The 110280-nt window shown below is 45.1% G+C and overlaps 1 protein-coding gene across 6 annotated transcripts; it reads right to left on the minus strand.

Annotated features, from left to right (window-relative positions):
• Nucleotides 1-28068: 28068 nt before the first annotated feature.
• DEUP1 (deuterosome assembly protein 1) lies at nucleotides 28069-99271 on the minus strand. 6 transcript variants are annotated; one of them, XM_075592519.1, is made up of 14 exons: nucleotides 99110-99271; nucleotides 97197-97261; nucleotides 92315-92486; nucleotides 90808-90903; nucleotides 86819-86953; nucleotides 78131-78244; nucleotides 65258-65512; nucleotides 63346-63494; nucleotides 54957-55050; nucleotides 50829-51011; nucleotides 49833-49919; nucleotides 47388-47587; nucleotides 36015-36282; nucleotides 28070-28409 (listed from the first exon to the last, which is right to left on the minus strand). In XM_075592519.1, the coding sequence occupies exons 2-14, from the start codon at nucleotides 97256-97258 to the stop codon at nucleotides 28212-28214; spliced, it is 2013 nt and encodes a 670-aa protein (XP_075448634.1). In that variant the 5' UTR covers nucleotides 97259-97261; nucleotides 99110-99271; the 3' UTR covers nucleotides 28070-28211. The 6 variants fall into 6 exon arrangements, with proteins under 6 accessions (XP_075448637.1, XP_075448636.1, XP_075448639.1 ...); XM_075592520.1 differs by lacking the exon at nucleotides 99110-99271 and adding an exon at nucleotides 98219-98329; XM_075592522.1 differs by lacking the exon at nucleotides 78131-78244 and having other exon boundaries at nucleotides 28069-28409.
• Between the last annotated feature and the right edge of the window lie 11009 nt (nucleotides 99272-110280).

The following is a 110280-nucleotide window of genomic DNA, read 5'->3' on the forward strand; positions in this document are numbered from 1 at the left end:
TTCATTTTATTACAGAATTGAACAGGGGTCTTCGGAGCTGCTGTGTTAATTTCGGCTCCAGGGACCCCCTGTTTTCCCTGCTATTTACCCCCATAGGGGGTGCCGGTATATCTCTACAGTCAGAGAAACTGTGCTTCACATAATGGCGGCGTTTACATGTTACGCGGGCCAAAAGGAAGCAGTAACATCATCTGGTGTGACTTCCCATTGGCCAGCGTTACCGGGATATTTAAACAGAAAAGAGATCCCGGTACGCCCTATAGAGGTAAGTATCTCTGGAAGCTGACGGTCCCCCGAGCTGAAATTAACAGTTCGGCTCCGGAGACCCCCTGCTTAAATCATGTAATAAAAACAAAACTTGTATTGCTGCTTTAAATAATGATTTCAATGCTATACTATACGTGTGATTCTCAACCAGTGTACGCCGATCCTTTGTCTCCACCCGGAAGCCGCAGCACCCGTGACATTCTGCCTGCTTTGTCGGCAGAGGAGGGAGGTAAGTGGTTTGTGTGGGGTGGCGGAGGAGGTGAATTTTGTGTGTGGGGTTTGAGTAAGAAAAGAGGGGTGACTGGCATGTGTATGAGGGGCTGGCGTGAGTGGTATGCCAGAGGGTGCGACTGTGAAGTGTTACACTAAATGTGGGGGGGATGAGTGAGTGGAGTATATGAGAAGGTGGGATGAATGTGTAGTGTGCGATTTAGAAAGGGGTGAGTGCTATGAAAAATGGGAGGGGTGAATATAAAGTGTGCTGAGGAAAAGGGTGAATATGAAGTGGGTGAATGTGGAGTAGGAGAGTGAGGTCTGAAGAGCAGGGGTGTCCAAGATTTAAAAAAATCCTCTAGGGGGTGCCCCTGCACAAAAAAGGTTGAGAACCACTGTTCTACGGGGGCATTTCCATCTCCTTCCAATCTAGTATCATTGCTGCCACGGTGATTATGGTCTGCAGTACCCACTTTTGTCTACAACTATATCCGAATTATTTGCTGAATTTTTTATTTGGTATGTGTATTTGCCTGTGCTGGGTTACCTTCCCTCATTGTCTAATTTTTTTTTAACTGGTCACCAGCTACTAGTGTAACAAGATAGTTTAGTCCATGCAGAGTTAGCCACTTATAATCATGAAACTGAGATTTGCAATGGAAATGTGCCCGACAACTAAGAACAGTTGTAGCAATAATTAAACAGGAGTTCAAAGTATTTAATGACAACTATGTGTAGCACCCTTAGGGGTATGCTAAAAGTGTTCCTAGTGAGTTCTGGTACCTACAGGGAGTGAAGTCCTTTAAAGGCCCTAGTTGTAACTTATTTGAAGTGACAAATTCTGTGTTTCAAATCCTTCCCCTCAGTGATTGGTCCGTTATTTCCTTCTGGAACATACTGGAAAGATCAAGATTTAGGGAAGGATTTTGTTAAAGTAGCTTTCTCCTTTCTGCCCAGCAACAGGGGGTCGGATCCAAGTTTATAAATGTTTGGGGACTTGGATATTTTCCTCAGATTCCAGGAGGAACCAAAGGTGGGGTTCTCCAGGCTATCCTAGCCTGTAAGGGGAACAACTTTATTTGTTTTCAGAGTTAGAGCAAGTTTCCCAGTTTAGGGGCCCACAGAGACACAGGACTTCAAAGGAATTGACTACCACAGCAGGGAGTGGGTTCCCTACCGCGGAGCTTAGGAAAGAGACCTGGGTTGGACTGCTGAGAATTACTGGTCTCAGACAGAGGAAAAGGCTTCAAGAGGAAGATGAGCTACTACAAACCGTTATGGTGAAGGAAACTGGAGTGCAGGAGTCTGAAACATGCTGAAAAACCAGTCATGTTGTTCATCCTCAAGTTATATGTTAGTAAAGTTCATAAAAAGTTCCTGGCGCCCTGTACCTTTTATTCACTCAACAGCCTGCATGGATTTCCAGCATCCTGAGAACAAGGTAACGCTAAGCACCCACACACCCATAAGTAATATTGCTTAAAGAGACAGTGAGACACTTTGGTGTGATTTTTTTCATTTGCCGGGGCGATATAGGTGTTACATATGTAAACATATCTCTACTTAAACACCCAATTTGCACACACTTTGTGTCAAATGTGGTTTATTTGGTACAATGCGGCCTCTTCATTAAACTTCAATATTGCCAATGCAAAGTTGCCAGAAAACATGCAATTTGACGCAATAAAAATGTGACGTTTTTGCAAGCATTCGTTAATGAATATGACGTATATGTATAAAAATCCCAAGGCTTGACATTTCCTTTGCATGTACTTTTCACCTGAATTGCGAGAGCGAAAAACTAACTTAGGACAGGGCCCATTGACTTGTAAACCTCCCTTTGGCAGCAAATGTGTTAATATACAGTAGTTTAGCAAACACATCTTTAAAATACATTTTGCTTTGAAGACATTTACAGTAGGAACCAAAATGTACAGTAATGAGCTCTGGGAAGCTGGAAACAAGTAAAGAGTTTATTTTAAGCCCTGTCAGCAGAACGGATTGTCGAGATCTTGCAGCCCTAGTTCCAAGTTCTTAAGGTGTGCTCATTATCAGATGAGCTCATTATAAAGACAGCCACTGCACGCTACGGACAGGAGGTAGTTTATTAGTATTCTCATCCAACATTCTATTACATCTTTATCTGGCTTCTTTCTTGCCTAACAAGTGGCTACAAATAAGGTTTTCTGTAATGCCCGTAGCTGTTATTTTACAGAATCACCATTAGCAAAATTGGGATTTGAGAGAAAAAGAAAGCTCTGTATGCACTGGTGTATGTACCAAAAACGTTGTGGCTGACAGTTGAAAAGTATCCCAGGTGAACTACACTTCTCCACAAGCAATATGACTACTTGCACGTCTACAGATGAAAGAAATTCCCCAATATGTAAGTGCAAAGTGTCTCTCAACCGCATTTCTCCATGTTACCTTCTTACCAAACATGCTTTAGCTATTTTACTTTTATTCTACAAATGACAAGTTGACTATTGAATTTGGAAGTCCACGTATTCTAATCCAGACTATCAGATCATGTTACACCCTTTGTTTTACAGGTAACTTGGCAAATGAGATATAATTCTGATGACGAGATACACCGCGCACCAAATAGTGTCTACAATATATAATTTGTGCATATAGTTACATACATAGTTACATAGTAGATGAGGTTGAAAAAAGACGTACGTCCATCAAGTTCAACCTATGCTAAATTTAGATAACAGATACTTTATTCTATATCTATACTTACTTATTGATCCAGAGGAAGAGCAAACAAAAAACCCCATTAAGGGGAAAAATTAATTCCTTCCTGACTCCAAGAAATGGCAATCGGATTAATCCCTGGATCAACGTCCTTCCCATGTATACTTATTTGGTATATCCCTGTATACCTGTCTCATCTAAAAAGAACGCTGTGACGTTCGAAACGCGTTGGATGGGTCTGTTGTCACATTAAAGTGCCCTTTTAATAATTTTTTTAGTTTTGCGCTTTTTGGTCTCCCTTTTCCTGTTATTGCATATCTGTAGCTGCACAGCTTGCCTACCTACTACCAGGATGTGAGTATTGCTGATTTTCAGGGGAACCTGCCGATGAGACTGAGGGTGAGTGGGCTTGTACCATCTACCACCTGTCTTCAGGAGGATAGTACCCATACATTAAACACATTAAGTACTATATTATTCTCATTAGTACCCTGGTTTAGTGGTTTGGCTTATTTTATTCATTGCACCTGCATTTGAGCGCTTTAGCCTACTTTCCATATCATCTAAAAAGATGTCCAACCTTTTTTTTGAACAAATCTATTGTATCTGCCATCACAGTCTCCATGGGTAATGAATTCCACATTTTAACTGCCCTCACGGTAAAGAACCCTTTCCTTTGTTGCTGGTGAAATTTCCTTTCCTCCAACCTTAAGGGATGGCCCGAGTCCTTTGTACTGCCCGTGGGATGAATAGTTCTTTTGAAAGCTCCTTTTATTGTCCCTGAATATATTTGTATATAGTTATCATATCCCCTCTTAGACGCCTCTTTTCTGATGTAAATAAATCTAATTTAGCTAGCCTCTCCTCATGAGTTAGAATGTCCATCCCCTTTATTAATTTGGTGGCTCTTCTCTGCACTCTCTCTAGTTCCATAACTCTCTGACATTCAACACATACTTCAGTCTGACTTTTTGAGACTCGAAAACTGGATTTCCCAAAACAAACTGTTTTTAAACACTGACAAGACTGTAACAATGGTATTTGGGACCAAGACTAAATTTGTAAAGCTTCCAGTGACTGAGCTCCTGATTAGAACCAACGCTACCACCACCCTAACACCTGTCACTAGTTTTAAATACCTGGGCTTATGGTTTGACTCCCACTTAACATTCGGGATGCACATTGATACCCTGACAACCAAGACCTATGCCAAACTAGGGGTACTTTACAGGAACAAATCCTCCCTAAGTCTCCTGGTCAGAAAGCGTATTGCACAGCAGATGCTAATGCCAATTATTGACTATGGAGACATAGTATATGGCTCGGCTCCTCAAACCCACCTTAGCAAACTTGACACCCTCTACAATTCAATTTGTCATTTTGTTCTCCAATGCAACTACAACACACATCACTGCGAAATGCTCAAAGAACTAGATTGGTCATCACTAGAGTCTAGGCGCAAAGTTCACCTTTCCTGTCTCACCCTCAAATACTTTCTGGGCAAGCTACCCAGCTACCTGAACAAGCTCCTCACCCCTACCACATGCAGTACCTATCACCTGAGATGAGACTCCAAAAGACTATTCATGGTCCCAAGACTCAACAAAGTATCCGGACGTTCCTCCTTCTCCTTCCGTGCACCCCAAAACTGGAACAACCTACCAGAGACTCTCATATCCACCACCAGCTTAAGTTCTTTCAAATCTAAGGCTGTCTCACACTTTAATCTGGTCTGTAACTGTTTCATACGCTCATAATATATATTTTCTTTAACTGTGCATGCAATGTCTTGTATATAATGTATACCTTGTTCATTTATGTAACTGTATTTGTAACCATGTATTATTTTGTTTTACTCTGTGCCCAGGACATACTTGAAAACGAGGTAACTCTCAATGTATTACTTCCTGGTAAAATATTTTATAAATAAATAAATAATGTCTTTTCTTAGGATTGGTGCCCAAAATTGTACTCCATATTCAAGGTGTGGTCTTACTAATGATTTGTAAAGGGGCATAATTATGTTTACTTCCCTTCCATACATTGCCCGTTTGATGCAAGATAAGATCTTGTTTGCCTTTGCAGCTACTGCATGACATAGGGCACTATTGCTAAGCCTGCTGTCTACAAGCACTCCTAAATCCTCCTCCATCAAGGATTCCCCCAATATATCTCCATTGTAAGTCGCCTTTTTATTCTTGCATCCCAAATGCATAACCTTACATTTATCTGTATTAAACCTTATTTGCCATTTACCTGCCCACGTTTCCAGTCTCTCCAAGTCCTTCTGAAGAGAAATTACATTATGCTCTGATTTAATTACCTTACACAATTTAGTATCATCAGCAAAGATGGAGACTTTGCTCTCGATCCCAACCTCAAGGTCATTAATAAACAAGTTAAAAAGCAGGGGTCCCAGTACCGATCCTTGAGGTACTCCACTCACGACTTTAGCCCAACCTGAAAAAGTTCCATTTATGACAACCCTCTGTTGTCTGTCCTTTAACCAGTTTTCAATCCAGGTGCATATATTATTACTGAGTCCAGTTTTCTTTATTTTGTACACCAACCTCTTGTGTGAAAACGTATCAAAAGCCTTTGAAAAATCTAAGTAGACCACCTCAACTGCATTACCCTGGTCTAAATTCCTACTTCCCTCCTCAAAGAAACAAATAAGGTTAGTTTGGCAAGATCTATCCTTCATAAATCCATGCTTACTATTACTAATAATTTTGTTTTCCATTAGGTACTGCTGCGGCCGAGTTTATTCGAGCATTTGCCCGTACTCGGCCGCAGCAGTAACCTGGCGCGCGCCGGAGGGTGCCGGGCGCGCGCCGAAGCAGCGGAGGAGCGCCCTCCGATCGGGGCTTTCTTCCTCCCGCTGCCGGGTCCGCCGGAACCCCCTGCCGCCGTCACCCACATCGCGGGACACCAGGGCTCCCTCGGGGAGCCCTGGACGCGCGTGCAGGGGGCGCAGGCACCCGATGACGCGTGACCGCGCATCGGTGATGCGCGGCACGCTGAGGTAGTGCGGCTAGCACGCCGGGGCATCCCCCGGCTTGCGGTGCTAGCCGTGCTCGGATAAAACGTGTCGCCTGTGTATTCCTGAATATTATCCCGTATTAAACCTTCAAGTAGTTTCCCTACTATTGAAGTCAGGCTTACAGATCTGTAATTCCCCGGGTGTGATCTAGCTCCCTTTTTAAATATAGGCACCACATCTGCTTTACGCCAATCTTGTGGTACTGAGCCTGTGGAAATGGAGTCCTTGATATTAAATATAATGGTTTTGCTATTACTGAGCTTAACTCCTTGAGAACTCTTGGATGTATGCCATCGGGGCCAGGTGCCTTATTTACTTTAATTTTTTCAAGTCGCTTATGAACTTCTTCCTCAGTTAACCAATTGGTCATGAATATGGAGGTTGAGGCTTCCTCCTGTGGCACTACTATTGAACTTGATTCTTCCCTGGTAAACACAGAGGCAAAGAATTTGTTTAATACCTCTGCTTTTTCCTTATCTCCAATAATCTGCCTACCCATCTCACACTGAAAGGGTCCTATATTTTCTTTTCACATTTTTTTGTTATTAAGGTACTTAAAGAACTTTTTAGGGTTGACCTTACCTTCTATTGTAATCCTTTTTTCATTATCCATTTTTGCTAATTTGATTGCCCTTTTGCAAATGTTGTTACATTCCTTATAATTCTGATACGATGTCTCTGTCCCTTCTGACTTAAAGAATCTAAACGCATTCCTCTTCTTGTCCATTTCCTCCCCTACCTGTTTATTTAGCCACATTGGTTTTGACTTATTTCTTTTATACTTATTAAGTGTGCTTTTCTAACAATGTATTAAAGACTGCCCATTTATCATCTACATTTTTCCCTGCAACAACATCATCCCATTGTATTACTACTAGATTAGACCTCAGTTTATTAAAATCTGCCTTTCTAAAGTTTAAAGTCTTTGTTGAACCCAAGTAATCTGTTTTTTGATAATTTATTTCAAATGAGACCATGTTATGATCACTGTTACCCAAATGTTCCAGGACTTGAATATTTGTTTGTCACGGCTGTGCTCGCCACAAACCTGGGTCGGACCTCGTGGCTGAGGTGGGGTTGTAAAAGCACCGACCTTAGACCGCGCAGGCGGATCCGGATTGCGCAGTTCGTAGTCGTACGTAGCAGGATCAGGATAGGAGAAGACAGCATCGTCGGTGGACACGCCAGGGTCAGGACTGGAGACATCAGGGTAAACGTTGTTCAAGCAGGGGTTCGGCAACAGGTAGTCAGGAGAGCCCCGCTTCAGCTTAGGAGCGCGGGAGTGGCTTCTGCGTGTGCGGCGACCATGGCCCATGGTACTGGTCTCAGGAGGTGGTAGACAGACCAGAGTAGCACACCGCCTAGCTGCACTGGTAAACCAGTGCTTCAGCGCAAGAGTCCTGAGCGGGCTGGGGAATCCTCCGTTTCAACGCAGGAACCAGGACACGGCCTCTCTAGATTAGGGAAAGAGTAGGCCCCAGGAACCAGGAAGCTGAAGATACACAGGGAAACCTCCGCTTCAGTGCAGGAAACCAGGAGGCTGAAGACGCAGGGGAAATCTCCGCTTTAGTGCAGGAAACCAGGAGGCTGAAGACGCAGGGGAAACCTCCGCTTCAGCACAGGCGACAGGAACAGACCGCTGCGTGAATATAGCAGCCGGTCACAGGAAACAAGGAGCTGAAGTAACAAGGAGAGTACTCAGCTTCAGCACAGGAAACAGGAACTGACCGCTGCATGAGACTAGCAGCTGGTCACAGGAACCAGGGAGCTGAAGACAACAAGGAGAGTACTCCGCTTCAGCACAGGAACAGACCGCTGCGTGACACTAGCAGCCGGTCTCAGGAACCAAGGCGACAGACAAGACAAGGCTTATGGCAGAACACAGAGACATCCAGGAAGGACTATGCTCGGCAGGGAGCATTGTGGGAAAGCAGTACTTAAAGGTCAGAGAACCAACGGCAGAAGGGGCGTGTGGCAGTATTGCTTTGGTGAGTGAATCCAGGCTGCAGTAAATATCCGGGAAAGTGTTCCAGGACTGCACAGGTCTGCAAGTTAAGGCAAACAGTAAACCGAGGAGCGGATTCCTTACAGTACCCCCCTCTTCACGTGAGACCTCCGGGCGAACAAGACCACTCATAGAGTTGGGGGACCAGGAGTTGTTCCTGAACCGTCTAGGATTGGTGTTAGAGTCATGGTCCAGAGACTCGTGGTCACTCCTTTGTGTACCCCCACCCCCCTGAGAGAACTGCGGCCAGACATGGCCATCCATGGGTCTCGGGGACATCGAGTTGTTCCTAAAGTTTTTTAGGCGGAAAGGGGATCCGTAAACGAGTAATTCTTTGGTGAGTACTGTTCTAGGATATGAGAGTGGTGGTAGAGATATCATTGGTACATGGCTCGCCCCGCGAAATGGCTTGGGAATCCATGGCTGTGAAGAACCAGAGGGTTCCGGAGCAGAAACGGCAGAAGAACCCCCACTGGGAACCCAGTTTATAGTAATGGGACCAGAATTTAGGATAAGCGGCCTTGATAGTTGATCGAATATACCAGGACGACCTTCGGGACAGACAAAGTCTTGGCTGACCTCTGCATGTAGGAATTTGAGAGGGACTTCTCCTCCAGAGGTCTCCCAGGTAGTGGTCAGCGAGGGTATAGGGAGGGTGAGAGCATTTCTCGGTATTGGTATGGAAGGTGACAGGGCAAGCAGTAAACCAGACATAGAGACCGAAATCTTGGGATACGAACAGAGTATTTCCAACTCAAAGGAAATAACGGGCAACAGAAGGTTCCGAGGGGAAAAACCATGGTTTCACAGAGGCAGAGAAGCACTCAGCAGTGGAGCTCCCAAATACTGGGGAACCCTCAGTGGGAGATAGTATTGTCTGGGGAGTAGGAATAGGCTTTGGGGCCTTAATATCAGAAACTTGAGAATCAGGCAGAGCAAGGGCAGCGGAGGGAGGGGAGCTAACCTCAGAAGTTGAAGTCTGTACTTCAGTGACAGGGACCTGAGAGACTACAAAGACAGCAGCGAGTAAAGGAATTGACTCCGGAGCTGGAGGCTCGGAATTCATAACAGAAACATCTCGCAAAGCAGGGGTACCGATAGGAGAACTAGCATCAGGAGCTGGTGCCTGGGAATCAGTGACTGGTAATGGGAGATAAATGATGGGAGTTAAAGAGACAATAAGCGGTAAGTTGGAACCGTGGAAACTCACAATAGCAGAAACCTTTGAAGTAAAAGGAGTCTTATCCAAAACTGCAAGGGCCCTAACAACAGGGGTGCTTGTCATGACAAAAACAGACTTAAGCGTGTTTACTAGTGCAAAAATTCTGATAACGGGACTCCTAGCCAGTGGTGAGGGTGTCAGGGTTTGACTAGTGAGAAAATCAGATATAGTGATAAGTGACTTAGAATCAATCACTGAGGTTCTATGTTTGCTGGACATATGTGAGAAAGTACCCTTTAAGACAGGAATTTTAATTTTTACCCCGAGTAACCCAACGGTTGCTGGAGCACGTTTAGCTGCAGTGCTGAGGGACTGAGGTTTAGCAAGGACAGTAAAACTAAATAGCTGAGATTTAAACACCAGGACTTGTAATATATGCAGGGTGGTCTCAGACTGTACTAAGGGGGTAACAACAGATATGCTGATCCCTGGAGGGTTTGCATGGGCAGAGAAATCAGGGGAACTAACAGCAAGGACGACCTCTATAGAAAGAGATTCTGAATCTGAAGGGAGGTTTTTACTTCTCCGAGTATCAGGGCCGGCAAGGCAAATTTCAGAGAGAGGGGAAACTGTGTGCAGGCTTCTAGCTAGCACATATGAAAAAACGTCGCTTTTGAGTAAAAACAGTGTCAGCAAACCTTCCTGGGAACACCACATGAACCCCAGGAGGGGCATACTGACCACTGTACGGTTTTAACCCTAAGCTTTGAGAAGGGGAGAACACAGACAGTACACGGGGGGTAATCATAACTGTACTGGTCTCTGAAGTGGGTATTTGGTAAGGAGTGTCTGGGAAACCAGAAATGACTGCAGCTTCCACGATGTGGGGACTATGTGCTGAAGCAGGGATCATCGCTCTCTGGGTGACAGACTGGTTCAGCGAAGTACCCGGGAATGGGAACTCTGCGACCAAGCTTAGGGAAAAACTTGGTAACTGAATACATTTAACTGGAATCAGAACTTTAGCCGAAGTTTCAGGGGGCACAGCAGCTGAGACTTGAGCTGAAGCAGGGGTTTTATAGCAAAAACTAACTAAGGATTCAGCAACCTTGGGGAAGTCATTTAATGCAACCTCTGCTGTGGGACTTGGGGACACATTCTCTGAGGCCAGAACGAAGGCATTAGCTTGGAGGCAGCAAGAATTTACAGGAGTTAATGCAGACAGTACCAGAGAGTAGAACATAGAGAGTTTTTCCTCTGTAATAGGTGAGACAAGGGATTTTTCCTCTGGAGCTAGGGACGTGACCATGGCTGGCGGAGAACAGGGGGTTACCAAGGGGGACTCAGAGAGCTGCCCCACAGGGGTTAATACAGGAATGACCCTGGGAACAGAACTTAGAAATTCAAACTGAGTACGTGGAGGTAGGAGGGATTCGTTCTCTGACAGGGAAGGCATACAGAACTGCCTAACAGGGGTTAAAGCAGGAAAAACTTCAAGGGTTGAAAAGGGAGATTCAGAGTTAGGAATAGAGGGACAAAGGGACTTGTTCTCGGATACTAGAGCCTTAGTGTTGGCTAGAGAAATATACGTATATTCCAGGGTAACCTCACAGGACTGATCAGCAGGGGTTAACGTAGACGTATCATTGGTGTCAGAGTACCCGGGTGTACAATCAGGGCTAGGGACCGTGGCAGCATTTATGTTAGGGGGCAGTGATAGTGGGTCAGTTTGGTCATTTCCTGGAGAGGGAGATACGTCCCCAGGTTTAGCGACAGGACTGGCAGCACAGGTGGACTGCCAAGCGGCAGCGTAGCTGGCGAGGAGAGGGTCCTGTTCCTTTATGCAAATGTCCAAAGTCTGGGAAAGTACACGGAGTGTGTCTTGAGCATGAACCAACATGAAGAGAGGGTCCTGTTGTACTACGGGAATGTCCAATGATAAGGCCAAGGTAAAGAGTATATCTTGGGCGTTGGCAAGTTTGATAGGATTCACATTATCCCAGGTTAAAGGGGAACCAGGGGAGCAAACACAAGCGGCCAGAGACTGTTTTAAGTCCTTGAGGCAGTAAGCCTTAATAATGAGATAGTTACGGCATTGTCTTTGCAACGGGGTTAAACCTTCATACATAATCTGTTCTTCAATCAGGGGTAGTATTTCGCACAGATACTGGTTTTCAAACTGGGACTGGTCTACAGGCCGGGACAGGATTTCAGACAGAAACTTACCAACCCTCACCACAGGGCGGTCCGAGTTTGTGGGGCCGAGCATACTGTCACGGCTGTGCTCGCCACAAACCTGGGTCGGACCGCGTGGCTGAGGTGGGGTTGTAAAAGCACCGACCTTAGACCGCGCAGGCGGATCCGGATTGCGCAGTTCGTAATCGTACGTAGCAGGATCAGGATAGGAGAAGACAGCATCGTCGGTGGACACGCCAGGGTCAGGACTGGAGACATCAGGGTAAACGTTGTTCAAGCAGGAGTTTGGCAACAGGTCCTCAGGAGAGCCCCGCTTCAGCTTAGGAGCGCGGGAGTGGCTTCTGCGTGTGCGGCGACCATGGCTCATGGTACTGGTCTCAGGAGGTGGTAGACAGACCAGAGTAGCACACCGCCTAGCTGCACTGGTAAACCAGTGCTTCAGCGCAAGAGTCCTGGGCGGGCTGGGGAATCCTCCGTTTCAACGCAGGAACCAGGACACGGCCTCTCTAGATTAGGGAAAGAGTAGGCCCCAGGAACCAGGAAGCTGAAGATACACAGGGAAACCTCCGCTTCAGTGCAGGAAACCAGGAGGCTGAAGACGCAGGGGAAACCTCCGCTTCAGTGCAGGAAACCAGGAGGCTGAAGACGCAGGGGAAACCTCCGCTTCAGCACAGGCGACAGGAACAGACCGCTGCGTGAATATAGCAGCCGGTCACAGGAAACAAGGAGCTGAAGTAACAAGGAGAGTACTCAGCTTCAGCACAGGAAACAGGAACTGACCGCTGCATGAGACTAGCAGCCGGTCACAGGAACCAGGGAGCTGAAGACAACAAGGAGAGTACTCCGCTTCAGCACAGGAACAGACCGCTGCGTGACACTAGCAGCCGGTCTCAAGAACCAAGGCGACAGACAAGACAAGGCTTATGGCAGAACACAGAGACATCCAGGAAGGACTATGCTCGGCAGGGAGCATTGTGGGAAAGCAGTACTTAAAGGTCAGAGAACCAATGGCAGAAGGGGCGTGTGGCAGTATTGCTTTGGTGAGTGAATCCAGGCTGCAGTAAATATCCGGGAAAGTGTTCCAGGACTGCACAAGTCTGCAAGTTAAGGCAAACAGTAAACCGAGGAGCGGATTCCTTACATTGTTATTACTTCTACATTGTTTGATATGACCAAATCCAGAACTGCCCCTCTCCTGGTTGGTTCCTCAATAATTTGGGTCATATAACTAATAATATCTTTAAACACCCCTGAAAAACCTGTTTCCTTTTGTTGTAACACTAATCTCATTGCCCCAGTCTATGTCTGGATAATTAAAATCCCCCATTATGCAAACATGACCCAGTTTTGATGCCTTCTCCATTTGCAAATGTATTTTAGCTTCCTCAATTTCACAGATATTTGGTGGTTTATAGCATATTCCCACAAACATTTTCTTTATACTTTTACCTCCACTGCTAATTTCTATCCACAAGGTCTCTACATTTTCATCATTCCCTTCATAGACATAATCCCTTATAATAGGTTTTAGATCTGGTTTAACATATAGACATACTCCACCTCCCCTTCTATTTGTTCGATCCTTCCGAAAAAGAGAATACCCCTTAAAATTTACTGTCCAGTCATGAGTTTCATCCCACCATGTTTCAGTAATGCCTATGATATCATACTGCTCCCTTGTAGCTATTAATTCAACCTCCCCCATTTTATCTGTCAGGCTTCTTGCATTAGCAAGCATGCATTTAAGTTTTTTTTCAGCCTGTACTATTATCTTATCTGCTCCTTCCTTTCTGCTCCCACTTGGTTTAGTCTTTAGAAGTTTTCTAGTATTATCTCTATTTACTATGGGTATATCACTGCTTGTCAAACTTGCACTTGCCCCCATTCTACCTCCATACCACCTTGTATCCTCATCTATTCCATTTAGTTCATTATCTGTTTTATTCCCCTCCCCCCTCCATCCTAGTTTAAAATCTCCTCCAACCTTTTTAGCATTCTCCCCCCTAGCACAGAAGATCCCTCTTCATTGAGGTGCAATCTGTCTCTAGAATATAGATGGCACCTCTCAGAAAAGGAGTCCCAGTGCTCTAAAAACCCAAACCCCTCCTTCTGACACCACTTTCTTAGCCATGTATTAACCTCCTGATCTCTGACTGTCTCCCTGCGGTAGCGCATGGCACTGGTAGTATTTCAGAAAATACTACCTTGGAGGTCCTTGCCTTAAGCTTTTTGGCCTAGATCCCTGTAATCATTTTTAGGACCCTCCATCTTTCTCTAACTTTGTCATTGGTGCCAACATGTACCAAGACCGCCGGGTCAATCCCAGCCCCCCCAACAATCTGTCTACCCGATCCGTAATGTGCCGAACCCGAGCACCCGGGAGACAACAAACTGTTCGGTTCATGCGGTCCCGGCAACAGATTGCCCTATCTACCTTCCTAATAATGGAGTCCCCCACCACCACAATCTTTCTTTGCATCTGAGCATCCTGAATCCCCACTGTGCTGGAGGAACTATTCCCCTGGCTGCTAGAGGAATTAGTCTCCCTCAGCCTTGCCATTTCGGCCCCAACATTCCCAATATCTTCACTCAACATGGCAAATCTATTGGGATGTGTCAGCTCAGAAACGATCTGCCTCTCCCTATTGCCCCTGCTTCCCCTTCTAACTGTCACCCAGCTACCTACCTGCTCCTCACTAACAGCAACTAAGCTACCTACCTGCTCCTCACTAAAAGCGCCACCATCTGCACCACTAGTCGAAGCAAGGGCCTGCTCAGTGAGCTCTAATTCCCTTTCAAGATTGCCAATGTCCCTCAATATTGCGAGTTGCCTTTTCAGATCAGCAATCTCTGATTCTAAAGAGACCACCTGCTCACACTTCTCACAGCGGTATGCTCCTTGGAACAGCTGCTCCAAGTGCACATACATGTGGCGAGATGTGCATTGAGTGGCATTTTCAATCCTGCTCCTTCTAGCAACTATGAAGTTTAGAAGTACTAACAGTAAACTGTACTTCAATAAACTATACCTTGTTTAACTGCTTCCTTGTTCAAACTGCTTCTGGTTCTAACTGCACACACTTTAACCAACCAGCACTTCAATCAACCACACAGATCAATCAGTACACGCAAGCTCAGGATTCGTTAGATATGTGATTCCGTGATTAGATACTCCAGCTATAATAAAATACCAGTATATTAGAATAACTTGTAAATCTGTATAAGTGATATGTATATTAAATCATAATTGTGAAACAGAACAAAAGAAAAATTAAACCTGTGTTAATCTGATTGAGACGCTGCTGCTGCTGCTTGTATAGATTGGCTCTGCAAACTAAAACATTAGCAAACAGGGAAAAAGAAAAAACAGCGCACAGTCTCATAGTGTAGTAAGTTATGCATTATATTGAATACAATCAGCAGGAAAGTAACGTACGTACATCAAGGTAGTTATATAAGAACAACACATGTTAGGGACATGTTACCACACACTGCAACTTCACACTTGTCATCTGGTAGTTCTTCTACAGCCAGCTGGAACGTCCAAGGTACCCAGTTCTTTAAGGAAAGGACATCAGCTTCTAAGGATAAACTCGATCAGCGACGAATAATTAATATTCCCTGAAGAATTAGATTTTAATGTAAGGCTTCTTTCTGTTTCCTTAACTTTCTTTTTAGCCTCCGCTACTTCTAGAGGTGGATATGGTCTTTCAATGAACCTTTGCTCAAGCACAGAAGATTGAGATTAAAATATCTCTAAATCTGAACAATGTTTACGGACTCTTCTAAATTGCCCAAGCGGGATATTAGATGTCCATTGTGGATGTTGGCAACTGCTTTTTAAAATGTAGTTATTGCAGTCAACTGCTTTAAAAAATGTTTTAGTTTGAATTGTGTTGAGATCAACATACAAAACTAAATCTAAAAAGTCTGCTTGAATCATGGTAGTTATGGGTAAAATGCAAATTGAGATGATTGTTACTAAGGTACACAATAAATTCCTCCAATTTTTCAACTGTAAATAAAAAGAATATCATCTATGTAGCGTTTCCATGACACCAGGTTCGTGCCAAATGGATTGGAATGGTGGATAAAATCCTCCTCCCAAGCGCTCATAAAAATATTGGCGTAACTTGGCGCAAACCTGATACCCATAGCTGTCCCTCTAGTTTGAAGGTAGAATAAACCTTCAAAGGAAAAAAGTTATGTTCTAAAATGTAAATTCTTAAAAGATTTTTTTTACCAGAACGAGCACAAGTAGTATACACCAAAGCGCGAAACCTGAAAGATGAACTAGCCCCCAGCCATTTGAAGTCAGCACCGATTGAAAATGCATGGCTGAGAGAGAAATCTAAAGGGGTTTTCAAATGCACAAAATGCAAAGCCTGCAAGTATGGTAAAGCTAAAACTGATTGTTTCTCATCTAATGTAACAAAAGAAAATATTAAGATACAATTTTTTATTAATTGTAAAAGTTGTTCAGTGATCTACTTGCTCCAATGTCCCTGCAGATTACAATATGTAGGTCGTACGATTAGACCATTACACGTGAGGATTTTGGAGCATGTTCATAATATCACTATTGGATTAGAGAGCCACAATGTTTCTTTACATTTTAAGAGAGTTCAATCAAATCCTTCTGGCCTTTTATATCAAGGCATTGATATTGTCAAGCCACATCGGAGGGGTGGTAATCATATACAGGACGTTTCCCAACAAGAAACTTTCTGGATACACAAGTTAAAAACCCTTAAACCACTTGGTTTCAATATAGATGTAATTTCCTTTTTGAATTAATATTGCACAGTTCATCCTATTTTTGGTCCTTTTATACCTTTTTCTATGCCTGTTTAAATATGCTTTTAATATATATTTTTAAGATATATATATATATTTTATATGTTTATCTATTTTATATATTTTTAAACACTATGTGTTTTTGATTCATGGGAGATATATATCTATATATATCTATATATGAGAGAAAAAGAGAAAAAAAACAGGCGCACACCTAGTGCATTAAAGTAAAACAAACATTTTATGGAACATTAAAAAGACAAATGCCCACTCACAAATCAGAAGATAATAAAGAGCATTTATGAGATTGGCCCTCATAAGCCACTGGCAGCGTCTCAATCAGCAATGGAGTCTTCTCCTACACACGTGTTGCGCAGTCTCCTTCGCCGGAAATGACGTCCTCCCGGCGTGTGTCCCGCAACAGGAAATCCCTCCAGGAAACAAGGACTGTGTCTGCTTCGTTCTTGCTGTTGTACCACCAGAGATAGTGGAAATCTGCCAGCTCCTTCTTGTATGGCTTGCCGCTCTCAATGCTGCATCCACAATATACTGTGTTCAGTGGGAAAGTGCCTCCTCCGTCTCAGCCACGCCCTACGCGTTTCGTCATCAAGGATGACTTCATCAGGGGATCTGATTGAGACGCTGCCAGTGGCTTATGAGGGCCAATCTCATAAATGCTCTTTATTATCTTCTGATTTGTGAGTGGGCATTTGTCTTTTTAATGTTCCATAAAATGTTTGTTTTACTTTAATGCACTAGGTGTGCGCCTGTTTTTTTTCTCTTTTTCTCTCATAGGTATTTTCAAGGGAGTTGTGATCCCTTTCAAACGGGCTGCCATTACCTGGATGCACTTTATTGGAACGGGACTCTATGTTTTTTAAGGTTCTTTTTTTTTGGTATTCACCTAAGTTGTTAATATCATTCAATATCTTTTATTTTTATTTTTATATTTTTAGTATTTTTCAATTTTTTATATAGCATTTTTATTAAAGTTTTTTATTATATGCATCATCTTTATAACATAGGATCCTTTTTTATATTACCACCCCTGGCCACCCCATTGGTTGTATCAACACAGTAGCATACATACTCACAGTTAGGCAGGTTGTTTATAGTAGGCGCTCCTTTGTATTTTTGTTTTGTTCTGTTATATATCTATATATATATATATATAGATATATATCTATATATATATATATATATATATATATATATATAAACCATAATACTGAGTTAAGTTATGGTGAGTAAAAAAAGTGACAAAAACCCTCCACAGGAAAGCAAATATGCATATATATATATATATATATATATATATATATATATATATATATATATATTAGTGCACAATAAATTAGTTCTTCAGTAATAGGTGATACCTTTTTTTTGGAATAACAATTTATGTCATAGGACAAGCTTTCAAGAGTTCCCCTCTCTTCTTCAGGTCAAGTAATACTGATATACACAGGAATCTATGGCTAAAACAGTGTAGAGAGAGAAACCCCCAGATATGTACTGTAGATAAGGGAGGGTTTTACAAGTGTTTGAAGCCAGGGGAGGGTGACAAGGAAAGGTGTGGATGGGGAGGGATGCTCTGGGGGGGGGGGGGAGGGTTGCTGGGGGGGGGGGAAGAGAGAAAGCGTGGATAAGAATAGAGTCAAGCAGGATAATTACAAAAAATTTCATAGGGTGTGAGAAAACCTATGTCTGCATTAAGTCCTTTGGTTTTGGTGTCAAAGACTCTTATCATTCTTTGTTCAAATGTTTTCCGTTCTTGGGTGCTTTTAAACATTCCATTGAGGATTTTGATTTTTAATTCATTTATGGAATGATCTGGCTGTGAGAAATGATGTCCCACAGGTGAGCAGTATCTTCCTTCTTCGTGATGGAGTATGGAGTTTATGTGCATATTCATTCTGCCTTGTAGTTTTTGGCTGGTTTCCCCAATGTAGCAACCTTAGTCACATTTGTTGCACTGAATCATATACACTATATTCCTGGATGTGCAGCTGTATGATCCTTTAACATTGAGTGTTCCATGGTTGTGACTGGCTGTGGGATCTTGGCATATATGTTTGCAGAGTTTGCAGCGTTTGTTGTTGCACGGGTTTGTGCCATTTATCAGTGTCTTTAAGTTCTTTGTGAAGTTTTCTGCTGACTAATTTCTGTTTGAGGTTTGGTGGTTTCCGGAATGCAAGAATGGGAGGTTTGGGAAAGATTTATTTTAATGTCGTATCCTCTGCCAGCATGGGTTGCAGATCTTTGATTATTTTTCCTATACCCTCTAGGGTAGGGTTGTATGTGGCCACAAGTGGTATGCATGTGGTAGGTTCTTTCTGTCTGTATTGTAGCAGGTGTTCTCGTGGGGCTTTTAGTGCAGATGTAATAGTTTTGGCAATGGTCTTTGGTTTTTATCCCTTCTGTCTGAACGATTCGGTAAGGGTTGTGAGATGCCTGTTTCTGTCTTGTGTCAGAGCAAATGCGGTGGTATCTTATAGCCTGGCTGTGTATGATACCTTGTTTGGTATGAGTGGGATGGAAGCTGGAGTTGTGGAGGTAACTACATCTGTCTGTTGGTTTCTTGTATACAGATGTGTGTAGTTTGCCATCTTTCAGTGTTACTGTTGTATCTAAAAGTTTACTAGACACCTTGAGAAAGACCAATGGTCGAAACGCGTTGGAGAGGGGCCCTTGGACCCCCTCCATGTAGCTGTTTTATATTTGGAACCAATAAATAACTTTTTATGGGCATGCTCTCGATTTAACCCTTTATTTGCTATGCAGCAGTGAAGTAGTGCTTTGTTTTCTATTCTGTTCATCTGTAAGCTGCTAAAAACGAAGGCACACGGATATCCTGGGTTGATGCACATACCTGAAGAATTATACCCCACAAAACATGAGTTATTACACTCTGGTTTATGTATTCTCTGGATATCCACTCCGATGTTATTTTGACTGGACACCAGGGGTGTGAATTCTCACCGCAGTGCAAGTGGAATCCTGGCCAGCTATTCGGAAGAATTGTGGAGTTATTTATATATTATTCCAGTGGAGAAGTGTGGGTATATTATTTTATTCATGGAGGATATCACACGTATGCATTTTATTTCATAATGCTGAAAGACTGCAGATTGATTTGTCCTGGAGTTTGGAGCATCACACAGCTATCTGTACCATAAATGATACTAGTGCTGCTAAATCGCCAGAGCAAATAGTAGTGGTGACATAGGGCATGGCTGACTGTTTCCGTTTTTGATCAGAAATGACTGTGACACGCACCCTGTGAGGTTTTTACCATGGCTGTCGGAGATGAATAGAGCACTATTATGCCTGCTGTAAACCGGGGGCCTATTCCATATTAATGGAGGATTTGAAACATAATGCCCAATTCACTCTATCAAAGACCTTCTCGGCATCCAGCCTTAGGATTATTGTGGGTGTCTGGGTTCTATTGCAGTTATCTTAATATATAAAATCGAATGGTTAGTGAGGTTAGTGCTATCTGCGGTGAATCTCATTGGTCCGTGACTGTCATTGCCCAAGAGGTACGCCCGGTGAATCTCATTGGTCCAAGAGGTACGCCCCACTGTGACATCACCTCCTTCACTCTCACACACTTGCAGTCACACCACACGGCCAGAACCTCTGACGACTCCTTGGTAAGTTGACATGTCACACTCTCACCCCCCACACTCACACACAACCCCCCACACTCTCACCCCCCACACTCACACACAACCCACCACTCACACACAACCCCCCACACTCTCACCCCCACACTCACACACAACCCCCACACTCTCACCCCCCACACTCACACACAACCCTGTACACACAGTCACCCCCTCACACTCACACTCACTCAGTGTCACTCACCCCCCACACTCACACACAACCCCCCACACTCACACACAACCTGTACACACAGTCACCCCCTCACACTCAGTGTCACTGAACACTGTACACACACCCACTGTCACACACACACTGTCACCCCACACACACTCAGTGTCACTCACCCCCCACACTCACACTCACACACACTCAGTGTCACTCACACCCCCACACTCACACACAACCCCCACACTCTGGATGCGCTCCGCACACACCACTTTCACCAACAACTCATTTCAAAATAGATTTTTTTTTTTTTCTGACAACATTTTTAACTTTATTAACAAACATTTGTACAAACATTTGACATCTAACAATGCCCTCCGAACGCCAATCTCTGGATGCTCTACGCTCGCAAACTTTTATTTTAAAATATTATGTTTGATTTGTGACAGACAGTGTTTTTTCTTATTAATGCTCTTTTTAACTACTTTTAATAATAATACATCATATTTACTCTTCTTTACTGCTATTTCACAACACCCGACCCTCACTTCCTCTTCCCACACCCCCACACCCCACCCTTCCTCTTTCCACCCCCCCCACCCTTCCTCTTCCACCCCCCCCACCCTTCCTCTTTCCACCCCGCCCCACCCTTCCTCTTCCCACCCCCCCCCACCCTTCTCTTCCCACCCCCCCCCCACCCTTCCTCTTCCTCACACCCCACCCTTCCTCTTCCCACACACCCCCACCCACCCACCCTTCCTCTTCCCACACACCCCCACCCACCCACCCTTCCTCTTCCACACAGCCCCCACCCATCCCACCCTTCCTCTTTCCCACACAGCCCCCACCCACCCACCCTCTCTTCCCACACACCCCCACCCACCCACCCTTCCTCTTCCCACACACCCCCACCTCCACCCACCCTTCCTCTTCCCACACACCCCCACCCACCCACCCTTCCTCTTCCCACACAGCCGCCCACCCACCCACCCTTTCTCTTCCCACACACCCCCACCCACCCACCCTTCTCTTCCCACACACCCCCACCCACCCACGCCTTCCTCTTCCCACACACCCCCACCCACCCACCCTTCCTCTTCCCACACACCCCCACCCACCCTTCCTCTTCCCACACACCCCCACCCACCCTTCCTCTTCCCACACACCCCCACCCACTCCTTCCTCTTCCCACACACCCCCGACCCACCCTTCCGCTTCCCACACACCCCCACCCACCCTCTCTTCCACACCCCCCCCACCACCCACCTTCCTCTCCCACACCCCCACCCACCCACCCTTCCTCTTCCACACACCCCCACCCACCCACCCTTCCTCTTCCACACACCCCACCCACCCACCCTTCCTCTTCCCACACACCCCCACCCACCCACCCTTCCTCTTCCCACACACCCCACCCACCCACCCTTCCTCTTCCCACACACCCCCACCCACCCACCCTTCCTCTTCCCACACACCCCACCCACCCACCCTTCCTCTTCCCACACACCCCCACCCACCCACCCTTCCTCTTCCACACACCCCCACCCACCCACCCTTCCTCTTCCACACACCCCCACCCACCCACCCTTCCTCTTCCCACACACCCCACCACCCACCCTTCCTCTTCCCACACACCCCCACCCACCCACCCTTCCTCTTCCCACACACCCCCACCCACCACCCTTCCTCTTCCCACACACCCCACCCACCCACCTTCCTCTTCCCACACACCCCCACCCACCACCCTTCCTCTTCCCACACACCCCCACCCTCCCACCCTTCCTCTTCCCACACACCCCCACCCACCCACCCTTCCTCTTCCCACACACCCCACCCACCCACCCTTCCTCTTCCCACACACCCCCACCCACCCACCCTTCCTCGTCCCACACACCCCCACCCACCCACCCTTCCTCTTCCCACACACCCCCACCTCACCCACCCTTCCTCTTCCACACACCCTCCACCCACCCACCCTTCCTCTTCCCTACACTCCCCACCCACCACCCTCTCTTCCCACACCCCCACCCACCCAGCCTTCCTCTTCCCACACACCCCCACCCACCCACCCTTCCTCCACACACCCCACCACCACCCTTGCTCTTCCCACACACCCCACCCACCCACCCTTCCTCTTCCCACACACCCCCACCCACCCACCCTTCCTCTCCCTCACACCCCCACCCACCCACCCTTCCTCTTCCCACTCACCCCCACCCACCCACCTTCCTCTTCCCACACACCCCCACCCACCCACCCTTCCTCTTCCACACACCCCACCACCCACCCTTCCTCTTCCCACACACCCCCACCCACCCACGCCTTCCTCTTCCCACACACTCCCACCCACCCACCCTTCTCTTCCCAGCACACCCCACCCACCCACCCTTCCTCTTCCCACACACTCCCCACCCACCCACCCTTCCTCTTCCCACACACCCCACCCACCCACCCTTCCTCTTCCACACACCCCACCCAGCCCTCCTCTTCCCACACACCCACCCACCCTTCCTCTTCCCACACACCCCACCCACCCTTCCTCTTCCCACACACCCCACCCACCTTCCTCTTCCCACAACCCCACCCACCCTTCCTCTTCCCACAACCCCACCCACCCTTCCTCTTCCACAACCCCACCCACCCACCCTTCCTCTTCCACAACCCCACCCACCCACCCTTACTCTTCCCACAACCCACCCACCCACCCTTCCTCTTCCACACACCCACCCTTCCTCTTCCCACACACCCACCCTACCCTTCCTCCTTCCAACACACCACCCACCCACCCTTCCTCTTCCCACACACCCACCCACCCTTCCTCTTCCCACACACCACCCACCCACCCTTCCTCTTCCCACACACCCAACCTTCCTCTTCCCCACACCCACCCACCCACCCAGCCCTTCCTCTTCCCACACACCCTTCCTCTTCCCACACACCCACCCTTCTCTTCCCACACACCCTTCCTCTTCCCACACACCCACCCACCCTTCCTCTTCCCACACACCCTTCCTCTTCCCACACACCCACCCACCCTTCCTCTTCCCACACACCCTTCCTCTTCCACACACCCACCCACCCTTCCTCTTCCACACACCCACCCACCCTTCCTCTTCCACACATCCACGCCACCCTTTCCTCTTCCCACAGCCTTCCTCTTCCCACACACGCCCCACCACCCTTCCTCTTCCCACCCACCCTTCCTCTTCCCACACACCCACCCACCCTTTCCTCTTCCCACCCACCCTTCCTCTTCCCACACACCCACCCACCCTTCCTCTTCCCACACACCCACCCACCCTTCCTCTTCCCACACACCCACCCTTCATTTATGTTCCCCACACCCCACCCCAACCACCCTTCCTCTTCACACACCCCCACCCTTACTCTTCCCACATCCCCCACACACCCACCTTTACTCTTCACACACCCCCACCCACCCACCCTTGCTCTTCTCACACCCCCCCACCCACCCACCCTTGCTCTTCACACACCCCACCCACCCACCCTTGCTCTTCACACCCCCCACCCACCCAGCCTTACTCTTCACACCCACCCACCTTTACTCTTCACACACCCCCACCCCACCCACCCTTGCTCTTCACACCCCCCCACCCACCCACCCACCCTTGCTCTTCACACACCGCCCCACCCACCCACCCTTGCTCTTCACACCCCCCCACCCACCCAGCCTTACTCTTCACACCCACCCTTACTCTTCCCACACCATCACCCCCCCACCCTTCCTCTTCCCACACCACCACCCACCCACCCTTCCTCTTCCCACCCACCCACCCTTCATTTATGTTCCCACACCCCCACCCACCCACCCTTCCTCTTCCCACACCCCCACCCACCCACCCTTCCTCTTCCCACACCCCCACCCACCCACCCTTCCTCTTCCCACACCCCCACCCACCCACCCTTCCTCTTCCACACCCCCACCCACCCACCCTTCCTCTTCCACACCCCCACCCAACCACCCTTCCTCTTCCCACACCCCCACCCACCCACCCTTCCTCTTCCCACACCCCACCCACCCACCCTTCCTCTTCCCACACACCCACCCACCCTTCCTCTTCCACACACCCACCCACCCTTCCTCTTCCCACACACCCACCCTTCATTTATGTTCCACACCCCCACCCAACCACCCTTCCTCTTCACACACCCCCACCCACCCACCCTTACTCTTCCCGACATCCCCACACACACCACCTTTACTCTTCACACACCCCACCCACCCACCCTTGCTCTTTCACACACCCCCCACCCACCCACCCTTGCTCTTCACACAACCCCCACCCACCCACCCTTGCTCTTCACACCCCCCCACCCACCCAGCCTTACTCTTCACACCCACCCACCTTTACTCGTTCACACACCCCCACCCACCTCAACCCTTGCTCTTCACACAACCCCACCAACCTACCGGTGCTCTTCACTACACCCCCACCCACCTACCCTTGCTCTTCACAAGCCTTACTCTTCACACACCCCTGACTCTTCCCACACCACCACCCACCCTTCCCTTCCACACCACCACCCACCACCTTCTCGGCACACTCACCTTCATATGGTCCGGAAACCCCACCCACCACCCTCCTTCTTCCACACCCCTCACCCACCCACCCTTCCTCTTCCACACCCACCACCACCACAGGCCTTTCCTCTTCCACACCCCCACCCACCAACCCTTCCTCTTCCCACACCCCCACCCACCCACCCTTCCTCTCCCACACCCCCACCCACCCACCCTTCCTCTTCCCACACCCCCACCCACCACCCTTCTCTTCCACACCCCCACCCACCCACCCTTCCTCTTCCCACACCCCCACCCACCCTTTCTCTTAGCACACCCCCACCCACACCCTTGCATTTCATAACAACAATCATTTATTACTATACCAATTATTATCACATGGACTCTTACATATGTTTATTACAAATGTATATACCAGTTTTTATTCTTCATCAACGACAATAAAATATTTTTACAAATTTTATATATTAATCTTTCTTTTCATTCTATTTCATTCATATACTTTTTATTACAAACAACATTATTTTTTATTTTATCCATTCACATTCCGGGCAACGCCGGGTCTATCAGCTAGTGTATAATATTTGTTATCCTCCAAATGTTTTCTGCTGCTTGTCTTTCCGATACAAAACCTGATCGGATGCATAAGTGAGAATGCATTTAACCTAGTGTCAAGTATTTTCGCAAAGAACTTGAACGTCATCATTTTATGAATTAAATATGTTTATAGCTTGGTCTTAGGTTAGGATCTTTCACTTCTTTCGGCATCAACGTTATTGAAGCCTTTAACATTTCCTGTGGTGGGAGTTTACCTTTAAGTAGTTTGTTAAACAGTTTCAGTAAATATGGGCTTAATGTGGGAGCACACTTTATAATAAATGTTAGTATACCCATATGGCCTAGTGATTTCGAGGACTGGAGTGATTTAATAGTTTGAAAAAACCTATAATCTACGAAGAAAGTACCCAAAGTTTTGGCTGATTCTGCGTTAAAGGTCAGTATTAATGCCTTATCTAAATATTTATCTGGTCTAAACCATTTGGGTCGTCTCCTGTTAGGTCTTTCAAATTAAATGATAAAGTTCTTGGTAGTATTCCCTAAACTCGCTACTTATTTCTAAGGGGTTATGAGTTAAAGATCCTGAGGTTCTTTTGATTGCATAAATATTGTGGCTGTTAATCTTGTTTCTAAACTTGGTTGCTAAGAGGCGATCGGCCATGTTGCCCTTGCCATAGTACAGTTGACGCATCCAGCACATTGCTTTTTCAGTTCTCTCAATTAGCCAGTTTCTTAATTCTATTCTGATCCTATCTAGCTGCTTTTTGTGTGTCTGAGTTAGCCGAGTGGGATTTTTCTTTATCTCTTAATTTAGAATTGAGCCACTGTATAGATTACGCTTTCTTTTTCTTCCCTTATAACGCTACACTTATCAGGACTCCCCTAACCACCATCTTCTATGCTGATCAGAGGACACATGGTGATATTTGTTCTGTTGAATTTAGTGCAAAGTAGTCTGCTACTGCTTTGTGTAGCTGTTCCCATTTCAGGTATACCTAAAAATTGGTCATTCTCATTCTCCATAAATAGCCTGAAGGTCTGTGTTTTAGACCAGAAAGTGTTAAGGATACTAATACGTGGTCTGACCAGGATCTATTTTCAATTTCGGCACCTTCAATCAAGGCAATCTGTCCCATGCTAATTACTAATCATGTCTATCCTCGAATGTAGGTTGTGAAGTGCAGTGAAATGTATGTTGCTTCTCAACACGGGGTTTATGTTAGCAATATCCTACATGTGTTTTTTTATTTTTATTTTTTAAATGAGTCAGTTCTGTACTATGAGAAAATACTTGTAGCATTAAAAAAAAAATGTTTTAAAGACATTTTTAATGTTTCTAATGTAGGAAGCATTTCCAAAGTGACAGCCCCTTCCCCTTCCCCTTCCGATAGGCTCTGGCTCTTGAGCCCCGCCCACTCTCTAGCAGTGCACCAATTGAATCTAGTAACTGCCCAGGACTGCATTGCCCACAATGCTGTGCAAGAACTGAATTAAATAACCCTGAGCAAGCGATCAATTACAGGAGAACGGATCGATCTGCAGCTTAGCTAATCACCTGTCAGTGTGCATATTGTATTGATGCACATATTGAATGGGAAAAAAAATATATATTTACAAAAAAAAACTGCAGAGTTATATATTTCTAAATAATATTTATAATAGTTCATGATGGTTATTATAAACTAACATTGAGGTGTACATTCATGTGGCAACATAGTACCCCATGATACACATTGTTACACTTTATGAAATGGTCATGGGTTTGCCTTTGGAAATAATGGAGATTTTTTTAAATGTTTGTCATTGTGTTTTCCAACATTTATTGATACCATTCAGGACTTGTTTTACATTTAATAACTTACCTGATTTTATTCAGCTGTCTTAATTGTATGTTGTTCAATCATGTGGGGAGGGTTTAAGAGGTAGACCATTCCCAACTTTCGTTACTCATTGAGAAAGTGCCTATCAATGCGAAAAGCGTGGGAGAATGCTTTCCCCTTTTTTTTGATTGTCTTGCTTTTAATATATGATCCAATAAAGTACGTTTTTAATTTTTTCAAACACCTGGCGAGTTCCTTTTTCCTTATAGTCAGGGGATGTTCGCCTACCACCGATCCTCTCCCTGTTTTTTGATACTTCAATGCGATTGGAAGGGACGCACACGGGACCTACTGGCTATCATACAGCTGAAGAAAAGGGGAAGTGGTGCATGATATGAGCGGGCAGACGCTCTCTACAACTACTTTTCAAACCTGGGACCTTGGCCAGCATGGGAGGGTAACGCAGCATCCACGCTCACAGGCACTTGCCGAGACGCTGAGGGGTCACATGACCTCCTCAGCCAATCAGCGCCAGTCACTGTTTGGCCACGCCCCAGCGCTCACCGAAAAAGTTGACGGACAGCTGTACGCTCATGCTTGGAGAGTTGGTGACATCACCACTCAAGTATGAGCGTGGTTAGTGGCGCGTGGGACGCAGCCCAAGTCACATGCTTGCTGGGCAGGTCGGTAATTTCAATATTTAAAAATTCGTTTAATTTCTCCGTAGCTGTTGATATACAGGTTATCACTATTTTCATCCCTATTATACATACCCCGTTATCCATGACTATTATATTGAGGAGTTTGTTCTCCCTAGTGCATATTCTTGACCTGATAATACAGCTTTTTTCCAGGTAGAATTTTTTAGGTATGCAATAGTTGATAATCTTACAAATTATGCGTAGAATAGACCTCACAACTATATACTTAACACAGCCAATTTGTCCTTTGGTGATATAAATTTATTCCAGCCAAATACATATTTAGCTGCTTACAAAAGAAAGGAAGTTATAAATTAAATGAGCATTTTCGTGGTTTTCAGTAATAACACATTGTAACCGATTTGTTCAATTAAGATTTTGCTGAAGTAATGAGATTGAGGATTCATATACAGTATGGCTATTGTGATCGCGATTGTTATATTTGGCCAGGGTTTTTTCTGAATGTTTTTGCATTTCATCAATATGGGAATTCAAGATCTTCACAAAATCTGTTGTCCGCTTGTTTTCTTCGTGAAGAAATTTCTCTGCTGCCGACATGAAAGACTGAAAAAAAAAGCAAGACACAGGTATAAGAAGTGCCACAATAAAAATGTGTGGTAAATACTACCATCAAGGGTTTAACCCTGTCATAACTCATTGAAGTCCAGTGTCATGGAAAGTCACAGAAAGTGGTAAAACAACCATTACTGGTATATTTTAAACACACTGTGTAGATGATTATTTTCACCTCTTCACGGATCCCTTGTGTCTCTCTAAAGCAGTGGTCTTCAACCTTGTTTTGGTTAAGGAACTCAGTAATTATATTGTGACATTCTGCGGAACCCCAGCCCTCTCTAATAGTGAGTCTGAGATCAGATACATTCTGCGGAACCCCAGCCCTCTCTAATAGCGCGTCTGAGATTAGATGCATTGTAATTTCTTCTGTATTTTGTACATTTGCAAATGACCTGAAAATGGCAGGGAATCCTTTAAAGTATGCCTGGTTAACCCAGGGATCCTAGGAACCCTGGTAGAAAAATAGATCTAAAGCATGGGTGCGCGCCACCCAGGGGGGGCAGGAGATTTTCCACGGAGGATACAGAGGTCCCACACTCTCCCCAAGGCATTTAAATTAAATGGCAGGGGACCGCACAAGGTCTCTGCAGCTTCTCTCATCTGGTCTTCAGCGACACGTCACCATGGTAATCCAGCGTCAAATGACGCCGCGGGGGTCACGTGACCCCTGCAGCGTCATTTGATGCTCGATCTGAGCAGGGGCGCGAGCCTGGAGGTAAGCAGGCAGGGGGGCGCAGGGTCAAAACTTTGCGCACCCCTGATCTAAAGCATCTGTGAATTTGCTTAAGGTATTCACCTCTCTAACTTCCGTGTGTAACTTTGCCCCATGCATATAGTATAGTACACATCCCCTTTACATAGAGATCCTTACTAACATGTCTCCTCAGCCTTATTTGTATAAACCAGTGTTGTAACATCTCTATTTCCCTAAAACATACTTTCTCTCGTCTCCTTTTTATTTATTATATTTGAAGATCTCTCGCAAATCTCCCTTTTTCAGTGAACGTTGAGTTGATTACAAAAGGTCATTTTTGCCATGGTTACTTTATTACCATTATTATATATTAATATAATAAGAGCCTTGAGAAATAGATTCATTACATTGTCTTCATAGACTGGCAATTCATTTAAAAACAATCTAAAAATCAACCCATACCTACACAAGTGTGTATGTATGTATCTATATAATATATATGTAAAAATAGGACGACCGCAGCACTCTCAATAGAAAGAAGATGATTTATTTTCAATTTAGTGAGGGCTGTTTCAGTGGAGTGAGCAGTGCGGAAGCCAGATTGTAGAGGGCCTTGGAGAGAATATGGAGAAAATGGAGCAAGCGAGAGAATACAAGACGTTCAAGGAGTTTAGAGGCAAAAGGCAGGAGGGAGACAGGCCTATAATTAGAAAGACAGATAGGGTCAAGCTCTCTGTTTTTGAGTAATGGTATGACTGTTGCATGTTTGAAGGAGGAGGGAAGGGTACCAGAGTAGAGGGAGGAGTTACAAATGTGTGTGAGCATAGGGATTATAGTATGAGCAAGAGGTTTTAGGAGATGGGAGGGAATGGGATCAAGAGGGCAAGTGGTAGAGGGAGAAGAGGCGATCAACAGTGACACATCCTGCTCTGTGACAGCGGAAAAAGAGTCAAGGAATGCAGGAGGAGAGTTAGGAAGAGGTGTAGGATGGGAGCAGGAAAACGAGGGGATGTCCTGACGTATGGATTCCACCTTTTCCTTGAAATAGTCAGCAAAGTCCTGAGGTGAGATGTAGGAGTAAGAAGAGGCGGCTGAGGGTGGTCTGAGTAGGGAGTCAGATAGAGAAGAGTTTCCGTGGTTAGACTTGTGTATGCCGATTAGAAAGAAAAGTAGGTTTGTTTAGCCTGGGAGAGGGCAGAGTTGAAACAGGATAGCATAAATTTGTAGTGAACGAAGTCTGCAAGAGTGTGAGGTTTCCTCCAGAGGTGTTCAGAGGAACGAGTGCAAGAACGCAGCATGCGCATGTGGGAATTTAGCCAAGGTCTGGGGTTAGAAGGGCAAGACCAACAGAGAGAAAGTGGGGCATGTAGATTAAGAGAGGAGGATAGGGCAAAGTTGTAGTTCTTGACCAGGTTGTCAGTGTCTGGAGCAGGGCTGAGAGAGGAGAGGGAGGAGCGTAAAGTGGAAACAAAAGCTGGTAGGTTCATAGAGCGCAGGTCTCTGCAGAAATGAGGGGTAGATGGAGGTGGAGAAGGAGAGAAGCGAGAGAGAAAATTAGATGAGATGATGGTCAGAGAGAGGACGGGGGAAATGGAGAAATCAGAGAGAAAAGTTAAGTGAAAACCAGGTCTAGGTAGTGGCCATTCTTGTGGGTGCTGGCTGCAGTCCACTGTTGGAGGCCAAAAGAAGAGGTTAGAGAGAGAAAGCGGGAGGCCAAAGGGAGAGGGGTCATCAATATGGCAGTTGAAGTCCCCAAGGAGCAGAACAGGGGAGTCTGAGGAGAGAAAGAAAGAGAGCCAGGATTAAAATTGAGAGAGAAAGGCAGAAGGGGGATGAGTAGAGGTAGGTGGGCGATAGATGACCACCACATGGACAGGGAGAGGAGGGAAAATCTGGACTGTGAGAGCCTCAAGGGAGGGAACAGCAAGGGAGGGAGGAATAGGAAGGGTACGGTAGCAGAAGCGATAGGAGAGCAGGAGCCCAACACCTCCACCCCTGCCATCAGGGCGCGGTGTGTGAAGAAAGAAAGGCCACCATAAGAGAGGGCAGCTTCCAGAGCCGAGTCAGACTGAGTGAGTCAATCTCAGTTATAGCAAAGAGGAGCAGAGAGTGAGAGGAAAAAAAAAAAGTAATGCAGGAGAGGAACTTGTTAGAAAGGAAGCGAGCATTCCAAAGGGCACAGGAGAAAGGGAGAGAGGAGGGAGGGTGACAGGGGATGGGTATAAGGTTGGAGCGGTTGATACCAGAGGGAGTAGAAATTGCATGTGGGAGGCAAGGACGAGAGCATGTAGAAATAAGACAGGGACCAGGATTGGGAAATATCCCTAGAAGCCAGGAGGAGAAGCATGGAAAGAAAGAGAATGTGTGAGGATGATGTTGCAGCCTCTGTTGGCCTACAAGATCCACACAATTTGGTGGCCATTTTGTTTCCCCTATAGGGAGATTTAAAAACCAGTAACTTCATTGGTAAGTATTTTTGGGGTGCAGAAGTGCTAAAAAATAACAGTTGAGCTCAGCGGTTCCCCTGATTTTCATTCCTTAAAAAAAAAAGGGGGGGGGGCAGCAATCGGGGATTTGATGTGCTTAAGATAGCGGAGTTTTAAAACTGGCTGCATTTTACTAGCGATCTGTTTGTGTATGATTCCATGATGGTACAAAGTGATGCAGAACCTTTATTTTAGATGCTGAATGCTTTGAAATAAAATGGTTCCAGAAATGGTAAAAAGGCAACAATTAAGGAGTACCCCAGCTTCAAATGTTTGGTGTAAATTGCAATTGTACATCACTTACACGTTTTTAACTTTCCATGACCACTGTGGCTCCTGTTGAGCAGACCTGAACTACATGCTGGATGGATTTTATCTCAAACTTGTGTATTTCTACCAGCAGCAATGATTGGGATCACAATTAGTAGGATCGTTGGAAGGAAATGAATCTCCCTGCTGCATACTATTGTTGTTTTAGATCAAACACTCAATCACTAAACCCTTATGTAGCATGGCTGGCCTAGACTGCCTCTCTACCCGTCATGTAAGCCCTTAGTAGCTACAGGCTGTGACAGGCTATCCTGTGGGCACTGACCCCACTCATGCTGACTCTCTGAGTGACAGAAGTGGTGGTGACTCAGGGTCTGTGTACAGCCAATCACGGTACAGACCTTGTGCCCTCCCCTTCTGGAGACTCAGAGAGGAAGTGCTAAATTATTGTGTGTTCTGCTCCTTTCGGCTGGGAGTGAGCCAGGCCAGTCAGTCCCTCCTGGGCTGACTGAGCCAAGAGATCAGGGGCCTCAAGACACATGCCCCTGACGAAGCCGACGGCGAAACTAGTAGGGTGGAGAGCAAGGTGAAGCTGTGACAGACTGAGTTGTCACTGCTGGAGCTTTCCTGTAGCCTTCCTGCTACCTTCTGAGGAGATCTCGCGAGACGCGTGGATGACAATCACGTAACCGGATGTACCAGTGTATGCGTGGACACCGGCGGAGAGAGACGCAGGTCGCCTCCTCTAACAGCGGAGTGCCTGCCAGCGGTATACAGACTATCTGTGGACTGTGACATCACGAGGAAAGGACGCAGGACGTCAGTTCAGGAGGTGGTGAGAGTATCTCTTGCAGGAGAGAACCAGAGTGGGCTGCCTCGTCGCAGATATATCCTTGCTGTTTTTAGTATAATAAATTGTTTTGTACTTGAGAGCTCCCTCTCTCCGTCCGTCCGTCTCCCTCTCCGTCCGTCCGTCTCCCTCTCTCTCTCCGTCCGTCTCCCTCTCTCCGTCCGTATCCCTCTCTCTCTCTCTCCGTCCGTCTCTCTCTCTCTCTCTCCGTCCGTCTCCCTCTCTCTCTGTCCGCCTCTCTCTCTCCGTCCGTCCGTCTCCCTCTCTCCGTCCGTATCCCTCTCTCTCTCCGTCCGTCCGTCTCCCTCTCTCCGTCCGTCCGTCCCCCCCCTCTCTCTCTCCGTCCGTCTCCCTCTCTCTCCGTCCGTCTCTCTCCCTCTCCGTCCGTCTCTCTCCCTCTCCGTCCGTCTCTCTCCCTCTCCGTCCGTCTCTCTCCCTCTCCGTCCGTCTCTCTCCCTCTCCGTCCGTCTCTCTCCCTCTCCCCCTCTCCGTCCGTCTCCCCCTCTCCGTCCGTCTCCCCCTCTCCGTCCGTCTCCCCCTCTCCGTTCGTCTCCCCCTCTCCCTCTCCGTCCGTCTCCCCCTCTCCGTTCGTCTCCCCCTCTCCGTCCGTCTCCCTCTCCCTCTCCGTCCGTCTCCCTCTCTCTCTCCGTCCGTCTCCCTCTCTCTCTCCGTCCGTCTCCCTCTCTCTCTCCGTCCGTCTCCCTCTCTCTCTCCGTCCGTCTCCCTCTCTCTCTCCGTCCGTCTCCCTCTCTCTCTCCGTCCGTCTCCCTCTCTCTCTCCGTCCGTCTCCCTCTCTCTCTCCGTCCGTCTCCCTCTCTCTCTCCGTCCGTCTCCCTCTCTCTCTCCGTCCGTCTCCCTCTCTCTCTCCGTCCGTCTCCCTCTCTCCGTCCGTCTCCCTCTCTCCGTCCGTCTCCCTCTCTCCGTCCGTCTCCCTCTCTCCGTCCGTCTCCCTCTCTCCGTCCGCCCCCCCTCCCTCTCTCCGTCCGCCCCCCCTCCCTCTCTCCGTCCGCCCCCCCTCCCTCTCTCCGTCCGCCCCCCCTCCCTCTCTCCGTCCCCCCCTCCCTCTCTCCGTCCCCCCCCTCCCTCTCTCCGTCCCCCCCCTCCCTCTCTCCGTCCCCCCCCTCCCTCTCTCCGTCCCCCCCCTCCCTCTCTCCGTCCCCCCCCTCCCTCTCTCCGTCCCCCCCTCCCTCTCTCCGTCCCCCCCTCCCTCTCTCCGTCCCCCCCTCCCTCTCTCCGTCCCCCCCTCCCTCTCTCTGTCCCCCCCTCCCTCTCTCCGTCCCCCCCTCTCCCTCTCTCTGTCCCCCTCTCCCCCTCTCCGTCCCCCCTCTCCCTCTCTCCGTCCCCCCCTCTCTCCGTCCCCCCCTCTCCGTCCGTCCGTCCCCCCCTCTCCGTCCGTCAGTCTCCCCCTCTCCGTCCGTCCGTCTCCCCCTCTCCGTCCGCCCGTCTCCCCCTCTCCGTCCGCCCGTCTCCCCCTCTCCGTCCGCCCGTCTCCCCCTCTCCGTCCGTCCGTCTCCCCCTCTCCGTCCGTCCGTCTCCCCCTCTCCGTCCGTCCGTCTCCCCCTCTCCGTCCGTCCGTCTCCCCCTCTCCGTCCGTCCGTCTCCCTCTCCGTCCGTCCGTCTCCCTCTACGTCCGTCCGTCTCCCCCTCTACGTCCGTCCGTCTCCCCCTCTACGTCCGTCCGTCTCCCCCTCTACGTCCGTCCATCTCCCCCTCTACGTCCGTCCGTCTCCCCCTCTACGTCCGTCCGTCTCCCCCTCTACGTCCGTCCGTCTCCCCCTCTACGTCCGTCCGTCTCCCCCTCTACGTCCGTCCGTCTCCCCCTCTACGTCCGTCCGTCTCCCCCTCTACGTCCGTCCGTCTCCCCCCTCTACGTTTTCTTCTCTCCTGTGCGCTATAGGTCATTTTTTGCTATTCAATTGTGACTTTTCTCTCTGGTTGACAGTCTGGGCCAGCTGCAGGGAGAGTTTAGACAAATTCTTTACCAACGGTGGTATATGTGTATCCCTAAACAATTGGTTAATACTGTATAGCGCAATTCTTCTTTTTTCTATAACAGAGAGCCCAGCACCATCCAGAGGTCTGGGACCCTCTGTCATCAATCTGCATCCGCTGTATACTATCTGCAGTGACTGCCAAATAAAGCATCCCTTTTCATATACCCCTGCCTGAATCTACAGTCTATTGGGCAGGGTTGTGAAATAAGTCTGCTTTGGTTGGACTGTCTCTGGGAATACTGGAGCCCACTGAAGCTGGAGGCGCTGACACCCTGAGTTGAACATCAAGATCATCAAAAGCCTGCCCTATTCCCCACACCATCACGGACCACTCAGCTCTCCTGGACCCTCACAGGAATGACGCACACAACAGCAGTAACCAGTAGTCATCTTCCAGAGAGGGGGTGGGGGGGGGGGGGAAACAGTGTTACACTTATAGCAAAACACATTATAGTACAAGTATATATATATATATACAGTGGTCGACAAATCACCAAAAAATCTACTGGCCCAACAAAAAAAATCTACTCGCCACCTAGTACCAAACGTGTGATGTCTGGGCCAAAAGGAGCTCGCCACGATGTTAAATCCACTCGCCCGGGGTGTGCAAATGTATAGGTTTGTCGACCACTGTGTGTATATATATATATATATATTTTAATGTTCTTAAACATTCTCAGAGTAGAAATCTTATGTGGTATTGTGAATTCAAACACATTTAAATGTCTGAAACTGTTAAACAGAATTCCCTACGCGATTGTTAATGTAATGCTTTGTTTTAACTTTGTATTCGATCTATCATTTTTTTTTTTACTTTATAATAGAGAGAATTGTATCTTCTTCATGCATCTATGGTACTTATTAATATTAACCGAACAAGCCCATTTTATTTTTGGCCAAGGAACAATCCAGGTATTTCCCCTTTTATGTAATACCATCCTACAGCTGCAATGCAGAATGGGGGTGCAGTGAAATTAATCCAGTAAAAAAGGCAAGTTACTGGGAACCAACACATCTGTATGGAATGCTAAGGAACTGTGTGCATAGTATCTTACAGCATCTTCTCCGTTTCAAATACAAAACTGACATTTGCAATAAGAATTCTTTATTTTCGTCTCCATCTATGCTGTATTATTCTTCATAAGAGTCATTAAGCCATCTATGCTGTACTTTTGCAGCCAATATATACAGTGTATATCTATACATATATACACACACACACACACACACACACACACACACACATCATTAAATCATACATCAAGCAACAACAAAAATCTGTAACATTACATTACTCACTGGTGTGTTGGGGCCATCTTGTTGGTCGTGAGTAAAGATGAGAGTAATGTCAGGGTAGTCTATCTCTGGAGGTGTATTACCATTTTGGCGATAACTGTAGTCACTTTGCATTAGTGGTGAGCCAGCTTCTAAACAATCAAGGCTCTCAGAAGGGGTGTCCCGACCACTGTCATAAGCATCAAATTCCCACTCATTGTACAGTGTTTGATTATTACTTGTATCATTTGTTTGATTCTGCATTTTCTGGTTACTTTCCTGAGAAAATGATCTGCAATAAAAACATGTTTTTGTTTTTTTTTAAACTTTTTTTTTTTGTAGTTATAGCTGTATTTCAGAAATCTTATTACAAGCAGAACTTTGTCCTCAAAATGGTGTAATGTAGTGTAGAATTATATAGTACACCAGAGCTACTATGGTTTTTGGTGTACTGTATATCACGAAGCAGAATGTAAATACTTTGATAAAAAAAAAATATTTACTCTTCACCACAGGAAGAAGATCAAAAACAAATTAAATGTGGATTGCTATGGCATGAACAATCTCAATAATGTATGTATGTATGTCTTTATTTATATAGCTCCATTAATCTAGATAGCGCTTCACAGTTGTAATACACATGACAATCATATAAATAACAAATGATACAGATAACAGATCATGGGAACAAGTGCTTCAGACATAAAAGTAACATTTAGGAAAAAGAGTCGCATGCTCCGAAGTGCTTACAATCTAATTGGTAGGAGGAACATACAAATACAGTAGGAGGGTATTCTTGTAATTGCGCCTGCAAGGGGCCAAGCTTTATGTATCGGGTGTATAGTATTAGCCACGGAGCTTATCATATGCTTCGTTAAGCAGGTGTGTTTTAAGGTGGGTCTTAAAGGTGGATAGAGAGGGTGCTTGTCGGGTATTGAGGGGAAGGGCATTCCAGAGATGTGTGGCAGTCAGTGAGAAAGGTTTAAGGCGGGAGAGGGCTTTAGATACAAAGGGGGTAGAGAGAAGACATCCTTGAGTGGAACGCAAGAGCCAGGATGGTGCATAGCGAGAAATTAGGGCTGAGCTGTAAGGAGGGGCAGAAGAGCGTAAAGCTTTAAAAGTGAGGAGAAGAATTGACTGTGTGATACGGGATTTGATAGGAAGCCAGGAAAGGGATTTCAGCATGGGAGGCGCTGAGACAGATATAGGAAAGAATAGAGTGATTCTGGCAGCAGTGTTTAGGATAAATTGTAGGGGAGACAGGTGAGAGGCAGGAAGACCGGACAGCAGGAGGTTACAGTAATCAAGACGGGAGAGAATGAGGGCCTGTGTAAAGAGTTTTAGCAGTCGAGCAATAGAGGAAAGGGCGTATCTGTGATATTGCGGAGGAAAAGGCAACAGGTTTTAGATTCGTTTGGAATGTGAGAGGAGAAAGTGAGAGAGGAGTCGAGTGGGACCCCTAGGCATCGTGCTTGTGCTACTAGGTATATGACAGAACTTGCAACAGTAATTTGAAAGGAGGTAGTGGGGCCAGGTTTGGGAGGAACTATGAGGAGCTCTGATTTTGCCATGTTATGTTTAAGTCGGTGTAGGGCCATCGAGGATGGTATAGCAGAGAGATATTCAGAAACCTTGGTCTGTACAGCAGATGTAAGGTCAGGGGTCGAAAAGTTAATTTGTGTGTCGTCAGCATAGAGGTGATATTTGAACCCAAGAGATGTTTTTAGGTCACCTAGAGAGTATGTACAGAGAAAAGGGAGGTTCCAGGACAGAGTCCTGGGGTACCTCCAGAGAGAGATCGATAGAGGAGGGGGTGTTAGCAGAAGAGACACTGAAAGTACGATGGGAGAGGTAAGAGGAGATCCGGGATAGAGCTTTGTTAAGAATACCAAGAGTATGGAGAATGAAGAAGAAGAAGGGGGTGGTTTATCAAATGCTGCAGAGAGGTCAAGTAATATGAGCAGAGTGTAATGACCATGCTGTCTTTGGCAGCATGGAGGTCATTAGTTATTTTAGTGAGGGCTGTTTCAGTGGAGTGAGCAGTGTGGAAGCCAGATTGTAGAGGGTCTAGGAGCGAATAGCGGTTGAGAAAATGGAGCAAGCGAGAGAATACAAGACGTTCAAGGAGTTTAGAGGCAAGAAGCAGGAGTGAGACAGGCCTATAGTTAGAAAGACAGGGAGGGTCAAGCTTGCTGTTTTTTGAGTAATGGTATGACTGTTATATGTTTGAAGGAGGAGGGAAAGGTACCAGAGTAGAGGGAGGAGTTAAAAATGTGTGAGCATAGGAATTATAGTAGGAGCAAGAGGTTTTAGGAGATGGGAGAGAATGGGGTCAAGAGGGCAAGTCGTAGAGGGAGAAGAGGAGATCAGCAGTGACACATCCACCTCTATGACAGCGAAAAAAGAGTCAAGGAAGGCAGGAGGAGAGTTAGGAAGAGGTGTAGGATGGGAGGAGGAAACAGAGGGGATGTCCCGACGTATGGATTTCACCGTTTCCTTGAAATAGTCAGCAAAGTACTGAGGTGAGATGGAGAAGGAGGCAGCCGAGGGTGGTCTGAGTAGGGAATCAAAGACAGAGAAGTGTCTGCATGGGTTAGACTTGTACGTGTTGATTAGTTGAGAAAAGTAGGTTTGTTTAGCCTGAGAGCACAGAGTTGAAACAGGATAGCATACATTTGTAGTGAAGGAAGTCTGCGAGAGTGTGAGATTTCCTCTATAGGCGTTCAGAGGAACGAGTGCATGAACGTAGCATGCGTGTGGGAATTTAGCCAGCGTTTGGGGTTAGAAGGGCGAGAACGGCAGAGAGAAAGTGGGGCATGTAGATCAAGAGAGGAGGACAGGGCAGAGTTATAGTTCCTGACCAGGTTGTCAGGGTCTGGGACAGGGTTGAGAAGAGAGAGAGGAGTGTAAAGTGGAAACAAAAGCTGGAAAAATAATAGAGCACAGGTCTCTGCAGAAGCGAGGGGTAGATGGAGGTGGAGAAGGGGAGAAGCGAGAAAGAAAATGAGATGAGATGATGGTCAGAGAGAGGAAGGGGGGAAATGGAGAAATCAGAGAGAGAAAGGTTTTGAGTGAAAACCAGGTCTAGGTAGTGGCCATCCTTGTGGGTGCTGGCTGCAGTCCACTGTTGAAGGCCAAAAGAAGAGGTTAGAGAGAGAAAGTGGGCGGCCCAAGGGAGAGAGGGGTCATCAATATGGCAGTTGAAGTCCCCAAAGAGAAGAACAGTGGAGTCAGAGGAGAGAAAGAAGGAGAGCCAGGATTCAGAGTGAGAGAGAAAGACAGAAGGGGAATGAGTAGAGGTAGGCGGGCGCTAGATGACCGCCACGTGGACAGAGAGAGGGGAGAAAATCTGGACAGTGTGAGGCTCAAAAGAGGTAAAAAGTATAATGAATACCTTATTTTCCAGTGTTAAGTTTCAGTTTTAGCTTACACAACTCAAGCAACTTTCAGAAATGCCCATAAATCATACAGTAATTATAGTAATGCACTTTCTGATGCCGTTTTAACATTCATGAAGTCAGAATGCACTTATATGTCAAATAAAGTTGATATAATCTTCTGAGTAAAGTGCGAGTTGATCCCTAAATCAATGTCAACATTATTGAATGGCCAACTTCTTAATCTCCTGCTCTCAATTTCAAGCATAAGTCCCACCTTGCCCCCACTTTTTTGTTTAAATAGCTGGGAAGCAGGGGGCTCTGCGGAGTTGAACCAAATTTGTTTCAGCTACGTGGACCCCTCGCTTTCCAAAATACTTACTTAGTGTAGAAGGTGCTTACTTCATGGGAGTTTAAAACCCCAGTGTCACACAGGCCAATAGGAAGCTGCAACGGATGACAGTACGGCTTCCTATTGGCCCACGTAATGATGGAGATTTAAACCTCCATTTTGTTTGCCCTGGAAAGGACTGTACCAGCGGCACCTTCCCTGGTAAGTATCTCAGGAATCAGGCACTCCCCGGTGCTGAAATGAATGTGGTTTGGCTCTGTAGACCCCCTGCTTCCTATGTTAAAAAAAAACAAACACAGCAGGTACACCTGCTCCTTTAAGCAACAAAAAGGAAGAAAAAACTCGCAGGCTATGTAAGCTTTCACCCAACCCAATGAATTGAGACAAGATCAAAACCCTAGAAATGCCCTAGCATGGAATTATACCGATTCTTCCCTGTCACTCATTTTGTCATGATAATCCACCATAAAGTTAGAAGAACAGGCCATGTCAATTGTGATGCAATGACAAAGCAGAATGGGAACTGCCATCCAGAAAATTCCACTAGATTTATTGCTTGCAACAAAGCAAACGGGCAAAGTGACAACAAAACCAAATAAAACTGGCACCGTGAGACTTTGCTCTCCTGAACATCGTCGTTGAATAATTCTCAAATTAAATGCAAAAGATGCCATATCCCCAAAAACTTGAAAAATAAATTATTTCGTTGCAAGCCTTTCCATTGACAAACTGCAATTTCTCAGCTCTTGCTGTATGTGGTTTAAACATTTATATGATTTATTAGCATATACTATTTCCATGTTTGCAGAAAACATTTCTCAGTTGCCATGGTAAGCACAATGTGTAATGCAGCATGCTCGACATATTGTGGTTTGATAGCGCATTCAGATACAGAAGACCTTTTCACACACTCACAACTTTGCAATTAAATATTTGTTTTAGAAGACTCGGGTCAGAAGTATACGCAAGATTGTTTTTTTCAAGTTATTTGAAGCTATGGCCATGAACGATGAAACAGTAGCACCAGCAATTACTTTAGCTAGAACTAAATTTTACTTGTATTTAGTGTAATCATTTTCTTTCTCCCAGTGTTAAAAATTACACTTTTTTTCTTTTTAAATATATACCACAAAATGTATTTTCTAAACAGATTTTAAATGCACGACCAAAGGGAGCAACCTCCCTGTGAATAGAACTACTGTGTAATATTTTAAACAAACATAAGGGTTGATGGATTTCTTCATTCAAACCCAGCACCATTGGAGGTCTGAATCCCAGAAGAATCACAGCAGCCTCATTAGAACAGAAATGAGTACAGTATTGATATTGCTGGAAAAAAACATTTTTTCTTCTGAGCATGCAAATTGCTTTCTTCCAACACAGGACTATTTAATCTTCATCATAGCTATAATGTCTGGCTTCTATAGTTCTACTAATAGTGTACTCTAGAAAGCATCGGACCTTAGACTTCAAGTAGGGTATTTTTAGATGCACAAGAATCTTGAGCTTGATCTTTTCTGTACATTAAAGCCAACTCAAAGCTGACATTTGGCCAAAACCACTCCACTCAAACTACCTTCTTAAAGGTTTGCAATGAGCTTCAGTGGTGAATGGAACTGGGACAACTTACTGGTGCAATATTCCTAGATTTAGCGAAGGCTTGAGACTGTTGACCATGTTATCTTGTTAAACAAGCTTCAGTGCTCTGGAATAGGGGAACACACTTTAAATTGGTTTCACTCCTACCTACTGGGTAGATCTCAATGTGTTTCTCTCTGGCTCTAACGCTAACCCCTTGGATATCACCTATGGGGTCCCGCAATGCTCTCTTCTGAGGCCCCTACTCTTTTCAGTCTTCATTAATCTATCTACAGGCAGTCCTCGTTTTACGACGAACGGCTTATCCAACACTATTCAATGCACCCTATGGCCATTTTTATGATGCCTGAACGGCTTATCCGATATTGAAAAATTTCTACAATTGCCTAATCAGAAGGCTGCAGGTCAGAGAAATCATTCTCAACAGTCTGTGTGAAGGTTTATTGGTTTATTTTAGGCCCTTAACCATGTCTGATAAAAGCAAAAAGCAAAGTGGTGTTGCTCCAAAAAGGATGACAAAATCTATTACTTTAGAGACCAAACAAAACATAATAAAGCGCTCTGAGAAAGAAGAGACGAACACAGAAATTGGATGTGCCTTGGATATACCTCGCACAACTATTGTGACAATAATAAAAGATAAGGCAAGAATCTTGGAACAGATTAAGGGCTCAACTCCTATGCAAGGTACAACAATAAGGCAACGTGTTGGGCATATTGCTTTGGTAGAAAATCTTCTCATCATATGGCTGGAAGATCAATCCCAGCGTCATGTGCCTATTAGTTTAGCCTTAATTCAGGCGAAGGCTTTGAGTCTTTATGAGAACATTAAGCACCAGCATGGAGAAGGAACCACTGATGACACGTTCACTGCAAGTAGTGCCTGGTTTATGCGGTTTAAAGAGAGGGCAAACTTGCATAACATTAAAGTGACCAGTGAAGCTGCTAGTGCTGATGAGGAGGCAGCTAAAACCTTCCCTGTTACATTAACCAAAATAATAGAGGATGGTGGCTATTGCGCTCGTCAGGTATTCAATGCAGACGAGACTGGGCTCTACTGGAAGAAAATGCCCAGCAGAAGCTACTGTACATTGCAAAAGAGGAAACATCTACACCTGGTTTTAAAGTTGCAAAGGACAGACTGACTCTTCTGCTTGGATCATATGCTGCAGGCGATTTCAATCTAAAACCTTTGCTTGTTTATCATGCAGAAAACCCATTCTTGGGTTACGTAAAGATTTGGAAGTCCAACCGTAAGGCCTGGTTCACAGGGAGCCTTTTTGAGGACTGATTCCAGCAACATTTATTCTAGCTGTGCAATTATATTGCACAAGGCAGAACCTTGATTTTAAAGCATTGCTGCTCCTGGACAATGCTCCTGGCCATCCCGTGTACCTGGATGAGCACCATCCAAGCGTCATGGTGGTGTTCATGACCCCCAACACCACCTCATTGATACAGCCGATGGACCAGGGGGATATAACTTCCTTCAAGGCCTATTATCTTAGGCAAAATATTTGCCCAGGCCATCAGAGCAACTGATGCAACCTTGGAGGTCCAACGTTGAAAGAATTTTGGAAGGGTTACAACTTTCTCCATGCAGTAAGAAACATTGGAGAGGCATGGAATGAGGTCAAACAATCCAATTTAAATGGAGTTTGGCGTAATTTGTGCCATGATTTTGTGTCAAATGTCCAAGGCATTACAGAGACTGTTGCAGAGGTTACAGAAACTGTTGTGCAAATGGCCAGAGATCCAAACTTGGAGGTGGAAACCGAGGATATTGAGGAGTTGCTCGCCTCACATTCTAACGAGTTGAGCAATGAAGACCTGATGCAATTAGAAGAGAACAAAAATTGCTGAAGAGGAGGCCCACCAATCTGCTGAAGTGGCACAGCCACGTAAATCTTTATCAACCAAAATGTTGACTGCAGCATTCAAGCACATTGATAGCGCACTGGCCATATTTGAGGAAAATGACACCCGCATTGAAAGGAGTTCAACAGTCAGTCGTGGGGTGTCCAACCAAATCAGCTGCTATAGAGAGATCTACAAGCAGAAAAGGATCTGTCCAGACTTCATTGAAGAGCTTCTTCAAGAGGCCCAAACCTTCAAGTCCACCTACATCATCTCCAAGAAGTCCGTTATCCGTTGAAGATCCCCCCCAATCATCTTCCTCCAATAATTGATGGTTTTTGTTCATAATGTACATTACTGTACAGAATATAGTTTTATTAGACAGTTATGGAATCAATAAATATAATGTTTACATCATAATCTATGTATGTGCTGCATATCTTATTGCTTGCGTAAAATATTTTGTGTGTTTTAGCATTAAAAATGCCTTCAGAGACGGAACGTTTGATTTCAAACAGTGTTCCTATGGGAAAATGTGATTCGCTTTACGACACTTCCCTATCCGACGCCATTTTGAGTAACGCATTGCGTCAGATAACCGAGGACCGCATGTACATCTTATAAGGGAGCTTCAGTGCAGATGTATGTGGATGGCACAATCTTATCCCCACACTGCCCTATCCTCACTGACCTTGGACATGTACTTCAATCTAATTTTTCAAGGCTTGAATACTGGATTTCTCAAAACAAACTGTTTTTAAACATTGACAAATCTGTATTGATGGTATTTGGGATTAAGGCTTAATGTAAAAATGAAAGCCAACAACAACAGAGCTACAGATCAGAACCAAAGCTAACATCATTCTAGCCCCTGTCACTAATTTTAAGTATCTGGGAATTCGGGTTGACTCCCACTTAACATTCAGGCTGCATATTGAAACTCCTATGCCAAACTAGTTATACTTTATAGGAACAAATCTTCCCTAAGCCCGCTGGTCAGAAAGCACATCCCACAGCAGATACTAATGCTAATTTTGGACTATGGGGACATATTATATGGTACAAAACCCCCAAACTCACTTTAGCAAACTAGATACCCTCTACAAGACAATATGCCACTTTGTACTACAATGTAATGACAACTTGATCACTGCAAAATGCGCAAAGAACTAGATTGGCTATCTCTAAGGTCCAGACACAAAGTACATTTTTCCTGTCTTGCCTTCAAATACTTTCTGGTCAAGCTGCCCGCCTTTCTGAACAAGCTCCTCACCCCTACCATATGCAGCAGTTGTCACCTTAGGGCCGTTCTGTACTGTTTGCAGCCGTGCACACGCGTGTATAGTAGCGATGAAGTCTCCGGGAAGCGCAATATATGTAAAGAAAAATAAATAGTGATAGTGCAATATTGTAAAAATTAAGCTCAGAAAATGATAACTCGGCTCTCTATTATATACTCTCTATTATATACTCTCTATTATATACTCACAAACGTGAGAGGTTTTGCAGGCACATAAAGGTGCCGCATGCTTTTAGTGTGTATGCTGTGAGTCAAGGTAGTATGTGTGTTTGTGTGTGTACAGACGAGACCACGAGTATTGTAAAGCTTGCCTTAAACTAGCCCAGTTACATTCTGGGTATGTGCTGGGTGTAAGGAAAACAATAACAATAGCGCTCAAAACAAACCTATAATATAATAATAACGACCACTATTGTGACAGTGATATTGTGATTAATACAATCAGTGACAATGCAAAAAAACAGTGATAGTGCACGTGCCTATTTAAAGTGCATATGTAGGGTGAAAAAAACCTCAAAATAAAGCTACAACCCTTGAAAAAAGACTGTTTCACTTGTCTTCTCGTGGATAATTTTCAAAGTATCTGGGGAGTTCGTCTCAAAGTCATAGAATAGAAAAACATATCATAGTGCAAAAATGTTTAAACAGTGAAAAAGGTGAAAATTCATCCAAAATGACTACTCACATTTTAAGTAATCATCACGTGAGTAGTCATTTTGGATGAATTTTCACCTTTTTCACTGTTTAAACATTTTTGCACTATGATATGTTTTTCTATTCTATGACTTCGAGACGAACTCCCCTGACGCTTTGAAAATTATGTGCTGGGTGTAACTAGGCTAGTTTAAGGCAAGTTTAAGGCATTTCTGCATTGACTAATGACCCATAGGATTAACACAGCAGGGGTCCCTGGCAGTCCCATTCAGTTTGAATGGGACTGCCAGGTTAATCTGATGGGCCATTAATCAATGTAGAAATGCTGGATCTAGTTTAAGGCAAGTTTAAGGCATGTATCCAGCATGTACCTGGGTCTTTTTGGCGATTGCCACTGGTTTGTGTTAGAATAACCGAGGGCACTACAGTATATGTGTGTGTATATATGTGTATGTGTGTGTGAGTGTAGAGATTGTGAATTATGTATTAAATATTTTTTTTTTTAAAAAGTTGTAATAAAAATATTTTTTATAACTTACACACACACACACACACACACACACACACACACACACACACACACACACACACACACACACACACACACACACACACACACACACACACACACACACACACACACACACACACACACACACACACACAGTAGCGGCGCAAAATCATTAATTTCTTCATGTTCTCCCTCGTCGGTCCGCTCCAAGCCCCCTGCCGTGCGCGTGCGCGTGCGCGGCGCCATTATAGAAAGGCTGACTGATGTCAGCCAACTAAAATTCCGCGCGTGCGAACAGCGTAGCGCGCGGCCGGCACTATAGAACGGACCTTAGATCCAACACCAAAAGACTGTTCCCTGTCCCAAGGTTCAACAAGGAATCCGGTCGCACCAGTTACCGTGCACCTCACGACTGAAACAACCTACCAGAGACTCGCAAAACTAGTATAAAGGCCCCGTCCATAGTTAGCCCGACGACGCGTGCGCGTTGTGGCTGTAAGGCAATGCGCACGGCCATAGAGCGCGCGTGCACGAGCGCTACCGATTATTCACGAGACAAAATCTTTTGATTTTGTTGCAGACGGCTGGGTGACGTGCGCGGTTCAGCCATTAAGGGCAAACGGCTCACGTGATGTCACGGGCACGCCTCCAAACTGTGAATCACAGCTGCTCTTGGTCACGTCTCCTCCTCCAGATCTCACGGCCACGTATCGCCTGTACAGCAGGTACGTGCGACTACTATATAGAAGGCCTAAGACTTCAGCTGTCTCGCATTTTAATCTTGTCTGTAAATGTTACATTCGCCCATAATCATATTTCTAACTGTCTATGAAAGGGGTCTTAATTGAATGTATAACCTCTGTTCACTTAATGTAACCATGTATTGTCCCAATAACTCTGCCCTGGGCATCATACTTGAAAACGAGAGGTAACTCTCAATGTATTATTTCCTGGTAAAACATTGTATAAATAAATAACAAACAGTTTTCTAACAGTGTGTATTTTGCATCTCAATTAATGTTTGATAAGCAGCAGTATTAGATAATCATTGTAGGTTATTTCTAATTTTACATTCAATTAGTATTTTTTTATTTACAAAAGATAACAACTTTCCCGTTATTTCTTCGGCTGAATAATTGTTATGGAAACTGGGGAAAATTTAAATCTCCATGTACAATGTCTGCGTCGGACGACGAGAGAGGGAGGTGAGTGCATGCATCTGTGTTTCTATGCATAGTGTATATGTGTATAGGCGTGTGTGTATGTGTGTTTGTGTTTGTGTTTAATGTAACGGTGGGAAAACGTTGAGTCAGACTACCGTCTGTCAAATACAGTATTGCAGTAAAATTAAAGGAAAGCAAAAAGTTATTCATAGTGGAATATACTGTATTATGGAGGTAAAGGTTTAGAAAGGACATTTATAATGTAACATCAAGGCAAATTTCTTGGAAGAGAGGTTATTTGCCATGCCATCTACTAGGATGCAATTGGCACGGATTATGTGAAATAAAATCAATTCACTGCAGAGACATGTACTGTAGCACTGAACAAATTTGTTTTTCCATGTTTATTTCACACGAAGTAGGGGACCAATATAACCAATATTGTCTTTTTCACTGTAGCAGGATAAGCAATTAATGTAAGTATACATTTAGTCATTATGCTATATAAGGATCATTATTTTCTACCAACTCATTTGCATCAGCAATTCCTCTCATGCAAAATATGAACAAGTCCTCAAGCGTACCTGTCGTTTTCCCCCCTCTTGTGTGTCCCGTTTGTATCGCTGAGCCTTAGAGCGGCTTCTATCTTCTCTGGATGCTGCTCCAGCCCTCCCTGCTCAGCTCGCAGCTTAATAAGTTCGGTTTGTAGGCTTTCATTCTCGGACTGCAGTTTGACAATGGAAGTGTCATAACATTTTTGTTGTTCTTTCAGTGACTTTATAGCCTATGAAAATAAAAAATATTATTATAAAATAGCCATTAAGTGGTATGTTGGTCATCACTTAGCAGTTACATGCAAATATAACAGGCTAGAAATGATATGTTAAAATTAATTTACTTTTAAAGTTGCAGTGCTGCATCCACCATTTTTTGTTTTTCTATATGCAGCATGTGAATAGCTTTAATGAGAAATAATTACCTAAGCTGACGATTATCGGCCAATATCCTGCATGCGGCCATTAGAGATTTTTATCTACAGCAGATGGCGGAGTTTGTTTCTTATATGGAGGCTTGAAGTGTGTCTAATTTATGTTTTTTTACTTCATGACACCTATGAATAAGGAGTAATTGTTTCCACTCCTATGTTTTGATGTATGTATTATGTTGATTTCTCTTCTGCCTTTTATGTTTACCTCGGAGCAACGATACCTATGAAGAAATTAACTAATGTACTGGGGAGGGGGTTTATTATATAATATCTTCTGTGTAGAATGTTCTTTTATTTTACCATATAATGTCTTCTGTATAAAATTCCCTTCAATCTTTGGGATCCAATAAGATCTGACTGGTCCTAGGCATCTACTTTAGAACATATCTTTCCCGGGACAAATTTAGGGCATGCGTGAACAGTGACCACTAACCGTACATACCAAGAGCCCATAGCGCATGCACGAATTCCAAGCAACCATAGCACATGTGCAAACAGCAAACCGCACATGCGCAGCTTGCCAGCTGCTCGTGCGCATGCGTGATCGGCGCTTGGCAGCCTTCATGCGCATGGCGATTGGCAAGCGCCGTAATAAAAAAGGCTGGGCCCGGGACAAAGTACAAAACATCTGGGACATCTGGTCACCAGTATTAAATACTATTTTGTTTATTTTTTTGACTACCTGATTGATATGTCACTACAGCCGATTAAGGGGGTTATAAATAGGTCTACCAGTGTGGGTGGGAGATATGACTCCTGATTAAGATGACACGCAGCAAAACGCGTTGTCCCATTACTCAGGGTGGTGAAAAGCAGAGAGAGGACCGTGCAAGATCCGTCACTTGTTTCCTGGTGGCCGCAACCAGAAGCCGCACCATCTGATGGCCAATTGGGTCAGGTACCAGCGTCCTGAAAAATGGTGAGCTCGCTAGTGATTGCTCCTGGGAGATCCCGACTCAATCGTTTTTAACTGCTCTAAAATGGACTTCTTGTAAGTAAGTGCTCATTCTGGGGATTCTATTGTTACAAAGTGTAATTTTTTTTATACTGTCTATGATATTGTGCCTCTTATCTCCTCACTTCTGGGATCACCTGCACCCACCTGACCGCCACAGATTATGGATCTGCTCGATTGATTTTGTTAGAATGTGAATATAACTTTTGGAAGAGGATTACATTTTTTCTTATAAAAAAGCCTGGAAACTATACAAAGATACAAAATTGGGTATTGTTAAAAAAAAACCTCAGTAATACATAAACCTGTATTTTCTTCTTCTCACAGGAACTTTGTCCTTCAAGTTTATGGAGCAATTAACAGTAATTAAACAATGAACATTTTTTTTTTACTACACATACCACAGCCCATGCTTCCCATTTATTTTTAATTTACAAGTTAATGAACCAGGGATGACATTAAACACAGATTGAAAGTCATAAATATTCTAAATATGTCCTGCTGCATGCAAAATAGAACAGTCTTCCAATCCGCACGTGCAAAGTGTCTTTATAAAACGATCAGAAGACAGAACCAAAGCCATTCAGTTGCACAAATGAGTTAGTTAAAAAGGAAAAGCCAACGCTTCCTAATTCATCTTGCCTGTCTTTTTTTTATAGCAATATCAATAAAACTAGCACTTGATATGCTTTCCAACTACTTTGAAGATTCACGAATGGGGAAATTCAAAACAAAAAAGGCAACTAACAAAGAACATAAAGATAAAGCCAGAGGAATAGTGATGCATCAGGACTATCACACATTACATATGGCTCTTTAAGCATCAAAGGTTTACTTCAGACAGCAAGATCTTAGGACGCATTGATAGTGTTATATTGCTCCGTCTGCCAAATGCTGCCCAATTACAGCTGTACTGGTGTTAGAAATCATCTCACAGACCTGTCTTTTGCCTTTTGCTTGCATAGGTCAGGGTCAGAATGCAACAAAGTGTAACCAAGAAAGCCAACATAAAATGTGCATATAGCAATTTGAGTGATTGCTGAGAAAGTCCACACAATTAGATCACATTAACAACATTATCATTACCATGCTTCTACTGGTTTCCAAATGATCAAGCAGTTCTTTTAGATGTTTGTTTTCTATTTGGAGAACTTCATTTTTCATGTCTGACACCTGGATAAAAAATACCCGCAGTTAAGTTAATGCACAAATCTAAATCTATTTAGTGCAGGCGAGGTTAAGCAAAGCATTGCTCTAAAATCGCAAGCACACGCAAATAGAATTATTCCCAGTACTTACAATAGAGGGCTATTTATCAGGCTCTGCCAGCAGAAGTAGGGTAATTTGCTGGAAATGTTAGTAACAAGTCTAATGCCCAGTTTGTTAATGTCATCACTTTTATCATGCTATTGAACGCAGCGTGTGAAAATGCCATGACAAAGTTATACAACGTGTGCTTTATCAGTTAAACGAAAACATAGTAAGTAAAAGGTAAGTTAAAGCTGCAGTCCAGTCAATATCCTGCATGTGTGTTTTTTTTAATAAATCAGTTCTGTATTAAGATAAAATACTTTTAGCATTTTCTGTTTTTAAAAAACAACAACTTTGAAAGACCAATTTTCTTGTATTCTATTTTAACAACCATTTGCTAAGGCACTGCCCCTTCATGTCCTTTCACAAGCCCTGGCACACCCCTTTGTCAGCCCTAGCACATATCAGTGCAGGAGTGCTCATGAATATTCATGAGCATCCACTGAGTGACAGAAGCAGAAGAAAAACATATGCCATCTCTAAAGATCTTGCCAAATTTTGCCGATCAATACATGGAGAACGAATTGACCTGCAGCTATACAGTTCTTTAGGTAATAAGAGATTGCCCACATGAAACTATTGAAGTAAAAAAATTAATTAAAAAAAAAAAAAAAAGATTGAACTGCAGCTTTAAAGAGCTGGTTAAGAATTGTAACGCTCAATTTCCGAGACATAAAATGTTGAATTAACCCCTTCACTGAAGGCAAGGATTTGAAGGGAGGTGCCTCTGTTGCTGCAAGTGGTTAATATAATGCAAGAAGATTTGCATACCTGTTCTTTCGAAGTTCCATGCTCTTTCGCCTCCAACTCTCGCTCCAGGTAAGAAACTTTCCCACCGATAGTTGCAATAGTAATATTTTTTTGATGAAGCTTTGCGGTCAAGTCACAGATATCAGTCGTCAGCCTTTCCGGCCCAGTGTTTTGGGACGCTTTCTGTTGTAGATCGTTCTTAATCTATCAAAAATAATATTTTGAAAGTAAACGATATGATCCCAAAATGAGCAAGTTACTTAGATCTATAACTCATCTTGAAATTAGGAGAAAAAAGACATAACCTTGCAGGGACCTGATAACTTTCACCTCTCCGGTAGAAAAGCTTTAAAAAAAAAAGTGTATGAAATATGCAGATATATTTACTAGCATTTGTCTTCCATCTTGGCTACTCTGGGGACAAACACGTCAACAGCTTATCGGTAACTGACATTTTTGAAACTAAACTGCTTAAAAACACTTCTAAGTGATTCAGTGAAAACGTGTTTCTTAAGGAAACTGGCTATTTAAAGCTCTTGTTATTGTGGGAGAAGCTGTAACAGGAGGGCGGGACTGAAATTACTAAGCCAAGCTCAATTTCCATTGTATTTGTCACTACAGACAGTCCTCGGTTATCCAATGGAATCTGTTCTGGAAGTAGCGTTGAATAGTGAAACCGTTGTAAAGCGAGTCCCATGTTAATCAGTGGCGGTGAGCGTTGAATAACACATTACGGCGTTGAAAAATGGCCCATAGGGTTGCATTGGATATACCATGCGTTTAAAGTGAAACGTTGGATAGTGAGGACTACCTGTACATTTTGCATTATTTAGTCTCTTAAATCACGTGGCAACATCAGACTTCAAAATATCTTCCACATAGAAAGAAAATGGTGTCCTTATAAATAGGCACTCAAAAAGTTGTGAATGCTGATCCCCCTCAGTATGACCCCATACTGGAAAACCGAAGGCTCTTATTTTGGCAATTACTATGGGGCAGATAATACGGTTGACCTTAGCCAAAAAGAAAAGTATCAGCAAAAACTGTCACCATACATATTTGTTTCAGGAATTGCAAAGGTCTTGTATATTGGCCTACTTTCAAGCCTATCATCCCCAATAAGAAGGACCTTTGGCTAATTGGAAGTATGAAGAAGACCTATTCATCATTCACAAAGTTGTTTTCAGGATGGGCTTTTTTTTGTTCTTTGAAACATGGACAAAGCCCCTACAAGTGCATCTGGACTAGTGCACAGGTCCTCTAAATTTGCCTCTTCACTGCATTGTCGAATATCATACACCAGTTTGTGAGTAGTGACCCTCAGTAGGTAAATTAACCCAGTCTGCAAGCCACTAATAGTTTTCAGTCTATTATGAACACAAATTTCTTAGAGGTTCTGGATGCTAAATTACACAGCTGCACCCGGAGAGACGAGACTACTCCTCCATCAGTAAACCCACTCAAAGACAGCCAATTCGTCCTCTAGTCATCAATTTGAGTTTCATTACCGATTCTGCATTGAGGCCAGTAGTGTTTGCAAAAACAGACAAGATTATGGTGGGTAACACAAATGATGAAACTCCCTCGTTGACTTATCGCTGCCTAAATTTTGATGTTGTTCATATTTTTTTTTACCCATATTGAGGTAAAACACAGTGTTCAAAAGACAAAGCAAACAACCCCAACAATCTTTAATGAGGGGTTTTAGGAATTTTTATTGCAGATTACAAATGAAGGTGCCACTCACAGACTCAGTTATCCTTTTGTATCCTTTTTGTAAGTGCAAATACAGATTCAGTTTTGCACCCCAAAACAACATAATTAACAATATCTACAGTTACCGGGCTCCTGGCTCAGGGAATACCTGTCTAAGAATTCCAGAATAAGCATATAGAGCAGTGGTTCCCAATCTGTGCGACGCGGCACCCTGATGAGCCGTGGCTTGCCTAGAGGGGCGATGCGATTATCCCTCCCCACAATGCAGCGCATTCCCCTGCTCACGCCGAGGAAAAACAAAAATCCCTCTACCTGATTGGCCAGTCCCGAGTTGGCACGCTGCCAAGACTTGTTTTCTTTTTTTTTTTGGCGCGCAGAGAACGTAAATACCCACCCATGCCTTCCTTCCCCCTGTCTCCTGCATGACAGCCACATAGCCCGCCCCATGTATCAGACCACCCCACCCCCCTTGTGTCAAACGGATGCTGTGTGTGTGTGTCTCATGCTGGGGGAGTGTGTGTGTGTATATACACGATGCCATGAGCCAGAAGCCCCCTCCCCCACAGTCTCTCTCTCGCTCTCTCTCTTGCACACCCCCCCTCTCTCTCTTTCACCCCGTCTCTCTCTTTCACACCCTCTCTCTCTCTTTCGCTCTCTCACACACATTCTCTCTCTCACACTCTCTGGATATCTTATTTACCCAGCGGTATATTTCTTAACTGCCCTATACCTACACTGAAATAACCTATACTGCTTTCTTCCAGATCCGACTCTCAAGCTTCACATGGAATCGCCCGTAACCCAGAAGACCACTGGGTATGTATGTATATACAACTTTTTTTTCACTTTGGGCGCCGCGGAAAAATCCTGATCACCTTTGGGAGCCTTGAACTGAAAAAGTTTGGGAACCACTGATATAGAGGGTGATCCAGGGCACTGCAGATTTCCAAAAGTGAAATTTATTGTCAGAGCAACACAACGTTTCAACCATCCACATGGTCTTTTTCAATGCCAGTACTTGAAAAAGATCACGTGGATGGTCGAAACGTTGTGTTGCTCTGACAATAAATGTAACTTTTGAAAATCCGCAGTTCCCTGGATCATCGTCTATATCGATTTGTAAAGTGCCAGGAATTTGGGACAGAATGTATCTAGTAAAATTGTTTCTTTCTGTTCTTGTAAATGGGAAAGTTATTACGAAAGTGTAGGTTTAAGATTTCCTACACATTTAAGGTGAAAATCTCCACTTGGTAATTAACATATTTATTAGTAATAGTTTGAAATCTGTGGCCCAGGAGTCATATGCTGCCCAAAAAGGGAGTAATCTTGGCTTCTTAAGCCTGTTTGTGATTTTGCATTATGGCTTTCTCTCTAATAATAAAGGAAATTACAAAGTTACTTGGCAAAAAGAAAATTCTAATTTCCCCAGAGGTCAATAATAAATCAACATGGCTGCTGGAGAAGTAACATGTTACTTTAACTGAAGTGCATTCATAGAAATTGACTGGAAATGGTGAGCCATGTGGTTCTCATCTGCAATATAAGATCCTTGTCTTTATTTCATATATTGGGTAGCCTGTAGTTTATCCCAAGCATTCCACTTCGGAAAGCAGGACGGACTTGGAAAATAGTCATACCATAAGGGTATCTATCCTTAATATGACAAAAAAGCCATGGATCCAATAGGGTCCGATGTTTTACCGCAGAAGACAAGTTGGACCATATGTTTCTCATCTGCTGTCAAATTCTAAGTTTCTATGAACTTTAAGAACCCTTTCCCAACTAAGAAAACTACATTTCTACCACCCTGGAACTCAGGTACTTGTCTCCCTCGAATAAGATTACCCACATTATTGGAAATAAACTTTGCAATAACTTGTTTTGATATTAACCTGATCGGAGCAGTTACCTTCCCAGACATTTCCGCACGCTACTAAAAATGAATGGCAAGTGATGTTTTTGTTCTTCAATGATTACAAAAGGTTTTAGCCAGACAGGATTTGTATATTTCTGCAAACATAGATCACGGAAACTCCAGCTTAAGAACTATTTACTCAAATATTCCATCAGTGTAAGATTAAAGTGTTTCCACACAAGCTGCATATCCATCTGTCTCTTGATATTTATGGTGGTTATGTGGAGATTAGTATACCGTTGTTTTCTGCCAATGTATGATATAACATATGGTTCCCAGGTTGCATGCTAGAAAAAAAAAACACCCAATTATGATCCTACTTGAAAATAAAAATATAAGATATAACTCTGCTGCTGGAGAAACATTTATGTCGTCTTATTCACCTGCAATAAAATTGACAGGTTCAAATCCCAGGAAGGCTGATTCAGTAGATAAAATCACTACTAATTGTAATTGGGTAAAAATAAATGTATAATGTACAGTGCTTTGAACAAAATTGCTATGTAAAGATTAGTTACCTGATCTTGTTTGGACTTGGAAAGTTTAAACCTTTTCTCTGTCTGCTCTTCAATCAGTGTATTGTCATTCTTGTGCGAATTCAACTCCTCGAGGCTTAAAAAACAAAAATATTTTTCTTGTTTGAATGAAGAGGTTGGTAACTATCCAACGGGATGTTATCGTATCATATCCTTAATGCTCTGTTTATGATCTGCCATTGTGTCTCAGATCGGTACAATAGAAAAATAGTCATATCATATAATAATAATAATAATAATAACAATAATAAAAAGGCATGTGTCTTCAGGAAAAGGTTGGGATAACACCTGGAGCAAACTATTAGAATCCATTCTGGAATCTGCTCAATTAAATTAAAACATGAGGTGAATGGTTGCCCATATATAGTATGTATGTATGTATGTATGTATGTATGTATGTATGTATGTATGTATGTATGTATGTATGTCTTTATATAGCACCATCCATGTGCGCTTGACAGCGGTAATACATATGACATACTAATACAACACATAATGGGAGTAAGAGCTTCAGACATAAAAGTACAGTAACATTAGTTAAAGGACTGACTGCCTCGAAGAGCTTACACTCCAAGTAGTGAGCAGGGAGTACATACAGAGGCAGTAGGAGTAGGTTCTGGTAAGTGCATCTGCAAGGCGTCAAGGTCAATGCATGATATGTATAGTATCAGCCACGGAGCTACCCAAATGCTTTGTCAAAAAGGTGCGTTTTAAGATGGGTATTCAAGGTGGAGACAGTGGGTGCTAGTCGGATATTGAGGGGAACGGCATTCCAGAGATTTGGGGCAGTGAGTGAGAAAGGTTTTAGGTGGGAGAGGGATATAGAAAAGGGGTAGACAGAAGACATCCTTGAGCAGAATGCAAGAGTCGGGAAGGTGTTAGAAAACAAAGGGAGGATTGGGGAGTGATCACAGGGCCACACTAATTGAGTAAAGTGAAAAAGTATATAATAATAATGGTAATTGTAAATGTGGGTGCAAACTGTGAACTGATAAGTGAATCAGGCAAAAAGAGGGGGAAGGGGAACACAAAATGAATGAGTCCCCTAAAGAATTCACTAACTGCACACCTACATAATGTAAAATCTAACTTTTAATAAATTTACTTAAAACATATATTACCAAACGTAGTGTACTATGTGTTTATAAAAATGAATTAAATATTCAATAACGTGCAACCCTGTCAATAAATGTATGATTGTACAAACCCAAATGCAATATTTCTTGGGTTTGACAGGACAGTGGATGCTGAAAGTCAGGGTATTAACCCCTCTGGAGTTTGTATGCAGACTGTAGGTTACCGTATCCTACTCAGTGAGCCTTTAACTGGTCAAAGACACAGCAATCCTGCAATGATATATATAGCAGCGAACACCTATGGTTGTATTAAATGCATATGCTTGAGAGGTGACGCTGACACAGGCGCAATCAATCCACAATACCCCTCAGTATAGTTGAGCTGGTGCTCATAGTACCATTGACATAGAGTTACCCAGCAGAAAGGCTCAGATTGTGCATATATCATGTATTGTATATAGCAGGGAGGCAGACTCACTGCCTGTTGTTATATTTATCAAGCTAATGCCGTCTGCATAAATAGAACCAGGAGACTTAAGGCACTACATTAAAACAGCTCCAAGTAGGAGACTGACACAACTGCGCGTGAAGGTGTATAGCGAAAAATTAGAGCTGAGATGTAAGGAACGGCAGAAGAGTGTATAGCCTTAAAAGAGAGGAGAATTTTGTGAGTAATACAGGATTTAGGAGACAGTAAAGTGATTCTAGTAGCAGAGTTTAGGATAGATTAAAAGGTTACAATAGGCAAGGCGGGAGAGAATGAGGGCTTGCGTTAGAGATTTAGCAGTAGTGCGACAGAGAAAGGGGCGAATCTTTGCTACGGAGGAAAAAAACTACACGTTTTAGCTACATTTTGAATGTGAGAGAAGGCGAGTGAAAGGTCAAATGTGACAGCTAGGCCGCGTGCTTGTGATACTGGGTGTATGATACCAGCCACAGTAATGTAGAAGGGGCAGTAGGGCCTACTTGGGAGGAAGAGGAGCTCAGTCTTTGACATGTTAACTTTGAGTCGGCGGAGGGCCATCCAGGATGATATAGGGGAGATAGAGCAAGGAAGATCCGGAGCAACAGCGGTAGGAATCAAATCCAAAAATATTTTACACGGGAACCCATTTGAAGGAGTCCTTGAGAAAGCGCCACTACGGCGTGAAATGTGTGGGAGGCTCACTACTCTGACGTAACTTATTTTGTATATGTCTCAATAAAGCCGAATTGCATTTTTTGGGTCACCTGGGTTCCTGTGTAAAATTATTTTGGATTTGATTCCTACCGCTGTTGCTCCGGATCTTCCTTGCTCTATTTTCGTCATTACCTTTATCCTGGAGGCACGCAACGGGGGGCTACAAGGATTCCATACCGCCACAGACAAGCGGCTTGGCGTTTACATGGCCATCACTTCACAGCATCCATGTTTGGGTCTACATTAGGATGCAAGACTGCCATATCTATTCCTCCAAGACCTCGTTAAGGTGTGTTAAGAATACTGGACCTCAGACTTTTCATCCCCGTTCTACATGCAAGCAATAAGACTCTTTGTAAGCTTACTCCTGTGCGTGAGACGGCAGGCATTTTCATGTGTGATATAGCGGAGAGACATTCTGAGACTTTGGTCTCTACAGCAGGTGTAAGGTGTACAGCAGGTGTACAGAGAAAAGAGAAGAGGTCCCAGAGGTAAGAGGAAATCCAGGATAGAACTCTGTTACGAATACCAACAGTATGGAGAATGTGAAGGTGAAGAGGGTGGTCCACAGTATCAAATGCTGCAGAGAGGTTGAGTAATATGAGCACAGTGTAATGGCGTTTGTCTTTGGTAGCATGGAGGTCATTAGTTATTTTAGTGAGGGCTATTTTGGTGAAGTGAGCAGCGCGGAAGCCAGATTGTAGAGGATCCAGGAGAGAATAGAAAGTAAGAAAATAGAGCAGGCAAGAGAAAACAAGGTGCTCAATGAGTTTAGAGGCAGGAGGGTGACAGGGCGATTATTAGAGAGACAAGTAGGATCAAGTTAGCCATTTTTGAGCAAAGGTACAACTGTTGCGAGCGGAGGGAGGAGTTGAAAATATGTGTGAGTGTGGGGATTAGAGTAGGAGTGAGATGGGATAGAATGGGGTCAAGACGGCAAGTGGTAGAGGGAGAAGAGAAGATCAGCAGCAACAGGGGAAAAAAAGTGTCAAAGAAGGCAGGAGGAGAGTTAGGTAGAGGAGGTGTGTAATATGAGGAGGATACAGAGGGAATGTCTTGATGAATAGAATCCACATTTGTCTTGAAATAGTCAGCAAAGTCCTGAGGTGAAATGGAGGATGAAAAACAGGTAACAGATGGCAGTCTTAGTACAGAGTCAAAGTCAGGGAAAAGGCTGCCTGTGGGTTAGACTTGCGTGTGTTGATTAGTGAAGAGAAGTAAGTTTGTTTAGCCTGGGAGAGGGCAGAGTTCAAATAGGATAGGACAAATTTGTAATGAAGGAAGTCTGCGAGTGTGTGATATTTCCTCCACAGTCATTTAGAGGAGCGAGTGCAGGAGCGGAGCATGCGTCTATGGCAGTTTTACCTGAGAGTGGGGTTAGAAGGGTGATAATGGCAGAGAAAAAAAGAGGGGCATCTAGATCAACAGAGAAGGATAGGGCAGCGTTGTAGTTCATGACCAAGTTGTCCGTCTGTAGCGGAGCAGAGAGAGGAGAGGGAGGAGCACAGAGTGAAGTCAAGAGCCAGTAGATTAATAGAACACAGGTCTCTGCAGAAAGCAGTGGTAGATGCAGGTGGAGAAGGGGAGAACTGAGAGAGAGAGAGAAGAGGAGATGATGGCCAGAGAGAGGAAATGAGGAAATGGAGAAATCAAGAGAGAAAAGATTTTAGTGAAAACAAGGTCCAGGTAGTGGTCATCTTTGTGGGTGCTAGCTGCAGTCCATTGGTAAAGGCCAAAAGAAGAGGTTCGAGAGAGAAAGCGGGAAGCCCAAGCGAGAGAGGGGTCATCAATATGGCAGTTGAAGTCCCAAGGAGAATAAGGGGAATAGGAGGCAAGCCAGAAGGACAGCCAGGATTCAAAGTCAAAGAGATAGATAGAAGGGGGATGAGTAGAGAAGCCCAACGCCTCCACCCCTGCCATCAGGGCACAGAGTGCGGGAAAAAGAAAGGCCACCATAAGAGAGCAGCTTCCAGTGCAGTCAGACTGAGTGAGCCAAGTCTCGGTTATAGCAAAGAAGAGAACAGAGAGGAACCTGTTAGAGAGGAAGCGAGCATTCCAAAGGGCACAGGAGAAAGGAGGGAGGTTGACCAGAGATGGGTATGCTGTTAGAGGGGTTGACACAAGGAGTAGAAGTTGGATATGGGAGGTGAGGATGCGAGCATGTAGAAATAAGGCAGGCACCAGGATTGGGAGAAATATCCCCAGAAGCAAGGAGAAGCATGGAAAGAAAGAATGTGTGAGGAGGATTTCTACGGGGTGTGTTTTGTGCAGGATGTATTGCCGAGTGGTGTCAAAGGGCACAGATAGGAAAGGAGTTCATGTGAACTGGGAAGTGAAGAAGGAAAGAGAGGAGATATATGAATGGCGTTAGAGCAATAATGAGGATGGTACAAAGACAAGTGTACTTTGGAAAGAAGTGAGGTTAGATCAAATATAAATAGTAGAGGATGCATGGAAATTGTGGTAGTGCTTAGAAGAGTATTGAGAGGTGAGTAAGGGTTGGGCACTGAAAATTAAGTTAGGATAAGATTAAGGCTGTGCTTATAGTGCCGGCGACGCCGCGGCAAAACAAATGCATTGCCGACATCGCGTGCGCTTATAGTAAGCCCGACGCGACGGATTGGTCGCGATCGCTGGAAGTCATCTCTATTTGATTTTCCAGCGACCGTTGCCGGCACTATAAGCGTAGCCTAAAGAGCAAGACGTGAAAAATAAACATACAATCTATGAGTGGCAGAGCTCCAGAACTTATTTCTAGGGTACGGTGTAATGACTTGGTAAATAATAAGTGTCTGAGGAATGGAGTACTCTGCAATGTGTATATACTGTACAAAAGGTTTGTAAGGAGCCTCACATGACTGTAACACTGTAAAATGTTCAGGAGGGGTTTAGCAACCTTTAGACATAACGGAACAGCATTTCAACAGTCACTTATGTGCTGTACATGGTTAATCCAAAAACAAACAACTTAAGCAGAATTAAGCATATCTGTTAACACAAGCATATTAACAGATGATATGATTGATGTTAACATTATCAGATTTCATATGAAGTGTTTACATTGGAGTTCATTCCAAAATAGGGCCGCATTCTATTGGCTGAAGCGGCAGCTGAAGTAATTGAATGGCCGCTTTGACTTATGTGTATAGAATTAACCACTTATTTGTAAAAGTTCCTTTTAACGACTTTTTCTTTCCTGCTAATTAGACAAAAGTGTGCCGCCGTTTGCGACTGTGTGTGCAATAGGATAAAACCAATCCATATTGCAACTCTGCTTTCAAATCCTGGGGGGGGAAGAATCACAGCAGCGTTCTCGAATTGTACATTTAGGTCATCTCTCTCTACTGTATATTGATTTAGTTAGAGAGTCTGATTATTGATTTGCTTTATTGGAACAAAGTAAGGTTTCAGCTTATGTAAGCAATGGGAACCATATCAGCACACATACTGTTCAATTACTTTCTTCAAGGACAGGGGTAGCCAGCTGCAATCCTCAAGAGCCAACATGTCAGGTTTCAGGATATCCCAGCTTCAGCACAGGTGTCTCAAATAGTGGCTCAGTCTTCGACTGCATCCCCTGTGCTGAAGCAGGGATATCCTGAAAAACCCGACCTGTTGGTTGAGGACTGGATTTGGCCACCCCTGGGTTAGGATGACCTGCTGATGGACAATAAATAATCTTCAAGTCTGCAAAATACCATGCATTTTGGAAACCTTTTAAACTACTGAAAAGACAAATGGAGGTTTTCTACAAATTATTTTTTTGTTTCATTATTTCCTGTTTTATTGTATTTTAGAAGGACCATATCACTTTCAGAAAAAATATATGTTGTGAACAGCTTTCACAATATAACTGATGCTCTTAAATAAAAGTTTAAAAATGTCGTTTCTTGCCATGCCAGTAAGAATGGGGGACATTCAAATTTACCAACGAGTAAAGTTTAAAAGACTAAAGGGCACATTTATCACGAGCCGGTACGGGTTATCGCAACGCTCTGGCAGTAATACCCATTGAACTCTAAGGGACTTTATTCCGGCATTGGTGTGTGGGTGTGATAACACGTACTGGCACTTGATAAATGTGCCCCCTTAAGGGGCTTAGTCTATATTAGCCATAGTGGCCAATTGTTACACTTCCACTTGAAATTTCCCACTGAAGTGAATAGGGAATTTCATCCAAAAAAAGTCCTGCTCTGCGGATATAGAATACGGCCTTAAAATAAACTTCTCTCGTGTTGAAAGCATTGGCCAATCTCTGCATGAGCAGGGGAGCAATATAAGGGGGAGCGACATTTTATGTTTCTTCAGTGGTTTCATGGAGGATGCTCTTTATCTAGGACAGCCAGGGATGCCTGATCGTTAAAGACAGTTGCATGTAAAAAGGAAGAACGTGACTTAAAACTAGCAATGTATCCGTCTACATGTGTGACACACATCAAAACATTGACTGTATGCCCTTGGGGGGTCAAAGATTAATTGTCCCTGTTTTTCACTGCCAATTACAGGGTTGTGTGGACTGGCAATTATAATTTAAAAGTAACAAATGCATTACTAATTAAAATATACAAACTAAGTTATGGCCTTTTAGACTAATGTAACGAGCTTTAGTTTAATTTATTTTTTTTGTACATATTTTATTAAAAAAAAATGATACATTGAGATCTGAACCTCATTTTTTTTAAGTATTACATAGGATACACATCAGGTTTTGCTTCTTTTTCATGGTTAATGCAATTATGTCCAAGTTGTGCAGACAAGGTGTACTTTTTAGCAAGCAGAAATAAAGCCAACGAAAAGATTTGTTTTGCATAGAGAACACGGAATTCCTAGACATTTGTTAACACACATTATAGGCTAAAGCTGGTAAATTCAGGGTATTATTTAAATCTCTGCTCTCTGATTGGTTAAAATTCCCAGCATTAGCCAATCAGTAATGGCCCAGAATTTTTGGCAGCTTGCCAACTTTTTCAGCCAATCAGCTTTCAGGTTTCATTCACAAAGAGTGAAATTTGCACTTAGACAGGGGAGGTGATTGGACAGAAGCCACCAGTAAGGCACTGACTCCTCCCCCACCCTGTCTGCAGAGAGCTCCGCACAGGAGAGTGAAGGGAAAGGTTTGTGTGTCTGTTGAGTGTGTTTTGTTGGTGTAAAGGGGGCAGCAGAGTCTTGTTGGTGTGTGTCTGCTGTGTGTGTTTTGTTCTTGTAGAGGGGGAGCTGCAGTGTGTGTGGCTTCAGTGTGTGTTTTGTGGGTGGAGGAGGGGTGCAGAGTGTTTTGTTGGTGTGTGTCTGCAGTGTGGGTTTACAGGGGGCTGCAGTGGGTGAAGAGGGGGGGGGGGGGGGGCTGCTGGAGTGTGTTTTGTGGATGTAGAGGTGGAAGAGTCTGTTTTGTTGATTTGTGTGTCTCTGCAGTGTGTGTTTTGTAGGTGCAGAGGGGGCTGCAGTGTGTGTTTTGTGGGTGGAGGAGGGGTGCAGAGTGTTTTGTGTGTGTGTGTGTCTGCAGTGTGTGGGTTTACATGGGGGCTGCAGTGGGTGTAGCGGGGGGCTGCTGGTGTGTGTTTTATGGATGTAGAGGGGGCAGCAGTCTGTTTTGTTAGTGTGTGTCTGCAGTGTGTTTTGTGGGTGTAGAAGAGGGGGGCTGCTCAGTGTGTAAGGGGGACTGCAGAGTATGTGTTTGTGTATATAGGGGGGTTGCAGAGTGTGTTTGTGTGTATAGAGGGGGCTGCAGTGTGTGTGTGTATATATGTACAATTTACTTTTAATAAACTTGCAGTAAAAGCATAAGAATGTAGACAATCATGCTGATAAAAATCAATATGACTACAAAAAGGTATCTTTTTGAAAAATTAAAAATAAGCCTACATTTAGCCTATAATAGTAATAATCCACTCAGAACTGGGCATTACTGGCCAATAATGCCCTGGCTGGGGTAAAGTCCCTCGGCTTCGCCTCGGGCCTTCAACTCTTCCAGCCAGGGCATTATTGGCCAGTAATGCCCTGTTCTGAGGGGATCATTACTTAATGATTGGCCATGTTCACAATTGCACTTCAATTACTGAGATTTGAACAACAACTTTTGTTTCAATAACCTTCGCAATCAAACAAACAAAACAAGTACCCTGGCACATTTTCTTTTAAATTGGTACACTGCTTCATGCTTGTTATTTCTTTTTGCATCTGCCTTTGTTCCAGTTCAACAGCTCTCAGGAGATCATCTCGTGCCTGAAGTTCTAGTTTAGCCTCAGAACCTTGAAGAATATCCATGCTCTGAGAAGACAAAAGATTTAGAAGACATTGTTTCTCTTGCTTATCTGACAATGGTAAAACATTACATGATTGTTTAATCATCTATGGTTGCTTGGTAAGGAATTAAGAATCAACCAATAAAGCATACAGTTCTACTGATAATACTAATACATAATTGAATTTACAATGTTTACAAAATGAAGACCCTGCTGTGGTACTTGTTCACGTGTACAGTATTGTTTACTTAGTCGCTAACAAGACCAATATTACTGAACACTTATACAATACAGTAATGCACCAACTTGGGGTTTGTTTATCTTCTAAAGGATGGTTTATACAGAGGATAACTGGACACAGGGAGATTGAAATAAGAAACCTACATCAGGAAGTTATACTGAGAAGACCATTGAACCCTTAACCACGGAAGTGTCACATATGGTGAAGTAAATCTGAATTAGTATGAAAGCTAATATAAACTTTTTTTTTTTAAACTAAATTTGGCTACCAATTGTTTGATGTAAACTAATGTAAAGATTTACGGCAGGTAACCTACAGTTATCGGTGCTCCTCAGGGCTCAGGGAATACCTTTCTAAGAATACCAGAATAAGCATATAGAGGATGATCCAGGCCACTTCAGATTTTCAGACGTTAAAATTTATTGTCAGAGCAACACAACATTTCAAATATACACATGGTCTTTTTCAATGCCAGTACTGGAAAAAGATCCCGTGGATGGTTGAAACGTTGTGTTGCTCTGACAATAAATGTAACTTTTGAAAATTCGCAGTGCCCTGGATCATCCTCTATATCCATTTGTAAAGTGCCAGGAATCGGCCAAGATGGCCGATGGACAGGGACGCTCACGCCCGAACCACCTGAGGAAGTCAACCTCTTTCCGACTGATTGTAGGGCTTTAAATAGCAGCCAGTTTCTCTCAGCCAGTGCCCGTGCAGAGTATTATTATACTGGGTGTGCTTCCTTGTCCTGTATATTCCGTCCTTGCTATTGATCTTGTTGTGACCTCGGAATTGTGACCCGACTATCCCTGCCTTGAACTTTGCATGCCTCGACCTCGGAAACGGACCATTTCTTGCAGGCCTTGACGCTGGATCCAACATTGCTTGCCGCCTGCCTCGACCCAGAACCGGACATCACTACCCGTGCATTTCTTGGACTCTGATCCCAGGCCAAGGTCAACATATCACTCCCTACCTCTACCCTGTGGGTCCATATCCCAACTTGCAGAGACCAACATTACAGGTGTATGATTTTTATGCCGGTTCAGAAAAAAAATTTGCGGCACAAATACAAACGTTTTTAGTACATAAAGTACTCTTTGCATTTATGCATCACAGCATTACACTTGTTTGCGTCAGAATACCGGATAAAAAACATTTGACAGTTAAGGTGCACAAAAGGCCAGAATAAATTTGTTAGCACACACACAAATCAAATTGAATGGTTTTCCTGCATCAATTTAACAACCAAAATTCTACTTGCATCATACATAGATCCCATTGTCCCTGGGCATATGAAATTCTGTATCTCTGACCTAAACCCAGTGTGATTCTACAAGATGCCCAAAGCAGCAGCATTAAAATGGACACCTGCTAGAAACCCGAGCACTGAACATGTTAAAGTTGCAAACACAGAATAAGTTGGCGAATATGCTCCGTAACAAGGTATGCTGTGTGGCTAACGCCATTGCTGTATAAATGACAAGTTATAATTTTATTTGACAGATGTAGACATAGTTATGTGCTGCTATCTATCATGGATTTACCTGGCACTGCTTCTGACATTTCTTTAATTCCTGCAAGAGCTGCTGATTTTCATCTTTCAGCGCGTTCCTACTTAATGTGATTTCCTTTACAGTAGACTTGAGATTTTCAATGATGACCCCGTCACTCCTGATTGTCTCCTGAGAAGTATCAAGCTGGCACCTCAATCTTCTGATTTCGGATTGGTTATTGGTAATTGCCTCATCCTGCAGCTGGGACCTGCTGGAAAGCTGCTCTTGATAGCTTTGCGACTGCTTCTACAGAACAAAAACAAAATCATAACACAATATATAATTTTGGTTTTATTTTGTGCAGGATAGAAATGAGAACCTAAAAACCAATTCAGACAAATGAAACAGCAGAAATGCTTTTGTTCACTAGGCTTTAATACTGATTACATATGATAACCAAAAAAGAGTCAATATGGAGCAGTAAAAGCCAGGGGAAAGGTTCCCATTAAGACCCTGCACAAACCCCTTAATGGAAGTGTTCCCTTGTCTCTCAATGTTCTAAAAACTTATATAACCCCCCCTCTAAAGGGTTACTGGTTAGCTCCTACCAGGCCCCACCCTATGTTGTCATGGGGTCATGACATCACGCAGAGTATATAAAGGATGTGGAAAGTTTGAGGTTAGGTTCCAGGAGGACAACAATAGAGGAGCCTTGGGGAGAGTGGATAAGTAATGTTTACAAAGTAATAGTATAGACCTGTTTATTACGTTGTAGATAGGGATAGTACCCTTTAAGTCAGGAGCCCATAAGAAGATTAAGGGTGTCCAATATAAGCTTTGAAGTATGCAAATGGCATGCTGAAGAGGGCCTCAGTAATAAGTACTCCTGGGTAACGGCGGATCGGCCATAACCGTGGATCTACATTAACAGTTTTCTCCAGCAGCATAGAAGTGGCAGTTCTCGCATCGACAAAAAGGTATTGGGGGTCACTTGTACAAGACCCGCTAAGAGTCCCAATGGGACTAGCATTAATCGGATAATACGGACGGATATCACAAACCGAAGAACAAGAAGGAGCCGGGTATCAGAACAGTTAAGCTAAAGCACATAAAGAATCGATAATAATAAAGAAATAAAGAGCCATTACAATGCTGAAAAGTGTGGTGTACGGTCACCGTGTCTGGGAACCTGAATAAAAGACTGTTTTATGACAAAAGTTCCCGGTGCCCATTATTCTACAACCTTGCTACCTCATTGCCCAGCCACCTGAATCCAGCCCGAGCCAACATGTAGCCCATGTGGTGTAGCCATAAATAACTCTAATGTAATCTACATAGAAGCCGGGCAAGGAGGGTTACACTTATCTCAAATTGGATTTCATCCAACAAAAATAGAAATTAGGTGGAGTATAAAAGAAATCCAGTTTTCATAGGTCTATAACTGCAAAAATAGAATTGTGTCAGTAAAGAGGCTGAACATGATGGACATACGTCTTTTTGCAACCTCATCCACTATGTTACCATCCCTTAGTATGTCTGCACAACCTGGTGATGACACAGTCTTGATTTTAATTGGCCACGGACACCTTTTTTCTTGACTTTATTAGAACAGATTTAATTATGATTAATCATATATACCTTTCAAATGTATGTGCTTGATACAAATTCTGACAATGAAGATGAAATGAAACAACTGCAATTCCTAGTTAACATTTAATACTCACACATATAAAGGCAATTCATACAGGGATCTATATACCTCCCCATGTAAAACTAATCATGTTAATCAAGGAACTTTACATTAGTTGCCCATATTTACTAATTGGTGCTGTTCCATAAGACAACGTATGGCACATTCAAGTGAACGGGTCAGTAAGGCATCTTATAAAATAGTACTTTTTAGAAAATATGGCCCCGGTTCATTATGTCTATAGTTTAAATGTCATAAGAAATGATCTTCCAACTTAAATACCAAGTTATCTTGAAGCTATCTTGAGTAATACATTCTCTATATTGCAAGAAGAGTTATTTTACTGTACATGTCACACTTAAAAAAAAATTGGGAGGCTAAAACCTGTGATTGTTTGGGTGGAAGTAACTCCACCCTGTGCCACATCCTCACAACCGGCGATTTATTTCAATTTTACCCAGTTTTCATTCATGTGGTGTCTGCAGAAGAGGCCTGAAATGAGCTGGCACTCTGGTCTTAAGCAATCACAGATCTCTGGATACTCTAAATTACAGATGCACTAGCACTTGGCCAAATATGTCACAGTTGTAATCTAGAGATCCGAGTAATGTAAATTAATATGTTGGCTTTTCATTTTACAGCAAATACAAATATACCACTTGTCTGAGACATGAGAATGTGCTCACAAGTGGTATATTTGTATTTGCTGTAAAGAAGTACAGACGAGCCAACAAGTATTCTAAAATTTGCCTTAAACTAGCCAGGTACATGCTGCGTACATTTCAGTGACATTTCTGCAGAGGCTAATGGCCCATCGGATTAACACAGCAGGGGTCCCTGGCAGTCCCATTCAGTTTGAATGGGACTGCCAGGGAACCCCGCTGTTAATTCGATGGGCCATTAGTCTCTGCAGAAATGTCACTTAAATGTTGCAGCATCTACCTGGGTCTTTTTGGTAATTGCCACTGGTTTGTTTTAGAATAACCGTCGGCACTACAGTAAATAGCCAGTAAACGTAGCCGGAGACAGCTCTTTCAACCTTTGGGTCTAATCAGTGTGCGGTTTACATTTTACAAACATGCAGTATGTATAAAGGGTGGCTGGAAGTAACTTTGTCGGGAAACAGAAACACAGAAGAATAGCAATTGATGCATCTATGTATAAAAAAACATTACAATGTTTGTGTTGTGCGGTGTGTGCATCAGCCCAAAAAAGGCTACACTAGAAGTTGCATTAGAAGCAGAATTTGTATATGGTCTGTGGTGCACATATGTAAATGATGTTATGTTATAAAAAAAAAGCTTGGTATAGTATGCCCCATTTTCGTTCATCATTAATGCTTCAAAATTGTCCACGTTTTTCTTGGTGTAAAAGACAAATGCACCGAGACGCAAACAATTCTAAATGCATATAGCGTAGGCCTAAATGAACATGACACACACCATACAAACAACAAGAAACTGTGAGCCAATATGCTGCTAATGATTTTAGGTTAGAAATGGCTTTTGTTTTACCCAATGCACACCCTTTCACTTTTGTTTTCAAGAACCATTCTTTGTACATACAGATGCAGTCACGAGTATCTGAACACTTGCCTTGGAAAATCTGGGGCAATCTCCCGGTAATGCAGCAACATTTCTGTAACATTTCTGCAGACAGACTAATGGCCCATCGGATTAACACAGTGGGGGTCCCCAGTTTGAATTCAAACTGAATGGGATGGCCAGGGACCCCCACTGTGGGGGGTGGGGGAGAGAAGGTCTGCCGAAGGGGCGCAGGGAGCTGCCAGAGCTCTGGTGCTCAGAGACGGTTGCCACTAAGGGCGCCGCCATGCTTGATCCGGAGCATGCGCACAGGTGGTTTGCGCATGCGCAGAAGAGCCCTCAAGGTCCGGCGGCCATTAGAGATAGGCGCGCATGCATAGAGGGGAAAAGAGAGGGGTGGCCATCTTTTGTATTTGCTCAACAGGGGACTACAATATCCAGAGTGCTCTGGGACGGCCCGACCATGTGGACAGTGTTAACCAATAGGGTTAGAGGATTTGACTGTGAGGGGTTTTGCTACATTTGGCGCGCTTAGAGCATGAGACGGCAGTTGGAGTCAGGACAGAGAAGGGGATGGTAGGGTCTGGGTGCCAGTGGCACCCAGACTAGGCCAGATTACCCCTTAGGTCCAAGATAGGCCCTCCTCACATAATCAGATTGTAGCTGCTACAGTGAAACCCCTAGCTAGGAACATTTCCCCAGTAGCTGCATATAGTAAGTGTATAACGCCAGTGAAGATGCATTGCAGTGCCTTGCTGCCTGTGGTCTGGGATCTGACCACCTACGTTGAGACTCTCAAAGGTGAGACCCTCCTACCGGAGTTCACCCAACGCAGAGGTGGACGCCTTCACGAATGACGACGTCGTTGGATCGGTGGATCCCTGTACTGGAGTACCTCAACAAAGTGCACCAACAGTTCAAGGGTAGCGCTACCATACACACTTTTGGGTGGGCCTTGACATTGGGGTAAAGTACATCAGGGTATTGGTGCCAAGTACCCTTTGTACTATGAGGACACTCGTGTGGTATATTGGGGTTGGGAGTGATATACAATTAGGTCCGGAAATAATTAGACACTGATACAAGTTTTGTTATTTCGGCTGTATACCAAAATAAATTCAAGTAACAGTTAAATAATGAATATGGGCTTAAAGTGCCGTCTATCAGCTTTAATTTGAGGGTATTCACATCCAAATTGGAGGAAGGGTTTAGGAATTACATCTCTTTAATATGTAGCCCCCTATTTTTCAAGGGACCAAAAGTAATTGAACAATTGACTCAAAAGCTGTTTCATGGACAGGTGTGGGCTATTCCTTCGTTATTTCATCATCAATTAAGCAGGTAAAAGGTCTGGAGTTGGATCCAGGTGTGGCATTCGCATTTGGAAGCTGTTGCTGGGAACCCACAACATGCGGTCAAAAGAGCTCTCAATGCAAGAGAAACAGGGCATCCTTAGGCTGCACAGAAAAAAAAAAAGAAAATCCATCAGAGAGATATCAGGAACATTAGGAGTGGCCAAATCAAGTTTGGTACATTCTGAGAAAAAAAAAAAAACACAGAACGCACTGGTGAGCTCTGCAACACAAAAAGGCCTGGACGTCCACGGAAGACAACAGTGGTGGATGATCGTAGGATCCTTTCCATGGTAAAGAAAAACCCCTTCACAACATCCAGCCAAGTGAAGAATACTCTCCAGGAGGTAGGCATATAATTATCCAAGTCTACCATAAAGAGAAGACTTCACGAAAGCAAATACAGAGGGTTCACCACAAGGTGCAAACCAAACCATTCATAAGCCTCAAGAATAGAAAGGCTAGATTAGACTTTGCCTAACAATATCTAAAAAAAGCCAGCACAGTTCTGGATCACCATTCTATGGACAGATGAAACTAAGATCAATCTGTACCAGAATGATGGGAAGAAAAAAGTATGGGAAAGGCTTGGAACGGCTCATGATCCGAAGCATACCACATCATCTGTAAAACATGGTGGAGGCAGTGTGATGGCATGGGCATGCATGGCTTACAATGGCACTGGGTCACTAGTGTTTATTGATGATGTGACAGAAGACAGAAGCAGCCGGATGAATTCTGAAGTGAATAGTGATATATTGTCTGCTCAGATTCAGCCAAATTCAGCGAAGTTGATTGGACGGCGCTTCACTTTACAGATGGACAATGACCCAAAACATACTGCGAAAGCAACCCAGGAGTTTTTAAGGCAAAGAAGTGGAATATTCTGCAATGGCCGAGTCAATCACCTGAACTCAACCCGATCGAGCATGCATTTCACTTGCTAAAGACAAAATGTAAGGCAGAAAGAACCACGAACAAACAGCAACTGAAGACAGCTGCAGTAAAGGCCTGGCAAAGCATCTCAAAGGAGGAAACCCAGCGTTTGGTGATGTCCATGCGTTCCAGACTTCAAGCAGTCATTGCCTGCAAAGGATTCTCGACAAAGTATTAAAAATGAACATTTTATTTATGATTGTGTTAATTTGTCCAATTACATTTGAGCCCCTGAAATAAGGGGACTGTGTATGAAAATGATTTTCAGTCCAGGGACCCTGCTGGAGGTGCCCCTCCAGACCGAGACCCGGCGACTAGTACATACCCCCAGAGAGCACGGGCCAGTCTGGAACACGCTCTCAGTCCGCCGCCCAACTACCACCTGTTCACAAAAAACACAGCTTTAGGAGTGACCCTGCCACAATTGTTGGATGCCATAACCCAGTCCTCGCAGTCCCATCACTATCGGAAACTACTCCCTTAGGGGAGGAAATGTTCGACGAATAGAGGGACCATGTGGTACAAGTACTGCCAGAGTGGACGTGCTCCGACGCCGTCAAGAGGCAACGGCTCCTAGAGTGCCTGGGGCCCCGGCCGTCAACATCATCTGTATCGCCAGTGCCACGCCAAATCACATGCTCAGGATCTGATTCGGGCCTTAGCCAAGACCTATGGTAAGAAGGACGACCCCATTGCGTGGCTGACCCAGTTTCACGCCCTCAAACAAAAAGAGCATGAGGAATTGTCAGAGTTTCTCCAACAGTTGCAGCTAGCCCTGTGGACGCTGGTCAACAAAAAGATCCTCAGTGTGGCCGAGCTGGATGATTATCGGACCAAACAGTTCCTGCAAAGAGCTTCTATCAACCATCCCTTAGTGGCTAGAATCTGCTGTAACCTCTCCACGGAGAATCCTCCTAGCAACGAGGACCTCATGGATCAAAACAGTTTCAGACCCCTGGGCGGTCTCGTGACGCGTCCAAAAGGAGAGAGACATGCGACTCCCTCAAAGGAGTCCCACAAGGAAGAGTCCAAGGGGGCATTGATTCAGAAACCTGCGGAGACAGAAAGTGCCAAGGAAGCTCCTTCTTCAGAGGCGCCGATATCCGCAACTAGGGTGCCTAGAAGGTCGGAATCTTATCCTGACCACGACGTCAACCGCGGTATTCGCTCCTAAAATTGTGACCGACTTGGTAATTTCTCTAAAGACTGTACAAAGCCTCGAAGACCCACCATCAGCTAGCAGAGAAGGCCTCAGCCCATATAAATGCCGGCAACAAGCGAACGTATGACAATAAAGTCCGATATCAGGAACTTCGTGCCTGAGACGCTGTTCTCCTACGCAATTTAGGGAACCCTGGCAAACACAAGCTGGCCAACCGCCCATCCCACAAGTGGGGGGAAATAACTGTGAAACGGAGACCACAGCAACTGTCCCTTTGCCAGAAGAGTCTGCTGAGACTCCCGTTTCAGTAAATGAATTTACACAAGATCCTTTGGAGTGCAACTCCACCAACTTCAATGGAGACTGTTGAGGACCTCCTGAAGGTAATGGGCCCGCGCCTCAAATACCATCACCAGTGGCTTCAACAAGCCGCCCACTTGACCCAATAAGCCCTAACTTTGTACCACTCAGAGACTTTGTAGAGACTGATTCAACCCTTAGCAATGAGCCAAGGACACAGGACTATGATAGACTTTCCCCAGTGGGAATTACTGAAGAGCTTCGCAGGAGCCAGCGAGTGAGACACCCTCCCACTAGAGTGGCATATGATTCGTTAGGGGCACCCCATGAATCTCAGCAGCAGGCTAAGAACAAGCTAGCCTCGGTTATCAACATGTTTGTTGAGATGTACAATATTGTTTAGAGCCTGCATCAGTTAAGTTGTATCTTAGCTTTGCATTTTTCATTATATAAATGTTATGTGTATGGTTATATGTTGTTCCCAAGTGGGGACGTTGGAGTCTCCACCAGGGGGAGGATGTAGTCATGCTAATGCCCCCCCCACCCCCTTTACCTCCGATGCGGGCGCAGGGAAGACTAATGTGGCTGCGGTCAGAGCTTCTCTCTGCCTCTGGAACAGCTGCGGGGGGGGGAGAGAGAGGGTCTGCTGATAGGGCGCAAGGAGCTGCTAGAGCTCCGGTGCTCGGAGGCGGCCGCCACTAAGGGCGCCGCTATGTTTGATCCGGCGCATGCGTACAGGCTGTTTGCACATGCGCAGAAGAGCCCTCAGGGTCAGGCGGCCATTAGAGATAGGCGCGCATGCCAGAGGGGAAGAGAGAGCGGCGGGCATCTTCTGTATTTGCTCCGCAGGGGGGACAATGTAGGTGATCTGTGATAGAATCTTAGAGGAAACATCCAAGATTTAGGTCCTCATTGAGGCCCTTCGGTGTCATTGTGTTTAGTTTGTGGATCATTTTTGCTTATAGCTGGAGCAGTATTTTGTGCCCATTTCCTCCCCTAGCTGGGGCATGTGCCCTTATAATGGGCATACACCGGAACGTGGCTAAGCTCTGTAGTTTTTGGTTGAAATGCCTACAGAGCCATTAAATGATTTCCTGGGGTGCTCAAACTATTAAAGTTGCGCCCCCCATCCTTCTCCCCCCCCCCTCTTGTGCAGCCATCAAAGGACGCCGCGGGGTCATGTCACGTGACGTCATTTGACGCTGCGTTGCTATGGCGACACGTCACAGGAGAGAGAGAGAGAGAGAGAGAGAGAGAGAGAGAGAGAGCACTCCATGGCGTAAAAAAAATACATTTAATGGAGGGAACAAGGGGAGGTGGAAAAAGCTCACTCACAGGGGTAGATAGAAATCACGCAATTTGTGAATGCAATATCACTGCCAACTGTGGAGTCCGCGGTGAAGGTCCTATCGGGATGTGTACAGTCTGCTGGAACCAAAAGACAACAGAAGCTGCACTCCAGGGGCTCCAGATACTGCTTACAGAGGGACTCAAATCTCACGGCTTTCAACTCAGCTCCGAGTGCGCTTCAGCCAGACCGCGCTCTTGCGTGATGACGTCGTGTCATCACTACTGAGCGACTTTCTCAAAGGAATATGCAGAGTAACTCTTGGGGAGTGATGCCTAGCAACCTATACATGGAGCTAGTTCAATCAATTAATGATTATAGCACCCCCGATCTTAATATAGGAGGCTAAAAGTTAAATCCTTAATATATCAACATTACTGCACAGTACAATGATGTTTACATATACACATAAATAATCATGAGTTTAGTGAAGACCAATAAGTAAAAGAAAGGATTACAAGCTGTGATACATGCAAATCCGGCTGGTTCAAGCTTTGCCAGTGCTCTCTGAAAACGCAAGATCTGATGCCTCCTAGACTCTGCCAATTGATTCAACGCGTTTCGCTGCTGCTTTGAACAGCCGGAGAGACCGCACGAGCACTTCCGCCCTGAAGCGAGACGTCACCGCAAGTGACATATTCGGATGCGGTTGTATGCGAGCCGGGTAGCTGCCGAGATCTCTCTGCATTACTACATTTCTCTCCCACGAATGTTACCCTTGCACAGAATGTGAGTGCATTTATTTATCTTTGCATTTGTTATAATATATGTATATTATATACTAGCAATATTGCACTATTGTGGTTCTCGCTCTCTTTCTCTGATGACTACATGTGGAAGTACTACTATCACAGAGAAGATATCCAGAGCCCATACTATCTATTCAATCGTGTCCATAGTTTAGAGGTGGAGGAAACAGAAAGAGCTCCATTCAGAGAGAGAAGAGTCTCTGTTCTGCTTATATTTCCCCTACATTTGTGAATGAAACATATTGCCTATACTAGATAGGGTCCATTACTTATTGGCTGCCCAATATTTTGTTATTTCCTTTTTTTCATATATATCCAGCTTTGTGTGAACTACCTTGAATATGGGAAGTGAAATGATTAGATAAGATTAGATGTTTGCACGTGATGCTGCGACCTCTGACACATCTGTGATTCAAAGAGTTGGCAAAGGAAGATGCAACACACACTGCCTCATTTTACTGGGACCCAGGATGCCTTTGATGTTCCTTGATTTCCTAAACAGAACTGGGGCTTTTTCTGGCAATATAGATCACATTTAAGTATGTTCCAGTGTCTGTTGAGGATATTCCTACCAGATCTAGATGATTGATTAATTGTTGTTATAAACTTGGGAGCCAGAGATTGTGAATCGTCTCTGTTTCCCAATCCAGCACAACTAGAATGGAATGAATTATAACACGCACACACCATTATCAATACAGGAGTAAAATATATCATTGTTTTTAAATCAAATAGAAGAATTCAATCATCTGTGTATATATAGAATAAAGAAACTATACTCAAATTGCAATGTGTCATAAAATTATTACCAGTATACATATAGAGACAATGATGAATGCAATCCACAGAGCCATGAAAAGCCTCAAACTGGATGGCTCTCTCTCTCATCAAGCTTTTTGAGCATTTCTGGAATGAGTTGGCATAGGCAGCTATTCAGAAAGCTTCGATAGCATGCCAAACTCGCTCTAAGTGCTTCTTCCCGATCGGTAGCTCTCCCACTCAGACAAACCGAGCGGGAGCTCACAAAGTGCTCAAATTCACAGTTTTTGAGAAATCTAGCTATTCGGGAAGCTTTGATAATCACACCATGGCTGCAACTCACAGTTCTCATCTCGCCACCTCAAGGGTGGAGAGATGGGATCTGCCCTGTGACTTAGAATAAAAAATGTATTTTTACTGCATCGGATTGAAGCCGAGAGTCTCCAGAGCTGACCCACATTAATATCAGCTCCAGAGACTCCCTGCTTCCATCCTATGTAATAAAAATGCATTTACAGGCAGCTTAATTACCTTAGCGGGTAACCACTAAGGTAATGAAGGGTTATTACCGCAAATGTAATGAAGGGGTTAACACCTCCCGCTACCCACCCGGTAGGCATAAACACCTACCGTGGGCCAAATACCACCTTCACCCCCCTCTTCCTCCAATAAACATTAAAACACAATAGTAGCCAATACACCCATTGACTGCCAGTACAGTTACCTATGCCCTCAATGGCAGCAAAGATAACCCCAATGGCAATGAATGGGCACCCTACTACCCACCCTCTCTAACCCCAACACATATAGTACAGTAATGGGCAAAATCCATATTATCCAGATATGGATAATAGAGGGGGTGGGTGAAGGCGGTAGTTGCCCCAGAGTGGGTGGTTAGGCCTCTCTGGTGAGTAGCGGGAGGGGTTAACCCCTTCATTGCATTAGCAGTTACCACTGCTATGGTAGTGAACGGGTTAACTCGTCCAGCAACCTTCCCGGTAGGCCTAACTACCAACCCTGGAGCAACTACCCCCTACACCCACCGCCTCTACCCCCATGAAACCAGTTACTCTGGTTTAACCCCTTCATTGCCTTAGCGACTAGCCGCTAAGTTAATGAAGCTGTTTTTATTTTATTTTAATAACACAGAATTGAAGCAGGGGGTCTCCTGAGCTGAACCACATTAATTTCAGCATCGGGGACCCCCTGCTTCCCGAGTTACAGACCCCAGTATGGAGTGCCGGTATCTCCCGCGTCATGTGACCGGGACATTTAAATGCACAGGTGATACCGGAACCCCATACCGGGGCCGGTAACTGTGGAAGCAGGGGGTCCCCGAACCTGAAATTAATGCGGTTCTGCTCCGGAGACACTATATTACAATACTATGTTATTTAAATTTAAATAAAAACAGTGCAATCACCTGTATGAGCTGTGCAGGGAGAAGCAGCTCTCTCTGTGGAGCTCTTACAGACTGCAGGAAGATCGCAGCGGTAGCACTGAGAAAAAAGGCTGAGATAAGGTCACTGCTATCCTGAGCGGTATTGGCATTTTCCTACCTCACAGTTTGTGACTTGTGATAATTCTTCTTAATTCTTTCTGAATACGGTGATAACACAAATGTCAGACAGTGAGGTAGGGCCATGCCAAATCGTTGCTACTAGAATAAGCCCCTATATCTGTATCTATCTATGTGTGTGTGTACTTATACACTCATACACTCTTAAACTGAAATCTCAAATTAGGTAGCATATCATAAAGCTACTTTGAAGTCCATTAAGAGATATTAGAAAAAAAATATTCATTGCTTGTACAGTAGGTAATTGCTGAGAACATTATTTTTGCTTTGTCAGCTTTCTTGTAAATTGTGCACAGGTAGAGCTGACATGGCATATGTTACCATGCCAAGAATTAGCCCTGCTGCATTAGTGACTGCTCAAACACATTTTAATCAGTGGTTTAAATAAATTAGCCCACAGAGCTACTTGTGCTGCCAACCTATTTTTTATTGAGTGCAAGTCGAGCTATTTAAATGTACACCAACATGCTCAGCGTGTTCCAGAATGTGAAATTAATATGCCAGCCCTATTGCCCAGCATTTTATCTCCCCAATTTTCATGTATGTTTCTTCATTTTTATAACAACCTTAAAGAATCTGAATTGAGGTACAGCTAGATAATTTCCAGTGACATAAAAGGACAGTTTCCAATTACAATAAAGATCTTAGCAGACAATGTTAAATTGGTGCAATTCTCTGCAGGTCTTTGGAAGTGCCGAATGCATAAAGATGCATTTACTTGTATGGATGCTGCCCTGATAATTGCATTCTCTCTCTAAGGGGCTGATTCAATATACTTCAGTTTCCAATCGCACCCAGATCGACTAGAAACAGCCAGTCCCCTTGAATGCAGCCGATTGCATTCTGGGTATATTGAATCAGTCCTCAAATGAGTATCTATTTCTAAAAGAAATGTGTTTTTCCCCCTAGGTTGGAAGCAGGGGGGTCTCTGGAGCTGAACCACGTTGATTTCAGCTCCGGGGACACCCTGCTTCCCAAGATACCTCGGAAGCTGCTGCCTGTATCTCCGCAAGTTTAATTGTCCCGGTCACGCAGGCTAATAGGAAGACACAAGGGATGACATCACAGCTTCCTATTGGCTAACATGACGTGGAACATTTAAAGCCGCCATTTCGATAGCCCGAAGTAGCCCAACTGGAGCAGCTACCAGCACCCCCTTCTGAGGTATCTCGGGAAGCAGGGGGTCCTCAGAACTGAAAATCACCACGGTTCAGCTACAGAGACCCCCTGCTTCAAACCTATTAAAAAATGTCACCATGTTCTGCTACTTTAAGTACAAGATCAACAAAAATGCAAGAACCAAACCAGCGTCACCAAAATGTGTTACCACCCGTGATCCATAAGAAAAAGGACTGTTGTCCTTTATACGGTTTTAAATTCTACTTTCCAACCAAACTACTACAAAAATAAAACCTGTAACCATTATATTTGTTGACAAATTGAATCTAAACCAAGACTTCCATGAGCGTAACTAAATACACCACTATAAAACGGTAGCAGTTTACCTGAAAAAGTTCACATTTTTCCGTCAAAGATTTCCTCTGCTCATTCAAAGACTGCAAGTGATTCTGATACAACATCCTCTGTTTTTCCCATTCCTTAGATCTGGCTTTTAATTCCTGTAGCACAAGAAGATAATCTATATCATTCACAGTTTCTTACAAGATTGCAATGCAACATAGCTGCAGGTCCCGGAGGGCGGTGATGTGAATGAACAGACCATCTATTCAAAAGACAGCAATTTAGATACACAGAGCAGGAAACTGTATTGTTTTTTTCTTAAACCCATGAAACATAAAAAGACAAATCCAAAAGGTACCAAAAGAGCAACATCGTAAATATTGGTAACAAATACAAATGTCCAGGGAATCACAATTAGTGTGCCTAAAATGTCAATATTTTTAGTGTGTAGCCACAAAAAGGGATTCTGTGCTATAAATGATTACTTTCACTTTTGCCAGTAAATACATTTGTGAATTAGCCCAAACGGCAGTGCCTGTAACTTGTTGCACTCCAAAATCCCTTTTTATGCAATGAATTAAAGCTCTTAAAACCTATAAAACCAAAAACCGTCCAAGCTCCAACCATAAGAAATCTTGATGCCACCGATAAGACTAGCAGATTGGCATCTGTCCAAGCATACTAAAGACAGATCTATCAATGCCTTACAGCAGGGCTGCACAACACGCGGCCCGCGGGCCGCATGCGGCCCGCCTGGCCTCTCTGTGTGCCCCTCGATGAGATTTAAAAAAAAAAAAAAAAAAAAAAAAACTTTGAAAAAAAATTTTTTTGAAAAAAAAAAAAAAACTTTGAAAAAAAAAACTTTGAAAAAAAAAAAAACTTTGAAAAAATAAAGGCGCCAATTCCCTGCGGTCCCGGCGCGCATGCGCTAGGCCCGCTCCGTCCCCCCCCCCCTTCCCTGCTCCCAACGCGGGGCGGAAGGGGAAGCAACATGCAGCTCCTCTGCGGGCCCGCTCCCCCCCCCTGCTCCCAACGTGGGCCGGAGGGGGAAGCAACACGCAGCTCCTCTGCGGGCCCGCTCCCCTCCCCCTTCCCTGCTCCCAACGCGGGGCGGAAGGGGAAGCAACATGCAGCTCCTCTGCGGGCCCGCTCCCCCCCCCCTGCTCCCAACGTGGGCCGGAGGGGGAAGTAATAATTAAATAATTCAGCTCCTCCAGCGGCCTGCTTCTCACCGCTTCCCTCCGCGGCCAGCTTCTCGCGTCCCCCACGAGCTCACCTCCCGTGCCCTCCTCCACCCCCTTCCCCCAACCCGCGCCCCCAAGCCCACCTCCCGTCCCAGGCAGCTGCCGCAGGGATATCGGGGGCAGGAGGAGCAAGCGTCCGGCGGCAACCTGCACCCACCCGGGTCAAGGTAAGTCACTGTCACTGTTAGTCACTGTCACCCAAGTCACTGTCACCCAAGTCACTGTCACCCACCCACCCAGTCACTGTCAAGTCACTGTCACCCACCCAGTCACTGTCACCTACCCACCCACTGTCACCCACCCACCCAGTCACTGTCACCCAGTCACTCTCAAGTCACTGTCACCCACCCACCCAGTCACTGTCACCCACCCAGTCACTGTCACCCACCCAGTCACTGTCACCCAGTCACTGTCACCCACCCAGTCACTGTCACCCACCCACCCACTGTCAGTGTCACTGTCACCCACCCAGTCACCCACCCACCCAGTCACTGTCCCACCCTGTCACTGTGTCCCACCCTGTCACTCTTCCCACCCAGTCACTCTTCCCACCCAGTCACTGTGTCCCACCCCGTCACTGTCACCCACCCAGTCACTGTCACCCACCCAGTCACTGTCACCCACCCAGTCACTGTCACCCACCCAGTCACTGTCACCCACCCAGTCACTGTCACCAACCCAGTCACTGTCATAGTCACTGTCACCCACCCAGTCACTGTCACCCACCCAGTCACTGTCACCCACCTATCCACCCAGTCACTGTCACCCACCCAGTCACTGTCACCCACCCAGTCACTATCACCCACCCACCCAGTCACTGTCAAGTCACTGTCACCCACCCACCCACCCAGTCACTGTCAAGGTCACTGTCACCCACCCACCCACCCAGTCACTGTCACCCACCCAGTCACTGTCACCCTGTCACCCAGTCACTGTCACCCACCCACCCAGTCACTGTCACCCACCCACCCAGTCACTGTCAGTGTCACTGTCACCCACCCAGTCACCCACCCAGTCACTGTGTCCCACCCAGTCACTGTGTCCCACCCAGTCACTCTTCCCACCCAGTCACTGTGTCCCACCCCGTCACTGTCACCCACCCAGTCACTGTCACCCACCCAGTCACCCACCCACCCAGTCACTGTCATAGTCACTGTCACCCACCCAGTCACTGTCACCCACCCAGTCACTGTCACCCACCCAGTCACTGTCACCCACCTATCCACCCAGTCACTGTCACCCACCCAGTCACTGTCACCCACCCAGTCACTGTGTCCCACCCAGTCACTGTGTCCCACCCAGTCACTGTGTCCCACCCAGTCACTGTCACCCACCCAAGGGGGAGAGTGATGTGAGGTGCAAGGGGGGGAAAGTGATGTGAGGTGCAAGGGGGGGAGAGGGATGTGAGGTGCAAGGGGGGGAGAGGGATGTGAGGTGCAAGGGGGGGAGAGGGATGTGAGGTGCAAGGGGGGGGAGAGGGATGTGAGGTGCAAGGGGGGAGAGGGATGTGAGGTTCGGGGGGAGAGGGATGTGAGGTTCAAGGGGGGAGAGGGATGTGAGGTGCAAGGGGGAGAGGGATGTGAGGTGCAAGGGGGGAGAGGGATGTGAGGTTCAAGGGGAGAGAGGGATGTGAGGTGCAAGGGGGAGAGGGATGTGAGGTGCAAGGGGGGAGAGGGATGTGAGGTGCAAGGGGGGAGAGGGATGTGAGGTTCAGGGGGGGAGAGGGATGTGAGGTGCAAGTGGGGAGAGGGATGTGAGGTGCAAGGGGGGAGAGGGATGTGAGGTGCAAGGGGGGAGAGGGATGTGAGGTGCAAGGGGGGAGAGGGATGTGAGGTGCAAGGGGGCAGAGGGATGTGAGCTGCAGGGGGGAGGGATGTGAGGTGCAAGGGGGCAGAGGGATGTGAGGTGCAAGGGGGCAGAGGGATGTGAGCTGCAGGGGGGAGGGATGTGAGCTGCAGGGGGGAGGGATGTGAGCTGCAGGGGGTGGTGGGATGTGTGTGGGGTGTAGGGGGGTGTAGGGGGGTATTGTGTGTTTGATGTGGAGGGGGGTATTGTGTGTTTGATGTGGAGGGGTGTATTGTGTGTGGGTGAGGGGGAGAGATGGGGGTATGAGAGATAGATGGGGAGTATCGCATGGTTGATAGTGTTGGGTTCTGGGGGAGATATGAGGATGATGATGGGTGCTGGGGGAGAGATGATGATGATGATGATGATGATGATGATTTTACCCGTGCGGCCCAATTTATTTTTCCTTGGAGCAGTTCGGCCCTTCGCACTTTACGAGTTGTGCAGGCCTGCCTTACAGTAATGAGGAGGCTCAGCCAAAAGTTACTTTCTACAATTTAATTGTTGGTCAGGAGTTATTTTGGTGAATTATGGATTGTTGACTAATAAAGACATACTTTTTACAATCAGAATTAGATTGTAAGCTCCTCGGAGCAGGGACTCCTCTTCCTAAATGTTACGTTTGTCTGAAGCACTTATTCCCATGACCTGTTATTTATTATTTGTTATTTATATGTTTACCACGTGTATTACTACTGTGAAGCGCTATGTACATTACTGGCGCTATACCAATAAGGACATACAATACAATAGGATTTCTTACAAAACTCTACGAAACAGAATTATGGAACCCTTTTCATGTTGGAAGTTAACAAAACATTGCATAGGAATACCCCCCACCGGCACCAATATGGTTACCAGATACATTTGTGTGTATATATTAAACCTTTAGTAGACAGCTAGTCTTGGGTTGATTACTAGCTGGCAATTTGGATGTCTAAGAGGTTAATATATTAATATATTAAGTTCTACGTTGTTAATCATCTGTATTTTGTAATCACCTATTCTATGTTGTTTAGGTCTATAGTGGCTATTAAGTCCATCGATGTTAAGCATCCTGCCCATTTCCCTCCCCTCAGCAGAAAGAGAAGCATCGGCACACCTCTCACGGGCATCGTCTCACTCACAAGCCATTACCAGGGTTCTTATGCTGAAATCCCGGATCACACATTGGTAGATTTGCCACAATAAGGGATGACTGCTGACATTGCTGCGTCAACGTACATATACAATGTTATTAGAATTGGTGCTTCTCACAGGCTTAACTCACTCTGACCACATGAAACATATATTTTATTGGCTTGACCCTAAAAACCACAAAATCCAGATACAACTCAAGTCACTTAACCTATCGCAACTCATTTCCCAACCCACACAGACAAACCTGAAATCGCATAACCATTCCTTGCTAGACTGGATTCTCTCCTCAAACCCCATCAGAATCCAATCCTCTGGCATCCTTCCTGACATTTTCAGTGACCATGCAATAGTGTACTGTGTAAGGAAAATTAAAACGCCCCAATCAAGCCCTAAAGTTCTCCTCACTAGAACATTTAGAAACTTTAACCCACAGCAGTTTCTGGATGACCTTACCAACTGCCCATGGCACAGAATCGATTTAATTCCCGACCTTGATTCTGCACTCGACTATTTCCAATCCGAGTTCTTAAAACTCTGCGATACCCATGCTCCACTATGCAGAATAAGGGTACGGGGGGGCCCACCTTCCATGGGTTACAACTGACCTTATTGCACTCTACCAGCTCAGGGATACCTTGTGGAAAAGCTACAAAGTAACTGGCACTACCAAGGATCTCAATCACTACAGATGCATGCGGAACATGTGCACAAGGCAAACAAGGCATGCAAAAGCACAATATTACTCTGACAGTCTCCACCAAAATACATCAAACCCAGCTAACTTCTGGAAGGTTATCAACAATATATTCCAGCCTCCTAACCATCAACAATCAAGTAATATCACTAAGGGGGATATTACTCTGACAAACCCCACTGACATTGCAAATGCATTCAATGATTACTTTGTAGGGTGCGCCACTAACTTATTAGCAAAACGCAGCCCAAACCACAAACCTGAATCTCATCCCGGGAGTACCCCTATAGTCCCACCCCCTCCCAACACTGCCCACAATTTTCAATTTGGCCCAGTATCTGAAGAGGAAATTATACAAGCGCTCCTCAAACTAAAACTAAGCAGCCAATGTGGACCTGACTTACTACAATCTAGGTTCCTGCGATTGGTGCCCCAGCCATTGCCAAACCAATTGCGACCATAGTCAACTCTATCCTGTCTGCAGGCCATATCCCTAAGCCCTGGAAAACTGCCAGAGTTGTCCCAATCTTCAAAAGTGGGGACAAAAACACTGTCTCAAACTACAGGCCAATCTCACTTCTCCCAATTCTATCCAAAGTCATGGAAAAATGTGTCCACTCCCAATTAAGCGATTTCTATACCAAGACAAATTTCCCTAGCCAATTCCAATCTGGGTTTCGTCCCAAACACTCCACCGTAACTACCCTGCTAAAAGTTTGCAATGAAATCCAGTGTGGAATGGAACGGGGACAACTCACTGGTGCAGTATTCCTAGATTTTGCAAAGGCTTTTGACACAGTTGATCCTGCTTAACAAACTCCAGAGCTCTGGAATAGGGAAGCATGCTTTAAACTGGTTTCAGTCCTACCTATCAGGAAGATCCCAACATGTGTCCATCTCAGGCTCTAACTCCAACCCCCTGGATATCACCTGTGGTGTCCCGCAAGGCTCTGTTCTGAGGCCCCTACTCTTCTCAGTGTTCATTAATGATCTTCCCACAGCTTGTAAGGAAGCCTCAATACACATGTATGCAGACGACACAATCCTATATGCACACAGCCATAGCCTCTCTGACCTTCAACACATACTTCAGTCTGACTTTTTGAGACTCGAAAACTGGATTTCCGAAAACAAACTGTTTTTAAACACTGACAAGACTGTAACAATGGTATTTGGGACCAAGACTACATTTTTAAAGCTTCCAGTGACTGAGCTCCTGATCAGAACCAACACTAACACCACCCTAACCCCTGTCACTAGTTTTAAATACCTATGCTTATGGTTTGACTCCCACTTAACATTCGGGATGCACATTGATACTCTGACAAACAAGACCTATGCCAAACTAGGAACAAATCCTCCCTAAGTCTCCTGTTCAGAAAGCGTATTGCACAGCAGATGCTAATGCCAATTATTGACTATGGAGACATAGTATATGGCTCGGCACCTCAAACCCACCGTAGCAAACTTGACACCCTCTACAATTCAATTTGTCGTTTTGTTCTCCAATGCAATTACAACACACATCACTGCGAAATGCTCAAAGAACTAGATTGGTCATCACTAGAGTCTAGGCGCAAAGTTCACCTTTCCTGTCTTGCCTTTAAATTCTTCATGGGCAAGCTACCCAGCTATCTGAACAAGCTCCTCACCCCTACCACATGCAGCACTTATCACCTGAGATCAGATTCCAAAAGACTGTTCATGGTCCCAAGGCTCAACAAAGTATCCGGACGTTCCTCCTTCTCCTACCGTGCACCCCAAAACTGGAACAACCTACCAGAGACTCTCACATCCAGCACCAGTTTAAGTTCTTTCAAATCTAAGGCTGTCTCACATTTTAATCTGGTCTGTAACTGTTTCATACGCCCATAATATATATTTTCTTTAACTGTGCATGCAATGTATTGTATATAATGTATACCCTGTTCATTTATGTAACTGTATTTGTAACCAAGTATTATTTGTTTTACTCTGTGCCCAGGACATACTTGAAAACGAGAGGTAACTCTCAATGTATTACTTCCGGGTAACATATTTTATAAATAAATAAATATATTTTATTAGACGGTTTCCCAAAAAATACAATAAAATGTAGAAAAGAAAAAAGGGTACATACTTCTATACTGCATGATAACTCTTCTTTACCTACCTAGTACTGTATGTAATCACAGTGTGTCTCCATAGCAAAAGCATCAAGTAGAATGTGCTTGTTTTAACCATGTAGGAATATAAAAGGAGGAGAGGGAGTAGGTGGTATGATCCCTTCTATTGGACCAACAGACACTTGATAGATTCCAGCCCTCTCAGGGTTCTTTAATCACAGCACCTGCTTGTTTGACACTGGTGACTGTAGCCAGCTTACACAATATCATTGTTTTAGCAATACACAGTAAATATAATATACCAAAAGATTTGCCGTTGTAAGAGAGGTTAATGATACGGTTCCTGGAAAACTTTGCATACAGCAACGCGATCAAAAAACGCAGCTATTTGCTTCCTCAAATCTTATTCCTTTATTGCAAAACAGGGAAAATAACGCTATAGAAGCATAGTATAGGATTGCAAAATTGTAAAAGAAAAAGGATTAAAATATTAGTTATTTAAGCAGCATTCCTGACCACTTTGAGTTACTCCAGAATGCCCTCTTTATAGAAAACAAGAATAATGTTAACTAACATTTCATTGTCACTTTTTATGGGGTAGATGGTGTTCACCGCTCAGCGATCAAAACAGAAGTGAAGGGCGCCCCACTTCCGCGGCAGCATGGGATTACTACTGAAAAGATCACATGGTTACAGTCCCGGACGTCCGGTGGCACTGTGTGGCTTCGTATAGGTTAAGTGGTTTACAAAATGTTTTGTGAGCCAAGTGGGTGGGATTGGCCTTTAAATACCCCTTTCAATAAATAAACAGGCTTTACAGTATGTGACAAGCAAGTTCTCGCTTTTTTTTTTTTTTTTTTTTTTTTTTTACAGGGACTTGTCTTATTATAATCATAATTATGCATTTACCTAGTGATCACGAGGTCACGGTCAAATTCCTAATGTACTTAATGGAAGATTAATAACTCGTCATTGAAATCCTTCTCCATCCCATCTATGTTACAGTTTTGCACAGGGCAACTTGTAAATGATATCTGATTTTGATAAATAGCCTTGTCTCCAAAGTTTTTTCTATGCTACACTGTGTAGTGTGTACAAAAAGGTCTGCATGTATTAATAAGAGAATACCCAAACTAAAAGTGGCTTCTAAGACTCTAAAGAAAATAAAGAGTGCAAAGTGTGACTGGCCAGTTAGTGCACAAACTGGAGATCGCAAATACAGCTCCCATTTAATATTCTGTATTCATGTATTAGAAACTTTACTTACTATCATTTAACGCAGGGGGGCGCAATCTTTTTTCCCTGCGCCCCCCTGCCGGCTGTCCCCTCACTCCCGCGCCCCCCCCCCCCAACCCCAACTTACCCGCACTCCGGCGTAATGACGTTACGTTGCCATGGCGACGCAGGGAGGAAGCCGCCGGAGCCACGGTAAGTTAGGTTTACAGAGGCTCTGCAGCTCCCCCGGGACTTAATTTAAGTGCCTTCGGGAAGCGCGCGGGGCCTCTGTAAACCCCGCGCCCCCCCGTCGGCAGTCTCGCGCCCCCCCTGGGGGTCGCGCCCCACAGTTTGCGCACCGCTGATTTAACGTATCATCTTAGTTAGAACTTCCTTTTAAAATAAACAACAAAATGAGTATTAATGTAAACTGTTAGAGCAAGGCCTGAGGTAACAGGAGAAAAAGTTCTTATAGCGGATTATTCTTACCTCTAATTTCTGAGTTAAACATCTGAGCTCAAACTGGCTCTTCTCGTGTTCAGGAGAGATTTCCGTACGATCATCCCCTGCTTTTGTCCTTTGGTAGAAACTGAGTTTTTCATAACTTTTCCTCAACTTACACAACTAGAAATATAAAGAGAATATTCAAAATATGTTGGACCAAATATTTTGTTTAATTTTTAAAATCATTGCTAACTGAAAAAACTGGAGTTGTTTAGTAGATTGTATACCGCTGTGCTTACGTTAAATTGAGAGAGTACAAACACACTTTGATATGTGTTTCAGCAACTTTAATAAATCTATTGTTCAATATTCAGATTATGTTAACATGCCATAAGGTAGATGTGTTTTAAAACATAAGAGCGTATATGTTTCAAGGAAAATACTAATTTTGTAATGAAATGAATGGGACCGTTCCGAACCCCTCAGCTTCAAAGTATCAAGGTATCTCGTTTCTCTTTTGCCACCTGTGTGCCATTTTGAAATGTGGGGAGGGTGAAGAGAAAGATTTAGGGAAAAGTCAAGCAATTCCTGCTTTAAAAATACAGTACTATTAAAAGGGCAGACAGTCCTGGGAACAAAGAAAACAAACGTCAGAAGTCTTCGCAGCATTTTTAATACTGGGCAAAGACCCACAAACATTCTTCCTACAAGACTGATAAAGATTGTAAAGAAAAACCTACAAGAGATTTGGTTGCAATGGAAACATTAAAAGTTGAAAACAATAAAAATATCTATATCTCACATTAGAAGCTACAGGTAAATGTTACATTCTCACTTATTTTCTTTGTATAGAACTAACTACAGTATGATGTAAATCAAAAGACAGACAGATGCAGCGATAACACAATATGTATCGGATAAGATTGACTTTACAGAGAATGCAGCAGCAAAAAACAAACAAAACAACTGTAACGGGTATTCCCCCCCCAATCGCAGATTATACTGTGGAGGTGTAGGAACATACAATGTTACTCGAATGTGGTGCGTTACCTGTTGGCTCACAGGAGGGCTGAGCTTCCGCCACGGGGAACCTGGGGCAATTACAATACTATGGACAACCACTTACAATAGGTGCAGCGCCTCCACCTGCGATGGCTCCCACCAGAGGGGGAGTGGATCCTCGCAGGACAAACACAATGATCACATACACAATGGGGTATAATAACTAAGGACTTTACTAACATGTAATACGACACATCACATTCATAACATAACCTGTGTCCCTCTCAGGAGGAGACACTAACCGTGACGTCTCGCAGGACGATTCCCCAACACTAGGTGATCCCACCCAGTGTCCAAAGAACCCCACCCAATGTCCCGCACTCTTGCAGAGAGTCAATGGGTGACTGCGCAGTCACTATTAAGCTGAGGGCCCGGTGGTGCACTTAGAACTGTAGATACCTGCCGAGCACTCCAGTGCTCGGATCAGCAACGCTTCACAAAGGGTCAGACGCGTGATGAATCCGTCTGATCCTATCCTGGCGATATTCTCTGTGGACCCCAACATGGGTCCGAACTCCGTCACTGGAACCGCAGCATCCGCTGAGTCCCTCTCTAACGATACAGCAACGTGACACACCCTGCACTATAGGCCATCCCTATAGCACAGTATCCTTAAGTGGCTTAAGGGTCAATCTCCTAGGGCATTCGGGGTTGCCTATCCTATATAGGTAGGTCTTGTACCCACCCTACTCATAATACGGGCCCTGGGCCATGGCTCCCCGGATTGGTTACCGCTATGAACCCCCCCAGTTGCCTCGTCACTCGCAACACGGGACCTGGCAAGGGCTCCCCGGACTGGTTACCGCTATGAACCCCCAGCTGTCTCGTGCCACTAATTCACCGAAAGCCTGCCGCAATGCGTCTGCAGACTAATCTTACGCCCCCTTATCCCTTGCTATTCCCCAGCTCTGACTACCATGAGTGACAGGGTCCCTAACCTGAGACTATCCCTGGCAACACTCACTAACCTGGGGGAATAAGGGCTAAAGGGGCCTTAGGGCCGCTGGCCTAGTGCAGGGAGTCCCCGGCTCCTGCACCCTACCTCCTTCCTTGGGCTGCCCCTTCCTCTGACTGCACGTAGCTCCAGCCCGCCAAATGTATCCACTTGCTCTCCTGGCAGTCCTGCAGCCCTATTGGCTCCTATGAGGCACCTGGTGCCTCCCTCGCTAAGCACTATGGGAATTGTAGTCCCTGGGCGCCTGTAATAACATTGGGGCCGCGTGCGTGCCTTTCCTACACCTGCACTAACCCCTAATGGCCGCCGCAACCGCTCCCTGTCTATCCCTACTCTCGCGCGACCCTCTAAAGGCTGGCTGTATTCCCTACCTACTTCTGCGCATGCGCGACTCTCCTGGCCTGTTCCTGCCCTCGCGCGACTCTGCCCTGAATCTGGGGCTCTAACTGCGCATGCGTGACCACTGCGCATGCGCGAACTAAGGGGCAATGGCGGCGCCCTGGCCGCCCGGCTCCGGGAGCGCCGGGAGCCCTGCGACGCGCGTGTGCGGCCTTAGCAACCGGCCGCACGCGTCCCCAGCAACCCCTGAGCCGGGACCTGACTGCTCTCACCTGTTCGATCGCCGCGCGGGGCCGCCATTGGCCTCGGCGGCGCCCGCGATCGAACACCAACTGAGGGGGGTGCTGCTCAGCAGGGGAGACCTGGCTACACAACATTAATAATACAAATTCCTTTTTCATAGGAGACAAACAAGTAAAACAAACTTTAAGGATGGTTGGATTTTCTAAGGAAGCCAATGAGTGCTACTGTATCAGCGGTCCCCTAAATTATGCCTAATCCTTTGCCTCAGAAAGCATGTACAGTATAGAAAGGAGGTGGCACATTGAGTCTGCGTTATGACGGATTTTTTTTTACACGTTCACTTTCATATCAGCTGAGTGCCACCTTGTGTTCAATTCTAGGTGTGTTATTATTTTGGGCTATATAGAGCACAATCCATGCTGAATAATGCTTTATAAGCTGCACAAATCATTTTAGCCAGCTATAAGCAAAGAGAAAATTGTTCTCGTTTGCAAAGGCAATAAAAAGGAGATAACACTTTAAAACAAATTCTGTTTTTTTTTTTATTGCCAGGTGCAAAAAGCAGTATAAACTGCCAGGTGCTAGAAGATACAATTTATGGTTAAAAACCTGTCTGCTTACAAAATTATTGTAATACTAGGTCATTACATTATATATGAAGTTTGCAGTGTCATGAATCATATGCCTTTGTTACTGGCAAGCTGCACTTGTGTAAAATCTGGTGGCAAGTTCTACATGTACACTACAGGCATACCCCGCATTAACATACGCAATGGGACCGGAGCATGTATGTAAAGCGAAAATGTACTTAAAGTGAAGCACTACCTTTCCCCACTTATTGATGCATGTACTGTACTGCAATCATCATATACGTGCATAACTGATGTAAATAACGCATTTGTAACAGGCTCTATAGTCTCCCCGCTTGCGCACAGCTTCGGTACAGGTAGGGAGCCGGTATTGCTGTTCAGGACGTGCTGACAGGCGCATGCGCGAGCTGGCGTTTGCCTATTGGGCGATATGTACTTACTCGCGAGTGTACTTAAAGTGAGTGTACTTAAAGTGAGTGTACTTAAAGCGGGGTATGCCTGTATAGGAGTTATACAAAATAAAATAAAAGCACCAACAAGCTCGGAGAAAGCCATTTTGTGAGGAAATCATTATTAAAAAAAAAAAGAAAAAAGTGGGAGGCTCAATCCCTTCATTTCAGATTACATTTATTGTAACACACATACACATATTGTAATGCTTGCTAAATTAGAGGAAAGACCACTTGCATGCTTACCCATTAGTGGGTTAACAACTCAAATTATTTCTGCCAGGTGAGCACACTTAGCTATCAACATGTATTTACTTTGACAGGGATATTTGCAAATCAAGCTGGAAAGGTATGTATATGCACAAATAGACACTGACGTCAGGTAAAGGCCCTTACTTGATATTTTAGCATTTGAAGTTGTTTTTCATAGTCCTGCGACACTACGCACTGAGCTTTGTCTGCTTCTTCCAGCTTCTGGCAAAGAATTCCAACCTAACAGATAAACATTAAAAAAGGTTTATTCTCTCCCTCACAGCATTTACTCAGATAAACAATATATTTTTGTCTTAATTAGCAAGTTTCTCAGAAGAAAAGTCGCAGTGTTTGTTACTTATTTGTCTGTCTTTAAAGAAGGATTCTGTTCATTAATAATCCGTACATTTATCGTTGTATATTGTATGTCTTTATTTATATAGCACCATTAATGTACATATCGCGTCACAGCAGTAATACACGTGACAATCATATAAATAACAAATACAAATAACAGTATAAAAAGGGCATGGTTCTGTGTAGGCCAATTTATTTGTACCCCTGTTTGTATTGTATAGGAAGAAGGTCTCTGGAGCTGAATTGCATTAATTTCAGAACCGGGGGACACCATGCTTCCCGAGATACTTATCTCCGAAGGTGTGCAGGTACTGTATCCTCCAGGGGAAATACAATTGGGTTTAAACCTCCCGTTATGCAGCTGTGACGTCATCTGTCGTGGCTTTCTATTGGCCCGCTTTACGCAGGGGATTTAAACCGGCATGAAGAACCGGCAGCACCTTTGGGAGGTATCTCGGAAAGCTGGGGATCTTCGCTGAAATGAACGTGGCTTAAGTCCGGAGACTATACAAGTAGAATTTTTTTTTAAAAAAAAGGGATCTTTTACACCTGAACTCTCCTTTAAGATCTATTTGGCTGTCACTGATACCACTACAGCTCAACCCCCTTATAACGCTGTGCTTGGGGTCCAAAGAATCACATCGCGCTATAAGCGGAACGCGTTACAAATAATGTACAATTGAATGCATTGTACAATACAGTATTTAAGATATCAATAATCGTGTTGTAAAGTATTCAGAAATACAAAAATTGGGAGCCACGCATGCATCGCGTTATAAGCTGATTCGCGTTGTAACAGATCGCGTCCTAATGGGCTTGAGCTATGTGTTTAAAACTGCAAGGCAAGCATGCAAAATAAAGAAGGCTACTCCAGAATCAATGGTATATCAGACTACAGTGTCACTGATAATGCTTTTAAAATGGAAGTTATCATTCATTTATCACAGCACTACAGAAAACGTAACATTTTCAATGGGAATCTCTAATGCTAATCACTTAGTAATTTCATTTGCTTACTATGTTTACATTTTCTGATCTATTTCAATTGATTCTTTTCCATTTCTCAGGCAATTTCCAGTCTCTAATATACAGGTAGGATACAGTAAGTGGTCCTTATTTTCTCCTCATTTCTATGTTTGTATATAGGAACTTCTTTGATTAGACACTTGGGTGGATCAAGTGTCTGCAAAAGGCGCATTGCATCACTTATGGGGAATCATCCTGATCAATAACATTGCTCTGCAGCCATAGACAACTCCCCATCAATGTGGACAATTACAGTGGTCTTAATTACCTCACAATTTTTTTGATCAAAGGAAATTCTGGCTTTTGCCAACTCCTGGTTCTGGGCATCCAACCTTTGCTCCAGAAGTTTCACCTGCATTTCCCATTCCACTTTTTTATTATTCACCATAATGTCAATCTGATGCATCAATTCTTCAAGCTCAGCTTCACATGACGAGCTCCTAGCAATGAAAGAGCCACAATTTGGAAAATGAAGTCCCCTTGTATTTGTATGCCATTGTCACATTTGAATCATGCTTGCATTATCAAAAGTTACGCACACGTCATGCATGAAATGTACACTTCACTTAGTATAGAAAACACAATCATTTGTTTGAAGTCTTTCTACCAGCCTGTAAGAAGGTTCACAATAAATAACAAGACAGTTCTTCATACATGCCTTTAATGTTTTTATTAAGTACACATGAAGATGAGAACTGCACCATTTTTAAAGGGCTTGCAATGAACTCTGTAATTGATCCAATAAAATGTATGACCACCTAGGTGAATACATCCTATGGTCCCCACCCGATAAGACTACTGGAACTTGACTCTTTATTATATAAATAAGTAAAGAGGTCTTTGGACTGTTTTAACAACTTTAGTAAAGCTACTAAATAAGTGGGTGCAAGATGTTATATCAATGGCGCTGGGCCCCAGGAGATGACAAATAGGGGATCACCAAAAAAGGATATATAGCAGCCTGTTGGAGGTAGATGTCCACTAGAGCCCTCCTCGTGTTGGTGGTCAGATCATGCAAACAAAAAGAATAAAAACAAACATAGTGTGATACAGTATATCATATACACAAATAGCACCTCTAACAGACACTGAAACTAACATATGCTGAGACACACAATGGACTGAAAAGTAAAAAACACATTTAATATAATAACTTGTTGTTCAATACAACTAAAATCACTCAATGTGAGATGTCCCTAATATCCTTCAGCTAGCTGAAATGCCCGCTTACCGGAGCCCAGCTGGTATCAGGCAGTGGATAATCTGAGAGTATCCCCTCTCAGATTAAACCGGTTTGGCTCCTGCCCGTCTCCTGGGTGTTGGCCTCGTGCAGTTGTGCGGCTGCCGGTGGAGTGGTTGAATGTAGCAGCTGTCCCAGGTACGCCAGGGCAAGATCATCTATCCACACTTCCTCTCTCCGTCCTTCGGGATGTGGGCATGCGCAGAAGCGCTCGGCGTCGCAGGGCACACACCGCCGCAACCCCAGCTTCTCGCGGTGAAGGGGAGACTCTTGGCGGCAAATTCAAAAGTGCTCCAAGGCAGGAGCTTCTCAGCTTGGCCTGTGGGACTCGGAAACGTAGCGTGTAGCGTTCAGAGATATCAGGGACCACCCTACGCTTTTCGGAAGACTGCGCTTCCTTCCTCAGGGGTAAAAAAGTACTACGACTACTTTTTTACCCCTGAGGAAGGAAGCGCAGTCTTCCGAAACGCGTAGGGTGGTCCCTGATATCTCTGAACGCTACACGCTACGTTTCCGAGTCCCGCAGGCCAAGCTGAGCAGCTCCTGCCTTGGAGCACTTTTGAATTTGCCGCCAAGAGTCTCCCCTTCACCGCGAGAAGCTGGGGTTGCGGCGGTGTGTGCCCTGCGACGCCGAGCGCTTCTGCGCATGCCCACATCCCGAAGGACGGAGAGGAAGTGTGGATAGATGATCTAGCCCTGGCATACCTGGGACAGCTGCTACATTCAACCACTCCACCGGCAGCCGCACAACTGCACGAGGCCAACACCCAGGAGACGGGCAGGAGCCAAACCGGTTTCGTAAGAGAGGGGATACTCTCAGATTATCCACTGCCTGATACCAGCTGGGCTCCGGTAAGCGGGCATTTCAGCTAGCTGAAGGATATTAGGGACATCTCACATTGAGTGATTTTAGTTGTATTGAATAACAAGTTATTATATTAAATGTGTTTTTTACTTTTCAGTCCATTGTGTGTCTCAGCATGTGTTAGTTTCAGTGTCTGTTAGAGGTGCCTATTTGTGTATATGATATACTGTATCACACTATGTTTGTTTTTATTCTTTTTGTCTGCATGATCTGACCACCAACACGAGGAGGGCTCTAGTGGACATCTACCTCCAACAGGCTGCTATATATCCTTTTTTGGTGATCCCCTATTTTTCATCTCCTGGGGCCCAGCGCCATTGATATAACATATCTTGCATCTGTCTCTTCTGACCGTGGGTGTCAGAGTTATATCCCAGGATGCGGGCCATCACCAGGTTATTTTATTAGCGCTACCTTTTTTGTTTTGTTTACTAAATAAGTGGGACTACATCTGCTGATCTAACAGCACTGACAAGCTCTCCTTAGGCGGCGCTTATAGTGCCGGCGACGCAACCGATGACGTCACCCGTCGCCATTGCGATAGTTGTAATTCAAGTTTGGGCGACATCGCTGGCTTCAAGGCCAGTGACGTCATAAAAGGGGGAAGGCAGAGGGACGGAGAAGATCTCTGATTGGCCACAAGGGTAGACCGTCGCCGAAAAAATCAAATAGCAGTGACTACCAGATTTTTGGTAGCGCTGTCGCTTGGTCGTGCCATCGCCTGCACTACAAGCGCCGACGACGGTGACAATGCATTTGTTTTGAAGCGAAGTCGCGTCGCTGTCAATATAAGCGCAGCCTTAAATTTATGGGCCCCAGGGATAGGATGGTGTCTGTGTGTGTATATATATATGTACGTCCCTGAGGAAGGTCACAATTTGATGCCCGAAACGTTGGATGCAGTGCCATGTATTTGTTTTGAATACAAAATCTTTGGATTTCCCTGGCTGTGTGCTGTCTCGTTTTTCCCGGACCCCGATCTGGTAAAGTGTGTGTGTGTGTGTGTGTGTGTGTGTGTGTGTGTGTGTGTGTGTGTGTGTGTGTGTGTGTGTGTGTGTGTGTGTGTGTGTATGTATGTATATATATATATTTTGTGCCTGCTGTTAAGGATTATAATTTCATATTTCAGACCCTTGCTCGTAAAGAATGGGATTGTGGGTAAGAAAGACCTTTAGCACCATAAGGGAGGCATTTCATTTGTGATGGTTAACCTTAGAAACTGCTGTATGGGCAGCCTGCTTACTGTCTAACCTGTCTCATTTTACTAGTTGCATTTCTGTTATGCTTTCCTATTAGATGCCAGGCAGGGCATATGCCCTTGGAAAGAGAATAAACATTTGTTTCTTTTAGGTTGTTTAATTTTCATGTTAGCTCATCTTATATCTGTGTAGCGAATAACATTTGAATTGCGGGAATGCGAAGTATACGCCCAGGATGTGAGATCACGCATACACTCCTCTTGGCTAGTTAATAAAAAGTAAATGTTTGCAAATAATGTGGCAGTGCATTTTTTTTTTATTCAGGCTCAAGTGTTTAATACATAATTATATGTACTCCTGTTGTAGCAACACAATATGTAATAAAAGCTTTCTGACAGGCTGTTACCCTAAAGTCTTAGGGCCTCATGCAGAGAGCAGCGCTATTTAAAATTGGAGAGGGGAATAAAAAGTAGCTTTAATGGAGAGTTTTTTTCTCCATATGCAGAAAGGTCCGAAAACTGCATTTAGAATCCTGTCTGCATATGGAGAGTTTCAACCAGCGATATGAGCGCTATTGAAACTTGTGGGAAAAAAATCGCGTTTTTTTTTTTTTTCTCCCCCACCGGCCGCCGAGCTCCAGCTTCTTGACAATTTTTTTTGGAGAAGCAAAATGTTGAAAATCGCGCCATTTTTTTGGAGCGAACAGCCGCTAGATGGCGATCGCGCCTCTCTGAATATGGCAGTTTTCAACACTGGAGAGATTTAGGTTCTCTCCAGCCGCGCGGCGAAATTTGCAAATAAAAAAAAAAATGGCGCTTTTTTTAAAACTCGCCAGTACCTGCCTTTCTACAGGCATTTTCCTCCAAAAAATGCCGCTATTCCCCTTACCGCTGCTCTCTGCATAGGCCCCTTAGAGATTGGATTGTTTACTTCCACACTGCCCTCTAGCTGTACTGCATGTTGATGATTTCCGATGAAATTGTATTTGGAAGAAAGAACATAAAGTGGTCTTTGCAACTGGGAATTAACCTTAAAATAAGGAATTTGTAGGAACTTGTATGAAAATAGACACTTACTATAAGCGCACGCGATGGCGGCCATATATTTGTTTTGACGTAATGTCGCTTTGCTGTCACCGGCACTATAAGCGCAGCCTAAGGCCTCGATTATACCAAGAGCTGTAGGGCGGCAGCGCTATCGTGTGACTTCATCCTGCCCTACCGCTGAGCGGCATCTTGATTATACCGGGGAGACAGGAGAGAAGAATAGCAGAGGAGGCTTGGAGGCGTGGCCGTGAGCGGTCCACCCTCATTGGCTGAACAGCTCACGTGACGCGACCGTCGCCTGCCAATAGCAAATTCCTGTCTCCTCACCGGTCGTCCGCCCTGCAGCTACAAGAGGCGCGCACGCCACTACAGGTATGCTTATTTTAATTAGATTTATATATTTTGTTTTTGAGCCGCGCGGCGACGTGCCATGCAGCACCGCCAGCGTTTTTCGGTGTAATCACAGCCTGAGTGTGGAGTGATGATGTACAAACATTGTAGAATAGTTATTAGAATAAGCATGAGGCAGGACTCGTGTATATCCATATTCATTCAGAAGTGTAATCACCTTTGGTGCCAGAGAAAGGTAGGCCTCTACTGCTCAGATCAACATGTAGAATTAGGGGAACAAATTAAATGTTCAAATAATGTAGACAATGTGTGTACACGGTCTACGGGGAAAGTGCACGATTTTTTAATTACAAAACATCTCGCATGTGTTTAACACGGACATTGAGGCCTCCCTCCTTTCTAGTGTAGTGGTACATAACAGGTTGTAATACCACGAGAAGAGCACTCACCCAATCTGTAGGCAACGCTTAAATCCTGAGAGCTGTTGCGTCATGCCAGCCACTTTTTGCATTTTCTATTCGGATGAAAAACAGGACACAATTTAATTTCCACAAATTCGCACAAAAAGCCTGTTGTGATGATTTGCTTAAATTACAATTAGCACACAATAGAACATTAATAATTAAAATAGGCCATTATATTCAGGTTGCAAACTGATACTCTATACCAGTGATGGCCAACCTTATTTTAAGGCATGCCAACAAATGGGTCCAAATTGTTTACTGGGCCACTGTCCTCCTGCCCCCCCCCCCCACCCCCACTCTCTCACTCAATTCCCCCCTACTCCTCCTCCTCTCTCACTCACTGAATTCCCCCCAGCGTAAGAAGTTTAGCTTGGGGGATGGAGGGAGGCCTCACATCGGCGGTGAACTGGGGCCCCACGAGTAGATGCGATAGTTGGGCCAAACTCCCGGCACTGGCAGGGGGTGTAGGATGGACACGGGGATGGGGCATGGACGCGGGACATTCTAAATGCCATCAAGCAGGCCACCCTTGCTCTATACAAAACAATACTTTAATATTGCTTTTTATTGAAGTCTGTGATTATACGCACTACCCTTTTTTGGCACCCCCACAATGCCCCCACTAGCTAGCCCATCCCACAGTGGATGCCACCAAACCGGTACACACACAGGCAGACGTCCCTCCCCCTCCTAGCATGCACTGGGCAGATACTCCGCCTCTTCTTGCTTGCATGCCACACACGCTCCTTACACCAGGGATAATATCATGGACCAAGCCATGTAATGATTATAGATGTCTGGCTGCAAAATCGGGATAAAAATACTACCAGACCTGTGGTGTAGGAGCTATATAAGAAACAAACCATGTGCAGTGGTTAAATGCTGGCATTGGATGTCAGCAGCTAGGATGGGCAGGGGACACCATTTACCCCTTAGAAGCCAGCGTGACATCACATCGCTCTGCGTGAAGTGATGGCTATACACAACTGCCTCCCCTAGGCACTTACCTGGTGTCACACTCCTCCTTTGTGTCACAGAGTCACTTGAAGCTAGAGGAGGGTGGCACGACGGAGGAGCACCACACACTCTCTCCCGGGGGACACACAAAGGTAAATTTGCTGCCCAACATTTTGCTGGCCTAATGGCAAATTAGCTACCATATGCTTAACATCACATAGCTCTGCATGGCAACATATCACTGACTGCGTGGCATCACATCACTGACTGCGTGTCATCACATTGCTCTGCATGGCATCACATCACTGACTGCGTGTCATCACATTGCTCTGCATGGCATCACATCACTGACTGCGTGTCATCACATTGCTCTGCATGGCATCACATCACTGACTGCGTGTCATCACATTGCTCTGCATGGCATCACATCACTGACTGCGTGTCATCACATTGCTCTGCATGGCATCACATCACTGACTGCGTGTCATCACATTGCTCTGCATGGCATCACATCACTGACTGCGTGTCATCACATTGCTCTACATGGCATCACATCACAGATTGCGTGACATCACTCTGCGTGGTAACATCACTGACTGCGTAGAATCACATTGCTCTGTATGGCATCACATCACTAACTGTGTGACATCACGACTGTATGGCATCACATCACTAACTGTGTGACATCACGACTGCGTGGCATCACATCACTAACTGTGTGACATCACGACTGCGTGGCATCACATCGCTGCCTGCATGGGGTCTACCTACACAATATTTTCCCTGCCTGCCTCCCCTGAAGATACATGCATATCAAATGCCTAGAAATAAATCTGGTGCTGTTACCCAGTATCGCCATGTTTTGTATCCTCAGTGCATAGGAGGGGCTCTCCCTCATTCATTCATTCTCTCTATTACACGTTATTTCCCCCCACACATACCTGAGCCCTGGGATCCCGCTGCCTGATCTCCCCCGGTATCGCTCACTATCAGCAGGTGACTGGCTGTGTTTATTCTCCGCGCCGCTCGTGCCGCCGCACTCTCTCAGGCTCCGCCTCCTCCCCGAGGCGGCTCCTCCCTCCGGGCTTCCACGCTGATGACAGTTACAACGCCACCGGTTACCATAGCAACGCCAGCGGCGGCCAGCCACGCGGGAGACGGGAACGCGCGAGGGTCAAACAGAGTAACTTAGCGCAACAGGATATCCACAATATCAGTAGTCTCTAGTTCTGTGGCTGTCACTAATATCACTGCATAATAGTAACTTATACTTTACTATTTGATCTACCTAACGGTCCTAACCTATATACACAGTGCTGAACATGAGAAAGTACCTGTTGTAGAACTCAAACAACAGTATTGCTAGATATTGTATTTACCCCTAATTTCTGTGGTTGAAATGTTTAATTATTGTTATTACTATAATTGAAACAGTTACAACTAGCTTTATAATTTCCTTGTACTGTAGCTGCCTCTCAGACTGGATTTTTAATTTAAGACAATGATTACATTAAGCGTTAGAATTATACGTACTATATCATATGGTGTTTTAACATAAAATTACGTAAATTAAAAGTTATGTATTAATTATAGCTACTTTTCTCTCCAAGACTACCAAGATGGAGTACTTATGTTCTCACACTCATCCACATTTTCTCTCTCTCCCTGCCCCCCATATTCTTTCTCTCCTCTCCCCCATTCTCTCCCCCCACATTCTCTCTCCCCCACCACTCAAGATTCTCTCGCCCCTCTACAGCCTTTCTCAACTTCCCCTTCCTCCCAACAGTCTCTCTCAACCCCCTTCCCCAAGTCTCTCAACCTTACTCCCTCCCAACAGTTTCACTCAACTCCCCCACCCCCCAACTGTCTGTCTCAACGCCCAATCCAGGGCTGCATTCACCTTAGCTGAATCCATGGTGAGGCCGGTGTCGGAGATGATATATCCTAGAAAAGCCGTGGAAGTGAAATTTTTTCCAGTTTGGCAAACAAATGGTTTTCACGAAGGCGTAATAGTACCTGTTTGACGTGGCCGACGTGTTCTTGAACGGACTTGGAAAAGATCCTTATGTCGTCCAAGTAAACAATAAGAAACTGATCGAGGAGATCTCTGAAGATTTCGTTGTATTGAAAGACGGCAGGGGCATTACAGAGACCAAAGGTCATGACGAGGTACTCATAATGGCCGTCTCGTGTGTTGAAGGCCGTTTTCCATTCGTTACACTGGCAAATTCTCACCAAATTGTAGGCACCACGCAAGTCCAATTTGGTGAAGACGGTAGCCCCTTTAAGGCGATCGAAGAGTTCCGAAATCAAAGGTAATGGGTAGCGATTCTTAATGGTGATTTTGTTAAGACCTCTATAATCGATGCAGGGTCAAAGAGATCTGTCCTTTTTTTTTCAAAAAAGAACCCAGCTCTGGCTGGAGAAGAAGATTTCCAGATAAAGCCTTTTTGTAGATTGTCCTGAATGTAGTCTCTCATGGCTTTAGTCTCTGGAAGAGAGAGAGGATAAGAGCTTCCCCTTGGGGGAACTGAACCGGGTAAAAGGTCAATGGGAAAGTCGAAAGCACAATGCGGCAGCAGGACCTCTGACCGTGCCTTGTCAAAAACATTGCAGAATTCGACGTATACCTCGGGTAGGGATCTCTTTTCTTCTTCAGGAGCAGCCAGTCCGCATATCTTCTTGGCAGACACAGCGTAGTTTTCAGAACAAGAAGCGCTGCACAGGACAGGTTCCTTATCGGTCCAATCTATTCGGGGATTGTGACGTTGAAGCCACGGAAGGCCGAGGATCACTTCGACGGATGGTGTGTGAATGACATCCAGATGAATCTCCTCCATATGGTCCTCACCTGTACGTAAATGGAAGACAGTAGTCTGTAGAGCTATGAAGGCTGGTTATAGAGGGCGACCATCAATAGCTTCTAAGCCTATAGGGTACCTCTTGTGGACAAGAGGGATGTTGTTCCTTTCTGCGAAGCTTTGATCAATAAAGTTGCCTCCCGAATCCACAAATGCTAGGGCGGTGGTATGAAAGCTCTCGCCGGTAAGCGAAACAGGGATAAAGATCCTGGTTGGCAAGACTTTATTGGGATAGGGGAGGATGGGTGTTCCCAATGTGATTCCCCTGGACCTCATTGGGAATTGGTGTTTCCCGACATGTGGGGACAATTGAGTACCTGATGTCCGGAATTGCCACAGTACAAGCAGTTGTTTCTCGGAGGAAGATAATTTATTACCACCTAGTTGCATGGGCTCAGGAATATCTTGAAAAAGGGGAAATGTGCGTGCTGTCCCTCCAAAAACTCTCCCTCGACTTTCAAGTCTTCCCTGCAGCTCCTGATCTCCCGTGATCAGCGGGGCACACTCAGCACATCAAACACAAAAATAGAAGCGCATGAAAAGAAGCGAAAAAGCCAAAATTAGTGTATAAATTCTTTATAAATTGAAATGAATTAATAAAATGAATTAATATCTCCTATACCAACTGGGGACCTTACTCCTATCGCGGGGTTCTGGGTGTCAGTACCCGACCCTCACTGTGTGTCACGGGCTTATAGATCCATGTGATCAAACTTTAAATGTAGTGTCATTTGTCCTTCATTTTTATTAATTCATTTCAATTTATAAAGAATTTATACACTAATTTCGGCTTTTTCGCTTCTTTTCATGCGCTCCTATTTTTGTGTTTGATGTGCCCTGGAATATCTGGCGGATGTGATTCAGACGTACCAGCGTGAAGAGAGTGGTATCTCGGAGAAAGTTGGCGATGACGGGATCTTTCGGACCTCCTTTCCTGCAAGCGTTGATCCACGCGGATTCATAAGGCGATAAGCTCCTCGAGATCTGTAGGGCACTCATGTGCATCAAGTTCATCCTTTAGCATCTCAGAGAGACCTTGCCAGAAGGTGGCTGACAGTGCCTCGTTATTCCATCCGGTCTCAGCCACGATGATGCGGAACTCGAGGGCATATCTAGCGACAGGTCGATTTCCGTGGGAAAAGAGAAGAAGCCACAGTTACCTTGCAACCAGGTGTGTCGAAGACTCAGCAAAATTCCTGGGCGAGGTGTCCGATTTCCTTTGTGAGGTCCGATCTTTGTTCCCAGATGGGGGAGGCCAAGGCCAGGGCATCATCAGTGATAAGCAAAATGATGTATGCTACCTTGGATCTTTGAGGAGGGAAACAAGATGGCATAATTTCGAATTGCATGAAGCATTGGTTCAAAAACCCTCGGCACCCGTGGGGATCTCCACCATAACGATTGGGTGTCGGAAGTCGGGGGTTCAGAAGTCAAAGTCATAGGCATAAGGGTTGACGTGGTAGCAGAAGGACCTGAAGGAACAGGACTAGGAAGAGGGGCTTGCACCCGATCAGTGAGAGACATAAGATTCTGCTGTAATAGATCCATGCGTTGGTCGTTCTGCTTTAAATATTTCTCAGTTTTTGAAAACATGCTAGCATGCGTGCTCAAGACTCGCCCCACCTCAGTGGGGTCCATATTTGTGCGGCTGAGCATACTGTAACGGAGTGCTCACCACAAACAAGGCGTGACCGCGAGGCCGAGGTGGGGATAAATATATAATGCTACCCACAGCCGCGAGGGCGCGTCTGGAGTGTAGATTAGTCGAGGAAGCCGGGTCGGGGTTGGAGAGGTAAGGATAGTCAAGATACTTGCTGAGGTCTGGGTTGGAGAGGTGCGGATCGTTGCAGGTACTATTAGCCGTGGTTAGGATTGGAGAGATGTGGATAGTCGTGATACATTTGCCGAGGTCTGGGTTGGAGAGGTGCGGATCGTTGTTGGTAGCCGGGGTCAGGAGTATAGAAGAGCGGAGTCCAAGAGATAGCCAGGTCAGGAACAGAGTAGCTAGGAACCAAGATTTCAAGACAAGACTTTGGAGGCAAGGGAGCAGTGAACACTTCGAAACAACAAAGGTTTATGCTCAGCCAGATGATAGTTGACGCAGAGATTCCACATTTAGCTGGGTTCGTGATGCGTGCGTGCACGTAGTATGGTGGTTGGTGGAGGGGAGACCAGCTGATGAGTTGCAGGGAGCGGAGCACCCGGTCGTGGGCCGAGGTAAGCCAGGAGCGCGCAGAGGGCAGCGTGACTCCCGGATCCTTACGCCATCACAAAGTTCTACCATTTACCAAAAATCCACAAGGATAGGATCCCTCCACCAGGTAGACCCATCACATCTGGTATCGAAAACATGACATCAAATGCTAGCATTTACTTGGACCGTTTATTACGACCTTTTGTAGTCTCTCTTCCCTCATATCTTTCTGAGGATTCACCATCCTGGCGGCTGGAGACCGTCTCCTCACCTGAAAGTTCCTTCCGCGACGGACACCCAGGAGGCGCAGTCTCACGGCCCCGTTACGCGCGCGAGCGGATCTGGTGCGACCTGTATGCCCGCCCACGGGCCCCACCTCTGCCCCCTGTTCTGGCGCGCGATTGGTGCGCACATCCAGCCTCCCCTCTGACTCACGCCCCAGTCTCCGCCCCCACCCCGGTGACGGACAGGACCGGTGTGGGAATGACTTGTGCTCCAGTCTCCGCCCCCTGATCTCAGTGACGCGCGTGGGTCAGCGCGCACTCAGTCCCGCCTCCATTCGTGATTCGGCTGCATCATAGGTCACACCTGTGTGCACCAGCAGCCTATAGGATTCGGTTTCCTGGTTCCGTCTTGGCTCTCCATTGGAGGATCTTCTTTTATATTCCCTCTTGCTCCAGACACTCATTGCTGAGCATAGTCTTGTGTGACGCTGTGCCTTGCTGCATTCTGTTCCTGTATCTCCTGCCTTGCCTTGTCTGTTGATCCTGCCGCTGCCTGACCCTGCTATGGACCTTGGACTCCGCACCTCTCTATTCCTGAACTGAATATCAATCGACCTTCCACCAGTCTCCAATCCTGAACCTGGCTACGTACCCCGACGATCCGCTACTCTCCAATCTTGAACTTGGCTACGTACCCCGACGATCCGCTACTCTCCAATCCTGAACTTGGCTACGTACCCTGACGATCCGCTACTCTCCAATCCTGATCCGGCAAGTACCCTCTACTACTCTCACATCTATACTCCTGACCTGGCTTGCATGACCAATCTACATTCTAGGCGCGCCCACTTGGCTGTGGGTTGGTGTTACTCAATTCCCTACCTCAGCACCGCGGTCGCGCTTCGTTTGTGGTGAGCTACGCGTTACAGTATGCTCAGCCACACAAATTTCGACCCCGCTGAGGTAGGAAGAGTCCTGAGCACACACGCAAGCTACCTGTCCAGTATTGAGAAAAAAGTAGTGGCTAGTGATCAAAGCATGCGTTCCCTTCATGAGAACTTCATGTCTCTCACCCGTTCTCTCCAAGAACCTCGCTCCTCTCTTGCTCCTGCTGTCCCTGAGTCTGCCACTATGCCCTCTTCACACATCTCACAAGAACCCCGGTTACCTACTCCTAACCACTATGGGGGTGACCCCCACGAATGCCGGGGATTTCTTAACCAGTGCTTTATTCAATTCTAAATGAATCCGTTCCGCTTTACATCTCCCCGCACCAAAGTGGCGTATATTGTCTCTCTTCTTATAGATAATGTTCTTGCCTGGGCCTCTCCCATCTGGGAATGTAGATCCGACCTCACACAGGATATCGGAGCCTTCACCAGGGAGTTCCAGAAGGTGTTCGATACACCTGGCCATAAGGTATCTGCTGCCTCTGCAATATTCCATGTCTCCCAACGGAATCGCCCTGTTGCTAGATACGCACTCGAATGTAGGACTATAGCTGCAGAGACAGATTGGAATGATGAAACCCTGTCCGTGGCCTTTTGGCAGGGGCTATCCGAAGCCTTGAAAGATTAGCTGGCAACTTACGATCGCCCCACCGATTTGTAAGAACTAATCGCCGTTTGCATCAAGGTGGCTCATCGCCTTCAGGAAAGGAGATCAGAGAGGGTTCATCATTGTGTCACTCCATACCGGATCACTCCCGGTCAGGTGACCCAATCTGAGATTCTGCTCCCGGATACTTCCGAACCTATGCAATTGGGGGGTACTAGTCTTTCCAAATCCGAGAAGCAATGAAGCAAGAATGACGGTTTATGTCTACTGTGATACATCTGGACATTTTGCTTACTTCTGTCCCCAAAAGTCGGGAAACGCAAAGTTCCCATGAGACCTGGGGGAGTCTCCTTGGGAACGCTTTCTCTTTCCCCTAAACAAACAACAATAATACCCACTACAAGCGCTAATCTACATTAAAGTGAAAGTGATAAACACAAATGAGTGAATGATAATCACCACTTGGGTGGTGGTGTGTGAAGCTGCCAAGGGGACTAATAAAACAGACAATTCCAGGTGGGAGGAGGAGCTTAGTGTTTTGAGCCGGTCCAGCCACATTAGTCCACCTGATGCTGTGAGAGCGCCCTGCACCGCCACACCGTTGACGTCACCGGTTCGTGATCTGCGGACATCCAGTAGGCCTCTCCAAGTGCGCATCAGGCTGTTGACAAGTTGCGGACGACATTCGTGAGTCACTGTACTATCCCTCATTTATTGTAAGTGTGGGTAGTTTGTGTTTTTAGTTTTTAAATAAAGTGTATTACTGCACCGACACACTTTATTCGAGCAAATACCCAGTATGTACCTGGCAGATACCTGGAATGCGCCGCTCCTCACCTCTGACAAGCCCCGTTGTGTTTGCCTTCCCAGCCTGGGTTCATGCCTGGCTGACGGGCGGCTGATCTGTTAAATGATAATGATTAGGATTTAATAGGCTGCAATGCTTCGCGTGTCTACCAGATGGCATAAATTCATGAATTGTAATGCAGTATATATATATATATACTGTGCAGTATTGCAGCCAGCGGGAATAAAATGCTTTAATCCCTGCCTGAAAAATAACCCAATGCACTCGGGCAGAAAACAGTCACAAACCTCAATACACCCGGGTATACCCGAATTCGTGGGACTAGCCGAGCTCGAATAAAGTGTGTCGCCAGTGTACGTATTACACCATTTGTGTCAACCTTCCCTTCCTGCATGGGTATGCTGTATCCGCTTTCCCTGTGAGTGCGAATGGAAGGAAGAATCACCGCGGCCGGTCACGTGGGATCCGTGAACTTTCATGGTGAAGTGGGGACACAAGTACAGATTCTCTCCCCTGTATGCACAAGCTAAAATCTTGTAAGTGGGGTTTCTATGACCATTGTTCTGGCCTGGGGGCAGGAGCTATTGCATACTGTGCAATTGGTGTGTTTCTTTTCTGTCTCTACAGAATCACTGTGGACATCGTTAAGGGACTTATCATCTACCTGGTGTCACGGTTGTGCTCGCCACAAACCTGGGTCGGACCGCGTGGCTGAGGTGGGGTTGTAAAAGCACCGACCTTAGACCGCACAGGCTGATCCGGATTGCGCAGTTCGTAGTCGTACGTAGCAGGATCAGGATAGGAGAAGACAGCATCGTCGGTGGACACGCCAGGGTCAGGACTGGAGACATCAGGGTAAACGTTGTTCAAGCAGGAGTTCGGCAACAGGTAGTCAGGAGAGCCCCGCTTCAGCTTAGGAGCGCGGGAGTGGGTTCTGCGCGTGCGGCGACCATGGCCCATGGTACCGGTCTCAGGAGGTGGTAGACAGACCAGAGTAGCACACCGCCTAGCTGCACTGGTAAACCAGTGCTTCAGCGCAAGAGTCCTGAGCGGGCTGGGAAATCCTCCGTTTCAGCGCAGGAACCAGGACACGGCCTCTGCAATAGGGAAAGAGCAGCAGGCCCCAGGAACCAGGAAGCTGAAGAAACACAGGGGAAACCTCCGCTTCAGCACAGGCGACAGGAACAGACCGCTGCGTGAATATAGCAGCCAGTCACAGGAAACAAGGAGCTGAAGTAACCAGGAGAGTACTCAGCTTCAGCACAGGAAACAGGAACTGACCGCTGCATGAGACTAGCAGCCGGTCACAGGAACCAGGGAGCTGAAGACAACAAGGAGAGTACTCCGCTTCAGCACAGGAACAGACCGCTGCGTGACACTAGCAGCCGGTCTCAGGAACCAAGGAGACAGACAAGGCAAGGCTTATGGCAGAACACTGACATCCAGGAAGGACTATGCTCGGCAGGGAGCATTGTGGGAAAGCAATACTTAAAGGTCAGAGAACCAATGGCAGAAGGGGCGTGTGGCAGTATTGCTTTGGTGAGTGAATCCAGGCTGCAGTAAATATCAGGGGAAGTGTTCCAGGACTGCACAAGTCTACAAGGTAAGGCAAACAGTAAACCGAGGAGCGGATTCCTTACACCTGGAACTTTGTCTACATTCCATCTACCAATCCCAGGAAGCCCTCATATGAGACTGTTTCATTTGGATCACGGTATCTTGGACATTAATTCTAGCACCGGGAACTCTTATTTTGTATTTTCTCTTTCCCCTATTTCTTTTTTTTTTTTTATAACTTACATTTTTTTTGAGTTTTTGCACAGAATACCTTTCAGCCCATATATACTTGACATTTTATTGTGCCAAAACTCCCCGAAGGAGGGGGGGGGGGATGGTGAGGGACGGGCAGGGTCCAAATGGTCCGGTCCATGAGCTTGTAAGACTCCTGTGCGGTTCCAGGTATTATCTTTTCCTTGTGGCTATCCCTCACTAATCAAAGGAGAACGCATCTAAAACTATCAAAGCAACACTGTGGCGGCATTCACCCCTGGGGTATCTGTCTGGGCTAGCCAGGGTAACCAGACCTTTTGGAATTTAGTGCCAGTGTCATTAATCATACTCGTAAGTTTCTCCATCTGGCACACAAACCAAATTCTGTTTCTAATCTTGGCCAATGTCAGAATCTCATTCTGTTTCAACAGTGCTGCTATCTCGCATCTCGTTGCCGTTGCAAAATGGGCGATTAATTTGAGTGTAGATCTGGAGATTCCCTGTGGTGGTCTGTTCAGCAAGAAGAACCAAGGGTCCAATGGAATTTCGAGGCCCCAAATCCTCTGCAGCCAATCATTAATCTGTTCCCATAAGGTTTGAAGACGAGGGCAAGACCACAGCATGTGCAACAAGTCTGCTTGCTCTCCACATTGTTTAGGGCACAATGGGGACTAACCCGGGACAAATTTAGATTGCTTCAGTGGGGTGTAATACCACCTCATTAGGACTTTATATGCGTTCTCCTTTAATGTCATGTAGATTTAACTTTTTGCTGTTGCAATGTATATTTTATCCCACTCCTCATCCTCTATCACTTCTCCGAGGTCCTCCTTCCACCTAGTTATATACAGGGGCTTATACAAGTTTGTGTTATCAGAACAGACCACTTCCCTGTACAATTGAGAGGTTAGTCCCTTGGTATCTGTCCCTGCAATACAGATTTTCTCAAAATTTGTCAGTGGCGGGCGCGGTGTTATTTTATTATAATATGACCTGATCTGGAGGTATCTAAAAAATTCCGAATTGGGGATGTCTTTGTCCGACTTGATTTATTCAAAAGATTTAATTCTGTTCCTACCGTCCAGATCCTTAAGTCTGCTATACCCTTTTTGACCCTCACTCCTCCTCCTTCTCCTTTTTAACTTGGGAGGTCTTTTCATTTGCTGCAGGAACAAGACCTATAATGGTTCTTCCCCTCTTACAGAGGTAAAAGGAAGGGTTCACAGTGTAGTGTAGGACCTACATTAATTTGGTTATACCTTGGCGTTGGTTTGACGCTTTGGCCAAAGGGTTAACTAAATAACCAAGTATTTAATATTATTATTGAAGTATTTTACTTTATACTTTTTACCATATATGTTTTGTCAATGGGATGTAGCATTGGGCACTCCCTGTCTCTTGTTATATACAATTGCCACGCTCAGTAGCTCTCTTGTTGACATAAATATATATTCATGATGTGGTGGGTGTGGGAGTTTGAGCTAGCTGGGAATGTGTGTTTTACCCTTTTTGAGCCCAAATTTTGAAATCCCCTCTGATCAGGTCCGGAGCAAAGTCAGAATTCTTGATTAATGGGGACATCAGTGAGTTTTCTGCGGTTAGGGAGCATCTAACTTTTGCATCCTCCCAAACAGCCAACGAGTTGGTCATTGAGGAAAGCGGCTCGTGTATGGACTTTAGCATCCTTTTGGGGTACCAGATCAAATTCCGTATGTCTAGTGGTGCACACATTTCCCCCTCAAGCGCTACCCATCATTTGGCCATGGCGTCTGTGTGCCACTGTGTAATTTGGCATAATTGTGCCGCCTTAAAGTATGATGACAAGCAAGGTACCGCCAGCCCTCCTCTTGTAGGTGGCCTCATAAGAAACTTGTTTCTTACTCTCGGGGTTTTGCCTTTCCATATAAATTTAGATATTAGCGTCTGCATGGCTCGAATATCCCTCACAACTACCGGTACTGGCAGGGTTTGGAATAAATAAAGGAGGTGAGGTAGAAGATTCATTTTAACACAGTATATTCTTCCCAGCCAAGATATACTGTAGGATGCCCAGCACCCCAAATCTCCTTTTAGAGTTTGTAGTAATTTGGGGAAGTTCGCGCCAAACAAAGACCTATAGGTATTCGTTATATACACGCCCAGATATTTGATTGCCTTGGGTTGCCATTTAAAGTTAAAATTTAGGGAGATCAATTTCTCCATCTCTTTGGGGAGATTCACATTCAGGGCCTCTGACTTGGATTGGTTGATTTTAAAACCAGAGATTCTGTTACACCTACTTAATAGGCTGAAGAGATTGGGCAACGGTGTGAGATGCCTTGATAGCATGAGAATGATATCGTCTGCATAGAGAGCTATCTTATGCATCTGATCATTCATTTGTATACCCGATATGTCTGGGTTACTTCTAATCTGGGCCGCTAGCGGTTCCTTACAGAATGCGAACAACAAAGGCGAGAGCGGACATCCCTGCCTCGTGCCGCTTTTAATTGGGAAAAGTTCTGAAGGGAAGCCCTGATGTACGACCGTTGCTGTTGGTGCGGAATACAGAGCTGTGATTGCTTTTGAAATTCTACCCCCGAACCCGAATGCCCTCAGTGTAGCTTCAAGATAGGTTCAGTCCATCCTATCAAAGGCTTTTTCGGCGTCTAAACGCAACACCATAGTAGGAATCTTTTTCTTGTTAGCCAATTCGATC

This window comes from Ascaphus truei, chromosome 3, assembly GCF_040206685.1.
Source record: "Ascaphus truei isolate aAscTru1 chromosome 3, aAscTru1.hap1, whole genome shotgun sequence".
NCBI classification, from domain to species: Eukaryota; Metazoa; Chordata; class Amphibia; order Anura; family Ascaphidae; genus Ascaphus; species Ascaphus truei.

Excerpts from the sequence above, each read along its gene's own strand:
- DEUP1 (XM_075592519.1), bottom strand. The coding sequence starts at position 97,258 with ATGCAAAAAGTGGCTGGCATGACGCAACAGCTCTCAGGATTTAAGCGT. Across the intron at positions 86,954-90,807 it reads TTCAAATGCTAAAATATCAA|TTGTGTAAGTTGAGGAAAAG; the intron begins GTAAGGGCCTTT and ends TTATATTTCTAG. Across the intron at positions 47,588-49,832 it reads TGGAAACCAGTAGAAGCATG|GCTATAAAGTCACTGAAAGA; the intron begins GTAATGATAATG and ends TTATTTTCATAG.